The sequence below is a fragment of the Crotalus tigris genome, unplaced genomic scaffold (assembly GCF_016545835.1).
Source record: "Crotalus tigris isolate CLP2741 ecotype Arizona unplaced genomic scaffold, ASM1654583v1 scf7180000023635.1308423, whole genome shotgun sequence".
NCBI classification, from domain to species: Eukaryota; Metazoa; Chordata; class Lepidosauria; order Squamata; family Viperidae; genus Crotalus; species Crotalus tigris.
Window position 1 is genome coordinate 727,979 of NW_024100092.1, and position 114,697 is coordinate 842,675.

A 114,697-nucleotide genomic window follows, 5' to 3' on the forward strand; every position below is an offset into this window, starting at 1 on the left:
TCACTGTAAGAGCTTGGAGCAATATAGCAAACAATTTCAGGTCAAGACTGAAAGCAATTGCTATTATAAGCTACAAAACAGTGCCTTAACAGAGGGCAACAAACACGGCCATTCATTTCAAAACTAAAGCAAAATTGGCTATCTCTCTCTTCCATTCATCAAAATCTTGTGGCTTTCATTTTAAAAGGAGGATGGATGATGATAAATGCAGTGCAAAATGCACACTGTGCAGACTCTTTCCACCAAAGGGATCTAGACTGAACTCACTGAAAAAAATATATAAAAGCATCCTATTATTTTTTAGGCTAAATTAACTAGGGACTCAGCAAACAATTTGGGAAGAGACTTTCCTATCCTTTAAATATTGAGCGTTTATTGTGAGTTGGATTGGAAAACTTTTTTTTGGTAAAAGATTTTATTGTTTTTTTTCCATACATTCAGTAATAATTTTTCAACAAACGTGCTGCCTGAGTTTACATTTGCTAATGCATATTTAATTCCTAATCCTTTATTCTTTCCTCTAGCTATCGATAAAATAAGTCCCAAGTTTGATAATATTCTGTTTCTTCTTTTTCTTTCAGTCTCACAGTCAGTCTATCTACAGTATCTCTGCACATTCTAGTATTTTTTTAATTATTTCTTCATCTGATGGTATTCTTCATCTGATGGTGGCAAGTACCATCTAAAGAACATTTTATATAAATTTTCTTTATAGGAAGTTGACATTGTCAATTTGTAATTTGTTTTCCATAAATTTTGCCATTTTTCTAATTCTATATTATATCCAAAATTTTTCGCCCCTCTTATCATTGTTTCTTTAACTTGTTTGCTTTCCATTTTCAAAGTTAATAGAAAATTGTACATTTTCTTAATTAGTTTCTCATCAGAAGTTAACAATGTCTTATCAAACATAGTTTGTTTCTTATAAAATCCATAGTTTAACATCTTTATCATATCTAGCTTGCATCTGTAACTGTGCCCACCATGGTAGAGTGATACCCTGATTTTTTATTTCTTGTTTAGATTTTAAATTCAGAGTTTAGAATATCTCTATATGTCCAGATTTTTTCAAGGTTCACTAAATTTGGGTGTACAAATGCTTCCATTGTTGACAACCACCTTAGAATTTTCAAATATATTTTACATTTTATTTTTTCCCATGTTGTCAATAATGTATTTCTTATATAATGATTTTGGAAATATTTATGGACTTTATTTTTCGCGTACCATAAAAAAGCGTGCCATCCCAATTGTAAGTCATGCCCTTCCAGATATAACAGCCTTTTATTTCTAAGAGTTATCCATTCTTTTACCCATGTTAATACAGATGCTTGATAATATAAAACCCATTCTGGTAGACCAAGACCTCCATTTTCCTTGACATCTTGTAACATTTTCATCTTAATTCTAGCTTTCTTTCCTTGCCAAATAAATTTCAAGATTAGTAAGTCTTCAAAGAATTTTTTCTCAAATCTTATAGGTATTGTTTGAAATAAGAATAAGATTTTTGGTAGTATGTTCATTTTCACTGTAGCAATTCTTCCTAATGTTGACAATTGCAAGTTTTTTCATTTTTCCAAATCCAGTCTTATTTGATTCAATAGTTTTATATAATTATCTTCTTTTATCATTGAGCATCTTGCTATTAAGTATATTCCCAGATATTTGATCTTTTTGACTATCTGCAATTTTGTTTTTTCCGACATTTGTGTTGTTGGTTTTTTTTGTTTATCTGTAAGGTTTTTAACTATTACTTTGGTTTTTTCTCTGTTTATTTTCAGTCCTGCCATTTCTCCATATTGTTCTATTTTTCCCAATAGTTTAGGAATCATCTCCAAAGGTTCTTCTAAAATAAATACCAAATCATCAGCAAATGCTTGTAATTGATATGTTTCGCCTTTATTTCTACTCCTTTAATTTCTATATCTTGTCTAATATTTAATAATAATAATACTAAATAAAACTTACAGAGTGAAAATAAACAACAATGGAGATCATGGACATCCTTGCCTTGTGCCTTTTCTTCTCTCAAAGTTCTCAGCATAGTCTCCATTCACAATCACTTTCACTGTTTGTTTATTGTATATTGTTTTTATCATGTTTATAAAGTTCTGTACAAAGTCCATTATTTGTAATTGCTGAATCATAAATTGCCAAGAAACATTATCAAATGCCTTTTGGGCATCTAGAAATATTAGTGCCAGTTGTTTCCCTGAATGTAATTCATAATATTCTAATACATCTATTATCACTCTTAAATTATTTTTAATTTGTCTCTTTGGCAAAAAAAACATTTTGTTTTTTTATTTTATTTTATTTCAAATTTTATTAAATGTACATTTTAAAAACAGAAATGGACATGATTCTACTTCCCATATAACATCTGTAAATTTTTTGGTAAACCATCTTTCAATCGTCAACTTGTATTTACGTATCTTTCAGTTGTGTCCTAATATAGGTACTAATATGAAGTCCTTACGATATCAACTAGTCAATCGATAATCATCTCAGCGATCCTCCTTATCTCTAACCAATCGTACAAATTTTTCCAAATTTCATAATACTCTGTTTCAGTTTTATTTTTAATCTCTAGAGTTAACCTGTCCATTTCAGCGCAGGATAAAATTTTATTTATTATTTCTTCTTCGGTGAGGGTTTCCTTTCCTTTCCATTTTTGGGCATATGCCAATGTTGCTGCGGTGAAAATATGCAATAGTAAGTAGAAAGATTCTTTGCTGAGTTTATCATTAATAATCCCTGATAAGAAGGTTTCTGGTTTTAAATCAATTTTTTTGTAATAGTATTTCTTCCAGCCAATGTTTTATCCAATTCCAAAAATTTTGCACTTTTGAACATTCCCACCACATTTGATAGTAAGTCCCTGGAAGCCTTCTATATTTCCAGCATGTTGGTGAGGTTTTTTTGTGTATTTTTGCTAGCTTTGTAGGGGGAAGGTGCCATATATAAAACATCTTGTATAAATTTTCTTTATAGGAGGTGGCTAGTGTTAACCTCCTGTTTCTGTCCCATAATGATTGCCAATTATCTAGGTCAATACTGTAACCAAAATTTTTGCTCCAGATTAACATTGTTTATTTTACCTGTTCTTCTAACAAATATTGTTCTAATAAATATTGATATATCTTTTTTATCAATTGATCTTCTGTTCCTAGAAGGATTTTATTTAATTGTGTATGCTCTAATTTTATCCCTGATTCTTTTTTGTCTTTTCTGTATCGCGACTGTATTTGTAAGTATGCCCACCATTCCAACTCTATACCATCTTCTAAAAATATTTTCCTTGTTTTCAGGTCTCCATTCTCGTCTAAAATATCTTTATATGTAATTACTCTTCCTAAATTTATGAATTTGGGGTGCATGAATATCTCTAATATGGATAGCCAATTGGGATTTTTTTATATAATTAATTTTTTAAATTTTTACCCACACGTCTAATAGTGCCCGTCTAAAATGGTGATTCTGAAAGTACTGATGAACCTTATATTTCCCGTCCCACATTATGGCATGCCACCCTATTTGCGTGTCATGGCCTTCTAATGCCAATAGTCTTCTGTTCCTTAAGTGTATCCAATCCTTTATACATACCGATATTGTTGCTTGATAATATTTTTCCCAGTTTGGAAGGCCGAGCCCTCCTCTTTTCTTTGCATCCTGTAATAATTTTAATTTAATTCTCGGATTTCTATCTTGCCAGATAAATTTGGATGTAATTCTGTTTAAATTTTCAAAAAAAAATCCTTGCCTAATTTAATTGGTACACATTGGAATAAAAAGAGTAATTTGGGAAGTATATTCATCTTGATTGTCACTATTCTCCCCATAAAGGAGAGCTGCAAGTTTTTCCATCTGTCTAAGTCGGCTATAATTTGATCTATTAATTTATCATAATTTTCACTTTTGAGTGCAATACATCTTGCCGATAGTTGGATCCCCAAGTACCTTACTCTTTTAGATGTCTGGATATTGATATTTTTTTGACTAGCTCAGTTTCTTGTAAATTGGACATGTTTTTCACTAACATTTTAGTTTTTTCTTTATTAATTTTCAACCCTGCGACATCTCCATAATTTTCCAGCACCTATAATGATCTTGTTCCAGATTCTAAGGGGTCTTCCAAAATAAAAACTAGATCGTCTGCATAAGCCTGTAATTTAAATGTCTCTTTTCTGATTTCTATTCCTTTAATCAGCCTGTCTTTTCAGATTATTCTTGTAAGTACTTCTAAAGAAAGAATAAATAATAGAGGAGATAGTGGACAACCTTGTCTCGTGCCTTTTTGTATTTGGACACTATTTGTTAATTCTCCGTTTATGATTACTTTTGCTTCTTGTTTGGAATAGATTGTTTTAAACATGTTTATAAATTTTTCCCTGAATTCCATCTGTTTAAGTTGAATCGACATAAAATTCCATTTAATATTATCAAACACTTTCTGAACATCAACAAAAATCAATGCCATTTGTTTTTCGCTATGTAATTCATAATATTCTAAGATGTCTAGTATGATCCTAACATTATGTCTAATTTGTCTTTTGGGCAAGAAGCCATTTTGGTCGGTATGGATAAATTCAATTAAATATTTTTTTAATCTTTCTGCCATTATAGTCATGAAAATCTTATAATCCGTGTTCAGTAAAGATATGGGCCTATAGTTTTTAATGCAGGCCATATCAGAGTTTTCTTTAGGAATTAGTGAGATGATTGCTTCTTTCCATGAGTTTGGGGTTTTTGTTGTATTTAGTACATCATTAAATAAGTCCAGTAGAGTTGGGGCCAAAAGTTCTTGGAGGTTTTTATATATTTCAGACGGTAATCCGTCAGGGCCAGGTGTTTTATTACTTTTTTTGCTTTTTAATTGCTTCTATAATTTCCTGGACTGTTATATCTTTATTTAATATATTTTGAAATTCTTCCGGAACCTTCGGTAGGTCCATTTTCATAAGATATTGTGATATTCTTTCCTCCGTAACCTTTTCATCCTCTTTATAAAGATTGTTATAGAATTCATACGTCACCCATTTTTTCTCTTCATTTTGATGTACCTTCTCCCCTGCTTGATTACATAATTTACTAATCCATCTTTTATCTTTTTGTTTTTTCAATTTATAAGCCAACCATCTCCCGGATTTATTTGCCTGTTCAAAAAAATTTTGTCTAATACTTTTTTTGCCATTTCTTTCTTTTCTATATTATTCAATTTATGATTATTTAAATTAGCTATTGTTTTAGGTCTCTACATTGTGGGGGTTTTTGTAGTTCTGATTCTAATTTTTTGCATTCTTCCTTTAAACTTTTTCAATATTGCCTTTTCTTTTTATATACATTGGCCACGTACGCAATTGCAGTACCTCTCATAACAGCCTTGGCCGTGTCCCATAAATTTTGAGTGCTAGTCTCCTCTTTCTTATTTGTCTGGAAAAATGTCCGCATTTGTTCCTCCAACTTATGCTTAAATTCTGTTTGGTTTAAGATTCCTTTTTTTAGAGTCCACCTCCTTGTTGTTGTCTTCTGTTCTTTCCATTTAATTATAATGGGATTATGGTCTGCCCAAGTATTAATATCTATTACTTGATATTCATCAATATCTGAATTTAATTCTTTCGTTGTCCAGACCATATCAATTATGAACCATGATTGATGCCGCCCTGAATAATATGTAAATTGCTTTTCATTCAGATTTCTCTCCCTCCAACTATCTTGAATATTTAATTCTTCCGCCATTTTAAAAAAATATTCTCCTGCTCATATTCCATATCAGCAATAACCTTATGCAGTTTCTTATAAAATTGTCTTTGTTTTTCATTGGGGGCATAAATTCCTACCAGGGCGACCTTTTTTTTATTCAGGGAAATTTCAATAATCAGTATTCTACCTTCTCGGTAGATTGGTCTTGCTGTGATTCTTTTTTTAACATATATCACAATTCCTCCTTTCCTCTGCTGTGAAAACGATACAAATTTGGTTCCTAACTTAGAGTAGTTTAGTAGATCCTGATCTTGAGTCTTTATATCTGTTTCTTGTAAAATCGTTATGTCTAAGTTTTTCTTACTGAGCTTATTCAAAATTATATTTCTCTTAGCTGGGGAGTTTAATCCATTTACATTTAATGATAACACTGTTAATATTTCTACATTACTGCCTCTGTTTTGATCTTGTCACTCTTGTCGGTCTATCTTCCTTGAGTTCTTTGTGTCTACTTTCATCATCATTGTCATAGTTCATTCTCATTTTTTCTCTTCTCTCCATTTCCTGTTCTTTGCCTTGTAATTCTCGTGTCTTTCTATTATATCTCTCTGAATTGTTCTCTTCTCTTAACTCTCTTTCTTCTAGTTCATCTTCATTGCCTAGGTGCTGCTGGAAAAACTCTTCTGCTTTGTCAATAGAATCTAGCTTATATCTTTTTTCTTGCCAAGTCACCAGAATCCCTTCCAGAATCAGGCACCTAAAGTTGATGTTTTATTAATTTTGATGTAATATGTTGATAGGGCCTTCTCAGGTCTCTTACCCTCCTAGGGACTTGTTTAAGAACAGTTAGTTGTTTACCTCTGTAGTCTATTGGGTCATCCCTTGTTCTGTGCAAAATCTCATCCCTAATTGACTTCTTCACAAATCTAATATGTACTTCCTTGGGTAGGTTATTTCTTCTCGCGTAGTTTGTGTGGATTCCGTATGTTTCATCAATCTCATTTGCCATCTCTTCTTTCTCTGTCCCTAGGGCCCTTGCTAACAAGTCCGTCATCATTTCTGGAAGGTCCTCCCCCTTCTCTTCTTTCATGTTTTGAAAACGTAAATAATGGTCTGCTTTCTCAGTTTCAAGCAGGATGACGGTTGGCAAAAAACCATTTTGGTCTGAATGTATAAATTCAGTTAAGACTCTTTCTTAAGAAAATTGATGAGATGTTTTAGATTTGAATTGAATTACTAACTAATTGAAATTTAATAAGATGATGTGATTCTTTGATGATATGGATGTTATCAGTTATGATAATTAAGTGGATGAGATTTGAATTCTGTTTAATGGATTGAAATGATTTAAGGTCTGATATTATCTTGTTAGCTTAGCGAGATTGATTAATTGATGGATTAGATAGGTATAGGATAGATTAATATTTTACTTTAAATAGGGGAGATTAGTGGAAGAAAAATAAGATTTTGATAAAATTAAGAAAGTAGAACATACTTGGAAGGGATATCTGAATTGAAAATGTCTTTATTTAAAGTTAATTTGATTACGGTATTGTAAATTTATAAAGCTTAAAAACAGGTTCAGGTTGAATAAATTTAAGCTAGAATTGGATATTTTAAATATACTATGCTATTTGAGGGAAAAAGAGAGGGAATATTTGATGTATTGATTGTACTATGTATATATGTTTTGTTCTAGGATCTTTGATTACCCCAGCACCACGGTGTGTCCTGAATACTTTGTTTTAAGAAATTAAAAAAATCCAATAAAATTTGTTTTTAAAAAAAGACTCTTTTTAGTTTCTCTGCCATTATTGAAGTAAAAATTTTATAATCCACATTCAGTAACGATATTGGTCTATAATTTTTTATCTGTGTCAAATCTGAGTCTTCTTTTGGTATTAAGATAATATTTGCTTCTATCCATGTATTTGGGAGTTTAGCCTCCAACAAAAGTTCATTGCAAACGTCTTTCAACAGTTCACTTAGTATATCTTGTAAAGCTTTATATAACTCTGTTGGTAGTCCATCTGGCCCCGGTGTTTTCTCGTTTTTTTGTCTTCTTATGGCCTCTGTTATTTCTATCATTGTTATTTTTTCCTCTAACATAATCATACAGGTTTCTGAAATTCTTGGAAGGTTGTTTTCTTCCAAATATTGGCTCATTCTCTGTCTTGGAATTTCTTCTAAGTCGTACAGCTTCTTGTAATATTCTTTAATTATCTTTTTTACTTCTTCATTTTTAAATTGTAGGCAATTTTTCTCATCTACTAAATTATTTATCATTTTCTTCTCCTTCATTTTTTAAGTTTATAAGCTAACCATCTTCCTGGTTTATTTGCATTTTCAAATTTTTTTTGTTTTGCTCTTTTTATTTGTTGTGCCACATTTTCTGAATCCAACAGATTTAGTTTGCGTTTTATTGTTTCCATTTCTCTTTTCAGAATCTTCTTTTGCGGATTCATTTGCAGTTCTGATTCTAGTTTTTCAAATTTTTCTTTTAATAGTACATACTGCTGTCTTTTCTGTTTTTTTGTTTTGCCATGTATGTTATAGCTATACCTCTAAAATATGCTTTGGCTGTATCCCATACATTTTGTAATGTTGTATCTTCTTTTTTGTTTTCTTTGAAGAAAAACTCCATTTCTTTTTTTTTGCTATAAATTCTCTTTCTTTTAATATAGATTGGTTCAAAGGCCATCTTGACTTTTTTTGTATGCCTCTCCACGTCACTTTTAAAGGGTTGTGATCTGCCCATGTACCTGGTTCTATCTCAATTTCCTGCATATTTATCCTCAGTTCAGATGTCATCCAAATCATATTGATTCTGGACCAGGAGTTTTGACTGTTTGAATAAAATGTATATTGTAATTTTCCTGGATTAATTTCCCTCCAAACATCTTGTACTCGAATTTCTTCTATCATATTAATCCTTAATTCCAGGTTGCTTCTTTCTTTGATCAGTTTCCAACCATTGTTTCTTGTCCTTCCCTCTGGTGCTTTGGTGAACAACCTGGCCCCCTCTGCCTTGTGGAAGCCCCTCAAATACTGGAATACTGCTATCAGATCTCCCCTATTTCTTCTTTTCTTTAGACTAACCAAACCCAAGTCCCATAGCCGTTCTTCGTATGTTTTAGTTTCCAGGCCTTTGATCTTCTTAGTTGCTCTTCTCTGAATTTTTTCCAAACTCTCTATATCAGGCATGTCAAACTGCCGGCCCACGGGCTGGATGTGTCACACCAAAACCGCGCCTACTCCATTGCAGGCAGTGGGGAAAAAGTTGTGATACGTCACGTGACCAAAATTGGCTGCAGTATTCCAGGTGTAGTCTTACTAGGGTTTTATAAAGCGGTATTAATACTTCACGTGATCCCGATTCTATGCCTTTGTTTATACAACCCAGGATTGTATTAGCTTTTTTGGCTGCTGCTGCACACTGCAGGTAGTTTTAAGTTTGGTTATTTCTATGTTAGATCAAGTGTGTATATAAAACTGCCTCTGAACAGGTGGGCTACATGCTTTGTCATTAAATGTATTTAAAAGCTTAAAGTAAGCTTTTCTGTCAGTAAGCCTCCTTGGTTGCAGACTTTTTCTCAAGCAACCTCCTAGACTGACACTAGGTTCAAACTTTTCATCAGGCCAAGATGCAGCTTATTTGGTTTTGGCTTAGACTAGAGCAGTGATGGCGAACCTTTTAGAGACCAAGTGCCCAAACTGCAACCCAAAACCCACTTATGCATCATCGGGTGCTGGGTGGATGTGGCCCATTGAGTGGGCATGGCCCATTGGATGGGTGTGGTTGCGGTGGTAACGGCAGACTGGGTGGGACTAAAAAGTTTAATCAATCAATTCCAATTTTGCAAGATCTTTTTTTTTCCCCACAAGAAGTTGAAATTGACTGATTGATTGAACCTTTTTTTTGTACACAGCGGCGGAGGCCTAAAGCAAAAAGGTTTTATAAAACCCAGCTGAAGGCCTAGGACTGGGGCGATGGTGTGCGTGCCCACAGAGAGGGCTCTGAGTGCCACCTCTGGCACCCGTGCCATAGGTTCATCACCACTGGACTAGAGCGTTCACAGAGATTTATCAATCAATTAAACCACAATTTAGCCCGATGCAGGCACCAATCTAAATGAGCCACTTAAGTACCGATCTGATTTAAATTCTCTCCTGGAGGAAGGCTTGACAATGCTCCTAATCAGCCTCATGTTAAACCCTCAAAGGTCCCTTTTGAGTCCATTAACTTACAGGGCAGCAGGGAACTAGTTCACTTCTTGGTACTTATATCCTATCTACCACGTACTGTCTTCATTTTCAATTTTATTTTCTGACCTTTAGGAACATTAAATATGTTATGTTAAAAAAAATCTACCAACTGTATTTTTGACACACTATAGACCAGGGGTCTTCAAACCTGACCCTTTTATGACTTGTGGACTAACTCCCAGAATTCCTCAGCCAGGCACGCCCCAGGCATTCCCCAGGCGTGGTTGGCTGAGGAATTCTGGGAGTTGAAGTCCACAAGTCATAAAAGGCCAAGTTTGAAGACCCCTGCTGTTAGAGCAAAAATTAGTCAAATGTCAAATTACATTAACATTTTACAGTCCATTGATGCCGTGACAATGAACTAAATCAAATGCCTAACTATTGAGGGATGAACAGAGCCAGTTTGGCCTAGTGGATTAAGCACCAGGCTAAAAACAGGGAAGCCATGTGTTCTGGCCCATAGAGCTCTATGACCCATATAGCTCTATAGCCCAGCTCTATGTTGGAAGGCCTGGCAGTTATTGGGTTAAATGCTAGGTATGTGGATGGGTCAGTGGGAGGAGTTCCAAAGGTCTTGGGGAGACTTCCTGGACACAAGCCACTTGGGAATCTCTTTGTCTGTAAGAAGCATGGGCCATGGAAGGTTTCCTTATAAGATGGTATAAAGAGCAAAATCTTCTTACCTAAGGAAAGGATTTGAAAGATGAACAAACATGTAATTCCAGCAGCACCAATCTCAACGTGAACGCAAGTAATCTTTCTCATTAAAATATATTTGTTTGTTATAAGATCGTTTCCTTTGAGTTAACTATATGACTGGATTTGAAATATAACACTTTTAAATTTGAGTCATTATAGTAAGAAGATTTTTTCATAATTTGTGCCATCTTTTGAAAGCAAATAGTAAATTGGCAAAGATTAATTCTCCTCTCAAAGCTGCAACAGTTTGAAGAAAGAGAATCAAATTGGTCAGCCTTTTCTCCGCATAAACCTTCAAGCAAGTAAAAATTCTCTTGATGCTTGTAAGAGCCTGCAAAGCCAAGCTGTGTCTGTGTAAAAGACAGCTCTCAAGGAGTGATTCAGAAGTTTTGTTATGCTTATTCACTTGCTAGCTAACTTTCAAAATGAAAAGTGCCTTGTATCTGATTCAAAATTACTTTGTTTCTTGCATGAAAAGTTTGAATTTTAACACCAAAAGGAGCTTGGGCTTTTCCCCTTCCCCTCTTTGCCAGTGAATCACGCAGCCTGAAACAAAGAACTGTTTAATGACTGCCTCTAAAGTTCAAACAAAAGCAAGGTTTATTGCCTTTCAATAAACTCATCTGTTGCCATAGTGACAGCCCTAGGTATCGCAGAAGCACCCCCTGGTGGTCATGCAATTTTTTTTTTCTAGCTGAGCCACAACAGCCACAATTAATTCAGCACACAACAGAGCAAATCTGTTAGTTAAAGTACAAGCTACTTAAAGTTATCCCAAGCTACCAACACCCCACAGAGGGCACAGAGTGATCTTATCAGAAGCATTCACTCACTCACTCAAGCTGAAGGCTAAGCTGTTCCAGCTTGAGAGACAGGAAGCAAGAGCCAATTGCCTTCGCTCATTATCACAGCTGATGACCCGGAGTTCCGGCCTGCAACTCAGTGGCTCACTAGCAGTAACGTGGTAATAGGAAGAATTTGGCTAGCCTTTCTCCAGACGCCCCCTAGTGGTTAAAGGAAGCTCTACACGCAAGCCTTTAACCGCACCCAGAGAAGCCCCTCTAGTGGACAAAGGGTGAACCTCGAAGCCAGAGCACCCTGGTAGCTGACCCACAGCAAGCGACCCCTAGTGGTGAAGGGGTGAACCGCACTGAAGTACCCACAAACACAAGAGAACGCACCCAGTGGCATCTCCACCCACAGACAGCACCTCAGAAGCTGATCTACAAGTAGCGACCCCTAGTGGTCAAAGAGAGAAGTTCTTCAAATTCTCTTCAAAATAGCTGAGAAGGACACGGAACCTACCCTAACCATGGAGGAGTGTCTTAATGATTTGGACAAAGGGGCTCAATTAACTAGCCTAGTTGAAACACCCCAACCAGTCAGTCCAGGAGAGATTCTGCACACAGCCAACATTGACCAGTATGCAGAGGCTGAAACTCAAGCCTCAACAAAGCCCAAAACGTCTCAGGGTCAATACGATCTTAGAAAATGCAGAAAGCTCACAGAAGCCATGCACTCACATCTGATGGAGAAATGGCACACCATCCACAGGCGCCATGAAAGAAGCTGGGAGAGATTATACAAACTCTACCATGAACAGAAGGAGGAACTCTCCCCAGAATGGGCACACGCAGTGGAAGGAGATAAGGAAGACGCCTATGTGCAATGGATGGACTCTGAACAGCAACTCAAGGACGTTCAAGAACAATTAAGAGACCCAAGTGTCAACAGCGAGATGCAAAGCCTCCAGCTATTAAACGAGGAACGCAAGAAGTTTCTAGAAAGCTCACAGGGTTTCCCACAGCCCAAGCCTCACCACAGAGGCAGTCCGGTTGACAGAGCCGAGTCCGAAGTTTCATGCTTTTCACATGCACCATCCCAACGATCGCACGCAGATCCATCTCAGGTTTCTGGAAAGGCCTCATCCTTCCGCCACATGTCCAGGGCACACTCTAGCGTGTCCCAACAATCACATGTCACAGGCGCCTCCCGCCTTTCGAAGGCATCCTCCCGCCGCAGCCGAGCATCCAGAATTTCACAAGAAGAGCAAATAATTTTAGATGCTAAAGCCGCTGAAGCTGTCTTTCGTGTGGCACAAGAGGAGAGGCAGAAAAAGAAGGAGTTGTTGGCCATAGAACTTGAGGAAGCTGAAATAGAGGCCAAGCTGAAGGCTATAGCAGCCAAAAGAAAGGACGCCCAAAACGAACTTGAACTTACTCAATGCCAAAGAATTATGGCAGACAAAATGGCTAGAGTGGAAGGCCTTCAGAAAATACTCCAGTACACCACTTTCTTGCCAGACAGACAACAACTGGAAAACGAAGAGCGTCGTAGCCGCGTACAGACCTATGTGGACAACCAAAGCATATTCCAGAATGCACAGATGAGAGCACCACAGCCAGCCACGAGCCCCCCAAGACCGAGTAGACGAACAGAGGAATCTCAACGACCTGATTCGCTGGTCAACTGCAGAGTTGATGTCACGACACCTAGGCCACAAGATCCTCCCGCCGTTGTTGCCACATCAAACCTGATGGGATTACCACCAATGGCAATGACTGCACAGCGGGGAGGACCACAAGATCTTTCCACCATTATTACCCCAGCAACGGCGACAATTGCACAGCGGGGAGTGCCCCAAGATCTTCCCACCGTTATTACCCCACAGAACCCACCAAACCATACCACTAATGGCAATCGGATGGATCCACTTATAGCGCCAACAGCCCTACAGCAGCACCAGCCGTCGCTCAGGGAAGAGATTGAAAGAGTTAGAGCCACGCTAGAGTCGCTAGAGTCCCTGCTGCACCAACAGGAGGAAGCGCCCCAAGAAACTGCCACCACTCCTGACCACAGAAGACAGCCTCGAGCATCAGCTCTGACAGCCTACCAGGAAGCTAGCTACACTCTACCAGAAACACAGACCTTCCAACACATAAGCAAGCAAGAGCCTGGGCTCCCTCAGCTCAATGCCAGAGCAGCAGAGTTCAGACCAAGCCAACAAGGTCCCTTGCACGTGACATGGCAAAATACACCCAGCCACCATTACGCCGAAGGAAGTTACCAGCCAAACATGGCACACGCCCCCACTCCTGGAAGCGAGGTACCATCGCCACCCGGTTACACCCCTATGAGACTTTACAGAAGCAAACTAGATCTGGCATCCAAGGGTGTACACAAATTCCCCGATAAACCGGGAAAGGACTACGTATTGTGGAACCTCACGTTCCAAACCGCCATCCAAGATGAAGCTATAACATTGAGCGAAGTGCTCGGACACATGAAAACATGGCTGGGACCGGCTTCCACACGATTAGCAGAGAACACTCAACTAGCCCACCTAGGCAACCCAACCACTGCCCTTCTCAAAGCTTGGGAAAGGCTCGACGAGCGGTATGGCGGACATGAACTGACAGAAAAGTCGCTCTTAGATTGCATTTACACCTTCCCTAACATCAATATCAATGATCACACCCAGATGTTGGAATTCGCAGACACGCTCTCGATGCTACATTCAGTTCGCGAGCAACCCAACATGCCGAAACTTACCTGCCTCGATCAGTTCGAGAAGCAAAGGATCATAGTTAGAAAACTACCAAAGCAGTCAAGGGATGAATGGGCCAAAATATCAGAAACCCACAGGAACCAAGACCCTAACGCACCACCCGCCTTCGCTGTACTCGCTGAATTTGTGACCGACCAAGCAAAACTACGTCATAATGCCAGCAACTTCGAGCCAACAAATGACAATTTCGGCCCCAACCGAAGTTCTTCCCAAGCTACGGACAGAACCATACCTTTGGTGTATAAAACTGACATCACGCCTTCCCCAAAGAAGTCTCCAGACGAACAAACACCGAGAAGCGCTCTTTCGAACCCTCATCCAACTACCAAAGGCCTAACTTGCCCGATACACAAGTTCTTTCACTCTCTAAATGATTGCAGAGAATTTAGGAAGAAATCCCTAGATGACCGAAAGACCCTACTCAAAGAGAATAGGATATGTTTCAAATGCTGTGACTCTATGGATCACATAGCCAAGGACTGCACAGCTAATGTGAAATGCCACCTGTGCAACAGCGACAGGCACCCAGCAGCCTTACACCTAGAACCTAAGATGCTGCCTATGGAATCACGACAAGCAACTAGCTCTACACCAGACTAATCACTGACCGAGTCCTGTTGCTAAGGAAGACCAGCTTAGACAATTGAACCTCTTCAGATCCAGCTGTTTATGTCTTTCCAGGTTTTTCAGTTCCTGAGTATCCTGTGAATCCAGTTCCCCTCATTCCCGAGAAGCTTGGGTTCCAGTTTTTTCTGTTCCAGATTTGGTTCCAGTTCCTTGTCTCGTTGAGAGACAAGACTGCATACCAGAACTATTGGCCCACGGTTCCTGCGCACCGGGCCCACCCACTTGACGAACTAGTTTACCCAGCTGAGATCCAGATCATGAAGCCACATGAGTCAGGTCGTGACTCAAAGACACTTGTACCAGGCTGATCACCGAACCGGTCCATCGCCGATGAAGACTGAACCAGAAGATTAAACCTCAAATTATGTATTGTCTTATGCATTGTTTGATGTAACACTTGCCTTTTCATAATTGTGCATGTTTTATGTTTACCTTATAATTATGCATGTTTGATACCAAGTTTTTACCTAGTTAGTCACAAGTTAACCACAATGAGTATTGCATGCCTTGATGCTACGTTTTTACTATTTTAATAGTGGAAATATAAATTTCCAAGCGGGGAGTGTTCTGGCCCATAGAGCTCTATGACCCATATAGCTCTATAGCCCAGCTCTATGTTGGAAGGCCTGGCAGTTATTGGGTTAAATGCTAGGTATGTGGATGGGTCAGTGGGAGGAGTTCCAAAGGTCTTGGGGAGACTTCCTGGACACAAGCCACTTGGGAATCTCTTTGTCTGTAAGAAGCATGGGCCATGGAAGGTTTCCTTATAAGATGGTATAAAGAGCAAAATCTTCTTACCTAAGGAAAGGATTTGAAAGATGAACAAACATGTAATTCCAGCAGCACCAATCTCAACGTGAACGCAAGTAATCTTTCTCATTAAAATATATTTGTTTGTTATAAGATCGTTTCCTTTGAGTTAACTATATGACTGGATTTGAAATATAACACTTTTAAATTTGAGTCATTATACCATGAGTTCTAGTCCCATCTTTGGCCAGTCACTCTCTTGCAGCCCTAGGAAGGAGGACAAGGGCAAATCACTTCTAAAATCCTTGCAAGAAAACAGCAGGGACATGGCAAGGTAGCCTCCTTGACTGGAGTCAAGACTGATTTGAAGGCACACATGCAGAGGGCTGAATCACTGCAAGTGTCATGGTTCCGATAGATGAAACCCATCAAAAGAACTTCAAGGCAAGAATTCTTCCTCAAAGAACATTTTATTCAGGAAACAAAGTATCGGTACTATATAGTTGAATCTAAAATTAGTTTCCCTTCCCCCAGCTACAAAGTAACAAATTGCAATTCCCATCCCCAACAAGCAGTCATAAATTACGTTCTCCAATTAGCCTGGAATGCGGGCTTTCTCCCCAGCTCCTCAGCCCACCCAAATGTTATCAATTTGTCCTTGGGTTCCTACAAAGCAGCATTTATTATTATGGCTAGCTGAGCTCAAGCATTCATCCCAACCCTCCTTCTGCACCTGATTTCTAAATAGAAGAAAAAGCATGTTACAAGCAAAGAGAAAATGGCTGCGATTTTCATCAGTTGTCAGAGTGGGAACATCCAATGTTTACAGCATTGACAGCAAGCTTAACTTCGAATATACTGTACATCCTGGATCCTGCATAGTGATCATGTGAATTTCCTAAGTTAGCTTTCCCATTCCAGGTGTAATGCAGAAATGCTAAACCACGCACAGCCCAACATCATGTTTTCTGTGCTTCCAGAATCCTGAGTAAGTGGGGATTAAAATAGTTGTAGGAGGATTTTTAGATGCAAAATGGTAACTTTTACTTACTTTAAACCCTTCCACTTTTCACACAAAATTCAACTGCCCTTTCAGCCAATGGAAAGTATACATCCTACTCTAGAACTTCTGAAGAGTATTACATTGGGGAAGGTTGAAGTAGTTCACTAAAACATTAAAATCTTGTTGTCTCTCCTTGCCAAATAGAACAACAGGCTTGAAAATGGTCCTAGTAGACACTTTGGCTTCATTCAACAGGCCTGAGACCAAAGTGTCTGACTGCTACTCAGATAAGAAGAGTAGCTAGGAAAACTTAGCTTAAGTTCTTGCTGCTACTGCTGCTGCTGTTTTCAAGGCAGTTTATGACTCACCATGTGTTCCGTTTTTAAAAACCAATTTCTTCACTGTCCTTTTTATCTTCCCTTGCTCTTATGTGTCTTACTTTGTGTTTCAGTCTATAAGCCTGATGTCTTTTTTCCCTCTAACTGAAGCAAGCTGGTTTTAAAGGCAACATTTGTCCCAAAACACATTAAACATAAATAAATAAATAATGAATAAAATGGACTATTTTCAAATTAACCAGTGTTTTAAAAATTAAAAAATAAATACATTTAATTTTTAAAAGTCAATTAAAAATAAAACTCTGCTTTTCTAGGTGGATTTCACACCCCCCCTTGAAACAGTAATTTTCTAGGAGTCTAGATAGAGTTAGATTTCTATATTAAAATTCTAGGACAAGGGAAAGTAATCTCTGTATCCTGCTAAATTATAATTCTCGGCAGGCTCAGCTGTTAAAATTGATTCAAATTTTCTGTGATTTGCAGACTCCTGATAGGTAGCTAAGCTGTAAAGTTCTGCTAAGGAAAGGCAGTGGAAAAAGTTCCTGTACTCATTGCATAATAAAACTTAATAACGTACGATAGGAATTGCAGTCTAATGTATAAATGTAGATATTACAGCTTTGTTTACAGCTATAACAGCAACAGGCAGAAAGTCTACTGAGATCTTCTGGTAAATTGTCTAAAAACAGCAAGTGTAATATGATTCTGTCTCCAAATTACAGTACTGAAATGAAAAAGGTACGAGAACCATTAATTAGTTTTGGGATTAGAAACAAACTCCTGGCTTCAAATTCTCTAATTCTAAATTGGATCTTAGGTGTACAGGGAAAAAAGCATATAAGTCCTAGAAATATGGCAGTACTTACCTGGAGAAAAATACATTATTAAAAAATAGAATGATATCTTATGACCCACCAAAAATATTATTAGTGCAGGAACTTTGACCAGCTACATAGCATTCCCAAGTTGACTTGGCTGATCTTGAAAAGTGAAAAAGGGATCAGAACTGATTACAACTTGGATGGAGACTGCCAGGGTTGTGGGCTAGTCATGGAAATTGAAAAGATACTCTGGAAGAAGATAAGAGACATAACGCTTAATATACAGTTGCCAGGATAAATACATGAACATACCTGTGAAGCCACCAGGAGTTGAACTTGGCCTTATGTTAAGAGATTATATACTGTATGATAGTCACTTCACTCTGCCTGTTTGAGTGAGAATTAAAATCAAATAAGTTCTTGACTTTGACAACTGAGCCCAAAATTTCCATTGCTAAGACAGTTGCTAAGTGAGTTTTGCTCCATTTTACAATCTTTCTTGCTACAGTTGTTAAGTGAATCACTGCAGTTAGGTGAATCATTCAGTCATTAAGCAAATATGGCTTCCCCCGTTGATTTTGTTGGAAGCTGGCTGGGAAGGTTAAAAATGGTGATCACATGACCCCGGAACAGTTCAACTGTCATAAGTACATGCCAGTTGCCAAATATCCAAATTTTGGACATGTGACTGTGGGGATGCTGCAATAGTCGTGAAGTATGAAAGCTGGTCATGTCATTTTTTTCGGCGCTGTTGTAACTTCAAACAATCACTCAAAGAATGGTTGTAAGTCGAGGACTACCTGTTCTTTTTAATTCTATATTCTCAGTACCTAAAATATCTCTGCTGTAAATCCCAACAGTGTTCTCATTATCAGATAAGAGAATAGCTACAAGAGCGGCAACACCAAAATTAGTGGAACGTATGCAAGGAAAGCTGCTTCAGGTCGCAGTGCAGAAAGAATATTTTCCCCCCCCCCGATGATCTAATCCCTTTACATTTCAGATTGTTCTTTTACAACACGGTTATTTTTCTACGTTGTCTGTAAGATTTAATTTAAAAAAAAGAAATAGGTTTTTACACAAGAGGTAGGTGGACAGGTACTTGCCTAAAGGGCAGGAAAGACATTTCTCTAATGGATAGATAGATTCTAGATTTGAAATGATTGGCATTTTCAAAATGTTGAATCAATGAAAATAGCAAACACGACTTTTAATGTCCTGTCTTAAAAAAAAAAAGCTTGTGCCATAGCAGGTAGGAATTTATTCCAGACAGTATTTTACTTTGGACTGGAGTGGGACATGTTTCTTTGTTCCCAATTTGTCCCAAAGCAATCTAGCATTGCTCACCCATCGCTCCATATCTGTTGTAAGAAAGATGTGTCAACCTTGTCTGCTCTTGAGAGCAATAGATCCTGGGCTGTCCTGTTCTAGGACATCACCTTCAGGTAACAGTGCACAGGCATGAAATATTAAGAGCCCCAATAAAAGGTTACAGCGATTCCATTTGCAGCAGCTTTCCTTTTGAGATGCTTATGAGAGGCACAGTCAGTACCAGAAGGTTTTTCTAAACCGAGGCAATTTGCCAACAGCAAAGCTGAAAATATGACAGCCTTTATCATTCCGCCTCTTCCCATTTCATGTTTTGTAATTCAAGCAATGTCTTTCTAAGAAACCCCTTTTTTTAAAAAAAAACCAATGTTCTTTAAAAGGAAGGCTTTTTGCTTCACTCAGGAAGGAATAGGTAGAGAAAACCAGAAATAAGTGATGTTTCAGAGAATTGATCTTTTATGGGGCACTGAGGTTTAACGGGAACAAATGCAACATGAATTTTATCCTGCAAGAAAAGCATTTCTGTGAAAAAATGAAATGGTGGAATTATGCTATAATTTGGACAAATGAAACAAAATGAATGCAGACATTGGGTGTTGCTATGTGCATAATACAATCAGGGTTCATGCATCTTTTTAGAATAGAATAGAATAGAATAGAATAGAATAGAATAGAATAGAATAGAATAGAATAGAATAGAATAGAATAGAATATAGAATATAGAATATAGAATATAGAACAGACATGTCAAACACAAGGCCCGGGGGCCGGATGCAGCCCGCGACGTGGTTTCATGTGGCCCTCGAAGCCATCCTGGAAACAGTGAGGGAATGGGCCCTGTTGCCTTGGCCCTCAGCCGTGGCCACCCAGGAGCCAATGTACAATTTTGTGGTGGCCATCTATGCTGAAACGCATTCAGTCTTAGCTCTACAAGGCCGTCTGGAAACAGCGAGGGACCGGCCCCCGCCGCTTTGGCCCTGCCCCGAGTGTGCGCTGGGGAGGTGTCACCCTTTGTGAGGAATGAAGAAATGCACCATCGCCTGGAAGTGATCAGCAAATAGCCCTTGCCTACTTCACATATCCAGCTTGATGGGCTCTGGGGGAGGGGTTTCGGCAGGCTCTTCCAGTGGACCATGCCTTGGCGCTTGCCCTGGTCCCACCCCCTTCTGCCAGAGACCCTCAGATCTGTCCCACTCTTGCCCAGCCCCCCCCAGGCACCATTGACATGAATGATGTAGAGCTGGCCATGCCCACCCAGTAGGCTACATCCACTCCAGCCATGCCCACCCAGTAGGCCGTGCCCACCCTGGCCACACCTACCCGCCCCCCCCAGGACAACCGCAATGCTGATGCGGCCCTCAATGAAATTGAGTTTATTTATTTATTTATTTATGAGACTTATATACCGCTTTAAGTGCAAGCACTCTCTAAGCGGTGTACACCAGTAAGCAATGTATATATATATTTACATTGCCCCCAACAATCTGGGTCATTTTACCTACCCCGGAAGAATGGAAGGCTGAGTCAACCTTGAGCCGGTGGGATTTGAACCGCTGACCTGCTGAACACAGTCAGCTAAAGTGGCCTGCAGTACTGCACTCTAACTGCTGCGCCACCTCAGTTTGACACCCCTGATATAGAATATAGAATATAATATAGGAAAATAGGAATTGATCTTATGCCCCCCCCCGGCCAGGAAGCACAAATCAACCAGAAGCAAGAATCCAGCCATGTGTGGTGAAGCCTACCACAATGAGAACTCTTTTTTCTTCCTCTTCCTTCTTCACAAGTCCCATGTGATTTTGCAGGTCCTCACCTATTTCAGTTCTCATGTCTGCCCAGATGGTATCTAGTTCCAAGGAGGAAGAGCAATTTTGTCCATGGCACAAAACATCCTAATGGCTCAAAGGTAGCTCAATCCATTATTCAGCAACAGGAGTACTATTGGATGATTCCATCAACACAATACGGGCAGATAAGACACAGTGGTAGGGTGTGAACCAAGGCAGTATTTGCTCTCCTTTTTTTGCCAGCATTGCTCTGGTTGTTTCTTCTATCATGTAATCTCCTGGAGTTATAAAGCCATGGAGAAATCCTGAATTAACAACAGATGAGGCCACTCAGGGGCAACTTCATCCAAAACACTTTTTCCTCTGATAGAATTCTATTGAGCGGTCGAAAGAGAAAGAAACGCAACTGTAACAGAAAGGGAAACCTCACTGAGCACCAGGGCAATTGCCCTCTGGGCAAGCAGTCCCAGTATCTCCCCCCCCCCTGAAAAATTATCTCCTATCACGTGTATTTAAGATGAAAATGTTGGTAGAGAGAAATTTGCAGTGAGGCAAGAGCGGATGACAACAGCCACATAACTCCCTTTGCTTTCAATAGGCAACTTCAAAAGCACAACCTATTTAACCAGGACTATGCCTCCCATTATAATGGACCCTTCACGCTTTTGTTAGTCCTAGAAAACTCAGTAGTGTAGTTTTCACTGCAATTTTTCAAAAGCGCAGCTCTATTATCACAATTTTGGAAGCCAGTCCAGCTTCCAAAGGAAAGGTATATGGCCCCTGCTTGGAAAAGGTTCCTTACAATGAAGGTTTCAGTGCTGCAAAGGAACATTTTATATTGCTTTATCTTGGTTAAAATCTCACCCAATTTATTCTGTATCTGGATTAGGCTGCTCAGTATGACATCAGTTCCAGGGTGTGATTTAGTTTAGGGATTAAGGCACAAGGCTAGAAAGAGGGAGACGGTGAGTTCTGGTCCCGCCTTAGGCATTAATGCTTCTGGATGACTTTGTGCCAGTCACTCTCTCAGACCAATCCACATAATAGGGTTGTTGTGGGGAAAATAGGAGGCGGAAGGTATATTGGATATGTTCACCACTTTCACCATTGTTTGTAAAGATAATAAAGGAGGAATACAAATAAATAAATAAATAAAAATAATACCAGAAAGTATAAATTCCGGTTTTAACTTAATCTACTAATTTTTCTTTTTAAATAATATTACATTTTGAGAAGCCGTAAGAAGCTCAACACATCAGCAAGCAAGATTCCCTAGGTTAAGCTTAGATCTCCAAATCAAACCTTGTAGGAATGGGATACACAGAAAGCCTGGCCCAAGAGAGACAGCATGCACTCAAGTCACAGAGGATCGCATCATGTCCAGAGGAATATATTGATGGTGTCGGTAAAACCCACTGAAAACAGACTATTTTGGTCTGTCCACTTCACAGATGGCTACTTAGAAACCTAAAGAATATTTGTAGTGATGGTGGTATTGTCTTAATTTATACTCCTTCAGTTTTTGGTTAAATAATTGGAACTATTAAACTCCATAAACCAAAAAGAGAGGGCTTTTTAAAGAAGTTTAAAAAATGATAGAAGCCCACAATTATGAAAGACATACCTGTGTAGCAGCCAATGATTTGGAAGACAAATCTTTATAGCTTCATATTCAATTGAGAATTCACTGCTTTCAAATTCTTAAAATGCCATGAATTGTGAAGAATAGCAAATATATTGCTTTCTACAGCTTCTGAATATGTAGCAAGGGCATAACCATTACAGCATATAGGAGCCTGCACTAATGGCAATTCATTGAAGCATTACCTGAAAAGTAATAGGATTACAACTTATACAGCAATTGAGATAACCTAATTACTGTAAATGCTAGAGCAACTCATTAATGGTTAAAAGTTTACTGCATATGTATACCAGTAGCAAAGATTTTTAAGTTTCTGCACAAAAAAAACCTTCCACTAAGAAAGTTGCATACCTGTGCTCTTACAGCAATCACAGACGTAGCTAATAAAAAATTAATTCCACCAAGTTAATGGAGTTTCCTCCAATGTGTGTGGTTACAAGATTGAACCTGAGGATGCATTTGCTACTTTCCTTCAAGGTAATTTTAATGAGATTTCATTCATTCATTCACTCTTGATTATGTAAAACTAATTTCATTCATTTGATTTGGTACTCTAATGTAAAGTGCCCAATCTGATCAATCTTGACACGGAAACTTTCATTGTAAATATGCAGCCTTTTCAGAGACACAAAATACATGTTAAAAATGTCTGGTTTTCATAATTACACCAGGTTTCCAAAACACCCTTATCTATATTAGTACTTAGCTCTACTTCTAATGTACCCAGTTCATTGATGTTACTGTTTTTTGTCTTCATGTTTCAGTTAGAGAACTTTCTCACATGTAAAGAGAAATCATGGTTGGAATCTTAGAAGTAAATATAAAGCTACTCATTTTTAATTGTACAGGCTTTAATATGTAAATTTAACAACATGCATTTAAAATCTTGTTTCCTTTTGAAACAGGCTTTGCTGCTTGAAATCACAGCAAGAAGATTTTGCATTTTAAGAGGAATTCATAAAGTAATCATGAATTGTTTATGATACAATAGATCTTGCATGAATGACCTAAACTGCATTATAAATACCTGCACTTCTCTATATTTTAAAATCAGTTCTATCAAGAAAAAAGACTTGGGAGTTAAAAGAGAATGAAATAGGGTAACACTGTATGATAGAAAGCCTACAACTCTAGCATTTGCCCATGGAAACAGAAATGTGACTTGAACTATTTTATTGCTCAATCTTGCAACTTATTTTTGTGCTTACAAGAAATGTCTGTTTTTCAAACTATTTTATATCACAAATATACCGTTCTGCACTTTCTATGTAGAAGACAACTCCGCACATTTACAATGTCTTTATACATCATTTACACGGCACCACTTTGTAATATACGAAGATTATAGGAAGCAACCAGAAAAATGATAAAATTGTTTAATCTTCAGCAAAGTAATCCTCAAGTCCCTCCAGTTCCATTTCTTCTGTTGTACTTAAAGAGGGAGCTGTAGGTATATCTGCCCGTGTCCCGCTGCTGGGTTTCACGTGGGAGCTTTCAAGCTGCCTTTCATCTTTTTTTATTTCTTTGGAGCCACCAAGTAGCTGCTGACTTTCTATAAAGTACTGATTGGGATGGCTCAGAGAAAAACCAATTTCTTTGACCTGTATAGAAAAAAAAAAGGGGAGGAGAGCATGTTCAGTTATTATATTTTATAAATATAAAATATATTTTATATATTTTCTTTATCTTCTTTTCCCTGTGACCTCCCCACGAATACTGTTTTTTAAAAAAAGATAGCTAGAATCTAAACATCTACATATATACAGGTAGTATAATAATCTAGGTGAAATTATTTCTTCTATTATTTTTAATAGAATATAAATAATAAATATAATCTTCTATTACAGTGGTTCTCAACCTTTTTAATGCCGTGACCTCCCCCCCAACCGGTCGTAAGTCGAGGACTACTCAACCGGTCGTAAGTCGAGGACTACTCGACTGGTGCAGCACCGTTTGCAGAATGGGACTTTTGATGGGCTCAGCAGGGCAGAGACAGCCTGGACAATTCCTATTGGCTTTTGAAAGCCAATAGAATTAGACTCTATTCAAGGAAAAGGGGGAAAAAATGGTGGACTGCGTTGTTTGGTGACCCCCGTGAAATGGTCGTTCGACCCCAAATGGGGTCCCGACCCACAGGTTGAGAACCACTGTTCTATTATATTTAATTTTTGCCGACCATCTATTTCTGAAAACCATACAGCATGTAAGTTTTCTTTAGAATGCACCTAACATTACACTATCCATTTCAAAGGATAGTTTGGCTAAATACTGTAATTGGATTTAACCATGTCTTTCTACCAGTGGTATGGACATAGTAATAGATCTATTTGGATTTTCCAAAGTAATACTGGGATGCATGTCAGGAAAAAAGGAAGAAAAAGTAAATCTTCTGCATTCATAAACTATGTTTTTCTGGCCTCCTTGAAATAGTGATTTCTTAAAGAGTTACTATTTAAGAGAGACTGTTTATGAGTCAAAGCATATTTTGAGACTTGGTTATCCGTGTTTTATTGCAAATCAGAGCAAAACTAAAGATTAAAATGGCAGACAAACATGCAGGCTGCCTTGTAAAGGGAATTCATTTCTTGTTTTTCTGTTTTTACAGATTATTTGATCAGGTGTACAAGAAACAGCCACAAAGCTAAACTACATTCCCTGGTTGTATATTCAGTTCCTTGTGACTCTTGTTAAGAGATTTGTTTGCTGGTTCTTAATTTACAGTCCTATATGATTTTGAAAAAAATGCCTCCTTTCTCCCTAGAAGAAGCAGCTGAAAAACAAAGTTCCTATAACTGGTAAAAAGGATTTGAAAGGAGCAAATCCCTTGGCTACTAAACAAATTGAAGATTTTGACACTTTTTTCCTGGCATTGCTCTTGGCAACTTTGTAAATTGTTGTATATCGACTTTCCCCCCACTTTGGAACAAACCAAATCCTTTGGATTTATAATTTCCAGCTGATTTTGAATCCAACCTAACAGGCAACCCACCACATGGGTGCACAATTAAATCCAAGATGCCCTCTCTGCTGCCTTTACCCAACTGCCAATCTTTTGCTTCTAGAGAGAAACAAGACACCATAGCTTAGAGAGCCTTCCAAATATGAGTTTGTTACTACCAAATCCTTACAATATTCTTCACCATAAAGAAAACCTTAGATATTTTAAATCAAGGACATTATTTTCAAAAAATAAATGTAGTTATTATATGCTTGTAAACAAGTAATTTTTAAATTAAAGAGAATGGAAAATGAACTAAAAATTATCCCTATAGCAAGGGTGTCAAACTCAATTTCATTGAGGGCCGCATCAGCATTGCAGTTGCCCTCAGGGGGGCAGGGGTGTGTGGCCCAGGTGGGTACAGCCTACTGGGTAGGCGTGGCCAGCTCTACATCGTTCATGTCAAGGGTGCCTGTGGGGGCCTGGGCAGGAGTGGGACAGATCTGAGGGTCTCTGGCAGAAGGGAGTGGGACCGGGCAAGCGCCAAGACATGGTCCATTTCTTCATTCCTCACAAAGGGTAATACCTCCCCAGCATGCACCCAGGAGGCAGGGCTGACACGGCAGGGGCTGGTTCCTTGCTGTTCCCAGATGGCTTTGTGGAGTTAAGACTGAATGTGTTTCAGCATAGATGGCCACCACAAAATTGTACATTGACTCCCGTCCGGCCTGGGCCAGGGCCAAGGCAGCAGGGGCCGTTTCCTCTCTGTTTCCAGGATGGCTTCACGGACCACATGAAACCACTTCGCAGGCCGCACCCGGCCTCCGGGCCTTGTGTTTGACAGGTCTGCCCTATAGGATCAGGCCAAGGTGCATCTTAGTTCAGAATTGTGTTTCTCATAGTGGCCAACCAGATGTCTCTTAATTATTTCTTCAGTTTTTATCTGCCTTTATTTTTGATCAACTTAAGGCAGCATATATACCTAGTGCTCCTGCCTCCTTTCCCTTCTCTACTTGCTCCTTCGAGTTGAAAAAAACTTGATGGCACATAATCAATCACTCAAACATGATTTGATATATCTTGATCATGTCTCCTCTCAATCTCTCATTTTTAAGTGAAAAGTCCCAAAGTCCTAGCCTTTCTTTTATGAAAAAGTGTTCATGTCTTCTGATCATTTAGCTTACTCCTTTTTTTTTTTTTTTTACATTTTTTCCAATTCTAACTTGGCAAACCGGAATTGCCAAGATGCAGATGTACAAGAGCTTTGTATAATGGCATTGCACTTAGTTTCCTTAATCTTTTCTAATAATCCCTAGCATAGACTCTTTTTTTGTGGCAGCTGCTCATTGAACCAATATCTTCAGTGAGAAAGATCTTTATTCCAGTTAGTTAAGCCTGCTCTGACTTCATCAGTGTACATATCATTTACACACTTACTTAAACTGAACCACACCCACTTTCACATTGGGCTGACTATTCACCCAAGAGACCCTTTTGGAGTTTTTCATGCTCATTTTTGATCGTTTCCATTCTGGATAACGTAATGCCACCTGCACACTTGGCCAGCTTGCTTTGTATCCCTAAGTCAAAATCATTTATGGCAGCTTCCCCCAACCTTTTGGACACAGTGGAGAGAGGTTTTTTGGAGGACCGGAAGTGGCGTGGTTTCGTGTGCTGCCTGTAAACTGTGGATGGGGCTTTGCTTGTTTGTGCAGCCCAGTTTCTGGCATGCTGCGGATTGATGCCTGTCCATGGCCCAGGGATTGGGGACCCCTCATTTATAGGACAGACATATGTATATGAGATTTTTAAAAAAATTGCAATCTAAAAAATCTACATATATAGTACATATGTCTGAGTGTGGGGGGATGTTGTAAAAAAAATCTAACTGCAATTATTCTTCTTTTTAGTTGAAATGGTAATTTATGCCCACCAAAAAATGCCTAAAGAATCACTTAAATGAAAACTAATCTTCCACCACTACTTTGGCCACAAAGTTCTGCTGCACAAGGAAATTAAAACCAAACACATTTATTGTCTATACTTGAAAAACAGAGCAACCCCTCTCCCCCAAACCTTCCGATACAGACTGGCACAGCAATAAAAGGGTATTAGATTAAAAGCAGCTTCCTCTATTTTGCACACCTTGTGTCTCATCTTCTAAAACTAAACATTTTTACAGATTCTGTTCAATCTGAACTGTACCCTTCTTGTAAAACCTGGCATTCTTTTGGTGTTATACTATGGGGCTTTTAAAAAAGGCTGAACCCAGGATGTTGGACCTGTGTGATTTTACAGCTTTAATCAAGAAGTTGCAGAATGGCAGGTGATAATGAGGCAAGCTGTTATTACAAAAAGGCCGTATGGAATTATTTCTTATTTATACACTTTCCCAAGCATATTATTTGATCAACCAAGAAACTGAGGTTTGATCCCCAAAAAACTGAAAAGTCAATCAGTCTTTCTTCTTAATAAATCATTATTTTTCATGAAGGAAAATCATTAGAAAGGCAACAGTTAGCACAATGTCAAATGCATTATGCTTGTGAAGCTACATTAAAACTGGCAGTTTCCTTATAATCATGGATATGTGTGTTGCCGAATTTAATGGCAACTGCTCTAATTATTACTGTTTACAACCTAATGGCTCTGACAGCTTACTAACATATTTCAACACACATTATATTTACTAAGAATATTGGCTCAGCCAAATCATTTATGATAGCAAAGCATTTAGAGGCATTCAAGCACAAGAATCCATTAATATGGGTGTAAATGCAGAAATTTATTAGTTAAGGCAAACAAATAATTGAGAGAAGAAAGAAATGGAAACATATCCGTATGTGAGGAAAACAATTATTTGTCTTGACTGGCAATACAGTCATCAGGCATTCAGTCTTCACCTTATGCTCTAGCAGTATTCTTATCTCACAAGACTCCATATTTGAGTCTCTCCTTTCTTCGCCTACTAGAACTAAAAGGCTCTGAGGAAGAGAGAACACCAATTGCTATAGAGCAGCCTTACTCAAGCTTTTTACTTCAGAAGAAAGCTTAAAATAATTTTCAGATCTGAGTCCATCACTGCATAAAAGTTATCTGTTCTCCAACTAGCTTGGCACTATATGTGAAGGTTAAAAAAAGATTTATTTGTAATTATCATTCGTGGAAATACTAACAAGAATGGGGACCAGCAGCTGAGTTGAAATGCATCAAAATACCAACATTTTAAGTGCTAGAATTTTGCAGAATGTAGAAGTTTAAAAAACAACAACACAACGATCTCTTGTGGAACCCTAGGGCTCCATACAACCTCAGTTGGGAAATGAAGCTCAGAGCCAACAATCATGATTAGGTCTCTACTGTAAATACGCCGTTTGAGCTGCAATCCTTCATATGTTGCTCTGGGAGGAAGTCTGACTGAATTCCACAGGAATTACATAGAAACACATTATTTAAAAAATGCATGCATTTCTGCTTTAATATTATTGTTTTAATGTATTCAGCTATTCTGTGATCTCTGAAGGTCGAAAAGCACATTTAGTCAATAGCTGATGACAAAGAACCCATGCTGAAACCCCCCCACTTTCACTACAATACCTACGATGCCATCAGCTTTTTTCACTAATCATATACAGGTAATCCTCAAGGTACGAACCATTTGTCAAATGAATCAGACTAAATTTTACAAATTTTTAAAATCAAATTCATTAATTGAATCAAATGGGTCATTAAATGAGCGAAGATCTGACTTACTGTTTCCTCCATTTTGTTAATTGATTGCTGCCACTGTTAACTGAACAACTGCTTTCCTGCTGGCTGCCCATCAGCTGTTTCCGGTGCTGCCTTGGCTTAGGAACTAAATCACTGCAAGCAGGCTTGCAGTTGCTTTTTTTTTAACAAAAAAAAAAACCACTTGTTGCTAGAAGTGTTTTCAGCTGCCGGGGGATGGGCAGTTGCTTTTTTTAAAAAATGAGTATATTAAAGTACTGTAATACAAATCAAAAGTTGAAATTTGCCTTCTAACATGTTTATTGAATAGAGTGAAAAGCAACATTTAAATATATCAAAGCACTGTAAACCACTACCCAGAGAGTGGTTTTCTATTTTCCGCTGCCATCTTTTACAGCTTCAGAGTATGATGGCAACAAGGTTATATTATGCTCATGATGATTTGCTTTTATTCTGATTTTAAAAAAGGATAAATTATACAAGAGGTACAAAGCATAGCAGTAGCTTTCCACTGGCCTAGAAGACAATTTTATCATTGCCTTGGGTTGAGTACAAAGCTGTGTTTGCTGGCTATATCCTTCATCCAGGGTTCCCTTCCTTGTAAAACATAACAAGGAATATATATATAAAATTCTCAAATGACTAGGAAATTCTGAGAGTTGAAATCCACACCTCCTAAAATTGCTGAAGTTAAGATACTGTAGACTATGATCAGAGATTGGAACTGAGGAACCTGTAGAAGCTGCAGAGATTAGACTTGTTTCAGATTCCAGTCTCTGAGCTTCAAAACACTTATGATCCACACATCTTACACCTTTCTCTAGGAGAAGAAAAGCAGAGAAGCTATAATAGTTTATAATTACCAAACATTAATTATTACATGGAATCAAAGATATCTGCTACTTAATCATTAGCTCAGCATAATAATGGATTATTATATAACAACAATAATAATAATGTCTGTGAACAGACTACTTTCCTAGTTTTTTTCTAGAGGCATTGATGTGATTTCCAAACACAACACTGAAGTATATACTTACATCATGAGTCAGTTCAAAGTATTTTTGACAGGCCAGCTGATAATGCATACCTTTCACCAAGTCCAAAATCTAAAAAAAGAAATTGAACCAATTAATACACACAAACATATTTACCCCAATTCCAGTCTGTAAAGAGAACACATATTTAGAAAGCATGATAGAATTGACATATGTGCTTCTATGCTTCTAAAAAAGTCTCAAACTCAAATCAAAATTTAGAAAAATTGTGGCTATTATATTTAGAATAATTATTTCCAGGATATATATTTCAAAAACATTTTTATTAGTTGCAAATGCATGTTTTTGCATTTGAGAAACTGAAACATATATTACTCAACATATATGAACACTCCTCACCCATAGCTTGTTCATGCATGGGTAAAACAATGGGACTGTGATACCAACTAAGAAACTGTAAAAATTTAGAAAAGAAGTAGCGGAAAACCACGTGTTTCACCTTTTGAAAACCTCAAAGTAAGTTGTTTAGAAGCAGCAGTTCCCTGAACAAGAAAGGAAATTGTCTGTTTTGAACTCCTACTAGAAACATTTTTCTATCTCTTGTAAATACAATTTGCTTTCCAATTCTACCTTGTAATCGTTTCTGTCCAGCAGAAGCACTCATTCTTATCAGCAGAAGGCAATGGTGTTTTAAAATTTAAGTTGCATGTCATTTTTTCCCTCTGCTGATCTATAATTATTCTTTATACGTGCTGCTTATCAGCCATAGAAAACTGCTGTAACTGAGAGATAGCTTCAGTAGAAAGAACATTTTTGAGGAATGCAAATTTCTAACCCTTTTTCTGAGAGGCTGACCTTTTAAAGTCAAGAGTGGCAATAAACTCCAGCACAAATCCCTGCTGTCCTCATTATGGAGACTGCCTTATAGTTACTGACAGACGTACAAATAATATTTGCTGAATATATCAAACCTCACTGCTGCCAAAGAAGTGCTTACTGGGTCTGGTTTGCTGTTACAAGCCAAACTGATTAAATATCTGCCTTTGCTGTCACTTCCTGTTAAGTACAATGTGAAAAACAAGTCAACCAGCCAAAAGAATCTGAAGCTTGGTACAGTCGCTTTGCTTTTGAACTGAAGCAAGTTGGGGGTTTGAAAAACTAGTTATGCATATTGCAAACAGAGCCTCAAACTAGATTGCAACAATAACCAACCAAGAAGATTTAATAATATTGTATCATAGATCTAATATATACGGAAAACTTCCTTGGCTTGCAGTAAAAGATGGACAGTATACTGGCAACGTTCTGAGTGGCCTACGGGCAGTTATATTTGAATCACAGGACCGAAGATATGCAGAACTTCACAGCCTAGTAACGGAATGTTCTGGTGTTTCCTAGAACATTTGATTTTTCTTCTGGAATGTACATGTTGTCTTATTTTCTTCTAGAGTGTGCCAATTTCTTCTAGAGTGTGCCAATTTCTTCTAGATTGTGCCAATTCTGATGGTACTTTGTTTTCTAGAAATGATCATTCCAGATCCTTTAAAGCAGGGGTCCCCAACCCCAGGCCGGGGACCGGCACCGGGCCACAGCATACCAGCAACCAGGCTGCACAAACATCTGTTGGATGCAGGCAGCACACAAAACCATGCCCCCTCTGGTCCACGGAAAAATCTTTCTCCACAGAACCGGTCCCTGGTGCCCAAAAGGTTGGGGTTCTCTGCTTTAAAGCACAAATATTCATATTTTTCTATGTGTATTTTAGCAGGATTTAGAGTTATCTCATCAATCATAAATCTGGTATGGTGCTTATGGTTTAGACTGGGATTCATTCCAATACCCATGATGTTTATTTATTTTTTCACACAAACATGGTTTCATGTTGTGATCTCTAAAATTCTGCTAAAGTCCATATAGAAAATTATGACTACTTCTGCTTTAAAAGGTCCCATTTTGTTAAAATTGCAGCAATGAACCTGGGAATCCTATAAAGTGTGCAGGTATTTATGCTGTAGAGTTAAATGAACTAATCTTGCAATCAAGTGAAAGATTTGGCAAATGACCTGTGAAAACAATATTCCAAGGAGCACTTTCTGGATCACACTTTTATTCAATCACTGTGTGCAGCCACTGTCATATAAAGCTGTTGCATCTCTGTGGGCAAATATAGTTTCCACCTGATAGCTAAGTTAAAAACTTTGCAGACCAATTTTACTTTAATCTCCATATTGCCTTGGCTTCTGAAAGAAATATAATCAGCAGCTGAAGCCAAGAACTCTATATCTTTAACAGCAATATAAAACAGGTTTTGTCAAAAGGTGAGAAAAAATACAGGTAATCCTTGTTTAGTGACCACAATTGGAACAGGCAGCTCAGTATAGCAAAGCAATTGCTAGGTGGAAAATCATTTGAGGCAACAGTGCTTATGATTGTACTTTAGTTTTCCTTTCCCCCCTTTCCTATCCCTGGCACTGGGATAATTAGTAAGGGAATTAATGTTTGCATTTGTATTGTATTTGGAGAGGAAAGGATTACAAGAGAGTAAGCAAGCATACAAAGGGGAATCAAAAGTAACATGCTGGAGCCAGCAACCCTGAGTGTGAAGTGCAAGCTGCTGGTGTGTTCTCCAATGTGTGCCTGCTTACTCTCTTGTAATCCCCTTCTCTCCAATCTACAAGAGGAGAAAAAAAGAAAAAAATTAACCAGGCATAGGACAATGTATACTGACACCGTCTGCATGTATGGATACATTCATGTGGCATTTCATAAGAACACAGATGTATTGATTTTGACCCAAAAAATATTACATACACTTCCACTTGCAAAAGCCCATTACTATCTGTTTCTGAAAATGCTCTGACCTGAAGGGCTGCTTTGGCCAGGCAATGGGTGTGAAGGTGGTATATAAGACAGGAAAGCTTGTTACAGTTTATTGCCCAGTCTTCTCTGGAGCCTATCAATGAAATCAGATGATGGGCTATTCTGCTACGTATAAGCTTAGCATGGTTAACTTCCTTTAGCTTTACAATCCTTGATCTCTTCATTCACTCAAGGTCAGTATGAAGCATTTTTCAAATAAAATAGTTACTTTTATTCCTAAAGTCTCAATATTTCAATAAAGGCTTGCTGCATTTTATCTACTTCTAACCTTCATTTTTATTTGAAAGGTGACTTAAAATGTGATTGAAGTGCAGCAACTGTAACATATTTAGAGACATTTTTGTAGTTCCAGGTCAGTTTCTCACTATCCCAGTGTAACTCGGCTTGTTCTTTACAAAGACATTCATTTCTTTGCCTAGCCAAATCTGCCATCTGCTTTCTCTAGGGATTTTATTTTTAACATCCAACAGTGAAAAATATAGGAATACTCTATTTATATCATTGAGGGATTTCACTTTGTTTTTAAAAATCCTAATTTTTCAGTTGGAAAGAAACCAAACAAAAACAATGCATTTTTACTTTCACATACTCAAGATAATTAGAGGAAATGGCACAACTTCTCTTGCCCGTTATCATAAGAAACTATATTATTCTATACAATAGAAAAGAAGCAACATTTGTTCAACTATTAATAAAAAATAACAATCTAGTATATTCTCTCAATCTTCACCATGTAAGAGCTGCAATTGATGTGATCAAAATAAGACAACAGAAATTAACTTTGTAAATGGAATTATTTAACACCATCCAGGTGGTCCTTAACTTATAGCCATTTGTTCAATGACCATTCATAGTTATGGCAGTGCTGAAAAAGTAGACGTACAACCCGTCTGCAAAATTCCAGCCATCACAGCACCCCTGCAGTCATGTGATCACGATTCAATGTCCAGTTCACTGTTAAAAGTTATAGGGAGTCACAGTCACATGACTATCATTTGCAATCTTCCCTGCTGGCTTCCCCAAGTCAATGGGAAAGCTGGCAGGGAAGGTTGCAAATCACTTCCACTTTTTCTCCCACCTACAGTATGTGTGTATATACAGACATACATGCTTGCTAACTGCTATATTTTAAAAATATTTTTTTTTTAAAGTCCCAAAGATGCTTTTTTTTTTCCACGAGGCAACTGGACTTCCTTTTTTTTCTTTGAAGACGTTTTGCATCTCATCCAAGAAGGTTCTTTAGCTCTGACTGGATGGTGGGGAATGGAAAGATGTATACTCCTTGCAGACAAGCTGATCATTTGCATTCTTTTAGCGAGTTGTTAATGCTACCTGGAGGCTTATCTGTCCTCCGGGTCACCTGAGTGGTGCAAATGTGTGTGGAGCCTTCTTGGAACTGTTGAAAGGACTGTATTGTAAACTGGAGATAGGTGATGTCATCTCCTTCCCTCTCTGTTGAGAGAGAGCTGTTCAATTTTGTTCAGACCAGCGGTCCTCTTTGTCCAAAGCTTAAATTATATCCCACCTTTCCATTAAAATGGGAACGTTAAAAGCATCACCAATATTACTTGATGGCTACTTCTGTGGTTCTTGTCTGCAATATTACAGGTTTTAACAGGGAAGGAAGTATTTGAAGACCACAAGAGAGCCCACTAGGAGTGTTTTCAAAAGCATGCACATATCTATTCAGGTAGGTGAGAACATCATAACAAGTTGTACACTATGATTTAAGAGACAGTGGCATTCATTGTCCATAACTGTGAAATAAAACTGAAAAGATATTTCTGATGCCTTGTTACCAAAATATCAGAAGAATAGATTCTCTACCTGACTGATTCCAGAAGGAGGTATTTTATATGACTGAAGCTTCTGCTTCAGCAGCTCTGGGTCACTGTGGCGAAACGGGCATCCTAACAAAAAGAAAAAGGGTAGAGACATACCCAGAAAATTATTCACAAACTGGCATAGCAAAGCGCCTGAGAATCTAGCAAACAGTGCTTATTTATTATCTACCAAATACAGAAAAATAACTACTCCCGCGTGCAAACTTTTCAACAAGATCTGTTCAGCATGAGTATTTGTGGTTCTTGGCCTATATAACCTGACACAATTCTCAACCAATAGGCTGGCATTGATATTTGAAAGAAGTTCTGGCCAAACTGGAATGTTTCAGGTTAGGAAAGGCTATTCTGAGAGCTCAAAATACATAATTCAGTAGGTTAAGGCTGCAACAGGCATGAAAAATTATACACATAAAACAGTAATTGTACCACCAGAAGAAACTGCAGTAGCTTACAAAATAGGTGGAAAGAAACACCTGTTAGCATAGAGGACTAGCTAACAGTAATTACATTTGGTGTTTCATTTCATTCATTTCACTGGAATTGATGTGAAATTCAAACATTGCAGCTTAAATGATAAATGTATTATAATCAAATTAGATTATTGCTAGTGAAATCTGTAGGCATCATTGGTTATACACAACTTACAAATACAGATGAAATTACCTCATCATACATTTGTATGTGTCTGAATGTACATATATGATTTTTACAAATAACTGAAGAGGGTAAACCTATCCAAGGTGGATACGTTTGCCGCCTTCATATTCTTTCCCTTATTTTCCCCACAACAACCACCCTGTGAGGTGGGTCGGGCTGAGAGGGAGAATGACTGGCCCAAGGTCACCCAGCTGGCTTCCATGGCTAAGGCAGGACTAGAATTCAAAGCCTCCCAGTTTCAAGTCTGTTACCTTAATTGCTAGACCAAAGTGGTTCTCCTTTAATACTTTAAAACTTTAATGCTATTGATTTATGATGGTTGTCTGGAAAGTCCCTACAGTTTTCTTGGCAAGATTTTTCAGAAGTGGTTTACCATTGCTTGCTTCCTAAGGCTGACAAAGAATGACTAGCTGAAGTTCATCTCCATATCCAATGTGGGACTAGAATTTAGGGTTTCCTAGTTTCTAACCTGGTACCTTAAGCACAAACTGGCTCTCTGCCTGTCTAATCCTATAAATACATACCCTAAACAGTATTAGTGATCTTCTAATTCTGCATTCAAACCTGAATGACTCTGAGGAAGAGAGATAAAAATGAGGATGAGACTAGATTATTATTTACCCATTTTATAAAAGAAAAAAAAATACATTTATCAATATATCTTCCTCTTAATCCAATTATCTAGGCACTTTTGTGTAGGAGATCTGTACTCTAGAGTACTGGCCTTAGATGACTGAGAAGAAATAATGGATGAAATAAACAATTCACTGTAATTGGCAAGTGACTTCCCACTGTCAGAGAAAAAGGAGTCTCTTAAAGGAAAAACTAAACATTTGGAAGAAAACCTGATTTTATGTAATTTGTGGAAATGTATTACAGTACTCCCCGTTTCATTCTAGAGACAATGAATCATTAGATTTATAACATCCCATAGATTCTGGAGAGTGTCTGGTTTCTGGGAGAAAAAAAAATCAAATGATTTATAGCTCTTTGACAGTTTGCTGGCAAAGAAAAAGCGCTGAGGCACTTGTTGCTTTGAAACATTGTGGGGATGAAAACAAGCAAAAGAAGAAACGCAGCAAGGCTCAGTGGAGCACAGACTGAATGAACCTTTTTTTGTCTGACCTGGTTCGATAATAAGACAAATTGTCAGAAGAGGAGCAGCACACTCGATTTGATAGCAAAGGCTGCCTTAAGCCACAAATCCAACCTCTGCCACTAATACAGCCAACCAATCCATTGGCTTCTAAAGCTGCCTGTCAGGAAGAAGCACTCACCGTGATAATCCCCTTGGCCTGGGAGATTGGATAGGATAATTTTCATGCAACTGTATGGAGTATAATCCGTTCTCTTGCCTTCTTTTCCATAGTTATGCCGGATGCTGTAAGCATATCCTTTATCAAACTGAAGAGTGAAAACAAACAATAAAAAAGCAGATGGTTTACAACCGAGTGTGCGTAGCGTATGCAATTTTAGTTACCATGAAGGATGAAATATTGATGCTTCATAACTGTTAAAAGTTTTACAAGTAGAAGAATTCAAAAGTACAACAAAATTGAATCTATGTTATCAAGCATTTGGCAGAAAGGGAATTTCACCTGGTTATTTCCGTAGGACTTTGCTTACAAAAAAATAGATTTACAGGGGTTTTTCCCCCTCAATATCTTCTTTAAATGGAGTTATTAAAAAGAATCAAAGGAAACAGAAGGAAACCAATTTAGTTGAAAACAATCTTTCAAACTCTAAAAAAAGAAGCCCTTGTTATGGATAACAAATGGCACATTTTTTTCAATTAGCTCATTTTGTAACTTGGTGATTAAGATACATAGTTCCTACATAATATAAAAAGCTTGTACTTATTACAAACTGTATTCTAGTAGATATTTATTGTTATAATTATGTTTATAGCTTCCCATTCCAAAAGATTCTGAGTGGTTTACAACAACAAAATATGCAATTAAAAAGTTGAAAACACACCCCCGTACTTGGGAAGACAGCCATCTTGTAAGAAACTTCTGGAAACCCAGAAAAGAATATGTTATATTTATGGGATTAATAGATTATATATTTATATTTATAATATATTTATATTTGTGTATATATTATATACATGGGAATACTGTTCCAGAGAGAAGCATTAATGGTAGAGAAGATAAATACCTTGGCCTTCCTGCCTTATTACAAAACAAAGGAGCTCATGACTTTTAAAGACTCACATTTCATTAGGATTTAAACCAGGCGTGTCCTGGACAGACAGTAATGCAGTCCATAAGATCATAAAAATTTATTATGTAATTTATATACATTAACTATATTATATATTTTATATATGCAGCCAAAGACAATTCCTCTTCACTCAGTGTGGACCAGGCAAGCCAAAAGGTTGGACACACCTGGTTTAAACCAACATTATGAAGATTTCAGTCTTACAGTATATTCTGTTTTAGGGTTCCCCAAAAAGCACCTGGTGCAAAAGGCATGCACATTTAAATAAATAAATTTAAAACTAAAATTGTAGAAAAAGTATGTTTCTGGTTGCCACTTCTCCCCACATCCGTATTTCAATCCAGTCAAAATTATTTCCACCATTTTGTCACTATCGGCTGAAAGAAAGTCAAGAAAGTTCTTTATAATGCTACCTATTCAATACCTGGAAAAGAACGTAAATGGAAGATAGGAGCTCTATTCAATTGCATACACACCAAGGAGGAAAGGGACTCCAACCCAAGTCTCAGCAATGGACTATTTCCAAATGGTTCTTTGCACATAGATAGATCTCTAAAGTGTCAATGCACAGAGACTAAAAAGAAAAACAATGAGGTGTGGCAAGGGAATAGTATTAGCACCTTGAATGTATCTTCAATTTAAATATTTTGGAAGCTCGAAACAACTCTGAAAAGTAAAAAAAATTCTCCATATAGAGGCAAGAGAATTTGGACAACCAGGCTACTTCAGGCTGAAAGCAATTAACTTTTACCCTCAATTCTGGAAAGCATGATGGTCTTCAGAGGTTCCATGTCTCTTGTAGCACAAGAGAATATTTACTCAGAAGCACACACACACCCCTTATTTTCCACACGTGTACTTTTAACTACACTTTTGAATACATTTCAGCACAGTAATTTGATTCTTTCTTCATAGAGAATGAGGAACCTTGAGGTGTAGTGGTGTAGCAATGGCCACACTGGTGAAGATTGTCTCGCATCTTATGAGCCAGTGTTAAATAATTCAGAGATTTTCACCAGATTTTAAAGAACAGTCTCCCCCACCCCCCAAAAAAACAAAGAGGTTAACCCAGAGGAGTTCCACAAGAGGAAGAGAGGAGAACTAACAGAAACGTTGTGAGTTCTGAGAGGTTATGTGCTGCGCTGTGAGGGCAAAAAAGACCACTACTGTTGATTATCCAGTGAAGTAAGGGCAGAGAGTCTGAATAGCATGCACTTCTGAACTAGCAGAGACTGAAACAGGGTTCTAGAAAGAAGCCAATAAGGAATGCTAACAGAAGTGAAATCCCCTTAAGAGTGTCTTGCTTTCCAGTTCAGCACCTCAGCCACAGACATTAAACTGGTTCTAAGTATGTAGAAATACAGGATTAAATTACTAAATCTGCAAACACTACTATTAATTTTACTATCATCCTTATATAAAAAATGATATCCTAAATCAAAACACCTATGGCATGTAGTAGGATAACACCTTTAAATAACACCTGTAAATTCAAATTAATAGGCAAGAATTTATTAAATAACTTCCAATACTCAGAGTGGCATGTCGTGATAAGGGCAGCAAAATGTAATTATTTCTCTGCTCTTATTTTATTCTCCAACTGTTGCTCAGCCACCCTATTTAGGATGATTTGCTAGGGAGAGACAAACACAGGATCATCTGCAGGGTTGCTCTGAGAAATATTTTAGCTATTGGCAGATAGTCATTCAGACCTGTTCCGAGTTGGACAGAAGTTAGCGCAAACAGAAGGATCAAGGGAAGACTTTTTCTACAAAGGACATAAAGAAGCATGTTTCTAAGTGGTGAGGAGAAGCAAAAGTTGAAAGGCAATGGTCTACCAACCCCGTAAGAAAAGGATGGGGAAAAGGGAAGAGAGATGAATAAAAGAATGAGAGTAAAGAATCAGAAGACAAGATAGATTAAAATGTCTCAGTAATTGTTTTGCTACCATCTCTTGTAAAACTGGAGAAAGAAAATTTTGGTATTATTTAATTCAGTACTGTTGGAACTATTTAATGAAGGAGCCTAGTGCTACTTTTAGCTAGAAGAGATAAGAATACCTTCTTAAATGAACAGTGCAAAGAAATAGAAGAAAACAACAGAATAGGGAGGACCAGAGATCTCTTCAAGAAAATTGGAGATATGAAGGGAACGTTTCATGCAAAGATGGGCATGATAAAGGACCAAAATGGCAGGGACCTAACAGAGGCAGAAGAGATTAAGAAGAGGTGGCAAAGCTACACAGAAGAACTATACAAGAACGAGCTTAACGTCCCAGATAACCACGATGGGGTGGTCACTGACCTCGAGCCAGACATCCTAGAATGTGAAGTGAAATGGGCCTTAGGAAATCTGAGCAACAACAAAGCTAGTGGAGGTGACAGTATTCCAGCTGAACTATTCAAAATCTTAAAAGACGATGCAGTAAAAGTACTACACTCAATTTGCCAGCAAATCTGGAAAACTCAACAGTGGCCACAGGATTGGAAAAGGTCAGTTTACAGTCCAATTCCAAAAGAAGGCAATGCCAAAGAATGTTCAAACTATCGCACCATTGCACTCATTTCACATGCTAGTAAAATTATACTTAAAATCCTACAAGCTAGACTACGCAGTATGTGGATCGAGAACTACCAGAAGTACAGGCAGGATTTCCAAGAGGCAGAGGAACTAGAGATGAAATTGCCAACATACGCTGGATCATGGAGAAAGCTAGGGAGTTCCACAAAACATCTTCTTCTGCTTCATTGACTATGCTAAAGCCTTTGATTGTGTGGATCACAACAAATTGTGGCAAGTTCTTAAAGAGATGGGAGTACCAGACCATCTTATTTGTCTCTTAAGAAACCTATATGTAGGTCAAGAAGCAACAGTGAGAACTGGACACGGAACCACTGATTGGTTCAAAATTGGGAAAGGAGTTCGGCAAGGCTGTATACTGTCGCCCTGCCTATTTACAGTGGGGCAAAAAAGTATTTAGTCAGCCACCAATTGTGCAAATTCTCCCACTTAAAAAGATGAGAGAGGCCTGTAATTGTCATAATAGGTAGACCTCAACTATGAGAGACAAAATGAGAAAACAAATCCAGACAATCACATTGTCTGATTTGGAAAGAATTTATTTGCAAATTATGGTGGAAAATATGTGGTCAATATCAAAAGTTCATCTCAATACTTTGTTATATATCCTTTGTTGGCAATGACAGAGGTCAAACATTTTCTGTAAGTCTTCACAAGGTTGACACACGCTGTTGCTGGTATGTTGGCCCATTCCTCCATGCAGATCTCCTTTAGAGCAGTGATGTTTTGGGGCTGTCACTGGGCAACATGGACTTTCAACTCCCTCCAAAGGTTTTCTATGGGGTTGAGATCTGGAGACTGGCTAGGCCACTCCAGGACCTTGAAATGCTTCTTACGAAGCCACTCCTTTGTTGCCCGGGCGGTGTGTTTGGGATCATTGTCATGCTGAAAGACCCAGGCACGTTTCATCTTCAATGCCCTTGCTGATGGAAGGAGGTTTGCACTCAAAATCTCATGATACATGGCCCAATTCATTCTTTCCTGTACACGGATCAGTCGTCCTGGTCCCTTTGCAGAGAAACAGCCCCAAAGCATGATGTTGCCACCTCCATGCTTCACAATAGGTATGGTGTTCTTTGGATGCAACTCAGCATTCTCTCTCCTCCAAACACGACGAGTTATGTTTTTACCAAACAGTTCTACTTTGGTTTCATCTGACCATATGACATTCTCCCAATCCTCTTCTGAATCATCCAAATGCTCTCTAGCAAACTTCAGATGGGCACGGACATCTACTGGCTTAAGCAGGGGGACACGTCTGGCACTGCAGGATCTGAGTCCTTGGTGGTGTAGTGTGTCACTGATGGTTGCCTTTGTTACGTTGGTCCCAGCTCTCTGCAGGTCATTCACTAGGTCCCCCCCATGTGGTTCTGGGATTTTTGCTCACCGTTCTTGTGATCATGTTGACCCCATGGGGTGAGATCTTGCGTGGAGCCCTACATCGAGGGAGATTATCAGTGGTCTTGTATGTCTTCCATTTTCTAATTATTGCTCCCACAGTTGATTTCTTCACACCAAGCTGCTTGCCTATTGCAGATTCAATCTTCCCAGCCTGGTGCAGGTCTACAATTTTGTTTCTGGTGTCCTTTGACAGCTCTTTGGTCTTCACCATAGTGGAGTTTGGAGTGTGACTGTTTGAGATTGTGGACAGGTGTCTTTTATACTGATAACAAGTTCAAACAGGTGCCATTAATACAGGTAATGAGTGGAGGACAGAGGAGCCTCTTAAAGAAGAAGTTACAGGTCTGTGAGAGCCAGAAATCTTGCTTGTTTGTAAGGTGACCAAATATTTATTTTCCACCATAATTTGCAAATAAATTCTTTCCAAATCAGACATTGTGATTGTCTGGATTTGTTTTCTCATTTTGTCTCTCATAGTTGAGGTCTACCTATGATGACAATTACAGGCCTCTCTCATCTTTTTAAGTGGGAGAACTTGCACAATTGGTGGCTGACTAAATACTTTTTTGCCCACTGTAACTTATATGCAGAGCACATCATGAGAAAGCCAGGGCTAGATGAATCAAAAGTTGGAATTAAGATTTCTGGGAGAAATATCAACAACCTAAGATATGCAGATGATACCACTCTAATAGCAGAAAGTGAAGAGGAACTAAAGAGCCTCTTGATGTGGGTGAAGAAAGAGAGTGCAAAAGTTGGCTTGAAACTCAACATTAAGAAAACCAAAATCATGGCATCTGGCCCTCTCAATTCCTGGCAAATAGATGAGGAAGAAATGGAGGTAGTGACAGATTTTATTTTCCTGGGCTCCAAGATCACCTCAGATGGGGACTGCAGCCAAGAAATTAAAACATGCTTGCTCCTGGGGAGGAAAGCTATGGCAAATCTAGACAGCATACTAAAAAGCAGAGACATCACCCTGCCAACAAAAGTGCGTATAGTCCAGGCCATGGTTTTCCCAGTTGCAATGTATAGATGTGAAAGTTGGACCATAAGAAAGGCTGAGCGACAAAGAATTGAGGCCTTTGAACTATGGTGCTGGAGAAGACTCCTGCAAGTCCCCTGGAATGCAAGGTGATCAAACGGGTCAGTCCAAGAGGAGATCAACCCTGACTGCTCTTTAGAAGGCCAGATCCTGAAGTTGAAACTCAAATACTTTGGCCACCTAATGAGAAGGAAGGACTCACTGGAGAAGGGCCTAATGCTGGAAAAGATTGAGGGCAATAGAAGAAGGGGACGACAGAGAATTAGGTGGCTGGATTGAGTCACTGAAGCAGTAGGTGTGAACTTAAATGGACTCCGGAAGATGGTAGAGGACAGGAAGACCTGGAGGAACGTTGTCCATGGGGTCACGATGGGTCGGACACAACTTTGCAATTAACAACAACAAAAGTGCTACTAATAAGACTTGAATCAACAAATTTTTACTACAATTACCAAAATCACTAGGTAAGAAGAAAGAATATGCTTCAGCAGCTGTTGAATTAGCAAACTAGAAGTGATTGAAAAGTAGCAAATGTTTACTGAAGAGATTTCAGGTGAATAGATACTACATTTTGAAAGTAACTCTGTTTTGCCTGCTCCAGTAAACTAAAACTATTCTGAAAGTTTGTTTTATAGAGATTGTCCCTTATCAGAAGAGTGTTTCCTGTAATCCCTCTCCAAATTATACACTTAAATCCGAATCTAATGGACTTAATTAGAAATGGAGATTTCTTCTAAGAACAACTTTTTCTACTATGAGAATTGAGAGATCTAATGATGTTCAAGTAGCCAAATGATAAGCTATTATCAACACCTCTGCAAACAAAATTGTAAACTCATTGTCACCTGGTTTTAACTTTCTAAGAAGTTGGACATCTGTTTGGGATCTCATAATTTAAGATTCCTCTAGTGAGTAGAAGAAAAGATAAATTATCTTTTTAAAAAATTAAATTATATTTTAGATTTTTAAGACTAAAAATCATGCCATGTTTGGTAGAACTGGATTTTTGTGTCTATTAAGGACTAATCAATTCAACATTTAAAATATAACTTCTATCACACTTCCTGGTAATTATTCAAAAGAGATATGCCTCTGACTTTCACAAGCTGGAAGAATTCTACATGCACATGGCAGAAATTGTTTCTGATAGAAAGCCTTTTTTTAAAAAAAAATTCCATAGGATGCATTAGAAGACACATTTTGATATAGCATTTATTAAAAATAGACATTACTGAGTTTCATTATTCAAGTTAAGGAAAACTGATGGGTTTTAAATTTTCATACCAGACTCTTTCTTTAACATAATTAGAGTAAAATTGCACAATTATAAGCTTGAAAAACATACATGAATAACATTTCAAAGAAAATATTACTTTAGTCACTGGATAGAAATGAAATTTGGCGCTATAATTTAGAATGCTCACATATTTCACTTCAGGAAATTATGAATAACTTTCAACACATACACAAAGAACAGGGAAATTGTTTTTTTCATCATTAGATACCATTTACTTACTACTGAGTTTTCTGATTGAGTTTTTTCAGAAGAAGCAGTTGATAGAAACTAGACTTATTCTAATTCAGGAAGGGTATTAAAACTTGTCAAATGTTTAAATACTTCTAAGAGTAAATAGTTAAACAATAATTTGCTGTTAGGGAACATTTTTAAAAAGATGGCAGAGAGTTAAATATAGACTACAGAAACAAACTACACAGATGGTGTTACTAAGAAGGGTTTGGATTAAATGACAATGGCTTACATTGCCTTCATAAAGGACTCCTGAGAAGAGAAGGGCTACATCTTATGATAACTAGGAAGTTGTCTGGAAGCTGATACCCAATCTCATCAGAAGAGCGTCACGAGAGGACAAAAGGGCCAAAGGAGCAAAAACTCAGAGGTAAACACGTAACCAAGCATTAAGACCAAGTAATTCAAACATAAAGAGAGAACCTAGAAGCCAAGAATTTCTCAGGAAATTACAATAGAGAAGTCTGTAGGTACTGTCACTCAAAGCCTCAAACACAATGCAGGAAATAAGCAGGGAGAATTAGGGATTCTAAGTCAGGAAGACCAACATAATTTGATAGTCATCTCTGAAATGATAGGATAATATCTGCGATTGGCACATATCACTGGAAAGCTACAACTACCTTAAAGAACAGTCCCACTATAATGGTATGTGGGAATGACCTTGGAAGTCCAGAAAAAGAGTCAGACATGCAGGTTTTTGTTGCTGTAACCTTATAGTAAAGGTAGGATTATTACTCACAGTTTGCGCTTCTTGTATAGACTATCTTGAAGGGCATACAAAAGCCTTCCAAGTCTGGAAGGACCTCTCTCCTCCTTTATTTTTATTTTCCAGCAACCTAGAGAAGTGCCTTTCCAAGATGCTTCCCATATCTATTTTTCTTCTGTGGGCTGAGATACCTTTTGCATGACTGTTGTCTAAGCTACAATTCTTCCTCCTGTCTCCCACAATCATCCCCACATACCATACCATTACAGCAATGGAAGACCAAAAAATTTGCACTATATAAAAAGAAAAATACGTATTTGCACAGAAATACAGGACCAGGGTAGGGAAATCCCCTTGAAAGTGTTTGAATAAGAATAAAAGGAAAGAAACAAAAGTGATATCATCAGGGGAGTTTATTATAGATTGCCTGGGCAGGCAGAAGATACAGAGGAAGCTTTTCTGTGTCAGACAACCAGTCTTTTAAAGAGACACGCAATCCTGATAATGGGGGATTTCAATTATTCTGACATCTGAAGAGAATCCAATTCTGCCAAGTTAACTTCGTTAACTCCAAAAAATTCTTGCTGTCAATTTCAGTTGTCAAAAGTTGGAAGAAATAACAAGTCTGCTATCTGTACCTAATCCTCACCAACAGGGAGCATCTCAAAGAAACGAAACCGACTGACATGGTAGAGGAAGGCGATTGTGTTATCCTTCAATTTATAATACCCATGGAGAAGAAACTGAGAAAAGTCAGATCTGCATATTGCATTTCAAAAGAGCAAATGTTAGTAACTTTCCAGGGAAGATAGGCCAGATTCAATGGATTTAAGTTCTAAAGGAGAAACATGTCTAGGAAGACTAGAAAATCCTACAAAGTGATATAGTACTGTAAGGGCATAACTATAAACAATTCTTATGAGAAGGAAACAGGACTCTGATGCAACCAAAGCGGATACACTTGAAGCTCTCAAAGATGTCAAACACAAACAAAAAAATACATGAATAGTAATTAACAGGAGGACGAAAATAAGTACAAGAAATTAATACAATGCAGTACGTATCTGGAAATTATAGAAATTATATCAGAAAACTCAGAAGGCAATGAAGTTTCTGACTGATACAAAAAATAATAAAAATATTCTATGATTATATGGAAAATGAAGGTCAAAGAGAGCACGGATCCATTGCAAAGACAAAATGGTGAATTGCTAATGGGAATAGAGTTAATGTTATCCTCAAAATGGCATGAAAAAACTAAAGAACAGTGTGTGAAGGAGTATATGGACATAGTTAAATGGTTTTTAAGTATAGAAATGGATAGAGAGATATTATGAACTGTGTTAGTCTAAAGTCTTTTAGCTGTGTTGGTATAAAACTTTCAACTGTTTTCTTTTTCTCATTCTTTTACTTTTATTGGCTTACTACGTTTGCTTCTTTTCTGCTCTCTGCATAACATTGCTTATACTGATAGAGAATAGCTTAATAGTGGCTATATAACAAAATAACATCAGAAATCAACACAACATGCATCCCAAATTTGCATTCATTACTATTTGTTATTAATTTACATTTTTAAAAAATATCATCTATTCATATAGACTCTAGCTGGTTTACAAAATAAAAACATCAACATAAAACCAAAGCAGTCCTAAAGTATAAGTCTGATCTCCCCTTTAAATAACACCAAAACAACTCTAATGGACACCTCATCATCACTGGTTTAATAACCAAATAGCTTCTGAAAAAGAAATGTTCTTTTTCAGCACCTTTCAGAATGTCAAGAGTTAAAAGTTATTTCTAGCAGATAGCTTTCTTTAGAATGAAAATTGACTAGATATTTTAGTAGAACTGTATTGAATATTATCTGGCAGTTTTCCCCAAGTTCATTTAACCATGAGGTGAATGAGTCAATTACTTGCAAAAAAAAGAAGATATTTAAAAAAAAACACACAGATATGATTAACATGTATCTACATTAACTACTGGGCTTAATTAAAAGTACATCACTCTTTTAAATCCACATAATTATATCCCTTTGACAGTCAGATTGGTGTAATGGTTAAGGCGTCAGGCTGGAAACCTGGAGACAAGAAGTTCCAGTCCTACTTCTCATTGATTACCTATAATAACCCTGATCTAAATGCAACATGGAGAGCTAGAATATGGTGTATAGTGATTAAGGCACCAGAGTAGAGAGTGGGAGACTGGAAGTTCTAGTCCTGCCTCGAGCACAAAGCAAGTTGGATAACCTTGGGCCAGTCACTCTCACTTATCCCTAGGAAGGAGACAAGGCCAAAGCACTTCTGGAAAAAAAACCTTGCCCAAAAAACTGCAGGGACTCATTCAGACAGTCTCCAGGAGTCAAGACTAACTCAAAAGCATCCCCCCAAAAAGTATAGCCCAAAGGCATTTTTGTTAATGTATTTTACTTTGGAGCTAAACCAGAAGTCTTTTAAGTGTCAGCTTTCTTCAAGAACATGTGTACATATGTGCATACATTTATGCATACAGTATGCATGTTTGCGTGTATGTGTATATTGAAATTAAAATGGCAGGGTTTTCTATGAATTGTCCTGAAGATCTAAGACTCATTAAAATTTATCAAAGATCCTCAAAAGTAACCTTTTAAAAATCTATCAATCACAGATTAACAGCACTAATAAGGAAAAAAATGACATGCATTTATCTCCGGCAACAGGATTACAAGAATATTCAAAATAATGTTTTTCAATTAGCAATTTGGCTCATAGTTCAGTTAACAGATGCAATGCAGTTCTTTCAAGAACACATGGCAGCCCTTCCTGTTAATTACTGCATTATTATAAGCAGAAGTTTGAAGATACATTTGCAGAAACTATACAGAGAAATCTCATTTAAAGAATCTGGTTTTTTGGGAGGGGGAAATGTGTGGCATTCCCCACTCTATGATCTGGTAAAAACAGAGTTTTCCTACATTGACCGTATCTCCAGAATCCTGATCATAGGATAATGGAAAAATTACACTGGTGACTGAACCAAATCTGGAATCATTTGAAAGCTCTTATGTGAAACATTTTATTTTGCTTACTTGGTCAGTCATAACATTCTCCAAACTATAGTTCGGATCAATACAGGTAGTCTTTTTTTTTATTGAAAAGTTTTACAAACGTTTACAACAAAACAACCCCCAACCCCCCCAACCCCTTCCCCTCCCACACTTCCCAGAGCTGAATACAGGGTTACAAATATGACAATCATAATCTAAATAACATTAACCAACTATATAAAAACCAAATCCATAATACACTTTAACTCCCTTTTAACATAAAATAAACAAATTCTAAATAAGCATAATAACATAAACAAATTAATATCCTAATTCTTAAACAATATGATATAATAAAAATTCCACTATAATAAACTATTGATAATAATAATAATAGTAATAATAATAATAATAATACTCATTATTTTAACTTATTAGAATATTTAGATAAAAATAACCAAGTTTCTGCAGGATTGATATTTCTAGATGCTGAAAAAGCTTTTGACCAATTGAATTGGCAATTTATGTTAAGATTAATTGAGAATATGAATTTTGGAGAAAAAATTTTACAAGCTCTTGGTGCTATTTATCAAAAACAAACGGCACAACTTATAGTTAATGGGGGTTTGTCAGAGATTTTTATAATAGAAAAGAGGACTAGACAGGGATGTCCATTGTCACCTCTGCTGTTTATTTTAACTTTGGAAATATTGCTGATTAAAATTCGAGAATCGCAGCAAATAAAAGGAATAGAAGTCAATAAAAAAGAATATAAACTAAGAGCCTTTGCAGATGACTTGGTGGTTACTCTGTCCCAACCTACTTATTCTGTAGTAGAGTTATTACAATTGATTACCAATATGGACGGGTTTCGGGTTTTAAAATTAATAACAATAAGACTAAAATATTACCCAAAAATATGACCAATTTGGATAAGCAGACTCTGGTTAACCTGACAGATTTTGAAGTTGTTGATAAGGTAAAATACTTGGGGGTTACTTTATCTGTCTCTAATGTAAAACTGTATAAAAACAATTATGAAAGAGATTTGAAAAATTGGGAGAAGTTGCAATTATCCCTTTTGGGAAGAATTGCGGTGATTAAAATGAATGTCCTGCCAAAGTTCCTTTTTTTATTTCAAATGATACCTATCTTAAAGAATGAGGTTAATTTAAATGAGTGGCAGAAAGGTATCAATAAATTTATCTGGGCAGGGAAAAAACCAAGAGTAAAGCTTAAAATTATACAAGACATTCGTGAAAGAGGTGGAATCAAGGTACCGAATTTCAAATTGTATTATGATGCTGTGGTTTTAACATTAATTAGTGATTGGGTTAATTTAACAAATGTAGAAATACTCCTCTTGGAGGGTTGGGACTTACTCTTTGGATGGCATGCCTATTTAATTTTTAATAAAAAAGTTGATCGGGTTTTTAAATCTCATATTATAAGGATTTCTTTACTTCAGGTTTGGAGGAAATATTATAGAAGTGATTTTAAAATACCATTATGGGCTATATCTTGGCATGCGATAGAGGGGATAAGGAGAGGAGTTAAGATGAATAGTGTTTCTTATGCACAATTACTCAGATGGGATGGTAAAAATTGGCAGTTAAAATCTTTGGAAGATTTAACACAAGAAAACATTATATATTCATGGTTTCAGTATAGACAAATAGCGGATAGATGGAAGATAGATCGTAATGTGGGCCTGCTTAGAGAAGATGAAAATTTTTTCAAACAAGTAAAAGATCAAAAGCGAGCTCATATTAAGAGAATTTATGGGGTGCTAGTAGAATTGGATTCAGAACCAGAACTAATTAAAGAATGTATGATTAAATGGGCACAAAATTTTGGTGAACCAGTTCTACTAGATACCTGGGAAACCATCTGGGTGAGGAATGTTAAATTTACACAAGCCCAGAATTTAAGGGAAAATTTTTACAAAATGTTTTATAGATGACACCTTGATCCACAAAAAATGTCTCGTATGTATCCTGACTTACAGCCTAAATGTTGGAGATGTGGTTGTTTGGATGCTACTTATTATCATATTTGGTGGTCGTGTAAAAATATAAAAGCCTTTTGGATCAAGATATGGTGGAATATTCAAAGAATTTTTAGAAGGAGGGTAAAATTTACCCCACAATTGTTTTTGTTAGGTATTCTTACCGATTGTGATAATAAGGAGGTTATATTGATGTTAAATTTAATCACAGCCGCAAGGTTGTTAGTAGGGCAATATTGGAAGAAGGAATCTTTGCCTACTTTGCAAGAGTGGTTTCTTATTTGGCGGAAATGGCAAAGATTTCGGCTTTTTTAAAGGATCAATCGCAAGAGAAGTTTTTTACGGTATGGGAAAAATGGATAGATTTTATACAACATAAGTTGGATATAAAAAAATATTACTTAGTTTTTCAATAATATTTTATAGATTGTATCTTTTTCTTTTTCCTTATATTTTTTATTTTTTAATATCTCTTTTCTTCTTTCTCTTTTTTTTATATATTCCTTTTCTTTTTAAGCATTTTTCTTTTTTAATATTTATGTTTTTTTATACATATATTATTGTTAATTATTTTATAAGTTGTTTATGTAATGTATTTAGACTTATCTATGGTTTATACTTTCTTAATTTTTTTAAAGATTTTAAGAAATTTTAATTAAGCCTATATTCAGCTCTGGGAAGGTTGGGGGATGCAGTGGGAGGGTTGGGGTGGGTTGGGTAGGGTTGTTTTTTTTCTTCTTTTTGTAAAATTTTAAAATTTTTCAATAAAAAAAATACTCATTATTCAAAAAGTAAATGAAACTTTTTATTCCTATATTTATTACTACAGGTAGTCTTTGATTTACAACAATTTGTTTAGTGACAGTTTGAAGTTACAATGGCACAGAAAAAGTGACTTATGACTTTTCACACTTATGACCATTGCAGCATCCCCATGGTCACATAATCAAAATTCAGAGGCTTGGTAACTGGCATGTATTTATGACGGTTGCAGTGTCCTGGGATCATGTGATCACCTTCTGCGACCTTCTGACAAGAAAAGTCAATGGGGAAGCCAGATTCACTTTACAACCATGTTACTGACTTAACAACTGCAGTGGTTCACTTGACAAGTGTGGCAAGAAAGGGTGTAAAAAGTGGCAAAACTCACTTAACAACTGTCTCGCTTAGCAACAGAAATGTTGGGCTAAATTGTGGTTGTAAGCCAAGAACTACCTGTATTACTTTGAACAGTATTCTCAATTTTTAATTGTTCACTAAATGTTTATTATCTACATTGGATAAAGAATCCTTTTGAATGGGAGGGGGGCAGTGGTGGGATTCAAATATGTGAACAACCAGTTCTGTGTGTGGATGCTGCTTCCGGAAGTCCATTTTGGGCCTGGACAACAAAAAATTAGCTACTGGTTCTGCTGAAGTGGCACAAACTGGCTGAATCCCACCACTGGTGGGGGGGACTAATATGATTTACAAATTACAGTATGTGAACCTTAAGGCACTTAGGTACCTTTTTTGAAGAATGTATTTGGAAGACAATATGCTTTGTGTGAAATACCTATTTCAGAATAATTTTAATACCTGAAGTAGGTTCTTGACCATGTATTTAGCAATATTAAGTATAAATTTAATTAATGGTTACTAAAGCTGAACAAACAAAACATTATTTTTATTAGCTCTGTACATTGCTTCAGATTGCAGGGCAAAAAAAACTTAAGCCAAAATGCAATGTGAATAGTCCACAACGTAAACCGATTATATCATTTCCTAGAATTATCTGATTGCCTATTCTGACTTTAATTGTTCATTATTTTATGGATACTGGCTTTAGAGTTATGTTTATGTGTAGTATTTTTTTTTAAAAAAATCCTACATTTGTATAATACAAATAGAAAGGTGGGGTATACAGTAACTTCAAGAAATAATTTAATCTGGAGCTGAAAGCTTGCAATGCTTCATGCCAACCGAGGAACTAATAGAGTACTTGAACTGAGAATGTTTTCTCTTGGGCTGCCATGTATGAAGTTCCTGGCAGATGTGACACCCTAAGGAAGACATTTCCACTAGATTTTAAATGGCAATCAGAAACATCAGGGAACAAGTACTTTGCTAGACAGCTATGACTTAAGTTAAAAAGAGCTCTGTATGTCATTACAATTTTGAACTTATTTGGTAAGTAAACCAGCAGCCAGGGCACTGCTTTTGAAAAAGGTCTAACCATTCACTGTAAGATGTTCCTTTCAGCGTTTTATACTAGTTAGAACTTCTAAGCCTGGAGATTATTTGAGTTTACTTGTCAAATGTTACTTCAAAGACTTGATTTTTTTCAGTTTCAAATCTTTTAACCACTGAACAACTTGCAAGTGGTTAATACAGAAGCTTAAAATTGCTAAACTTCAAACACATTGTATTCTCCAGATTTGGCAAACAATTCTTATCACCTGTAAAGTTAGAGAACTGAAGACAGTGCAGGCTGATAACAATAAAATTCAACCTTATTTGCCTGCCAGCAGAGTGGACAACTTTAGCAGGACAGATTCTCCATCCACCCTGCAGTCCACCTAAGATTTCTTAAAAATTGGTTTGAATAACCATCACATCTGATAAAGCATTTTCTTTGTTGTAGCATTTCCAAGTTTTAGAAAGAATAATTATTTCTAATTGTTACCAGAATGTTTGAGTCCAGATGTATTTGGTTGTTTTATAATGAATAATCTCAGTTTTACTTCAGGATGTATTTATTTTAACCCAAATTACAGATTTGGTGAATTTTTATGTCAGAACCAATTCATTAGAGTAGCCTATAAACTCTGTAAATAAGAGGAAGGAAGGAAGGAAGGAAGGAAGGAAGGAAGGAAGGAAGGAAGGAAGGAAGGAAGGAAGGAAGGAAGGAAGGAAGAAACTTGATTTCTACCAGGCCACATTCTCTGGATTATCATCCTATTGAGATCAGAAGAGAAAACTGCTTAAGATTCCTTCTCTGAGGGAATATCACCTACATAGATCCCAGTAAAAGAGCCTTCACGGCAATGATTGTCTTTGAAACAGATGACTCCTTGATATCCAGTCATCCTCCACCTTATATGGCTTTTGAATGGACCTGCGACAAAGGGGGGGTGGTGGTCAACCTATTTTCCAAAGCACCAGAAAGCAAGACAAGAAGCAATGAATGGAAACTAATCAAGGAGAGCACCAAGTTAGAACTAAGGAGAAATTTCTTGACAGTGAGAATCATTAACCAGTGGAACGGCTTGCCTCCAAAAGTTGTGGATAATACTGGAGGTCTTTTGAGATTGGACAGCCATTTGTCCAGAATGGTATAGGGCCTCCTATTTGTGCATGGAGTTGGACTAGAAGACCTCCAAGGTCCGTTCCAACTCTGTTATTCTGTATTCTAAAGACTCAGCTGTTAAAGAAGCCATTTGAAGATATGGACATTTGATCCAACACTATACAACGGCCCTGTTTTGGTTTGTGGCAAGTTCATGTTTTAGATTTTAATTTTTATTTTAATATTTACTGTAGCATTCTGTAAGCCACTTAGTCTCTGGATATTGGGTGGAAGAGAAGCATTAGTAAACAAATAAGATAAATATTGGCATCACTACATCATTGCTTTTTGAACACAATAAATAATTCCTATTTTCTTTTTATAATTTTTGTAAACATAAAGTAAACTACCCAAACAAAACTTATGAGAAAAGAATCGTGATGAGATCCAACTGTGCAGAGGCTGATGTGAAAGCAACTGCTGCTTTTGTCTTTAGTGTTTATGTAAACTAAACGTCAACACTGCAACAATTCTGGCTGAAGTCATTTTTGCTTCATTTTCGGTTGCCATAGTACTGGGAGGGGGATGAGTGGTTTTAAGGTTAGACTAAACAATAAATTGTCCCGTGGGAATCACGGTCATTGCTGCCTGACTTCTGGTGAGCTGAGCCTTCCGTCAGAAAGTTCACCAAAGTATTCTATTGGGGAACATGGATAATGACATACTGATGGGGTGGGAAGTTCAACTTTGTAACACTGCAACACTTGGGAGGGAACTCCAGACTTGGTTTCACTTTTGACTGTGCTGATACTTTGTAGCCAATAAATATGTTCTTTAAGGAAACCTCTAGCCCCGGAGTTCTGCTTTTACTGGTCTCATCTATTGGAACGATGGGATTCTACCGAGTTCTACCTACGTTAGAGGTTACGTTAACAGAATCATGCAAGCCTGAAACTATCCCTCCCATCCCTCACTTTTACCCTCTCAAAAATTAGGGAGAGAAAAATAGCAAATACAAATATTATAGACCATAATAATAGATATCCTAAAAAAACTAGAAATCCCATAGTTGAAGGAAATGTCAGGCCCAAGATCAGGAATGGCACAGCGAAGCCCAATTAAGTTCAATCCTTTATTTGCTTAAACCTAACTGACAGCATCTTACCAAATTCAAGCGATAACCTTCTAACTTACTAGATATATTCTGAGAGAATCTTGTGTGAATTCAAGCTACACTGAACTTCTTTCCTGCTGCCCCTTCCAGCTTGGGTCTGCGCAGTCTCTTGATCCAGGTCTCTTTATGGGAGAACTCTGCGTTGCCCAAACTCTCCCCCACTGCTCCTTCAGGTGCACTTTCCTTCACACTCGGACCTGGTCTTCTTAAGGGCTTTTTGAAAAATTGCCACAATATGAAAAAGATGCTGAGAGTCTAGAAAGAGTGCAGAGAAGAGCAACTAAGATGATAAGAGGCCTGAAGGTTAAATTGTATGACCATCAGTTAAGGGAACTAGCTATGTCTAGCCTATCAAAGAGAAATATTAGGGGTGACATGACAGCTGTCTTCCAGTAATTGAGGGGCAGCCAAACAGATGAGGGGGTTGACTTATTCTCAAAAGCACCTAAGACTGGACAAGAAGCAATATGTGGAAGCTCTTTAAAGTGAGATCCTATTGCAATTTACTCTGCCAAGCAAGAAATCTCTCCAGGTCTGCTCATTCAACACTGCAGTCCTTTTTCACTCTCAGCTGTGTGTATTTTTCTTGTTAGTTCACCCTCTGATTGCACTAAATGCATCAGCAGAATTTTGTAGTTACATATCTACCAATATTGAAAAATAGATAAAACTCTGAGTAGCATTCATTCAGCCACTCAGTTTGTTTTGCTTTTCCTTGGTGAGGTCATGCCTCATAATGGTGCTAACAGGGGCATGAGCTCACAAAGGAGAAGTAAATAAAACCTTTTGGTGGACTGAGTGAAAACTATTCACTCAAGAGTTTTATCTTGTGTGGGTGCTTAGTTAAGTTTATTTGATTTTATTTGGTTGCTTATATTTTCTTGTGCTTTTATTTATCTGTATTTACATAGCTTAGGTTTGTTTTATTTTACAGTATTTATTTGCTTATTAATTTTACTTAATATTCCTATTTAACACACTGTTTATTTGTTTATCATATTTCATATATTTCGTGAATTAGTTTAGTTAGGATTAGTTTAGTTTAGTTTATAATGGAGACATTCCTGTATTACACAGGGAAGCTCCTGTCTGAGGTAAGAGATCTTGGGTTTTATTTACTTCCTAACTTGCATCTCTGACTGTAGGATTTAGAATTCATAGAGGTAATATGATAGATAACATGATAAAAATAGTGATAATGATGAAGTAAAACAGGAATCAAAATAATCTAGGAACAAGCAAAAAGCTTTTAGAATAATTTTTAGAATAACTTTTGAAATATTTTAAAATATTTTAAAAATATTTGCACATCTTCTTTCAGGCCCTTTCTTGGTGAATTGTGTTAATATCTTCAGTTTAAACGCATCCACAGGACAGCCTTCCAGAAAGGCTGGGAACACATGGCTCTGTGCCTTTGCTTGGGGAGCAGAGAAAAGCACAGTTGTGGGGCTGGCTAGAGCCCTCAAATCCCTAATTCCTAATTAAGTCAGGAGGCTCAGAGTCACCTTACCCTAAACTAGAGATAAGAACATCCTAGCCTCTGACCATGTTGTCATCAACACTATCTCGGAGGCAGTGTCAATGGTTCATACAGCAAGGTTTAAATTGGAACAAAAGGGCCATTATAGCATCACTTTTAACAGCAGAGCAGCTAAAGGCAACTTCAGCTGTCCCTGCAGTGGCTAGAGGCAAAAATTCAGGTGATGTCATGAGGTTTGTTGCTTAACAATGGTTAACAGTGGTTAGTGAGAAGGATTGAGGAAAGACAGGACAGCTTTCTGGGTCTGGTAGTTTTTTTTTTAATAGCAATAGAGTCTTGAGACAATACCACACTATGATTTCTTTAGTAAATTTGCCTCCTCTGTTCAAAGGGTTCAAAATTTCTTCTTTTGGCAGGTGTGTCTCTCGAAGTACCAAGAACGAAGAAGAAAACAGAGGGAGCACTTCCAAGAATTAACAGCAAGGCATCAGGAGGAGCTGGCAGAAAAGAATGCCAGAATAACTGCTGTGAGTCAGTTGTTTCCCTTATAAGCCTGTCTTAAGCTTCTCTTTTGGTCTGCTTATTTCTATTCTATGACTGATGTATGCTCCTGGTCATTTTTATGTCTTAGCTGGAAGAAGAAAATAAAACGCTTGCCAGCAATTTAGCACATATTGTGAAGGAAAACAACGAGATTAAAAAGAAGCTCCAAAAAGCTGAAGAGAGTGAGTATTATTTTAATTATTTTAATTAATTTTCATTTCCATTTTTAAAATGAGACTAATTGGGTTTATGTAAAGTTTAACAAGTTCACGAGTACAAGGTATTTTATTATTTTCCCCCAGGGCTTGCCCAGCTGACCCCTGACACTGCAACGTTAATAGAGCGGCTGAGGAAACGGGAGACGGAGGCAATGGAAGAGGAAGAAGAGATGAGCTCCCAGGTACACCTATTCACAAACGTTCGACCAACATAGACAAAGATGAGATGCCATGTTTATTCGACAAAAGTAAAATAATCATAATGATAGGCTGTTGTTTCATAGGAGATTTACATAGGAGTCAGGCAAAAAAAGAAGAAAGAAAAATTTTCTCTCTGATTTTTTCCAGTTTTCTTTTTGGGGAGAATTCAATTAAGAATCCAAGAAGGCAACAAAATGATCGAAATACCTCCCTACCAACAATCAACATTCACATGAACAAAATTAACATCATACCAACAATCAAGGAGTAAACAATGTTCCAGTGAAGAAACTGCCAAACAAGCTAACAGTAAACAGCCCAACCAAAGAAGATCACACAAACCGACTACAAAGAACGGCATGACAAAGTAGCCACAGGGGTGCATTGCAAGATCCACACGAAATACCATTTGCCTGCAAGCAAAAACTGGTGGGACCATAAAATATAGAAAATGAAGAACCTAAAGTGTTCTGGAGTTTAGAATCCAAAAAGACAGGCACTTGCCATATAACAAGCCAACTGTCGATAAGAAAGACAAAAAAAGTCTAGACAGTGGACTGGGCAGTACTGGAAACAGCAGATTAGAGAAGAAGGAGAAACTAAAAATACAAATACAGAAGAAGGAGCAAGACCAAGAGAACAGAGACAAATAAGATTGACTAGAAGATTAAAACCTAGAAATAATCGAAATAGATGGAGAAAGAAAATGGGATGCTTTCAATGAATATAAATGGATAGAACTCCCCCTCAAAAAGGAAACTTTTTTTGCACGACTACAAAAATTAAAAATAGACATAATTTACCTTCAAGAAACACATATCAAGAGACAACACTATAAATTGTTACAGCAATCAAAAATTGGCAAACTCCGTTTTGCATTAGCACAACAAAAGAAAAGAAGAACAGCTTTATACAGTATATTAAAAAAACATACAGACCAGAATGGTTTTTTATCTAAAAGACAAATAAAAAAAATAACTTAAGAATGATTGTAGATGTTTTGGAGTACTATGAAACCCACCCAGGGAAACAGATGGCATTAATATTTATAGATGCACAGAAGACATTTGATAACATAAATTGGCAATTCATGTTCCAGCAACTAGAAGAAATGGACTTTGGAAAAAAAATTATAAACATAATCAAAACAATTTATAATGAACAAACAGCTAAAGTAACTGTAAATGGAAATTTTACAGAAAATTTTAATATTAAAAAAGACACAAGATAGGGATGCCCACTATCCCCATTACTATTTATACCAACACTGGAAGTATTGAATAGAAACAATTAGGCAAGATATAGAAATTAAAGGAATGGGGGAAAAAAGACGAAAAATATAAACTACAAGCATTTGCAGATGACCACCAGCAACTTTGCAAACTGGGAGTAAGTGTATCAAAAACCTATAAATTGATCTAAAATGCATATTGTAGCTTATATATTTAAATATACCCTTTAGTTAATTTTTAGTTTCATGGCACAATAAAAAAATATTGTTTAATGTGCTTGCTCTGAGCAGTGAGTGTACAACAGAATATTTTAAGAAATGCATATTTTGCATGCACTACTGCTTCAATCCCTAATAGCACACATATTTTATATTATAAATTGTTACTTGTGGGGTGATCTGAATTGGAATATGATCTGTGCATGACCATACTTGATGGATCAATCTGGGACTGAGTGGCTGGTGACACCTTGATCCAACCTCTGGGAGTCCTTTTAAATCCCTTGACAGCCTCTGGATGGAATAGTAGCTCCAAAGAATTCTGTAGTACACCAGTTGTTTTAGTCTTAGGGAAAACTGGTGACTGTATTCAGAACTTTAGAAGTGCTGTTTACAATGTATGCCTGGAAGAAATTCCAATGCTCCTCAAGTGGATCTTTATGCAAGGAATGCAAGACTCCAAGGATGCCTAATTCTAATCCACAAATAAGTCCGGTTGAAAAACTGTCACCTCTGCTTTCCAGTCAGAACCCCTAATAATCTGTCCCTGATATTAGTTTTCGGTCCTGGCTCCAAGGAGACCTAACTCTAACCCTAGTTTAATTTTCATTGGCAATGGGATTTTGCTATGTATTTTATCCTAGTCCACAAATGAGTCCAGACAGCACATTGTCACCTCCTCTTTGCTTGGAGAACCTGTCAGGGAGTCCTCCTTAAGACCTGTTCCCCAAAAAGCACCTGGTCCCCTTTTAGTAGAGGGGGAGACCCATTATGAAATAAAACAAATTCTTGATTCTATGTTGTACAAAGGAAAATTACAATATTTAGTACAGTGGAAGGGATACCCACTATCAGAAGCTACTTGGGTAAAACATACTGACGTCAAGGCAGAGAGATTGATACGTAGATTTTTTTGATAAGCACCCTCATAAACCTCGGGGAGATTCCTAACTCTAACTTTTCTTCATCTGCAGGATTTGTTGCCACAGTACTGGGAGGGGGGATGAGTGCTTTTAAGGTTAAACAATAAATTGTGCCTTGGGAACCAAGGTCATTGCTGCCTGACGTTTGGCGGGCTGAGCCTTCTGTTAGAATGTCCGCCAAAGTATTATATTGGGGAACGTGGATGACATACTGATGGGGTGGGAACTTCAACTTTGTAACGCTGCAACACTTGGGAGGGAACTCCAGACTTGGTTTCACTTTTGACTGTACTGATACTTTGTAGCCAATAAATATGTTCTTTAAAGAAACCTCTAGCCTTGGAGTTCTGCTTTTACTGGTCTCATCTATCGGAACCATGACACTGCACAGATGTTTTAGTGCGCACGGACACTGGTTGTGGACTATAGAAGTGTTCTGAGGAGAACTGTGAAGAACTGAGCAACCCATTTACCTTGTCTGCGTCTATCTTTCCTCTGATGAATTCAGATTTCCAGAATTGCAGAGCTTGCTCTAGTGTTAAGCCAATGCCCTTGAGAAATAAGCCATATTGCATACGGCCTCCATGACGGAGATGATGGTTATCACGCAGAGCTTTGTGGAGCTGGCGCATGCAGAGAGGAAATGATTTAACCGAAAGCTGTAACAAGAAAACTTGGATTAATGATCTGCTGACTACATTAACTTACAAGCTGTATTTTGATCACCAACCAGAAAGGTAAAGAATTTTGAAAGGAGAATATTTGCATACAGTAGACTACAGGGAAGAAAGGAAAACTCTATCTCACAATTTCAATATACTGTCAACATTTAGTTGTATTTTTTTGTGAAAATGCAAGAATAAATGGAAAACACATGTTAAAAGATATTAAAATTGTATTAGTTACAGTAAAAAGCATAAATCAATATAAGTAATTAATCTAGAGTCTCATTCTATTTTGAAAGCATCTTTACTATCCCTCCCTTTAATATATTCTAAATTAATGTCCCAGATGTCAGTTATCTGGGGCTATTTTTCTGTTTATGTAAAGCTGTTTACCATATTTACTTACAAGAAAGACAAGGCTAAATTTGATTGCCTACCACTAACACTAGGAAGTATTCATGGGGGGGGGGGAGATCAACAAAGATAAACATATCTATGTCTGACTTTCTTACTTTGTCAACTCTGATATTATCACGTCAGCCAAACCAACTTCTGGCCTTGAGGTATATGTACATGCAACATACTTATATTTGTAAAAAATATCCATTCCAAAAGAGGGCAGGACAACTGAACTAGCAACCACTAATTAAAATTGATTTCTTGTAAAATAACACCCCGTCACCTACAAATACTAACCATTCTGTCCCACAGAAATGCGTACTACAATATATACACACACATTCCTCCCTCCTTCCAGCAAAACAAGCCAATAACAAATATTGGCTGATAAAAAACATTAAGTAGGGTTTTGAAACCAGATGTAGTACACCCAAGAGACAAATTTTTCAGGCAGCCAAGTAGGGCATGGTCCTCTGACTACTGCAGGAAACTGAACAAGGGAGAGGAAGGGATGCTTGGGTGATTGAATAGGTAAGAGGATAACTTTGCTCGTCTATTACTATGTAGCAGCAGCTGAAGAAAGCTGCTCTAGTGATGATAGTCTGGTTTTATCTTAATAGCTGTTGCCAGGGATCAGGGTTCAATGCCTGGATCCCTCACAAATGGGCATGGGCTCATGTGAAAGGTTTGCTTTGGGCTAGAGAGCTCTACTTATGCTCCTGACTGTTACTCTTCTTGTTTCATTTATTTTAAACCTACTTTCATTCATTTAAGCATACATTGTTCTATGAGTTATGTTTTATTCTTCAATTCTTTATATATAGACCATTGTAATCTCTATACAAATGTTGCTATCAGTATGTTTGAGACACCATAAATACACTGTAGTGGATAGACAAAATTATTCAGTTTAACGACAGTGAATTGGAGGCAATATACTTACAGCATCAATTTGTTCCAATGAAATTTTGCCCATTGCTTTTTCAATATTATAGTCTGGACCAACGTATGCATGGCTATGATGTGGAAAAAGAAGAAAAGAAATAAATGTTATTTTTAGAATTGAAAAGGACATTTTTGTTGTTACTATGGGAACGAAAAGCCAAGTATTTTTGTTTACATAAATTTTAAAGATAATGTTTCAAAACTGGTGTTCAAGACATTAATATGACTTTAAAATAATTCTTTCACTTTGGAGAACTTTTTTCTTTATGTAATACATTTCTGATTAACAGAATAGATTTATTTGGAAATATTTCTACTACACTTTAGAAGAACATTAGAGTTCAAGTAGAAGCAGATTATTTGAACTCTAATGAATCATATGAAAATAACTGTTGAATACTTTTTTTGTAAAATTCAGGTACAACCTCTCAGATGTTTCTTATAGAAATAATAGAATAATAATCTTTTCTTGAATTTTTAAACTGATTTCATTACTTAGTAATATGAGGAACTAAAACACAAAGATAAATAATGTGCTGCTATAATTCCATTATTACATTTTTCAAAAGGTTCTGAGAAAAGGGAAACATTAAAATAAAGCCCCTTTTTCAAGGGCAAAATATAATTTTACAGATATGAGCCAACGATTACCTAAGGGAGAAATCTGAAGTGTTGACTGGAAACAGATGTTGTATGTCAACAATATTGCTGATTATCTGCATGGCACGTTCATTATGTTAAAAACGCTCCCATTACTTCCCCATTAGTGATACAAGTATTGAAATAGTATCTTTGACAATAAAATTGCAATGAATCCATTGCCAAGTTAACCATTCGTAAATAAAAAGCTTAGTAATGTCTGAATTATTCTTTTTTATTTAAAACATTTTTTTGCCTCCCGCTGAAAATTTCATGGTTTGAAGAATCTAAATCAGAGCTTTTCAACCAGTGGTACGGGTACCACCTGTGGTACATTGACACCTGGCAGGTGGTATGCGACCATCCTAGAAAAGTGGTAGCAGGGGAGGGGAATGAGCTGAACTGGTGGCAGCACCGCACAAGTCTGAGTGAGAGATGGCTGGAGCTCGGCGCTGATCCTGGTGCTTCTGCTGAGCCCTGAAGAAGCACCAATCAGCTGGAAAGCAGCATTGATCCTGACGCTTCTGCTGAGCCCAGAAGAAGCGCCGATCAGCTGGAATGTTGCAGCATCTCCAGGGTCTTGTCATTTACATTCAGATGCTTGGCAACTGATTCATATTTATGACGGTCACAATGTCCCAGGGTCATGTGAAGTAAGCAAAACCTGCTGCAACCACCCAGCAGATGGGGGGGGGGAATAAAAACCAAACACCCCCCACCCCACCTCTGCTGCCAATCCTCAACAGAAATGCTCACAGCAATGAAAACCTTGGACAGGAGGAAGAGTGCCACCGGGTGGGCAGGCAGATGTCCTGCTTGGTTGTGGCTTGGGAGGCACTTTTTTCAGTGCTATTGTAACTTCGAACAGTCACTGTTGTAAATCTAGGACTACCTGTACTTTATCACTTTTTTCCTTTTGGGGGGGGTCAATTTTTTGACACCTTGCTAGGTGACTGGTGGTACTCGGATGTTGCCATATCCTAAAAGTGGTACAATGGGTGAAAAGCCCTGGTCTAAAGAACATGGTGCTCTTCTGTATATGAGCTCCTCACTCACCCTGACCACAGGATTAGGTTATTCTACAGGCAAAGCGGATGGGCCCAGTTATGGGAAGAAGTAAAACAACCCCATTCTGCTTTTGGGCGAGGACACGGGACCAATTGATCCATTAGGCACAATGCCTAGACCCTACAAAAATGTCTTCACCTTTTTTTAATCTGAAAGAATTAAAATGAATTTCCCTCAGCTACTCAAACCAGACCCGATTTGTACAAATGAGTCAGATTGTGGACCTTCAGAAGTAACGGATCCCAAAAGGTCCAGCAAATTGAGGTTCTGCTGTGTTTTTCATTACCTGAGGTGATTGAGCAGGGGTTGAAGTCTCTCATCAGTTTGCACTATAGGCAGTGATCGTGCTGTTAGCTAAAAGTGAACAAATACAAGAAGTTGCTGAGGAGCAATAATGCGCACACACATACAAACATACACATAGATACAAAACAGACATGCACAGTGTTATATGTGAGACAGGGATCTTATTTGCTAACTTATCAACCTGATACAGAGCATCAGCTTTTCACTATGCCTTTTATCTTTATTTTCTTTCCTGCTGATCTTATTCTCAAGACACAACAGACAATATCTATTTTCTGTCATTGTTACCATAACTTTTCAAGAAAGTTGGTCTGGGACTGAAATAAATAGTTAATTTGTCCGTTACATTCTGTATAAGCATCTAGGTTTACCATTGATGCAAATAGCAATATGCATTGTTATTACTCGGTAATTTATGATGGACCAGACTGATGTTTAATAAATTGGATTTGCACACAGTACGTACTAGTACAAATCCTTACCAGTCACATTAGGTAGTAAAGATGGATATAAGAGATACATGTGGTTGATTATTTTTCAATAAAAGTATTTTGTGCTTTTCAAAACATGTATTTCATGTTTTTCAGTGCTGATTGGGATCATTTGATTAATAACAGGACAAACAAAAGACAAGCTTGACCATTGATCACTTTCTTTCATAACTGACATTATTATTATGCATTTTATTCCAAAGAAGAAAAAGTCAGTACTCTAGAACAATATTCCTGAATTTCACACTGCTCACGTTAAGATAATATATACACTGTTAAAAAGTCAGAGATTCACAAATTGCAGGAGAGACTATAACATCAGCACAAAATTCTGTTAAACAGCAATTATGATAATGAGTTATCATGTTTCGGGGTGGTAATCAAATTTTGTTAAATGCAGAAAAAATAATATATAAAAATGCAGTTGAATTATTTGCATTCAATTATTTCAAAACTTTCTTCACTAAGGAGAAAATGATGCTAGGAGATTGGTGTATTTCCCCCACCCTAAAAATCTAAAGTGCAGGGTTGGGTGGGGGGGAGGATCTAAAGCACTTCCTCTTCTAGTTCTTCTCCCAGATTCTTTTTTTTTCCCCAAGTCATTTTTATGTTTGGCATCATAGACATAGAATGAGAATGGTCTCAGCATTTTACCCACAGATCCTTTTAGATATTATGTGTCACATATTTTCTTCTGCTTTATTCAAATTGGAACAGAGAAGCCTTTACACAACTCACCTCTACTTACAAATCATGCTGGTTTGTAATGTTCAGTATCTTAGCCAGCACAAGTGGTTTAGGGCAAGCATCCCAACCCCAGTCCGTGGACCGGTACCGGGCTACAGCATACCAGCAACCGGTCCGCACAAACAAGCAAAGCCCCATCCATAGGATGCAGGCAGCACACAAAATCACACCACCTCCGGTCCGCAGAAAAACATCTCTCCATGTAACCAGTCCCTGGTGCCCAAAAGGTTGGGGACCTCTGGTTTAGGGCAATCAGAGTTGAGGTAAATCACATCTGCAGGACTCTACACTGGAGTCAACTCATATCCAAGGATGTACTAAGCATTCTACTCTCTCACACTAGTATTACCTCAGCATACAGCACTCTTACTAAATTCTTCAGCTTTCAACTCCTGCAAAAATTCCATAGTTCACATAGTTTCTTTAAGTCAACAATATGTGATAAACTTCTTTCTCACATGCATATATTTTTCATTGACTTAATGGTTTGCACATTCCCTGCCTGGCAAAACCCCAGATTGCACCTAATAATTGTTTTTCTTATTTTCACATCTCGTGTCCTTTCAATCAAAATGCTACCAAATATTTCCCCAGGGATATGTAACTAAGCCTCTTGTAGTTTATGCATTCCTTTGCTATCTTTCCATTTGTATAAAAAAAATAACAGCATTTTTTCTATCATTAGGCATATATGCAATCTTCAAATAAATATTTCTATATAGATATATATTTAACAAGTCTTACAACCACCCCATAAGTATATTTAACATTTCTTTGCTCTCACCATCTATACCTGCAATTTTACTATTTATCTACCTTCTCACAAATTTATGATTTCTTTTCCTGCTTGTCAAGAATAGTTTAGCCTCTGGGGTGACTTTGGACTAGTTTCTTTTTTTTTCTATAAATTGCAAGTTTGCTATTACAATAAAATGTTAGGGCTGGGAGAATGCAAGTCCCTCTGAATTTCTGGGAAGGATGGTAGCATCTCCAACATCAGAACGCATTAAGGAAAAAAGAAAAAAAAAGAGATAAATTTATTTATACAGAAAACCTAGAAAGAAATGCAGAATTAGTTGCCATAGGAATGTATTAATCAAGTCTATGTGTGTGAAAGTGAGAGAGAGCACATATGCACAGATACATGCATAATTTATATATGAGATTGCACTGTTGAAACTAATTTGCCTGCATGTAATGCTTGATAAAAAATATACAGTTTTCTATCTGTATTTACAAATTATATCTTCTTCATAATTCATGCTCCAGGCTTAAAATAATTAAAAAAAACATACAGAACTTTTGCCCAACAGTTAATATGCAATTTGAAATAGGTCACACTGAGTGATTGTTTGGCATGTAATACCAAAAAATGATTGATCAAGAAACAACTACTTTGTCAATGTTGAAGCCAAATGTCACAATGCAAATGTTATGCAACCAGGGAAATCAATATTAGACCACGTTTTTGAATGCTGGTATGCTGCCACAAGTAGATAGTTGACATTTCAATGCTGATCCATTTCAACCTTTAATACCTTTCTGTTCTTGAGAAATACTGAAAATAAGCAAGTAGAAAAAAAGCTATATTTTAGGGCTATGCGTTTCTAGATACTGTAGCTCAACTTCCAAACATACTAATAAAAGTAATACTATTCCCATTTAAAGAATTGGGTTGGGTTTTCTTAAAGGAAAACCAGGATCTTTTATTATGAAGATAAATCAGATTGTTGAATAAGCAGCTTTAATACAAAGTTAAGAAGTATTTAAGCTTTGGTTTCTGCTGTTGTATATAGTATGTTTTAAGTGTGTTATGCTTGTGTACACTTTGAGAGGAAGCAACTAAATTTCATTTTTAATGTGTGCCATTGTGCCCGCAGGAAAAAATGACAATAAAGGTTATCTATCTATCTATCTATCTGTCTGTCTGTCAACTCACAAAAAATATCAGCTGTCTGGAGTGCATGAGCATAATCTCAAGATCTCTCTTTAATTCAGGTAGAATTTTCAGCAGTCTGAGTCTCAAATCCAACTGCTATTTACCCAGTGCCTCCCATTGTGAGCATGGTGTTAGTCTACTATTCCTTCCCAATTCCCTTAATCTCCTGATAAGTTGTTGACTCCTCTATTAACAAAGAAAAGCAAATCGATGTATTCAACATTTGTACAAATGCAAAGCAGAACAGAAATACTGAGACAGAATGACTAATAATATTCTCTACACGATTATTACTATTTAAAATTTAATGATGGCCGAACTTTTCAAAATAAAGGCTTAATTCCTAGTGGGTTTGATATTTGAGCCTAAGCAAGTCAGCAAAAAGTTCTTTCTTATCCTGCATTAGTAGATTTATTTAACAATTATTACTTCACATACCCAATATATTGTCAACTTGCAACAGCAGACCCACCCACAGAACAATGTATAGAAGAAATCTCATTATGAACCAAAATTGCATTCCATTATTATATTTTCATGCCACTTTTAACATGCTACAGAACAATTTATGTATTTACATTCTGCACTATACCCACTGCTTTTTCTTCCAATCTGAAAAACAAAAAAGCTTGCTGTTTCATAATTCTATTTAATCCTAATAAAATTATTCTTTAGAGGTTTTTTTTTATTTTAAAGTAGCTGTAAACACATTCCCTTAGAGCTTTAATTTTTCTAAAAAAAATCATTGGAAAGTCATACTTTTTCCATAACTGGGTATATTATTATTCTTGCCCTATTTTCATAACTTACAGCCGAGTTGCTGTAGCTTACAGTTGCTAAAATTTCATTTAGCTTGTGACAAGCCATGGAGGGAGGGAGGGAGGGAGGGAGCGAGGAAGGGAGGGAAGGAAGGAAACAGTTGGCTATATACAGTACATTTAAGATTAATTGCAATTTTCTAAAAAAATGGTATTAAATAAAGTAAATATATGAAACTAAGGCTCAAGATTTTTTTTCAGATGAAATATTTTGTAAGGGAAGTTCTCAGAAATATTGTAAAGATATCTATGTACCAAAAATTCACACATATTTCAGCTTTGAAATTCTACTAGTAGCACTGTCTCTGATTGTATCTGTTTCTTGGGTTTCCCCACACTCTGTGCAGCTGTCCCTTTCTCCTATTAGTTAGTGTTGAGGCAACATGTATTCTGAATCTGCAACACAAATCCAAGCTTAACTATATACTAAGCACACACCTTTGGACTCATTCAGGTATTTATATGAACACTTGGACAACTCATAACTGGAGAGAGAAGGGTGCTCTCTACAATGATCAGTCCTTTATCCCCCACCCCCCAATGTTTAGTCAGGAACTTACTTGAATTAGCTTGGACAAGTGCACAGTTACCAGCAACGTAAGAGACTTTACTGTATTTAGGTCCCTAATGAGGAGGGAAATGGCAGTCCACATTCAAACATATGGAAGTACAGCTTTCATTTTAAGACAACCTGTCTAAATGTATGTATGTATGGAGGACAGAGAGAGAGTAGGAACATATCCGAAGCAACACCCCATCCTCTCCCACTCTGAATTCACCAAACAATCACACATACCCCTGAACAGATTATTTCTGTTCTAGGAAAAGGTCCTAGTTAGCTATTTTTCACAAATAATTTCCTTCTTCTCCAAGTCATTGCTTCTATCTAAGTGATCCCAGTAAATTCATAAAATAGGAACAGAACAGTAACTTTCCATATTTTCAAACGATATCTGCAATCCCATTTTGGTGCAGGAGTCAAACTCTGGCTTTATAAAATCATAATGGGAAAATCATAATGGAGATGTGATAGTAGAAGAAAAGTTGTTAGCATTAAAAATAAGACCAAAATGGTAGTAGTTTCTTTAGGGTAGCGGAAAGCAAGTTCCATTCAATGTAGGAAGCCTTTGTCCTGAATAACCCTGCGTAAATTAGGCCAGCCTATTTGAATAAACTGTAATTTTAATAAGATTTAGTCATTTATGAATTGTATTGTAATATAATCCACAAATAAAAATCAGAAAAAGAAATTAATAAACTAGGTATTTTATGAACATGCATAAAAATTGGGAACCATAGTAAAGGGAAGCCCCAATGCAGCTACCTTGTTTTAGAAAATTATTTTTAAAAATGTATATTTTTAATCTATGTTTTGTAATCTATGTTTGTTTTGGGGAAAATGATTTTTAGTTCTGACTTTTATTGTATTTGCAGATCACTTCAGGAATTTTTTGCACTGAAAAGTAGTATTAAAATACTGTAAATTAACATTTTATTTATTTATTTATTTATGAGACTTATATACCGCTTTAAGTGCAAGCACTCTCTAAGCGGTGCACACCAGTAAGCAATGTGTATATATATATTTACATTGCCCCCAACAATCTGGGTCCTCATTTTACCTACCTCGGAAGGATGGAAGGCTGAGTCAACCTTGAGCCGGTGAGATTTGAACTGCTGACTTGCTGAACACAGTCAGCTAAAGTGGCCTGCAGTACTGCACTCTAACTGCTGCGCCACCTCGGCTCATATCCTTCTGGCAGACCAATTCTTATTTGGTATCAAGTCACATTACTTCTGAAATCACTAACAAAGGATCAGGCTGTGAAGATGTTCAGATTCAGGATTTGAATTTATACCTTTCATCTATTTCTATATATTTTTAGGATTTCTCAAAGCATGCATGAGTCCACAGCCTGCTTGTCAGCAGCCCAATCATGTCTCCGTATTGATCAACATTCAGTCACCAATTGTTCTATTCAAAATGTATACAACCTTTGATACTAATAAAACTAGGTTTATTTTGTTTGAACAGAACAATATTTTAGAATATATGGATAGTTTAGAGCAGACATGTCAAACTCGCAACATCACGTGACATCGTGCAACGTATCAGAGCTTTTTCACCACTGCCGGCAATGGGGTGGGCATGGTTTCCCGATGATGCGTCCGGCCCGCGGGCTGACAGTTTGACACCCCTGGTTTAGAGAATGGGGGGAAAAGGAAATGTCACCTTGTTTTATTCCAAAGGAATTAAGGATGAATTATGTCAATTCAATAAAACATTATCAATATCAACATTAAATCCTCTTTAAGAAAAATAATAAATCTTTCCTGCAGGATAGAGCTTTTAGAGGTACACCAAATGCATTTGAAAAGCTTCTCCTGTCACTTGCTTTCCATGGGCCTATTACTTTTTATTGTCTATATGTATACAACACCTTTGCACCAAAGCAATCTAAAGGACAGCTTGCAATAATAAAAGTCCATCCAAGCATCAAAAAATTATATGTGGACACAAAAAATATATATTAAAGAAGACCCAAAATGGACTGGAGTAAATTCACATCAATTATCAAATAAGCAGCAGAAAAGTAAATGAATAGGATTTTAGATATTTTAATAGCCAAAAAAACACACAAAAATCTAAAAAATAGCAAATAAAACGCAACACCACCAAAACCCCCAATGCCATGGGTATCATGCAGAAAAATAAAATAGGGAGGTGACCCAGAGAAGAAGTCTGAAGTAAACCCCTATTTTCAGGCTATCGGATCATATACATGTTACTGGCATAGCAACAATACCATTTTCTCCAGGTTTGGTATGTTGTAACAGTCTCTGTTTACATATCAGCCCAGTCTGAACCTGCTTCGCTTTCTTGAGATCAGCTATGTGTGCTGTTGTTGGAAACATATATATCTAAAATTCTGCAAGGGCAATATCATTTACTTCTTTTTTAAAAAAAAACACCTTCAAATATTTCACAAATAGAGTTTTCAAGCTAAGAAAAAAGTTTTAAACGTTGGGCTGTTCAAAGCACATTGATGCATAACACATTTTATTTTAGGAAGCAAGGATTAATGGGAAGATACTTGCTACGCCAAGATAACAAGTTGTCATTTCAAAGGAAGTAAATAACTATTAATGCATAATTATTTTGAAATTTAACAATTTTATCTGGTTGTTTTTAGCCGAAAAAATTATTTTAAGCATGACAGCATATATATTTTTCCTCTTCATGTGTAGCAAATGTAAGTAGGATTAAAAATCATTAGATACAGATTCAGTATGCTCTATTCCACAAATGTCTGTACTATGGCTTTTTTAAAAAATAAAAAAAGCTTCCATCTACAGCAGGGGTGTCAAACCGCAGGCCGGTTGCATCATATGGAGGCCGTGCCCACCCGAGCTCTGGCAATGCAAAGCCACGATACATCGTGACATCATGACGCAGTGAGTTTGACACTTGGGATCTAGAGGGTTGGAAACTGCAAGTATAATAATTAAAATAGGTTCAGGCATTTCTTGTATGCATTTTGTACTGAAACTGCCTATGTGATGGACAGTGAAGTAACACAATTTGCATTTAATAGATTTAAGTAAGGCTGAATAAATCTTCACCTTTATGTGACAAGCAGTCAAGACTGACAAGTAATGGTAGGCAGGTAAAAGTAAATGAATAGAAATTTGAATTGCCCTTGCCACTTATCTTGGTCTTGTATGTCGGGAATCCAGCTCAGGAGGGAGGCATCTTGAATTTCACTATTCAGCCACTAAATGAAACTGTCTCCCTCAAAATGATAGTTCCACTACAGCAGTGATACATTTCCTCATTTTAATTAACCTAATGGTCTATTCACCCACAATACTTGGAGGTCTTTTTCATTACCCTGAATTAACATTTTCCTTCCATTAAATACCAGATAAAAGATACCAATTGCATGCCTGGTTTACAATTCATTTAATCAGTACCATTTTTTAAAACTCAGCAATGGCAATATACTTAAAGAATTGAAAGACCACAATGTATAACAGCCAAATTACTAATATACCTAAAAGAACACAAAAGGAAAGAGGTGGACACTGAATCTTATTACAGAATACTTTTTCGTCAACCACACTATGATTATAAATCCATTGTCAACATTCTAAAAGTATACAATGGTGGTGTTATTTTAGTAAATAAACTATTATCACAATAGATGTGACATTCAAAAAAACCTCTCAATTTTTGAATACTTTTAATCATTTTTCCCTCAAAGAAAAAGGATATGGAACTTTTTCTAATGAGGGTTTAGATTTTTCAAGAATGATGTCGACCTCAAATTCATTATTATCTAAAAATAGTAATGTATTTTTCATCTTTACCTCGCTTCAGTTGCCCTCCTGGTTTCCAACATTTCTTGCCACTACTTTGCAACATACTTTAAATTTAAAATAATATTTAACAATATACTTTAAATCTGAGCTCATATGATTCAGAAGAGTCAAGAGGGTACATTGAAAAATACATTAGATACACAATAGAATCTATATCTATCTTTCCCCTAACAGCATCTAATGCTCTCCTCCCAGAACTAATAGGTTCCTATGCAACGGTGTTTTCCAACCTGGGTAAATAACAGATCTATTAACTTGGAGTCTCAGAAATCCAAAGCTAGCACAGCCATTGCTAAGAACGCTGGGAATTGCTCAGCTTAGGAAACGCTGCTATGAAAATTTTCATTAGAGATATGATTGATACATATCAGGCAATTTTTCTTGCTGTTTTTAGATAGCTCAGAATTTCCAGGGATCCATCATCATTTGCCATATCTGTTTATGGTCAAGGAAAGACACTAAACTTGGTGAGTATTTTCATATTGTGAGATCATCAGACAGCACGGGGTGAGGTTTCATCAGTATGCTGATGATACCCAGCTATATATCTCTTCCCCAAGCTCTCTCAGTGAAGCGGATGATGTGATGGGCCGTTGCCTTGAAGCCGTGAGGGTCTGGATGGAGGTTAACAGACTCAGGCTCAATCCTGACAAGACCGAGTGGCTTTGGATGTTGCCTCCCAAGGATCATGTTAACTGTCCAGTGTTGACTCTAGCAGGGGAAAATATACCCCCTTCGGAGCGGGTTCACAACTTGGGTGTCCTCCTTGATCCACAGCTGAAATTGGAACATCTTTTGACGGCTGTGGCTGGGAGGACCTTTGCACAAGTTCGTCTGTTGCACCAGTTGCAACCCTACCTGGACCGGGAGGCTCTCCTTACAGTCATTCATGCCCTTGTCACCTCACGCCTGGATTACTGCAACGCGCTGTACATGGGGCTACCCTTGAAAAGTATTCGGAGACTACAGTTGGTCCAGAATGCAGCCGCGCGAGTGATAGCGGGTGTTCCTCGGTACACCCACGTTACACCTATCCTCCGCAAGCTGCACTGGTTGCCTATTGGTCTCCGGGTCCAATTCAAGGTGTTGGTTATTACCTTTAAAGCTCTATATGGCTCAGGGCCAGGCTATTTGCGAACCGCCTACTACCTCACAGTTCCCTTTGTCCAGTTAGATTCCATAGGCTGGGCCTCCTTCAGGTCCCGTTGGCCAAGCAGTGCCATTTGGCAGGGCCGCGGGGGAGGGCTTTCTGTGATGGTGCCCACGTCTTAAAACCAGCTCCCCCCGGAGATTAGGACCGCTCCCACCCTGTTGGTTTTCCGCAAGCTGCTTAAGACCTGGCTTTTCCGGCAGGCCTGGGGTTTATAAAATCTGACCCCTGGATGAATTACTGTATTGTTTGTCTTGTTAAGTTATATTGTGTTTTTATTGTTAGCCACCCGGAGTCCTGCGGGAGTGGGGCGGTCTATAAATTTTAATGAATAAATAAATATTCACATTATTGTGTACATTATTATAAAAATATCTTGAGAAGCAAAAAGGATAAGGATTATGAAAAAAAAATCAATTAAGTTTTCTTTTCTGGAATGCTCTGGTTCTGAGGAACCAAAGGACCATTCAGACTGGCAATCAGCACAAAGATGAAAAGTGTTGCTTCAAATTTTCTAAAAGGTAGTTGAATTCCTTGCTTAGGAACTTCAATTAAATAGTGCTATAGCTACAAATTAAGGAGACATGTACTTGGAAATCAGGGATGTAATTCTGTCTGCAACTTATGAGGCTGGCTAAAGTGGTAACTCACTTGATATAGTTCAAGAAATAATTATTATGAGTCAGCAAGCAATTTGTCTCATGCGCAAAGATACATTATGGCCATTTCTCTCGTCAAAAAAATAATAATGATAGTCCAACCAAGATAGGAATTGCCTCTTAATTTCATTGCTTCAGTACAGATATTTTAAATTAAACAGCAAAAGATTTAAAATAGATATCAAAGTAATATAGTGTGACAAATATTAATACATTTTGTTTGTTTCACAATTTTTACGTCATTGCCACAAAAATTAAGCCATTCATTATAACATTCATTGATATGTTGTGCATCTCAGTGCTGCAGGAGGGTTATTGGGGAGAAAAAAATGGACTAAATAGGCTTTGGAGATTGCATCCATTGGTCCCTTGGAATGCAAGAGTGAAATTGTTGCAACATACTTTAAATTTAAAATAATATCTAACAATATACTTCTTTTCCAGTCCCAAGGGTTGGAGGATAGTCTGGATGCCAAAATAATGTGCTCGTGTACATGATTTGGGGACATTTCCAGTCATTTGTTTGGGTAATGTACATATAAAGCCCTTGGTCTGATCCAGCCTATTGTCTTTATGTTATTGTGTTATTGCAGATGAAGGAGAATGCTGCATGCACAAAGTTTTTATTGAAAACCTGTAATAAAGTATTTTCTGTTCGTTCAGGTTCTCCAGCATACTCTTACACATATTTAGTCAGAAAGAAACTATCATATACAATGGCATGTTCTAGATAGGTTCATAAAACTGTGGTTTTAAATATATTTTTATATCCTTGAGCAGTGCTTCGTCCACTCCATTTGGCCCAGTGAGTTTTTAATATCTTGAGATATTAAATCTTGATAATAACCAAAAGTTTCATTTATTTTTATGATAGGTTCAATAACCTGACTCGCAAAAGATGTTCTGCCATAGAGCCAATGTTTCCAAACTGCACTGTGGTGCTTCAGGGTGCTGCAGCAAGCTCACTGGGGCACTGTGGGATATTTTACATTTTTGAGGGAAACATAGCAGTACTCGACATCTGTCAGACAATGTTCAAAATATTACCTTGAGGTAGTTCACAGTTTTAGCTTAGGGGCCCTGTGGAAAAAATTACTGAAATACTAAGTGTGCCATAAAGCAAGAACATTTGCCATAGAGCATAATTTATAAACCATAATAGCTGGATTCACAAATCAAGCTAAATCAAAATTAAACAAATCACTTTATATGCAAATGAAGACACTAGCAATAATAATTAAATGCTATAGTTCTGATAAAAAAATTTGATAAAAAGTTAAAATCACATCAGCTAAATGAAACTGAAAAGGTCTGGTTAAAAAGAAAGTCTTAAATCCTTTCCTCAAAGCAGAAAGGTCACTCAGTCTATATTTTCCATAAAAGGCTCCCTCCCTGTGTGCTGGACAAATAGAACTTGGAAAGTGAGTGCATTTTTAAGAGGATTTAATATCCAGACAAGCTCGTACTGAAATACACTCTGCCTAACATAATTAAATATCAGCCACTTTTGCCTTTAAGGTCAAAAACAGAAACTTAAATTGTGCCAGGAAAATAAGTGACATCCAGAGTGCAACTTTCTAACATGCATGTAATACACTATAATATTTGTACCAATCAGCAAAAAAACATTTCTATTAGCTAAAGCTTGCAGTCCCTTCCCGAAAGATACCCCTCACAATTTTACAGTCAGGAATATAAGTCAGGCATGGGTGACTCTGGTGAATACTATCCAGCTTAGGAATGATATCAGCTAATAATTGTAACTATGCAAAGCAAGCTGAACTCCAAACCAAGAACCTAGTTTCCTATTGACCAATGATGTGTCTACCTTAGCTGGATTTTAATGATAATTAAATGAATTTAATGAACTAAAATGATCGTTCATCTAGCTAAAATAATGCTAGCTATTCCATGTATAAGAAACTTCCAACATTAAGCACAAAACATTTATTTCTGTTGCTAGAGACATTTGTCTTCAACTGTAACCGTCATGGCAGGATAGAGCCCACCGTGTGAAGACTTCCTTTCTCAGAAGCCTTTTGGCTTACATTTCCTGCTTTGCCTTCCTGTCCTAGTATAGGAAATCCTTGATTTACAACCATTCATTTAGTGACCATTTGTGAAATTACAATGGCACCGAAAAAGCAATTTATAACCGTTTTTCACATTTACAACCTTTGCATCATCTCCATGGTCATATAATCGAAATTCAGACGCTTAGCAACTGGCTCATATTTATGATGGTTCCAATGTCCTGGGATCATCTGACCTTCCAACAAACAAAGTCAATGGGGATGCTAAATTCACATAATAATGATGTTACTGACTTAACTGCAGTGATTCACTTAACAACTGTGAGAAGAAAGATTGAAAAATGGGGCACAACTCACTTAACAACTGTCTTGTTTAGCAATAGAAATTTTGGGCTCAATTGTGGTCATAAATTGAGGACTACCTGTATAGCCACTGGGTACTTAGTATAATCATCTATGTTCCAGCAGAATGCCTTTACCCTGTGCCCTCCGTACTAACCCCAGCATAGGAGAGGGACAGGAATCCCACAGCCTGTGTGCCTTACGGGCAAGAAGAACATGAAAGGGAGTAAAAATGGAATCAGGGCCACCTTCTGGCGCTTGTAGTTTGTATGCACATAACTAGATAAATCACCCCCCTTTTTGAGGGCAAGGTAGAGTTAGACAAGAATTGTAAATTTAAAATCAACTATTAAGAAAAAGAGAATGTGAAAATTCCTTTATAGTTTCAGGTAATCGCATATAAAAATCAATGGTAAACGGAAAAAAAACACAATACACTAAAATCACAAGTAGCACCTTAAAGGAGCCATAAAGCTTGAGTGGGCTTATAAGGGGATGATGTATCTGCTGCTCAAAGATCCCAAGAGGCATCAACTATACCAGAGGTCCCCAACCTTTTGGGCACTAGGGACCGGTTCTGTGGAGAGAGGTTTTTCCGCAGACTGGAGGGTTCGTGGTTTTATGTGCTGACTGCATCTCGCAGATGGGGCTTTGCTTGTTTGTACAGCCCGGTTGCTGGCATGCTGTGGTCCGGTACTGGTCCACGGACTGGGAGTTGGGGACCCCTGAACTATACAATCAATGAACTTGCATAGATCAAGACCACTGAGAAAAAGAAATAGAAAATAATATTTCATAATCAAGCCAGCTAGATGTATTAGGTACTTTAGGTGCTTTCCGTGTTGTTAAATAAGTTCTATATGCAAAAAGCACATTAACTAACTGAACCTAAGAAACATCACCATCAAAAGATTGAGAAATAGTAAGGAGAAGCCTGTTTTGTATATTTTAACCAACAAACATACTGCATAAACTAAGCAATTAATAATCATTATAACAGTGAGAAAATGGAAATTAAATCCACACATAGTATAGACTGAACAAAGACTGTAAATTAAACAGGAAAGGGGAGCATAACTAACACATCATATCAATCTTTAATATCAGTTGATACTGAAACAACTGCATAAATCTGGGATGAAACATTCTAATAAACTATTAGAATGATCATCTGTAAAAAAAATATTATTATGTGCCAGCTATTGCACCTATCAAGGAATCTGAAATCCTTCAATAACACTGTTTTCTGCAAAATACTGTATTTATACATTGATTTGGTGTAAGCCTCTGTGACTTCAATTGCTCAAAGGATCGGAAAAAAGCAACCAAAATGGAAACAGAGAATTATATATGATACCATACAAGTGGACTTCTGTTTAGTCAATAAAATTTCCCATCACCTCTGCCAAAATCTCCAGAACCTGTTCTGAAGAACCTCCCAACTTCCAAAATTGAATTAGGTGGAAGTGACACTGTTGGATGCAATCTTCAGATCTCAAAATTCAGATAATTATTTCTAAGTGAACTACTACTATAAAGCAAAGTATCAAGATGATGATGATGTTATCCATTCAGTCATGTCCAACTCTTGATGATTCTATGGGCTAGGCCTCTCCATATCTTCCAATTTTGCACTAAAAGAAGGTCCTTCTATAAAATGCAACATTTAAGAAACTGAACTTTTATATAAAAATTTTGGCATACTTTTCAATTCTGAGCAAAAATATTTCATATTAATCTTGTCATACAAGTCTTACCTATTTATTTTGTCAAATGTTTTTCAAGACTATATATCTTGTTGATTTGTGGTTCCCAATGATTTCTTAGTATGCACTATGTACTTTTAATTACAAAACAAAATCTAAAGCATGGTATAAAAATATCTAAACAATGAGTTACTCTTTTGATGTTTATCAGGTTAAAAAGAAGCAAACCAAATGTGTTTATTTTTTTGTAAACAAGATTCTCAACTCTTTATAAACATATTACCATGCAGTATATTCTAACTCTGAGTACTATTTTTAGCTTGATTATCTTTCTTAAATTGGTTTCACAGAATTTCTGAAGCATGTTTTAATAATATCAAAATGAAGATTCTTCAGAAATATTCTAAAATAGTATTTAAGTTATTTCCACCTGTCTAGGTATAGGAAATAGGCAAGTAATCTCTGTAATTTCTTCAGTTGTTCCATGTGAGGAAAAGAAGTTTTGAAGTCACTAGTTTATTAGAATCGCTGTTGCAGCATGATCAACCAGCCTATAGACGAGAACATGCTAGACTCATTTTCAGTGATTTTACTTCAGAAAGTCATTAGAAGCTTAATGTTAAGCTCAGTTTTTGAAATGGAATCAATGTAATGTTATAGCTAAATCAATGATAGCCCTCTAAAAAGAATTGTGTAGTAAATCTAAGCACTTTGTTCTTTAACAGCTTGCCATCTGTGAACATTTCCACCAGTTAAAAATAGATGGTTGACTGAAATGAAACCATTAGAATTACTATAGATTGTATGCGACAGATGGCTTGTTCATGTAACAGTTCCAAGGAACATATTTGTTAACAACTTCTTTTAAGTTGCTGCTGTTGTCTACAGCCTAACAAAATATCTAAACCACTCAATTGTATTTATTTCTTCTTTAACTATAAATGAGGGGAATACCTAAAGGCAATAAGAATTTTGACAAAGCTTGAGAAATTCAGATAGTTTGCTATCTAAGCATATGTAAGTAGTTTCCCATTGCCTTCACCTGGATTACTTTATTGACTTTAGAATGTCACCTACAAACCTTAAATTTTCAACCATTCAGGTCCAGTGCTGCTTAGCTCTTTATTTTAAATTACTGAGGTCTGGATGGGTGCTCCAACTGGCTGGGGACTACCTAAAGTAATTTGAATAATAACATTGTACACTTAACTCAGAATCAACATGGAACTCCAAATGATCACAGAGACCGAACAGTTCCAATTTGGTCAAAGTGTACTGTAAATATCCTACTTGAACCATTCTCCATGTATAAGAGAAAGCTAGGGAAAGGAAGGAAGATGTCCACATGTCAAGATTTTAATCTGAAACCCAGCTGATACTTGGCAAAGGACTCTAAAGTGCAAGGAAAGTCTTTAACGAAGTAGAATTTACCAGTACTGTATTCCTCGTGTATAGTTCATTTCAATTACCTGCTCAATAGCTCCCTTGTATCTAATTTTACTTTATTTGGGCATAGGCACTTAGTGCCTTGTATCTCAAACAAAGGCCTTGCAAGGAATAATAGTGATGTACTTCATTGTACAGTGACTGAAATTGTTTAGAAATTTTAAAAAACATTGCAAGTGCCTTGAACTTCCAAGCACGGCCTAACAAATTCTAACTGCTCCATACTACCAGAAATGGAGAGAAAAAATAATAAATGGCACCAGAATAGTAGGAAGATATTAAGTGAAATTATACTAAAATGAAAGCACTTCTCTATTGCACTTCAACATGAAGCATCCATAGGACAAAGTCATTTTAATCATGTTTTATACTGCAGTGTCAAAGTTATTACCTTATAACCTTGTGTATGCATATTATAAAAATCATCCATTTATGTTACAGCAAATTACTTTGGGTTAACACTCAGAATTCAGTACCTGAAACAAATCTCAAGAGACAAGACTCTCATTAATCATAATTTTCAAATATTAAAGCCGAAACACAAAGCCTTCTTCACAGTTTGAAACTTCAGGTGATCAAATATTATTGAACACCATCTGCACAAAACTGCATACCCCTACTCTCAATTCCAAATAGAATTTACTGGCAAAAGCTACAATGATAGATGGTGTTTACAGATCTGAATAGTGGAGGTGGGGAGGGCAAATCCTTGACAAAAAACATGAAAGTATTATCCCATGTGGAAAAAATATTAAGCCTTTCAACTTCTAAACTCTAAGCCAGAGTCTCCAAAACTGTTTTATCTGAGGTTTTGGAAGTGAAATAGAATGTATATATTTCTTAATAGCCATTTAAAAAAATCATCTCCTTCAAGTTGTATTTGAAAATACCTTGTGACTCTCAGCACAAAAAGCATTCTATAAATGAGAGATAATGGGCAAATACAAATAGTTAACATATCGTGAGATGCTAGAATTTGGTCAAGGGGTATACAAAATACAGTCAAGAATATTTGGTTGGTGGCTTTCTTATTTACCATTATCAGAAAGTTTTAAAGTAGACAAAGGACAGATTTTGAAATTGAATTGTGTACAAATGTGATTGCCAAACGATATAAACTTGTACTGAAATTTGAAACAGAAGAAAAACGAGCGAAAGATAAACATATGATAAAATGGGTTAATGTTGATTATAATACACAGTTAGAACAAAGGAAAATATATGGTTGAAAGGATTGAAATAATCTTAAAGAGAACTGTTGGTATATGACAAAAATTCCCAACATTTCCAGCTTGGCAGCCCATAATGAAAGGGAGGAGCATGGAAATGTGCTCATGAGCAGTGGCGGCGGTAGTATGCACGCACATGCACAAAGCAAGCTGTGTGCGTCTATAGTAGCGTGCTGGCGCCCGCATGCATGCACAAACGGGTCACTGGCACCCATGCAAACAGGTTCCTGGTGTCCATGCGCATGCGGGCCACTAGCACCCATGTGACACTGGTGATGCTGGTGGTGGTGCTATCGCACCTGTGCATGCACAAATAGGGCCGCTGGCGTCCATGCGGCAGCGCTACCGTAAGTGAGGGGCTCACCAGCTATTCACGCAGCCTGGTGGCCAACAAGCCATGACCTAGTACGTGGCTGCAGACCATAGGTTGTGGACCCCTGGTATATGACATAAGAGTAATGGTTTATAATGCATAAAAGCACTTTCCATTTCTGTTGGAAATATGAACAAGAAGGGTTGTGATCCACAGCTTTTTTGCACATCCACCAAGCATCATACAGATGTTACGATGCTTGGTGGATGTTCCAAAAAAGTGGATGTGGATGTGCAAAAAAGCTAGAAATTATCTACTTTTTGGTGGATGTGCAAAAAAGCTAGAAATTTTGGATTTAAATGCATACACTAATTCAGAGGTTTTAAAGATTAATATATATAATTGACACAAGAATTCTTCTACTTGGGACTTATGGACAAAGAATTGGAAAAAAAGACATGGAACTTAGTTGCTGTATATAATCACAGTGACATTTTTGAATGCACAAAGACGGAAAGATTTGTCAATACCTACAATGGAGGAATACTTAAAGATGATAGAACTTGCTAACAGGATTGACTTGTCTGGTTAGAGAAAGAACAAAATCTATGTTTATTGCTGACTGGAAACCCCTATAGACTTTTTGCATAAAACAGAACAAAATAAACTTATGATTTATGATTTTAATAGTTAGATAGGATAGATTATAGAAGAAAAAGAGTGCCAGTGTGATTTTAAAGAAAGAGGTAAATTTATATATGTACTTATAAGTGTTATAAAGAAGATTGGAAGCCACATCTTTTTTTTCTTTTTCTTTCTTGCTCTCTCAATTTCTTTTCCTTCCCCCCCCCCCATCTTACTCTACATTAGTGTGTATGAGTTTTTATCTTTGTTTTTAATTTTATTTTTATATTTTTTAAAAAATCTCTTCCTCCTGGAACTTTCCCTGACAGGGAGGGAGCAAGGGAGGAAGGAAACAAGGGAGGGAGGAAGGAAGACCAGATTTAAAGTTTCTAGAAAATGATAACTTTTTTCAGTTACTTTAAGAAAGATACATTTTAATGTAAAGTTACTGAGATTCATTGCAATAATAAAGATATCAGTGAGGACATTTTCTGCTCATGCAATATATATTACACATATATTTCAGCACATAAAATCTATGAATAACAAATCTTGATGTTGCTGCTAGCAAACAATGTTTAGCAAAATTATGATAGCATATTTGTATTCCATTCATTAGCAACTTGCTTGGAGTCTGGCATATATTGAAATATTAAAAAATAAAGTGATCTTGACTGCTGTACGGATTATTAAACATAATAATGGATACAGATACACACTACCAGATAATAAGACATTAGAAACAGATCTAGTTCTGCTGGTAGATATCTGGATTATTTACAATAGATTAATTCAATTCCCACGTATTTGACAACAGCGGCAATAAAATAACCTATCTCCTGCTAAGCAGCCCCAAATTATACTGTTGAAATGTAGAAATCAGTTTTGATAAGCAGTCAATTATTGACTGAGAACACTGACAGCTGTTCAGTTCTGGCACTCAGAACAAATCCCAAACTTTGGAAACTCTTAATTCTAACTATATATTTTGTACACATGGATTTTAGGATTTATTGGAATACTAGCATACCCTCTGATTTTAAGGTAGTATACCTAATGTTGTAGGATTCTTCTTTTATAACATTTGTTTACCATATGTTCTTTTTTTAAAAAAAAAATGTTTTGTGACCTGTGCAATGTCTGCTCTTCCTTGGATCTGCCTTGGCTTTTTGGAAGTAGCAACATACATTTCTTTTGGCTTTCCTCCAAAAGGTCAAGAAGAAGACAAAGAGGATTTAACAACATGATGTCGTACCAATGGCTGGGCTATCTTTTTTATAAGCTACTGGTATAAAGCAGAAGGTTAATGATTATGTTAGTTTTAGTTCAAAAACCTCTAGAAAGTTCTGGATAATATATTATTATGAGGTGAAATGATGGGATAATGTTTCTCTTGCCCTGCTATGACTTTTGGCAAGGCAGGAAAAGAAACAGCTTCTTACTTTCAAAAGTTTTCTTTCTAATTGAGAGGTAAGAGACGTATTCATCCTCAATAGCAGTAGCAATAGCACTTAGACTTATATACTGCTTCTCAGTGCTTTACAGCTTCTCTAAGCAGTTTACAGAGTCACCATATTGCCCCCAACAATCTGGGTCCTCATTTTACCGACCTCAGAAGGATGGAAGGCTGAGTCAACCTTGAGCCGGTGAGAATCGAATTGCCAAACTGCTGGCAGCCAGGAGTCAGCAGAATTAGCCTGCAGTCCTGCATTCTAACCACTGCACCACTACAGCTCATCCTACAGCTTGCGAATAAATGGCTGACCACTGATATATTTATTTGGGCCCCTGATTTATCCTTTCTCTATTATCTCTTTAATGTACCATATTCAACATGATACAATTGAAGACTGAATTGGATAATTGGAACACAAACTGTGCCCTCGTCTCACTCCGAATAAAAGTTCTATGAATTTAGCTACCTTTAATAAAATTCACGGGTCAAGAAGCAACAGTGAGAACTGGACACGGAACCACTGATTGGTTCAAAATTGGAAAAGGAGTCCGGCAAGCTGTATACTGTCGCCCTGCCTATTTAACTTATATGCAGAGCACATCATGAGAAAGGCAGGGCTAGATGAATCAAAAGTTGGAATTAAGATTGCCGGGAGAAATATCAACAACCTAAGATATGCAGATGATACCACTCTAATGGCAGAAAGTGAAGAGGAACTAAAGAGCCTCTTGATGCGGGTGAAGAAGGAGAGTGCAAAAGTTGGCTTGAAACTCAACATTAAGAAAACCAAAATCATGGCATCCGGCCCTCTCAATTCCTGGCAAATAGATGGGGAAGAAATGGAGGTAGTGACAGATTTTATTTTTCTGGGCTCCAAGATCACCTCAGATGGGGACTGCAGCCAAGAAATTAAAAGACGCTTGCTCCTGGGGAGGAAAGCTATGGCAAATCTAGACAGCATACTAAAAAGCAGAGACATCACCCTGCCAACAAAAGTGCGTATAGTCCAGGCCATGGTTTTCCCAGTTGCAATGTATGGCTGTGAAAGTTGGACCATAAGAAAGGCTGAGCGCCAAAGAATTGAGGCCTTTGAACTATGGTGCTGGAGAAGACTCCTGCGAGTCCCTTGGACTGCAAGGCGTTCAAACCGGTCAGTCCTAGAAGAGATCAACCCCGACTGCTCTTTAGAAGGCCAGATCCTGAAGTTGAAACTCAAGTACTTTGGCCACCTAATGAGAAGGAAGGACTCACTGGAGAAGGGCCTAATGCTGGGAAAGATTGAGGGCAATAGAAGAAGGGGACGACAGAGAATGAGATGGCTGGATGGAGTCACTGAAGCAGTAGGTATGAACTTAAATGGACTCCAGAAGATGGTAGAGGACAGGAAGACCTGGAGGAACATTGTCCATGGGGTTGCGATGGGTCGGACACGACTTCGCAATTAACAACAACAATAAAATTCAACTTCAGGTCCATTTATCAAAATATGTATTCGTAAAATTATATTTTATACTTTAGCAACTATAAATTGAAAGGGATATACCATACTAAATGCTTTTTGCATTTGGACACCATCATGCAAAAATTTTGAAATGAAAATGTGTGAAAGTTTTCTACAATTTTCAAGTACAAAGTTGATGAATCAAACTGCCAAAGGGTTTGCAAGAAGAAACTGTTTTATTATGCTTATGTTTCCTAGCAACAAATATCTTCTCCATCAGAACAAGATGATTCTGTATACAGTCTGTTCATGTTCGGGGGCAACTATATGTCAAGCAAAGCAATGTGGACACATGACTTTTTGAACAGAAATAGTAGACATGTGCAAAATGTTTCAACCTCAATATTCTAACCTCATAGCAGATGTGTTGAATTTTCTGAGCATGGAATAAAGTGTTGTGATTTAAAACATCAAACAAAGTTTCACTGTTTTGAGGGGTGCTGTTTTAAGTGCTCCAACTGTTCCAAGCACAGCAGTTTGGCTTTAATTTTGTAACAAGTAAATGGACTGTAATTTTCTAAGCCTTTTCCAGTCTGGCAGGGACTAATCATGACTCTTCTGCTATTAATTTAGGCTGGATGGGTAATATGGGAGGGGAATGTTAAGAGAGAAGCAGCTGGATGGACAATAGATGGTTCACGATTGTACAACTGCTAGCCTATCAGGTAAATTATTGTTTTGTTTAAAACAAAACAAAGCCTTTGTTAAGTCAAAGTTAAGAGTTCCTAAGGTAGGTGACTTCTAGGAGCTTGTTCTTCTCTTCATTCTGCAGATAAGCAATGCAAAGGTCATGTATGAATGTGCACACATAGGTGTGACTAATTCTGCAGAAGCACTGTACCTCTTCCTAAACTCTTGCTTGGTTTAATTTTACTGGGCATGCCTACTCTAGGCTTGATCCTAGCTCTTCTTCTACTGTTAATGTTATTCATGCAATCAAGAACCAGTAGCTTCCTTTTCACTTTTTTTTTCTCATTTCTGCTTGTAAACAAAGCCACAAAGCAAGGAAAAACATCAGCAAGAAAGATACAGATGCTCTTATGCTTCGCAGGCAAACTATAAAAAAAGCAGAGCCTATATGAAACTAGCCAAGGGCATTTAAAAAAAAAATCAAAACAATCAGGAAGCTGCATAGAGAAGATATACTAATTGAAAATAAAATTCAGAAGAATGTACATTGAATATTCTCTTTTGTCATCCGGCAAATATTCTGCAGTGATCCAGAGGGCTTATATTATGAAACTGAAAAGACTTCTGTTCTTTCTGTTACGGTAGGCAGGGCTGGGTTTTTTTTTCATTACAGATGCTAATAATCTAAATTATCTAAAATAATGTACAAATATTTTTTGGTGGGGGACTTCCTATTGCTTCCTATGGGGATTTATTTTAATGTTTTCCAAAAGAATGTTTTCTAAGCCATATACGTAAGTAAATTTTTGTAATTTACGAACAAATACCATTTGGTGTGTGCTACATCTATTCTTACAGCCCTGCAAGGGTAAACAGAGGGCAGTGTTAAATGATCATAACTCAAGGAGTACTTGTAATAAGTTGAATGCAGTGGGAATGGGCTTCTTAAGCCGCACGTGTGTTAAAACAAGGGGGGGAAAGAATCAGGAATTAACAGGTGTTAAATAAATGTGGATTGAATAGAAAAGCAAGTGACCAATATGAAAGGATCACATTGAGGTGATTTGTTCATATAACCAGAAGGAATGAGGACAAAATCATAAAACAAATATGAGTAAATGGGCTGAAAGGAAGAAAAAAAACTTTTTTTTGCTCATGCCTATTTCACAGAACTCTTACCAGACTGGCAGTTTGCATCTGGGCCAGCCTAAATAAGGTTTAATGGCATTTAAGGGGAAGAGGGTTGAACTTTGCCTTCTCGTGCCTATGTAACAATTCCAGACTAATTTCCTACTTGATTCTCCCTTGGACTCAGCCAATTTTTTGTTCTTTTACCAAGATAAACTAAGGAATTAGAACATAGCATAAGGTCCGAATTCTTGTACTTTTGGATTATTTCTGGGATTCAATGACATCAAGTCTAATCTATTTCAGTGTTATACATCTTGGAATAAAATTAAAAAACAACCTTAATTAATAAATCTTGAATCCCATACAAAGTGTCATTTGTTTCCTGAATATTAAATAGTTTAAGGGTCTTATTTGATTTATTTCCCTTTTCCAAGAATCTCCTTAGTGAGAAAATATACAGCTTGTAAAATTCATACATAATAGGCACCAAAGATCTGTATCAGTTAAGAGATAAAGCCTCCCTAAAAATTTTAACTTTAGCTAACAGTTATTTCTGTTTATATGTATGTTACAATTGGGCATTATCAGAGATGCCATAACTGGATTTCTGCTTTGTGGGGGGAAAAAAATCTTCTGCCATTTCTGGTTCCATCTGTTTAATAAAATCCTTATCACTTAGCAAACATCCAGTCTTTAAGTAGTTCTTGACTGTATTCATATTTGAATCACATAAAGCAATAAACTTCACAGAAGCCTGAATTGTATTGGTATTCATATCACACACTTTAATTTTAGAATATCAAATGGCATCAGGAAATAATCTAGTCAAAAAAGAATTCCTATGTGCAAAGAAAAGAAAGTATATTCCAACTGGAGTGGATTAATAGAACACTAAATAGTACTACATTAAATTGAGACATGCAATGTAATATGCTTAATATATAGATGTTAGGGAAAAATACGTACTTTTTCTCAGGAATATGAGATGAATCCAAGACAACTCTGACAACAAGGGTTAAAATACAGCCTTTTCTATGTTTTTCAACAGAACAGACATGTCAAACTCACAACATCATGTATCGAGACAGTTTTGCCATTGCCGGCAATGGGGTGGGCGCAGCTTCCGCATGACGCGTCCGACCCACGGGCCGGCAGTTTGATACCCCTGGCTTAGAAGATCTGTTAATTAAAATCATAAAACCTTTTGATACAGAGCCAGTTGGGTGTAGTGGTTAAGGTGCTGGGTCTAGAAATCAGAACACAATGAGTTTTAGTCCTCCTTTAGGAAAGAAAGCTGGTTTTGTGTGACTTTGGACCACTTACTCTCTCACCATCCGACCCACTTCCTAGGCTGGTTGCTGTGTGGAAAATAGGGAGCTGCTTTGAACTAACAAATAAAAACAAGATAAAATAATAATAATCCCCACCAATGGAATGGTAATTCCTCTCCCAGACGTCATCCTGGATCTATTTCCTATCCTAGTGTAGCATCTTGGTAATTTTCTGCCTTACCACCTACCTTCTAGAAAATCTCCTGGACTTGTAGCCTAATATGTGATTAGAGGTTCCAGGAATTTCTATCCTAGTATGGGACAAATAAATCTGGCAAGAGGTAAAAATCAAACTATTTCTTTTAAAGAAAGGAATTGAAAAAATATATGAAACCCAATTTAAAAAGTCTATACGAAGTTCCAATAGACCACAAGATACTGCTTGTCCACTATAATTAATGATCATGGGAGAACGATGGCTTTCATCTTAAATATCAGCTCCCAAGAAATTAAAAGGCAGAAAAGTAAATCTTGAACTCAATCTAAAATTACACAGAATGCCCTACTTCTACAGAGAAAAAAGATAAGAGAGAGTAAGGCTTCCAAAGCATAAAGACCAAATAAATTAAAACAACACAATCTATAACTAGAGCAGGGATCTTCAAACTTGGCCCTTTTATGACTTGTGGACTTCAGCTCCCAGAATTCCTCAGCCAGGCACGCTGGCTGAAGAATTCTGGGAATTGATGTCCACAAGTCATAAAAGGATCAAGTTTGAATACCCCTGAATTAGAGCAATTCTTTGTTCCTTAGAAGTTACTTCAATGCTGTACTATAACAAAGTTCTCTGGTTTTTTGGCTTCATGGTATACGGCAAACATGTCAAACTCGCGAGTCACGTGATGTCGCGTAACGTATCAGGACGGTTTTTCCATTGCCGGCAATGGGGTGGGCGCGGCTTCCGGATGTATCCAGCCCATGGGCCGGCAGTTTGACATCCCCTGGTATACGGAAATCTCAGCCACTCATCAGAGCAATTGGGCTGAAGATACTATCCACTTATTTTCTTAACTCAGACACAAAAACCGCTTGCTCCATACCTCCTTCTGCCTCTAGTTTTAAAAGAACACAATTTTGTCCCATCCAGAAAATGAAGTAGTAGGGAATCTCCTGAGTGTATGCTATAAAACCCATGACTGAGAAAAGATGTGTACGAAACTCTGATACTGCCTGGCATTTAACTGACAGGGTGATTGTAGGATTGTGCACAATGTTTGCCTAGTTACATCATTCTTCATCTCATTAATAATACAAATTTAACAAAATTGCTCCCACATTCCACAATTCTGGCCATCTACAGCTTATTACAGTATAAAGATGTTAATTAAGAGTTTAGGAGGGATAGATCACTTCCCAATGACAAAGATTTAGTCTATCAGCAAGAATAATAAGGTGCTTAATAATAATACTTCAGGTTCAAGATACCACTACTGTTTCTATGCCTTCATTTCAAAGTTTTGTTACAGCTGACTGTAACAAAAATGAACTGGTTGGCATGAAGTCATCATAAAAAATGACTGTGAATATTAAGGCTGCCATTAATAGAAAAGTTCTAATTATAGAGTGTACAGTAAAATGGAAATGGTGTAGTAGAATAAGAAGAGTTTATTACAAGCGTGCACAAAAATGGGAAAAATGTTTTGTCTTCAACTTGGAACAAACCATTCTGTTCCAGAAGTTCTCCTAAATCAGTGTTTTTGCTGCTGGGGGCTCTTTCATGGTTTGCAACAAGTGAGACCTTAGAATGCTTTGAATGTTCCAGGATTTGGATGAAATAAAATCTGGAGAGGGAGTAAAGCAAAACCAGTGTTGTTGCCTTTTCTTTCCTCAACAGCTTCCAGTTCAATCTATCTATCCCATCAACCTGTCCCCACCTCCATCTTCCCAGTACCTTCCTTTCCCATTCTCCACTCCACTACCAGTGGCTTTTTCTCTGCTCTCTTTCTTCCCCACCCCCTCACTCCTACTTGGATGAAAACAATGCCATTTTGTTCTGTACATGGACCCCTGCTGAAAATATCAATTGGGCACAGATCACCCTGCACCAGTTGCTTTATATACAGAATGGTTCATACATACAGTAGAACCAATAGGAAAGAACACTAGCTAACTGTCAGAAGTTATGCTCAGTACAAGTAGTCCTCAACTTACGACCACAACTGAGCCCAAAATTTCTGCTGCTAAGTGAGGCATTTGTTAAGTTAGTTTGTCCCATTTTACGACTGGTCTTGCCACAGTCGTTAAGTGAATCACTGCAGTTGCTAGTAGCACAGTTATTAAGTGACTTTGACTTCCTCATTGACTTTGCTTCTCAGAAGCTCACAAAAGGTGATCGCATGATCCTGGGACATTGTAACCATCATAAATATGAACCAGTTGCCAAGTGTCTGAATTTTGATCACATGACCATGGGGATGCTGCAATGGTTGTTAAGTCATAAGTCCCTTCTTCTCAAGGCCATTGTAACTCAAATGGTCACTGAATGAACTGTTATAAATTGAGGACTACCTGTACTTCTGACTTGCACAACACAGAGACAGACGTAACCTCAGTTTCAACTAGGAAACTGTGAGCATCCTAGACCAAGCTAAGTCCAAAAATGCTAAAGGATTCCTGGAAGCCTGGCACTCAGACAAATCAGACATCAACAAGCACACAGAGATAAGCAACACCTGCATATCATTCAAAAGAGACAATCAAAAAGCTAAAAAGAAAACAAAAAGACCAAAATTATTCCTTGCCAGCAATCAATACCCAGATAACCATAGATTATTACCAGGATTAACAACAGACAAACAACCAAACACAACAGCCTAATCAAAGAACTACCAAGAACACTCCCACCAATGTGGACAGGGCAAGCTATTAACAGAAAGCAAACCCCACCCACTTCTAGCATTGATGATGGTACCTAGTTGAATAATAAAACACCTGCAAGAAAATAATCCAGTTCAGAGAGCATTAAGGATCCCACAATAGAGTAAAACTTTTTCACGTAACTATAATTTCTAAGCTTAAAATACGTCAATGCTGCAATCTAAATCTACCCAACTGAAATCAGCCTTTTCCTGACTGGATACAAAGCTCATATTTGTGAACAGAAAACAAGTAAGGGGCCACAGAGAACCCAGCAAACTAGGAAGAAAAAAAATACATACGGCCAGAGCTTTTGATAGTTTGGTTCTGTAATTGTTCAGGACAATGGTAACAAAATCCTGCTGAGGAACATAGGCATATCCACCAAGCAAGTAAACTTTTCTTATACGAACTAAATCCACAGCATCACAGAAAGAGACCTGTTTAAAAAAAAAAGTATGAACTATAAAAAGAGTAGACTACAATTTTATTTCAATTAATTATACAAAAAGCACTATTCAAAACTACAATAAATCACTTTTATCCAGCTTAGAGTTGGATAATAACCTAGTGCCAGCCAGCCAATACCTCATTTGACTTTTTGAGGTATGAGTGATGGATCCTACAATCCAAAACATCTGGAGAATTAAAATAAATTAATTTTAAAACCCCAGAAAATAAATGTTTGATTTCAAGCCATGTGATGTGGAATTACAATCTAGTTTTCATCGGATTATGTTGAAACTAATTTTATCAGCCATGCTGGCTGGAAATTCTAGGCACACAGTCCTGATATGACCTGGATTAGGAAGAACCAAATTAAGAATATCTAGATCAGGCTTTTCAAACTCGCGATGTCACGTGACATTGTGCGACGTATCGGGACTTTTTCCCCATTGCCAACAATGGGGTGGGCGTGATTTCGACGTGACGCATCCGGCCCATGGGCCGGCAGTTTGACATGCCTGATCTAGATGTCACAAGGTATGTATTATACAACTTCATGAACTTCTATGTAAATTGACATGCTTGCAAATTGCTGATCAGATATTTTCATTTCACAAAAGATACATATTTAAAACCAAATATGTTGATTAACATGCAAGTGCATCAAAATGACCCACATTGTTTTAATACACATTACTTCTGACAGTCTCTCCGGAGACAAATAGAGACCAATGAAGATGGCCACATGAATCTGGTTGGGATATCACACACAATGTTTAGGAGGGTGGGGTCATATCACAAGAGAGCACATTACTAATACATCTATACATAGGAGTCAAAGTATAACCAAAGAAGGGTTTCTGTTATTTTCAGATATTAAAATTATTTCTAAATTATTTCTAGAACTCAGAGAAATCAAGTCTGCTTCCTGAAGTAGGACACAAGACCTTGTTGAATGTGTTAATTAGTTCTGTGAAGCCGATCTGAAGTAGTACTTGTAAGTTCAAATTTCAGCAAATGCTTCTTCAGACAAAATGCAACTCTTTCCTAAATGTAAATTACATCTCAGTAGCCTGACATTGTACTTTCACCCTGGAAAAATATTCATAAAGTTTTAGCACAGATATTGATAAACTACTGTAGTATTAGGATATAGATCAGTACAAGTAGTCCTTGAGTTTTGACCACTTATATAGGAGAGCAGGTAGAGCTGGAGGGTGGAGTTAATTGTGTCATCCCTATGGAACTGTTACGTTGCCACAAAGAATCCACATCCAGCCTCTCTTGAATTCAGTTGACCCTTATCTAGCACTGACCATTTAACGCTGACCATTAGTTCACTAGATTCTTATGTGTGGGCTTGAATAATAAATCTTCTGAACTGAAACTGAAGGTGTGGTCCTGATCCTTTGCACCTGACAATTCATTCAGCAACCATTGAAAGTTACAGCAACACTGAACAAACGGTTCCTGAAGTTACAGCCATTACAGCCACCAGTCACATGACCAAAATCTGGTTGCTTGGCTGCCCGCCTGCCCTTATGACTGCAGCGGTGCTTCAACTCTCCATACCTGCCTATCTCCCACTACCTGTGCTCTTCTGACCTCCTGTACTCCGCAGGCCCAGCCACCTTGTGCTCTGCCATCCCAGCTGACTTTTACCATTTTCTTGCTCCCATTGCTGGGCTGATGCAGGCTGATGCAGCTGCGGCTTCACAGGGCAGTTACAGTTTCGTGCTGCGCTGCTGGGTCAGGGTGGCTGCAGCTTTCCACGGTGGCTGCGGCTTCATGCTGTATAGAGGCTGAGGGGTTCCTTACAGCCTTAGAGCTGTGGCATGCCAAGAAGCCCCTGCACCGCAGCTTTGCAACCAACCACCAAGCTACGTGGTTCTGGGACTCTTGCTGCCCTATAAGGCAGGGTGCAGGTTGGCCAAAAGGGCGTAGGTAGGGGGAAGAGGCAGTTGGGAGGAGTTGAAGGGGAGGCAGTTACTTTCCTTGGAAGGACCGAGGTTCAGAACTGGGAGTGACTAAGCTGGGAATGGCTTGGAGTGGGGTGGGTTCTTGGCTAATGACTGGCGAAATTTGGTTAATGATGGCAACAAAGACTGCAGGGATTACTATCACTAAGCAATGTGATCACATGATGCTGAGCTTTTCAACAACATTGTTTAGCAATGGAAATTCCAATCCCATTTGCTGTTATAACTTGAGGACTACCTGTAAATCAACCACCCATATCCTTGGAGGCCCATATTTTACGCAAAAAGAAAGAATCAGCATATGAAAAAACAACATTGCTGTTTTGAATAGAAAAAAGAGAACGATAGAGAATTGTAACTTATCATCACAGATGCCATCTGCTCGCTTACCTTATAGAAGACATTATTTTTCAGTTCATTGATACCAATTCCAGGTGTTGCACTGATTAGTTTGTCTGCCTTCTTCAGCTTTTCAGTTTCTGGAAGCTAAAATAATTGTCATATTTTTAATATTCATTGACAGTTCTTTTAAGGCAACTGTACCTGAATAAATAGATTAACTCTACAGAAGTGTGAAAATTATATGATTAAAAAAGATATTAAGGGTTAAAAAGGAAGACATGCATGAAAATGATAAAAAGTAGCACATTGTCTAATATAACTGAGTAGCAGCAAGCTTCATGTACACATACTTTCACTCTGTTCCCATATTGTGGAGGCTTTTGCTTAGTTTTACTTAGCAGAGCATCATCTTGTCATCCTGAACAATGAATGGTAATTATTTAGACCAAATAAACTAACAAAATCCTATTTTATGGACCAGGATCATTTCAACATCCAATAGCTCATGTGGATCACAGCTCCAAAGCTCACTGTAGCCTGGGCTTGTCATGTGGAAAGTATGGCTTACCACTTTATTGGAATGCAATTATGGGTGCGCCTGACAGGTAAAATACAGTTTCAAAACAAAAAAAAAGTCATTGTAGCCCAGCAATTCTGCTGAATCTTCACTCTGACCACAATTTGGCCAAAACAAAATCTGCAGGCACCCCAGAATGATCATTTGGATCAAGCAGAACAATGAAATGTGTCACTCTCTGTATCCCTTCCACCTTCCCATGACCCGGGTGTCACCCCATCTTCACAGCATTCTCGCTTCTTTCCCTCCTTCCCATCAACCACTGCTGCCACTGGCCTGCACAACCATTTCTTCTTACAATGGTCTCAACAGTAAGGAAGAAGCTCCCAACATGGCATTTCTGCTCAAAACATTTTGGTCATATTCAGAACAAATAACCCAATGTCACTCTATATATGGACCAAAACATCTAAAATAATCATATTTCAGTCTAAGTACTGACTACCCTGAAACCAGGGTTATGTACAGACTTTTTCATACATAGAAATGTTGCAGTCATTATTTCTTTGACAGTAGAGAATTTTAAAGTCATAAAATATTCAAGTCATAACAACTTCAGCAAAAATCAGGATGAGGTATAATAAATGGTGTAAAGCTTCAGAATGAAGAGCCGAACCATAAAATTCATCCCAACAGGTTGTACATAATCATAAGAACATGTGTAGAAGTACGTTCTGTAATAGTGTAAACCACACCCAAAGGCAGAAGTTTATAAAGTGAGAACACAATGTTTTCATAAACCTTTTTGAACATTTAAAATGTCTAATCTCTGAATTGCTCAATTACTGAAGAGATGGCTGTCATTGCTGCAGCTCACCCAGGAAATCTGATGAAAGGTTAAAGGCAATGATTTAGAAAATCCCAAGTGGTATCAGATTAGAAAACAGAATGTCAATTCTAACAACTGGCATTCACATATGCACATACTAGCCATGCATTCAGCAATGAAGTTCTCATATTCTCCAGTTTTGTTACAGTGAAGCAAATTTTTGAGTTCCAAAGTGATTAATATATGACTGCTACCTTCCAATCCACTAATACTACAGCACATAGCTCAAAACATGTACAAGATATTGAACTGCAAGAGAAAAGAGGATTTGTGCCTTTCCACAGCAAAATTAAAACAAGCTCTGCATTATTAAAGCTATTTTATTCTTTGTATTAGTCTGATTTTCCAGGATTCTGTATGTTAGCATTGTGAACATAAAATAAACAAAACAATTTGTTTTATTCAGACAGCAGTTCACCGAGCATTTCATTCAAAGGCTATACTTTTAGAACAACAATAGATATTTGGCATAATATACAAATAAGCTGAAGGTACTACAGACTTCTGCACCAATGTTTTCAGCTTCATTCTGAACCAACTGCATCTTGCTGAACATCATAAACAGAGGTCTGCAGAAATTGTTGCATTTATACTTAAACGCTTCATACAGGTCAATCCTTCCAGCTTTATTATTCCTCTGAGTATACTGTGAATTTGTTTTGTTGTTGTTTTTAGTCCTTAAACGTGTATTTAAAGCTTCTTTCACTAAGGATTGAAGGAGATTCACCTAGTGCTGTCAAACATGTTGATCCAATAGCTATTCCTACTGTAATAGCTAAAAAGCAGTTGACATTTATTAGGTTTAATCTATTATGGGACTACAAAAAAGACCTTCCTGGTGGTGGCCTCTTCTCTATGGAATATCATTTCACCAAAGGCACAATTGGCCACTACCTTTCCTAAAAGACCCCGAAGATGTAGTTTTGTCAATGGACCTGGGGACCACAAATGGAAATAGAACTGATCAAGTGGCTGATTTAATTGTGTTGTTGCTACCCTGGGGGAGGGGGCGCTGTATGGTGTGACCTGTATATAAGCTGGATGGCCATATAATTTTTTAATAAAGATATAAAGATATAAATAACAACCAATTTCTGAAAGTGACCAGAAAAGGAAATATGCAAAGTTAGTGTCCTTTCAAAGATACAACTGCAGGTTGAGGGAGATGGCTATTCTCTCATCTCAAACCCATGAGAGTCTACTGTCTTGCAATCTCCTCACAAGGAGAAACTGTCTGGAGCACTTGTGGATAATCTCAAGTCCTTTCTTTGTCCAGAAAGAAATTATCAACCAGCAGGACTATTCACCGGCTCTTTATTTTGTCATGCTTGTCAGCTCCACTTTGCACTGAACCATTATCCATCTGCCATTTCTTCCCTGAAGGTCAACATACCATGTATTTGTGCCAGATGAATCTTACATTATGAATCCCATTCTATCAAGTAGCTTATTCAAATTATTTAAAAAAATTTTTTTTTTAAAATTTATATCTGTAAAATCCTAAGTCTTTGCATTTAAGACAGAATGTGCATAGTTAGGTTTTGGTTCATTCTGAACTATTTTTACAATTTACAACTCCAACTATAAAAGCACTCTGGGGAAAATCTATTTAGATATCTCTTGAAAATCAGCATCTGTTTCTCATCAAACCGAGAAAATTAAGAAATTGAAACTCTTAATGAGCATGGTGTTTTTCACCCTAAGTTGCTTCCATTATGTTTATGGCATAAGAAGAGGCAGCTGTCCAGTTAGGCTTCAAACACATTTTGCTTTTACCAAAACTGTTGAAACTACACCATATGCCCATAACAAGCCCAGTCAAAGACAATATTCTCAGAGCCCACTTCATTAAACCTCTCCATGGCCAACATAGCTATCTCTGAACATTGTAGAACTAAGATAATTAAAAAAAAAAAACTTAAGCACAAGTATTACATGCAAAATGTGTAGAAAAGACCCACTGCTACATGTTGGAATACCAGCAACGCAGAATTAGGAACAAAGCAACTGTGCTGGCACTATGCTTTGACAGGTGGAAAAGGGAAGGTATTCTTTTCAACGATTTTTCTTTCTTCTCTAGCTTCTCTATTAATTGTTTTCATTTTTTTTTTCTTTCCCTTCCATCCCATCAGGCCAACTTGCAATTTTCATCAGCCACAAGAAAACCCTGGCCTGCCACTATCTCTGGTTTTCCCATCCATGGTTCCCTCTTTCCTGCCATACTATCCATTCCTTTTTCCTGTTTTTCTCAGCTGCAGGTCCTCAACCTTGGAGCATCTCTTCCTCCTCACATCCCACTGATGTTTCTTACCCATCTTTGCTTTGATTAATCAAGGTCCGACACTGACATTTCTAGCACCTGCCTGGTCTTCCGTGACATTGCCAACAATTTGCTTGCTTACTGATGCTGTTTATAGCTGTAATTAGCAATTCCCAGCCATGTCTTCTTATTCCACCTTTCACGGATTGCAGGACATACTTTCCATTGAAGGCCTGACTTGTAGAAACCTACCAGTTTCCCTCATTAGTGCATCTCTGGGGCACAGCATGCAAATTTAAGTGTGAAAAGCTAAATAAAGGCCAAGACCTTGGCTTCAAGCATTTGAGGTTACTGGCAAGGTAACTGCTTCTTCTGTCTTCTTTTTGTAGGAATGAGAAAGAAATATAGGGACACGCCGGCAGCATGGTGGTATAGGTACCAATAGTTGGAACAGCAGATATGCTTGAAAAATAACATCTAACGGAAAAACAAGAACTGTGCTTTAATAAAAGCAAGCCAGTGGCACATTCCCTGGAAGCAATAGATAGTCTATCTAAATTACTTGGTTATTAAACAAGATTTATATAGAAAATAAAGCCACGTGCCTTCTGCTGCCTGTCTTCTTACATCTGGTCTTTCCAAAACTATGATTCTGTGACTGGGCAAATTTATTTATTTATTTCTTCTCTGTTCAGTGTCCAAAGGGATGCCTTTGGTCCTTCCATCATAAAATGAGCAGATGAAAGCCCAGAGTCAGGTGATTGTCCATCATCTTGGAATAACTTGCCTACAAAGATCCAGATAGTTCCTTCATTTTTAGGAAGACAGGGGAATATGGTTTTATTTCATAGGCTTAAACAACTGGACATAAACAAGCGTTTACTGGGCTGCCTACCTTGGATCTTTAGACTAGGTCATCATTTCAGAGATATTTCTTTATCTGAACAGAGAAACTAAATGACGACTGGTAGGTAAAAAAGCAATGGGAGAGAGAATAATTCCTGCCACCATGCCTATTGAATTTCCCTGTGTAGGTTGACAGCAGCATCAGAAACCTTCCTTCCTTCCCTCCAACTTTCTTTCTTCATCCCTCCTACTATCCCTTTCTCTCTCCTTCCTTCCTTCCTTTTCCTCTCCCTTCCTTCCTATCTTCCTACAAAATTTAGACTTAATTATAAACGTTTTATGGTATCTTGAAATGAAGCTCGTAATTCACCATCTAACCAAATTTCAATTTCTGTAGGCCTGCAACTTTAAAGCAAAATCCTTTATAGATCTAAAAAAAATGCTCCCAAAATTCAAAGAGGCTTTCTATCAGACAAAATCAACTGATTTAAGGAAGTCACAAAAACATTAATGTAGCATTTTAAAAAATCTGTTGGAGGCATTCAAAATCCAGAACTTCCAATATTGCTTAAGCTACCCACAATTAGAATATTTTTCTAGTCTCTATTCACTGTGCCAGTTCTGAGGCTTGACGTACAGTGATTACCCCTGATGAGCTTAGTTAATGGACAGCTGATACCATTATTTTTCAGCACTGCTCTTGCTTTTAATTGGCATCTGTCTTCCCCTCATTCAAAATCGACAGCAGACTAAACAACATTCATGGAGGAAATGTTCCAAAAGGACAGGAGACGGGCAGTGATTACATTTGGTAAGTTTAGTTAAATGGAAGACCGCCCAAAAAAGACTAGACACCAAATTGCCTATGTACTGTATGATTGTAGCAGATTAGAGTGCACAATTCAAGTCCTTATAGACTTAATTGTTGAGAAGCTGGGCCAAAATGAGATGCATCCATAACGGTGAGGCCCTCAGGCAACTACACGTCCCTGATGAGAAATAAAAAATACAATGATCTATAATTAATCTAATAACCCTTGCTTAGAATCACATTAGACCCAGAGATAATAGTGTTTAAGAAGATTCAGAAGTTAATTTCTGAAATACCACACACTATTTATTTATTTAGCCACTCATCTCACACACATATCCTTAAAAACTGTAAACAATAAATAGTCCCAAGTAAACAACTAAAATGAAAACCATTGAAAATAATTAAAATTTAATTTGCAAGAAAGTATCATCCATACAATAACTAATAACAGAACCAACTAACAGCTCCAAACCACCTTTGGATCCCCAGGCCCAATGACAAAACCATGTCTTAAGAGCCTTCCAAAGAGCTAGTAGGTCAAGGTCGGTTTAATCTTAGAATGGTTGTTGGGTGCAGAAAATGTTCTTCTTCTGGGTCCTATCAGGTGGACATTCCTTGGTGAGAACCCATAAAACACGTCTCCTGCCAGTTGTGATGAGACAAGTAGATGTAACCAGGGAAAGAAAATCCTTCAACTTGGCTTCATGCTATGTAGGGCTTTGTGGGTCATTGCCAGCATCTTGAATTAAATCTAGATGCAAACTGGCAATCAATGCAACTCGTGGAGCAGCGGTATCATATGCACCGATCAAGAAGCGCACAACATAACAGTCTGCATGATTGCATTTTGTAGCAGCTGCAGCTTCCAGGTGCTCTTCAGGACAGCCCCATGTACAGCATGTTACAGTAATCCATTCTGGAAGTGACGGGATTTGAGTGACTAAGAGTAGAGCCTCCCAATCCAAGAATGCTTAAATACAGTTGAGTATTTCTCTGACATTGAAAACCTGCTCTAATGAAATATATAAGGAGGAAGTGTGATTGTTCAGTGATAACAGGTGCATTAATATAACACATTAAGCCAGGGGTGTCAAACTGCCGGCCCATGGGCCAGTTGCATCATACAGAGACCACGCCCACTCCAGCTCCAGCAATGCAAAAAAAGTCGCAATACGTCGCGACACGTCACGTGACGCGGCGAGTTTGACACCCGTGCATTAAGCTATGGCTTTTATTATTTGTTTATTTTTAAATAAACCAGAAACAAGCCAGTCAGATACCACCAGAAACAAAACTGAAATAATAAAGGAAATCAAAAGAATTGGACCCTCATGGAAAAGTTTTTTCTTCAACAAAGAAAGTGCTCTTCAGAGTCTTGAACTGACTAAAACATTTTCGGTTGGGCAGTTTCATTCCATACAGCATTAACCTTGCAAACTCTCAAGTTTCCTCCTTCCGTTATATATTCAAGATGGACAATATTTAATATTTATTTGCTACGTATATGTAGGGATGTGGGTCTATACATATGTTGTTCATAGAATGTTTAGGTGTGTGTCATGTATGTGTTTCATTTTGTGAGCGGGCAACTAAATTTCATTTTTGATGTGTGCCATTGTGCCCACAGTATAAAAATAACAATAAAGGTTATCTTATCTTATCTTATCTTATCTTATATTATATTATCTTAAGTTAATTATGGTCAAAAACCCCTTATCAGGCTGGGACTTGCAAAGAACATTCGAAACAATCAACATACTGAGAAACTGTATTACCAACATTTATGTACACTGCTCTACTATTTGTCAATTAAAATAGATATAAAATTAAGTGAAAGAGGCCAGAGAGATTCATTGATAAACTGGAGAAATGCCATTTACATTGCCTAACCAAACTCTCCAGAAAGATTCTTTTAAAAACTGACAGCAACAAAATCAAAGAGCAGCTACCTGGAGAAAAATCAAATTTCACTCACTTCAGCATCTCCCTCCCCCCCCAATCCTGTTTATTCTTCCTCTTTCCTTATCTAGTATGTCAGTAACACAAATGCAGAGCATTAGCTCCTCCAACTGACTATCCAGGACATTGTCTTCTTCCTTCAGTACAACTAAGATACTCTGAAGGAGCATCTGAATGCGTACTGAACGCTATATGTGTGTATGTACTGAAAAATTCATGAACAAATCTGAAAAACTAAGATACCAGTACCAGTTTAAAGGAGAGCCAGTTTGAAGAAAAAGACCAAATACAGTTCAGTAAAGATTAATAGCAATATTATACAATTCACTTTCATTTTTCCTTATATCGCACCTTATCCTTTAATTTGCTGCAAACATGGGACGGGTATCTTTAAAAATTGTTCCATTTAAGTTATCTTTTAAAAAGAACTTGTTTCTTTCCTCTAATTAAATACAGGATAATTTAACTTATTCTCTCTCTCTGTCTCTGTGTGTCACTCTCTCTCTCATACACACACACATATACACACACACACAACCATTTTTTATATTTACAACTGTTGCAACATCCCCACGGTCAAGTGATCCAAATTCAGATGCCTGGCAACTGGTTCATATTTATGACAGTTGCAATGTCCTGGGGTCATGTGGTCACCTTTTGTGACCTTCTGACGGGCAAAGTCGATGGGGAAGCCAGATTCACTTAACGATCATGCCACTCATTTAACAAGTGCAGTGATTCATTTAACAACCGTGGCAATAAAGGTCATCAAATGGGGTAAAGTTCACTTCACAACCGTATTGCTTGGCCACAGGATCTAAGACTCCACCCCAATTTAACCACAATGTTAAAAAAAGAAACATAAAGGTCTAGCAAAAACCTGGTTCACCCACAATGCTAAAAGAGAAACCGTTGTTATAAACCACAATGGCTGAGTTTACACATCAGAATGACCGAACCCAGCATTTTCTCACAAAAACATAAACTTCATATTCATATTCAAAATATTAGACATTATTTTTCCTCCTTTAAAAAAAACAGTGCAAAAGCAATTGTTGAATATCTGCTTAGGGTAGCCATAAAAATCTTTTAGCTACTTTCAACAACAAATATAGTAATTCTTTTTAATATTGCATGTTAAAAACACGTGTACACACCACTTTTCCATGTTGTCCTTTGGAAAGTTCCATCATTTTAAATGAAAACATTTATTCACATAGAGTGGCTCCCAAGAATGGCTCTTCTTCTAAAAAGGTCTGGTAAATTTTGTAAAGGTTTTACAGTGAGTCTATGTACCTTTTAAAATTTCAATTTTGTAAATATATTGGGATAGCTGTAAAGATGCTTTTTCTTCTTGAAAAAGAGCCAAAATAGTATATAACAAAGGCAAGCTCAGTTTTGATCTCTTCTTAGGAAAAAAAAACATAAACCTTCAGGCTCCCAGACAAATCTTATTAACTTTTGACATTTAGTTACATTCTGCTATGAAAACTTTATCCGCCAAGCTAAGCTTCAGAAACATCAGAGCAACTTAATCTAACATTTGCTGCAAGTTGTTTGTGTTCTCAGCCAACAACATGGTATATTTATATGAGAGTAAATCATACAAAACCAATTTCTCTCTGATGTCACGGTAAGCATTCCTTATACATTTATTCATAAATATATTAATGGCCAAAGAGATATCTTACATATTTGTTTTGAAGTCCCGAGTGCTGAACTGCTTGCTAAGCAGTCTATTTATTTGCAGGCATGACTTCTTCCATCCTATATTATTATGCTTATTGACTTCCAACATTACTTCCCTTCACACACACAATACAGGTAGTCCTCGACTTACAACAGTTCGAAGTTACAACGGAACTGAAAAAATGATGTATGACCATTTTTCCACACTTAACAACCATTGCAGCATCCCCATGGTCATGGGATTTACATTTGTATGCTTGACAACTGGGTTCCTATTTATGACAGTCGCAGTGTCCCAAGGTCATATGATCACCTTTTGTGACCTTCTGACAAACAAGGTCAATGGGGAAGCCAGATTCCCTTAACCACATTGTTACTAATTTAATAACTACAGTGATTCACTGAACAACTGTGGCAGGAAAGGTCGTAAAATGGGACAAACCTCAGTTAACAAATTTCTCACTTAGCAACATAAATTTTGGGCTCAATTGTGGTCATAAGGACTACCTGTATTTCATAATTTAAGTCTATTTGCTTTACCGTAACTTTCAATTTGCTCTTGCTCTCTGTAAATTAAATACTCTTATTGTTCTTTCATGCAGGTTTGGTGATACTGTTTTGTGTGAGTACAGTCACACACAGTCTAGAAACTAGCCAATGTTGTTCATGTCGTATTTTGTGAAAAAGTATGCTGGATTGTTGGAATTTCAAGGTGTAAAAGAATTGGGAGGCGGCTTGGGGGAGGGGGGTTTGAGATAGCTACACAAATGATTGCATATTTGCTTTATATAAAATTTGGGTGCAGGGTGCAAATGAAGACAATATTGTTCAGTTTGTACCATAAATTGTTCCTGCAAAAGTCAAGCACTGGCTTTTTCTTGGCAGCTGGGCTGTAAAAAAATATCAAAATATGTCTTTCAATCTGCTGCCTGCAATCTGCATACACAAAGCAAAAAATTGGGTTGGGGGCAAACTTTAATTAAAAAAAAAAGCAACTAAAGAAATCTCACTGGTCTTCTTGAGTAAGATTTGTTTACTTAACTGTTAAATTTTAGTCTTAAGATCAGGAAGTACTAATGGAAAAAGCGCTGATGAGATTACCGTATCTTTTCCTGACATCATTTATTTCCTATTGGAATATTTCAAAGCCTTCAAAAGTTTTTTTTTTTAAAATCCTTCCTTTTGTCAATCTTTCTTCAGGTTGGCTGGCAGACAGAGGTCACTCTGCCGCTCCATCCACTAGTGTTGTAATCTTGGGTGCAAAACATGGTGAAAAAGGTTTTGGCCAATCTATTTTGTATCATTGGAATGTTCAGACTGTTTTGAGTTTTGCCCATTAAATTGTGGCTAAATTGGAATGAATGAAATGAAATATTTTGAGCTATTTGGGTCTCAAGCTTGAAGCAAAACATATTTGTATTTCTTGCACATTCCTACTGGGGTTTTAAGTAATGTATGCAAAACCAATATAAGATATATGGCACTTTTTTTGAGGGGGGGGGGGAGAATGCCTTCAATTTAGTCTGGCAACGACATGAACAAGACCATGAAGTTTTCTAGGGAATAGGGGTAGATCTTGATGTGTGTCCATAATGGGGCCTGCCTGTCTGATTTTAAGTTTTTTGCAATGATTAAGCAAATGCAGTGGCCATAAAGCGAACACCAAGCAAATGCCCTGGTCATTAAGCAAACCAATGCTTCGCTATGGGTGAGGTTTTGCTGAAAGCTCAAAGTACTGGTTTGGGGCAAAAGCATTGAAAAATGCAGTCTTGTGACCACAGAACACTGCAAATGGCACTAAATGTGGGAAAGTTGCTGAGCACCCAAATTTTGGTCATGTAACTGAGGAGGGGACCCAACCATTAGAACTTCAAATTTGGTTTATAAGTCCCCTTTTTGGGCTGATCATTAATTTGATCGATTGTAAATCAAAGACTACCTGTATTTTTCAGAAGTGGTTTTCCATTGTGTTCCTTTATAGGGCTGAAAGGAATGTACAGTTTAACAATTACTACAGCATGTATGATGCAGCAAATTCATAATTGATTAAAGTAAAAAACTAGCAGATCAAAATGAAGAAGAGCCCAACACCAGCAATTATTTTTGCACTCCCATATATACTTTTTGTAAGAGTTTTCAAACTAAAACCAATTATTGAGTTATTCAAATATACAGTACTTACAATATCATACCCCAAGTTAGCATACTGAAGAAATCTTTCAACTAAAGGATGAGATAGCTGATTAAATCTGTAACGGAAGAGATCCATTTCTTGTTGGATAAACCATCTCTTAAGCTCCTCCCTGTAATAAAGCAATGAACGCATAATGAAAAGCAGTTGATTTAGACATATCCAGTAAATAAGAGTTTCTCTAGAGCAGACATGTTAAACTCGCGATGTCACGTAACGTCGCGCAACGTATTGGAGCTTTTTCCCCATTGCCGGCAATGGGGTGGGCGCAGTTTCCTGGTGACGTGTCCGGCACACCCCTGCTCTAGAGACTTAATTTCAGTGAGATAGGAAAAAAGTTTATTCACATTTAACTTTTTCTTTTTACAGATAATTAGAACAAAATAGAGTTCATAAGTCCTCAATGTTATTTGTAAATTCTTGCTAAATCATTATTATTGAGTTCCTATGAGTAGCATTTTGCTTATAAGAATGAAACTATTCTTGCTGCCTCCTTTTTACAGCAATCTAAATATCTGTATTATAGGAAGCTACAATAGAATTTCAGTTCATACTGCACATGGAAAAAGCACTTCCTTCCATGGATACCACATTATTTGGTCCCTGTATTAATCCTAGCACTTAAAGAGATTAATAAATAAAAAGTATTGCAATCAAGTTTTTTCACTACTATATGTCCAAGTTTCTAAGCATTCATAAATCCAATTCCAGTTTAAAACTTTGAGGAGGCTATTATTATTAAAAATCATCGCCTTTCCACTAAACAACTTAATATAATTAAGATGTTTTTAAAGTAAATTTCACTGAAAGGAGTAAGAATTGCAACGTACAATTACGCACTTCAATTACGAGGCTACTTTCAGACAATAGCAAGTTTGAATACAGCATATAATTTTAAAATTATTTTATTCAACCATGCAAGAAATTGTACAAAAGCATAATTTATTTAGAAAAGCAGAATGGCAATTGACAAGAGTTAAAGGTTTTATTTATACTGTTTGGCCCTGATGCCTTTGCACTCTCTGAAAGACCATTAGGTATTAAATGGCAGTCTGCTATTACCATTTTTAAAAAAATCAAAAATAAATTTGGACAACATACAAGAAATTTGAATTACAGAATCGAAATATCCTATATTACCCCAAAAAATGTCTTCAGGCTTTATGGAATATTAGATATGTGTCTTATGATCAAAATTAGAGAAGGAAATATTAATATTAATTAAAGTATATGCCTCAAATCAATTGACAATTGACCCTTGTTATTATGTACTCATAGAAGTTCAGTTGTACAGTATCGCAGTCTATAAAGACTACCCTTTGTTTGAACTCTGTGCTTTCAGATAGAAAAGACTGGACCATATGCTTCTATATAATCTAGATTCAATTTTTTGTTTAAAATAAAATCACAATATAGAGAAATTGAATAAAATTATGTAATCTCTAATTTGTGTGTGCAAATAATATTATGTATATTCTTTATGTATGTAGAGTAGCATTTATATATTATACTATGGCTCGATTTATACTGCCTATATAAATAAACTGGAAAATTGATGTATCACTATATAAATGTATTTCTATCTATACAGAAATAGATACAATTTAAGTATTTAGGTGTTTCACTTTATTAAATTGATTTCTATGCTTAATTTAGAGGTTTTCATTTTTTCCTCTTTTTCCTGTCTCCATTTTGGTTTTTTAGATAATTTAATTTTTCCTCCACCTTCATAACTCAAGATTTTTTAAAGTAGTTAGTTTATATAATACTAATACAGTTACATCACATTAAACAAATTATTTTTAAAATCAATTGTAATATTTTTACATTCAATAAACATGTGTGAAATACCATAGAACGTTTATTTTAGTAAAGCAGCATTTTGTTTAAACTAACATATGGAATATGCCAAATATATAGCCAGCAATAGTGTTCTCTTTTGTTTGTAGACAAAAAAATTAAAAACAAGTAGTTGTGATATCAAACTACAATATCAAATATTTTTGAATAAAAAAAATGTGTCAATGTAAGTTTTGCCTCATGGTGGCACTGTTGAACTATTAAAATCTCTAGCAGACAATCAGCTCTGGCTTTCTCACCACCATACTATCACACACACATTGTAAAATTATGCCTGTTTCTTTCAACTTGTTGTGTAGCACCTTAACATTAAGACATCACATGATACAAAAAGCTTATTTTGAAGAATTAAACATTTATTGTAAGCATCTGAAGCTTACGAATAAATCCTAAAGGCAACATAATGATTATTTAAATTGTTGCCAAAACGCCTGATGGAAAAGCCAGGATTCTTCTGATAACTTCTTTCTTCTTTTCTCAATTTGAGCTCTATAATTTTTGAGCCATAGCTTTCCCCAATATAGGCTTAAATGCAGATTCTATCAAGAGAGAGAGAGAGAGAGAGAGAGAGAGAGAGAGAGAGAGAGAGAGAGAGAGAGAGAGAGAGAGAGAGAAATCTCCTGAAATTTTGTTTATTTATCTGTGAAATTTGTTTAAGATGCTCATTGAAGTGTGCATGCATATACAGATAGTCCTCAACTTACAACCATTTGTTTAGTGACCATTCAAAGTTACAATAGCACTGAAAAGCGACTTATGACCATTTTTCACTGTTGCAGCATCTCCACTGTAACATGACCAAAATTTGGACAGTTGGCAACTGGCTCAGATTTATGATTGTTGCATAGTCCCGCGGTCATGTGATCACCATCTGCGACCTTCTGACAAGCAAAGTCACTTAGCAACCGTGTTACTAACTTAAAAACTGCAGTGATTCACTTAGTAACATGCTGTAAGAAAAGTCATAAGATGGGAGAAAACTCACTTAACTGACTTACTTAACAATACAAATTTTGGGCTCAATTGTAGTCATAAGTCGAGGACTATGTGTACTTGAAAGAGCATGTGGGATTATCTCCTGAAGAGCTAAATATTTATAGACTTTTATTGATCTTTTGACAAAGAAAAAGCACTTTCCCCTCATAACAATAAATGATTTCCATTTTTTTTCAGAAATCGTGCATTATAATAGCATCAACCTAAGAGATATTATATTTAAGGAAGACCATATCTACAGCCAAAATGCTGGCTGCTAATAATAAAGCTGTATATAGCATAAGGCAGGGGTAAGCAACCTTGGCTCTTTTGTGACTTGAGTCATAAAAGAGCCAAGGTTGCCTACCCCTGAACTAGACAAATAGTACTTACGATTGGCAGTAGGCAAGGCGCAGTATAAAATGAGAAATATGGTCTTTTCTTCTTGCATCATAATCATCTTCAATCAAAGCCTAGTTAGAAAGAAATATAGCAGAAAAACAAAACCTGCATCACAAACAGCATAGCATACTATATATTAGTGAGTGGTAACATCACCATGTAAACAGAAGGCAAGCTCAGATAACTAGTTTTCCTCTTTCCTACTTTCTTTTCCTACTTTCCTACTTTCAATCTCCTGCAACCTCAAAGCATTCTTTAGAGAATCAAGGTACAAAACAGTTCAAGTTGTATTTTATTAATTGCACTTGGAAAAAAAATGTTTACAAGATACTTTTGTCTAACTTGGCCAATTACACCCACACCGTACTGTAGATCCAACACACAAACATTTCCCTGTTTGTCATCACCTGAGCTCACTGGAAAAGTAGTTTGGGTAGTTCAGGAGTCTACCAGGCAAGGAGGGCAGGATGTAATGGATGAAGGAAAAGGAAAGAATAATCCTAATCTACCTTCTGTTTTCTACAATTTTGTATTCTACTGACCTTAACACTTTGCTATAGGGAAAGATTTAAAAAAAACAGTCATTTATAAGGGCAATAACAGGGCTAACTGCAGGGTTTATTACAAGGGCCATCAATTGGAACCAGGTACACAATAATCATTTGGAAGTATAGGAGGAAGTGCCAAATTCAAAAGTGAAAATTGCATTACATGAAAGATCCATTTAAATTAGGCTCTCCTCAGATGGTATTTTATTTTATCCTGAGTGCCAAGCTTCAAGGACATATTATTCACTTCTACTTACATAATATGGAAATTTAAGGTGTCGAAGTTCCGATTGTAGCTTTTCTTGGTAAGAGTCACCACCTTTCACATAACTCACACCCAAGTTCTCAACTGTTTTGAGTACTGCAATAACCAGACAAGAATCTTGAAATATGACAGTGGAGCAGTGATTAAAAACACACAGTATCTGAAAATATTAATTTTCATGCAATCAACATATTCTAGCACTAAGAACCAGATTATACCAATCACATATATTATGAATGCTATCATATTGAACAGAATTCAAAATGTATTAGTTCGGTAACTCTGAAAAGGTGAAGATATATATATACAATTCCACCAAAATATGAACTTGGATCATTCTGAAAAGCTACACATAATGAAACAACTATTTTGTGTTATATACTCTATATACTCACATTTTAATCTATCAACTGCAAAACTTTCGAACTCCATCAGAGAAATATTTTCAGTAGGGGGCTGCAGATAGAACTGGACACTAAGAGGATATGACTCTTGTTTATCCCCCAATTTCAAAACTCCCCGTTTGACATATGAAGAAAACTGCATTTTTTCCACATAAACCTATAAAGTATGTTGAAAAACTTTAATAAAATATGGAATGAACAATCAAGACAGAAAAAGATAAGCATGATTCAGAATATTCATTACATATATAACAATACAAGTTTTATTCTGGGATCAAATTGCTTCTAGGCTTGTTACATGTTTTGATGTTATGATTTTCTCCCGAACCACAGCTGCATACTTTTAAAAGCAATTCAAACTTTACATTTTGTAAAAATCAAGACACTGACAAGGAAATAGCATGAGGCAGTCACCAGGAATTGAACTCAATTTGCGGACATCTTTACTGTACAGTAAATGAACATCTCTTTGCTGCCCCCAAAGGGAAAATATAGACAAGAGGAGGCTAAACTCCTCTCCACAAATACTTTTATAAAAGTGGATTGAGGCTAAGCTCCTTCTGCAGTATACTGTTACAGCAAAAAACTTTTATTCTTTGGTTACTGGTAGCAATTTAATACTCAGTTTAAAAGAAGCAACAAGAATGAAGCCTGTAAACCACATCTGACCCTAAATGACTAGAGACTTATGGCTAAAAGAAATATGATTTGCTAATTTAATGAGGTCACCTGTATTACCATATTATCTATTTGCTAAACATGCGAAGACATGGATCAACAGTCTATAGTTTCACACTTAATCCAATCACAAGGGCTTCCACACAATATATTGAACCGTAAATTATCCACAATGAATGAATTCAGCTCATCCAATAGAGTACAGGTAATCCTCGATTTATGAGCACAATTCAGCCCAAAAGTACTGTTAAGTGAGACATTTGTTAAGTGAGTTTTGCCCCATTTTATGACGTTTCTTGTCACAGTTGTTAAGTGAATCATTGCAATTAAGTTAGTAACCTGGTTGTTAAGTGAACCTTGCTTGTCAAAAGGTGATCACATGACTTTGGGACATAGCAACGGTCATAAATATGAACCAGTTGCCAAGCCTCTCAATTTTAAACCCACGATCGTGGGGATGCTACAATGGTCATAAATGTGAAGGTTGGTTATAAGTCACTTTTTCCAGTTGTAACATTGAACAGTCACTACTTGAACTGTTGTAAGTCGAGGACTAACTGTACAAATTCTGCAGATGCATTTTAGTCTAGCATTGTTTTGAGTCCTCCTTGCCTCGTTTAAATGGGAAGAGGAATCATGTTGTCAACACCCTTTGGATCTGCCGGAACGAGGTCTTCTCTCTGGAATTATGGTCCCCACACATCCGAAGAGAGAAGAGAGGCAGAGAGCCGACAGAGCTCAGGGCTTGGCCTGTGGGGTCCCTGGTGCTCCCTGAGCTCGGAGGTTTTCTTGCAGACATTTCATTATCAAACATCTTCAGTGTGTAATGTTGTCTAGTTGGCTAATGAAACGCCTGCAAGGAAACCACCAAAAGTTCAGGGAGTACCAGGGACCCCCAGAAGCAGAAATGGACCACCGCAAGATTTTGGCGCCGCACTTGTATAAAGGAAAACCCTCCAGAATTCAGTCAAACTAACTAATGAATAAAACGCGTGAAGGATCCCACTGGTGTGACATCACCTGAACAAGAGGAGGAATCCACTTAAGAAACTACTCACCGACTAGCAGCAATCTGTACGATAAGCACCACAAAGCCGACTAAATCTCCCGCGCGAAATCACTACGCGGTGGGCCCTCCTCGTGTCGTCATCTCCTCTCCTCCGTTAAATCGTCCATCTGATTGGCTCTTCCGCCTGCTTCTAGGGAGTTGCCATGACAATGCCCTCGCCTTCTTCCACATCTGTCATTTAAGGGCTGTTGTGGGCGGGCAAAGATGGGGGAGGGGGGAGAAGGCTGAAAATCGAATGAGCTGCGCGCGACTGGCGAGATCTAGCCGGAAGTAAAGGGCCTCCAGCGCGGAGAGGGCCTCCCTGTGTTTTGTTAGCGGAGTCTCTAGTTTTCGAGCCATCAGTTTGAGGTGCTCGTTAAGTACCATAGAGCTAAATATGTGACCGTCGGACGCAGCCCTCACTTCCGGTTTCTAACTTAAAGCGGCTACCGGAGGGATAAGGGAGGAAATCATGCGTTGAAATAAAAGAATTCTGCCCCTCCCCCCAATAATTGTGAAAATTGTGGAAAGCGATCCGAGGCTTTGGATGTTGCAATTTTCCTTCCTTTGGTTCACGTTTTGGGATAGATCACAAGGTCTTTCTTGGTTACGCCTTAACATAATCATCATCATCACAGTTGGAAGGGACCTTGGAGGTCTTCTAGTCCAACCCTCTGCTCACGCAGGAGATCTATGCCATTTCAGACAAACGCATGTCCAATCTCTTCTTAAAAGCCTCCAGCGATGGAGCACCCACAACCCTTGAAGGCAAGCTGTTCCACAGGTTGATAACGTGTTAAAGTAGATGGAGACCAGTGTTCCCAGCACATTATTTCGCCAAGATTTTATGACAGTTTAATAACTGTTTTCTTGATTCAGTGTAAACTGGTACTTAACGTTATTGTGGGTTGTATGAGCTCACTTTTGTTGGCCTTTTCTTAGTTGACTTCTTCCAGACAGCAAGGATGTTGCTAATGAGGTTTGTCTGTACACTTGTGTGTCCAAAGTATTAAAAGTTTTAGCCTCATATGTAGTGCTTACAGGGAGCTGTCCTGCCTTATTTTATCTGTCTAAAATTATATAGGGTCTCCTGCTTGATAGACCTCTAAGGTCTCTTCAAACTGTTATTTTGTGATCCGAGGCATTCTCAACATAATTTAAAGACATTAATTCTGCCATCCTTTTTAATGGTCCAGCTTTCACTGCTATTTGTTGATGCTGGGAAATTTGTCATTTTACCTTTGTGGTCAATGTAATATCACTACGTTTTAATATTTTGTTGGATCTGTCAGTCTTTGTCCCATGTTGCAGCCACAAACACCTTCTCTGTGAGTGTTTGAGTCTAAGTAGATAAAAGACTGTTAGATAAGATAAGATAACCTTTATTATCATTTTTTTTACTGTGGGCACAATGGCACACATCAAAAACGAAATTTAGTTGCCTGCTCTCAAAGTGAAATACATACATGACACACACTTCAGCTTATTTACACTGAATTGGTATTGTCTGATGACATTATGTTTTTTAAAAAATATTATTTAAGTAGCAAACCAACTTCTGCACTTTCTTCTTTCAGTTTCAACAAGCCTTTTCCTCACTTATAACCATCTAAGGATACAACAGGATAAAGTTATAGGAAAAGAAAATTGTTTCTTTTTAATCGTATGTTTTGGCTACCTTGGGAGAAAGAACATGAGATATGTTTTACTAATTGCATTCTTTACAAATATTCAGACACTACATAAGAACTGGAACAAACCAAGAAGCATACCTGCATGTACGCACACGCACACCCCCACATTAGAAGTACAGAGAAGGATACACAACACTCAGACTATTTTAAGACACTTCTTATAGCAGCAGCCCCTAGGGAGTTCACAAGAGAACTATAAACATTTAAAACAAGGTAGCAATATAAGATAATCCACAAAACAAAAATGACAGAACAAAACCCACACCTCCACTCCTCAGAAGAAGCTGCACCCATCCTAGCCAAAAAGCCAGGTCTTCAAGGGACATCATTTCAGAGGGCAGGTGTTATGACATGTACAGTATGTGTATTTCTAGCTGGAATAGTAAAAAAGCCTTCCAGAATCTTTTCGTTTTCTTCCATTTCCTAGAATTGATGTGTCTAAAGCCTTGCTAACTGCTCATGTTGGTCGACTAATGATGCCATCAGTGCCAGATAATTTTTTAGAAATATATAAATTCAAAATATTTTTTAAATGTTATATAAAAGGTCAGCTGATTTGATCATAAAGATAGTCCTCGGCTTAGGACAACAATTGAGCCCAAAATTTCTGTTGTTAAGTGACTCATTTGTTAAGTGAGTTTTGCCCCATTTTACGACATTTCTTGCCACAGTTGTTAAGTGAATCACTGCATTTTTAAAATTAGTAACCTGATTGCTAAAAGAATCGCTTCCCCATTGACTTTGTTTGTCAGAAGATTGCAAAAGTTGATTACGTGACTCTGGGACACAGCAACCGTCATAAATATAAGCCAGTTGCCAAGTGTCTGAATTTTGATCATATGACCATCGGAATGTGGCAAAGGTAAGTCTGAAAAATGGTCTAGTCATTTTTTTCAGTGCTGTTGTAACTTTGAACAGTCACTAAATGAACTGTTGTAAATCGAGGACTATTTGTATAGTATATTTATTTAAGAAAAACTATATGCTGTTTCATTTAAATTATTTCTACCTGAATATAGCAAGTATTGTAATTAATTTTCTTTCTCTCATTTATTAATATATTTACTCAGAAGTAATGCCCATTACGTATCATGGAACTTCAAGAGAGTAATCCTTCCTTCTTCAATGCTGTTGTCTTAATACATGTGGAAAATTCAGCCTATTTCAACCACATAATATACCAAAATTTTGTTTTTTATCTTTGTTTTTGTTCCATTTGCAACTGAGTTTTGATCTTGATATACAAGGTTATCAGGAAGTATACTTATACATTGGTTCCCGGGGGGCAGGGGAGTGTGTGTGTGTGTGTGTGTGTGTGTGTGTGTGTGTGTAAAATAAAATGGGAAATATTTACTTATTATATACCTGGTAAAAAACCTAGTTTTCATTTTCTTCAGCAACTAATGGTCCCAATAATTCAACCCTGTATCTATGAAGAGTAATACAAGGCAGGCTTTCTCTGTAGGGAGTTATTTACTTAGAGTTTTGACTTTACAAATATTATATAATTTAAACACAACACACATATATGCATATACATTCTTAATGATTATCACCCAGTCTAGTCTAAGAGTCATCTAAATTCCTACAAATATGTACAATCAGTGTTTTAGCATTTTCATTAGTCCATGTAGCATTAAACTTAGTTGCTGTAAGATCAAACAGTGAGGAAATGAACCGGACCCATCCAAAAGTAAGAGAATAGTGTAACGATCTGCTGTGTGCTTGAGCCTTCCTTTGGTTGTGATTAAACAAACCGTTATGATGTTTAAACTGAGATGAAATAATTTCCAACTACTGCAATTATAAATAAATATAAGAAACTAAGATTGTTGTCTAAGATTTAGTTTGGGATTAATTTGTTATTATCTTGTTTTTGGTGATTCTCCCGCAGTCCGTGTTTATTTAAATTCCCGGTTCAGTTTCAGTGGGATTTTATCTCAAGTAGGTGTATATGAGATCATAGAAAATTGTGTTTAGGCTTTATCAAATTGAAAGCAAATTCCTCCTGAATTCAGTGGCTCTTGATGACAAATGATTGAACTATAGTATTATCTATGTCCCTTTCCCTGATATTTGTCATGTTCATTTCAGCAACAGGAGATTCAAGCTAATAACGATTTAAAGCAAGCACTTATGAGCCTTTTTTTTTCTTTTCAAACAATCTGTATTTTATATAGGATAACATAAAAATTGGCTCAAGGTTACGATGATGATAATGATGATAATGATAATGTATTAAATTTGTATAGGTAGTCCTCAACTTACAACCATAATTGAGCCTGGCAATTATGTCCATAAATTGTGATGGTTGTAAAGTGAGTCATGACATGAAAACCAATGTCCCCTACTGGGCATATTTTCTCAGGAACTGAAAGCAAAACACTTATTTCTGGGAAAAATTGTCGTGGATTGCAGTCACACAACCATGGGTGCTGCAAACAGCCGTAAATGCAGACTGGTTGGCGAGTGTCCAAAATGCAATCATGTAACTACGGGGTGGGTGGGAGGGAGGAGACACCATAACTTTGGAACTGGAAGTAGCTCTTGCGGATTCGTAATAAGTTCAAACAGTTGTTAAGTGACTGGTTGTAAGCTGAAGATTACCTGTATGCCACAATAAATAAAAGAAAAAAGATGGCAGATACAATGAAGGGGGGGGGGCTGTCCCTTGTCAAAGGTCTGGGTGAAGGCTCTGAACAATAGCAGAGGGGGG

The 114,697-nt window shown here is 37.2% G+C and overlaps 2 protein-coding genes across 7 annotated transcripts; one reads left to right on the top strand and one right to left on the bottom strand.

Annotated features, from left to right (window-relative positions):
- Positions 1 to 23,354: 23,354 nt before the first annotated feature.
- On the bottom strand, positions 23,355 to 110,926 carry PRIM2 (DNA primase subunit 2). 3 transcript variants are annotated; one of them, XR_005553831.1, is made up of 15 exons: positions 110,298 to 110,924; positions 108,553 to 108,718; positions 108,150 to 108,253; positions 107,336 to 107,415; positions 104,099 to 104,219; positions 92,991 to 93,086; positions 90,477 to 90,614; positions 63,370 to 63,437; positions 61,375 to 61,447; positions 59,841 to 60,026; positions 36,863 to 36,989; positions 34,912 to 34,994; positions 30,247 to 30,315; positions 29,231 to 29,362; positions 24,004 to 24,140 (listed from the first exon to the last, which is right to left on the bottom strand). XR_005553831.1 is itself a non-coding variant. In XM_039320265.1 (14 exons), the coding sequence occupies exons 2-14, from the start codon at positions 108,701 to 108,703 to the stop codon at positions 23,916 to 23,918; spliced, it is 1,521 nt and encodes a 506-aa protein (XP_039176199.1). In that variant the 5' UTR covers positions 108,704 to 108,718; positions 110,298 to 110,914; the 3' UTR covers positions 23,355 to 23,915. The 3 variants fall into 3 exon arrangements, 2 of the variants coding, with proteins under 2 accessions (XP_039176199.1, XP_039176201.1); XM_039320265.1 differs by lacking the exon at positions 29,231 to 29,362 and having other exon boundaries at positions 23,355 to 24,140; positions 110,298 to 110,914; XM_039320267.1 differs by lacking the exon at positions 24,004 to 24,140 and having other exon boundaries at positions 29,332 to 29,463; positions 110,298 to 110,926.
- On the top strand, positions 54,666 to 59,659 carry LOC120297544 (rho-associated protein kinase 2-like). 4 transcript variants are annotated; one of them, XR_005553832.1, is made up of 5 exons: positions 54,666 to 55,394; positions 56,449 to 56,559; positions 56,664 to 56,757; positions 56,878 to 56,975; positions 57,142 to 59,659. XR_005553832.1 is itself a non-coding variant. In XM_039320272.1 (5 exons), the coding sequence occupies exons 1-5, from the start codon at positions 55,605 to 55,607 to the stop codon at positions 57,166 to 57,168; spliced, it is 372 nt and encodes a 123-aa protein (XP_039176206.1). In that variant the 5' UTR covers positions 55,526 to 55,604; the 3' UTR covers positions 57,169 to 59,659. The 4 variants fall into 4 exon arrangements, 2 of the variants coding, with proteins under 2 accessions (XP_039176206.1, XP_039176205.1); XR_005553833.1 differs by having other exon boundaries at positions 54,666 to 55,383; XM_039320272.1 differs by lacking the exon at positions 54,666 to 55,394 and adding an exon at positions 55,526 to 55,646.
- Positions 110,927 to 114,697: the final 3,771 nt, after the last annotated feature.

Excerpts from the sequence above, each read along its gene's own strand:
- LOC120297544 (XM_039320271.1), top strand. The coding sequence starts at position 55,605 with ATGGAGACATTCCTGTATTACACAGGGAAGCTCCTGTCTGAG. Across the intron at positions 56,560-56,663 it reads AGAATGCCAGAATAACTGCT|CTGGAAGAAGAAAATAAAAC; the intron begins GTGAGTCAGTTG and ends TTTATGTCTTAG. Across the intron at positions 56,758-56,877 it reads GCTCCAAAAAGCTGAAGAGA|GGCTTGCCCAGCTGACCCCT; the intron begins GTGAGTATTATT and ends ATTTTCCCCCAG.
- PRIM2 (XM_039320265.1), bottom strand. The coding sequence starts at position 108,703 with ATGCAGTTTTCTTCATATGTCAAACGGGGAGTTTTGAAATTGGGGGAT. Across the intron at positions 104,220-107,335 it reads CGCCTTGCCTACTGCCAATC|GGAGGAGCTTAAGAGATGGT; the intron begins GTAAGTACTATT and ends GCTTTATTACAG. Across the intron at positions 24,141-30,246 it reads ACTTTGAACTGACTCATGAT|GTCAAAGAAATTGGTTTTTC; the intron begins GTAAGTATATAC and ends TTTTCTATACAG.